Raw genomic sequence first — 144,179 nt, 5'->3', positions numbered from 1 at the left:
CACTCAGATGGGGGACATTTTCCTATTCTAGGTATGGCCCTGTGGTTTGGATATGGTTGGAATTTATTTGTGGAAAAAATATATCAGACTGGATATGCTGGATGAGAATCGCCGAATAGTTTAGAGACGGATTACAGGACTGTAAGGAGGTGAGTGACCTGCTTTGTAGACACTGATAACATCGATAATAATTTTTGATGTAACACTTATTGTTTCCCCTCTGGTTATTTATTCAGATAGACATAAAGGGAGAATGTTAATGTGAGACACCTGCCTTAAGTGGGTGCGGCCATTGTATTATTATCATAGGTAATGCTTGTCTTTATGAATACTGTCTGCAACCAAATGCATATATTACAATATATCCATGAAACAACAAGAACTCATACTTGTATTGCTGCTTGTAAAATGGTCTATGAAACATCATTTGGCAATTCCTTCATGCTATGTGCTACTTTTCATAGACTTAACAGGACTTAGTCGGCTGCTGGTCATCCAATGCCGCAAAATTAAACTGTATTGAGTTGAACCACGTTGTAGTTTGAGGTTCTGTAAACATATGCATAGACCACTTCATTGATGGCCATCCAGAATATTCTTCACCATTATGCCAACCGTCTGTTAATGGAAATCACTTACCTGTGATGTCATAGACAGTCAAAAGCACTATCATTGGACCCCTTCTCCTACAGGGCCCCTGTTTTATCCATCTCTGATGTGTATGTGATGGCCATGGTGACTGCAGATTTGAGTCTCCTACGTAGGAAAAAATGTATCCCACATTAGAGAATTCTTTATACCCTTTTAAGAAGTGCATTGGCAGTAACATTAAGAGTAGATGTGTGGCCTACATGTTGCCAGTTTAGCTTTGTTAAAGTGAATTGACCATCAGGTACATCGTTTTTTTTTTTTACCTAAGCCGCTCGGCGATGGTGGGGGGATCCAGGTGGCATGGTTTTTTCTTTAAAACGCCGCCCTGTTTGCACCATTCTTTTCTTGAGCACTGGCCTGGCTCAGAGCACTGGGGGCAGGCCCTCAGCCCCCCTAGTGTGACCATATCCCCTCCTCTCTGTGACACAGTTCCATTGATTCTAATGGAGGAGTGGAGTTTAACAGAGGGGAGGGGATATTGTCACACAGGGGGGCAGTGGGCATGCCCCAGTGCTCCGAGCCAGGCAGGTGATGGAACCAAGTGCCAAGTGCGGGAACCAGGCGGCATTTAAAAAAAAAAGACTGCACCACCAGGATCCCCACATCAGAGCCAAGCGGCAGAGGTAAGAAAAAATTACTCTTATGGTTTCTGATGAAAAACTAATCATAGTTTTTTGGACTGTGGCCTCTAGGTTGGAAACATTAAAATTTATATTATACCACTTTGAAATGCAGTTAAAGGGAAGGCCACACAGCATGCCTGCCCACATTAACATTATGTCCTCTATCTCCAGAGGCAATACACACATGTGCTGAGTCACCCCCATGTGCTCAGTCTGTCACTCTATGACTGAGCTGTTAGTCCTAGATGCTTCCATAATATAGTGCTACCACTGCCATTACCAATAATAATGTTAGGGGGAGGTGATATATGACATCTTTGAAATTAAATTCTATATGAAATACAATGCTATAAAATCGGCCACTAGGTGCCTCACTTACTGGAGAACTGCAGTTGGAGCTCTATCTCTAAGGCCATTTGGTCTTTAGTAACAGGAAAAATAGAGACCCAAATCAGGAAGTGATGTCAGTTGTCCCTCTTCTCTGTACAGACTGGCCCAGAAAAGATGAATGCTGATTGGCCAGCAGCTGTACACTCCACTGTCGCTAGGCCGGACATGCGCAATATGCCAGTGTCCTATCCATGTGCTGTTGCGGGTACGGCCTAGCAATGACATTAGTGTTCATACAAGATTATGTAATCACGTCCATAGAAGTGTAATTTCAGCTAAAATTTCCATCCAGCCAAGACTACTTGACCAAAGAAGACCACCCAGATGACTAGATAACAGTAATTAGCATGCGGCACAAAAAATTTTAAAAGTAAATTTTCGGGGGCTACGTGGAGAGCTGGAAGTGATTAGTTATATGGTCAGAACCAGTGCTGGGGGCTTTATAGCACTGTATGTAACGCTGAAGGGACATTTTGGTGGTGATTGGTTCCTATGAACTGTTTTCTGTGTGGCTAAAACCCCTACAGTATATGCAATAATTTGAAAGGGTGTCTTCTTTAGGGCTGTATTTACCACTAGGCACTAGCAGCACTTTGCAGGCGGGCGGCAATGGGGAGAAGGAAACAACTTTTCTTGTTTTTATTTTTTTAGTCTCTCACCTTCTGTCCAGACTTGCCAGTGTATCTGGTGTCTTTTGAAAGGGGGGGGGGGGGGTATGGTAGTCCCCAGTAGTCATGTGCTGTTACCAGGATTAGTGGCCATACACCTATTGGTTACTGTATGAGGGTCTTGTTTCGGCTGCATGTGGTGACATACAGTAAATGTGGGAACGCGGCCTAAGACTGATCAGATATCAATATGATGTTCAGAAACTAGAAAATCATGATGCTAATTGGTGAAGACGGGGCGTCTTCAGGTGTAGTGCCTAGGGCAGCAGCAGCTGTTAATACGGCCCTGGTCCTCGTACTTCTGGATTTAATGGGGCAGCTATGCTATTCTTGTACATACTGTACTTTGGCTATACATTGGGATGAAACCATAGTTAGGTTTCAGCATGGAGGCCTGATATGATGATCTGGGGAGCCATTACATAAGATAATCGTTCACCCCTAGTAGTAATTTTGCAGCAGGATAATGCACGTCCAGACACAGAAAGGGTTTCCCAGAAGTGTCCATATTATAGATTGCTGCAAGATTACATCACTTTCTTGACTTTCCGATTTATTACAAATCCAACAATCATGAGTTTGCAAGATCTACAGCTCCAGCTGAAACATCCATTATATTTTACAGCAGCTTCCCAACTATAAGCAGACCGCCCCCTTATCTGACCAAAGACCTCTTTATTTAAGCAAATTATTCAGTGTGAACCTATTTTAAAAAATCACACATTGGGATTATATTTGCTTGGAGTCATCTGGAGGCAGAGTCGCACTGGGAGCAAACTGGAACAAGAAGGAAGAGGAGACTTGTAAGGGTCATCGAGGGAGAGCTGCTGCTTGCATTGTGCCACACCATTGAAGCTGATGAAGCAGAACAAGGAGCTTATCTAGTATCAACACTGTATACGAAGCAGGAGGGGATAAACTAAAGGGAAGCAATACTGTGGACTAGGAATGAGATGGAATATAAGGGTCTAGAAATAAGATGGAGAACTATACTGTGGACTAGAAATGAGATGTGAAGCTACGCTGGGGACCAGAAATAAGAAAGGGAGCCATGCTCAGGACCAGGAATGCGAGACAAAACCATTACGGGAATGAGATATGAGAATGGGGATATGATGGGATCAGTATTAAAGGGAACTAATCGGCACCCTGCTGCACAGTTCCCTGCAGCACAGTATAGAGCTACTGTGCAGCTCACGGAGCATACTAGCCACAGCTGCAGCAGTAGCTTTATAAAGGTGAAAAGGAAGTTGTATTCTGCTGAAGACTGACAGGCAGAGAGGTCACTAATGGGTCTCACTGCCTGTCAATCATCCCTGCACTGCACGCTGACAGGCAGAGAGCCTTGACTAGTCACGGGTGGTTCCCCGCCCAGATGACTAGTAGCCGCCCCTCTCCCAGCCTTGCGGAGCATAAGAAAACTTCTTTTTCACCTTTTATAAAGCATCTGCTGCAGCCGTGTCTGGTAGTCTGGTATGCTCCCCGAGCTGCACAGTAGCTCTGTACTGTGCTGCAGGAAACCATAGCAGCACAACTGTGCTGACTGTTTCCCTTTAAGATCGGAACCATGCATGGGGGTCGGGAATAAGATGGGGAGCCATGCTGTGGACTAGGAGTAAGATGGGGAGCTACATTAGGAACCAGGAATGACATAGTGACCCATGCCGTCATGCGTCATGGTGGTCATGCTGGGAACCTGGAATGAGATGGGGAGCCATGCAGGGGACCAAGTAAGAGAGGGTAAAAACATTATTTTAAATAGTAATAAAGTTTCACATAATAAAAAAGTTATTTCACTGCACCCAAACCACTGTGAAGGGGTTAGTAAAAGTTCAAGTATTGAGATATTGAGATAAACTTATACTTATATGCTTCCTGTTTTTTTTGTTTAGCTATCATGACCAATTTCCTGGTTACGGTACAGTGAAAATGCATTCAATACTGAGCAATGTACTGCATGCAAACCATAGAAATCCTATTTCAGCTAAGCTACAAGCATTTTTTTTTTTTAAGAGTTTAATTAAGCTCTATACATATGGCGTTCATACCTGGCACACCCGCACTGAAAAGTATGCCCCACTCTAGCCATCAGAAGTTGTCAATAAAGATAAAGTATATAATATGTGATGTTTCCTAGGTCACGCTGAAATAAGCCATAAGTATAGAACTGAAATTTAAAGTGTAAGTTCATATTATTTTCAGTGGACTTACAAAAAAAATTATGAAATTGATTAAATAGTAAAGGAAATTACTTTTTATAGACAAGCTGCATATTTTATGTGTAATAGCCAATTCAAAGGATTCTTTATATAAGGTGGAAGTACATAAACAGTTACTGGTTATCAATATTGTATGCAGCAATGCTAAGCATCTAAGAAGAAGAGCGTGCTAGGCCAAATTCACACATGCGTGATATACGGGCCATAAGCTTGTTGTACATCACAGACTGAACCCTACAAGACTGCCCTGCAACAGTTAAAGGAGAAGTCTGGCGAAATTTTTTTATTAAAGTATTGTATTGCCCCCAAAAGTTATACACATCACCAATATACACTTATTACGGAAAATGCTTATAAAGTGCTTTTTTCCCTGCACTTACTACTGCATCAAGGCTTCACTTCCTGGATAACTTGGTGATGTCACGTCCAGACTCTCAGAGCTGTGCGGGCTGTGGCTGCTGGAGCGGATGATGGCAGGGGGTTGCTCAGTGTCCCTCCAGTGCCTTGTGTCCCTCAGTGTCCTCCTGCCATCATCCTCCCCAGCAGCCACAGCCCGCACTTCTCCTTTAAAGCTATTAAAGTGAGGCAGCCGTGTCAGTTCAGCATTGTACTGCTCTAGCTGTTCCAGAGCTCACTGTATCATAATGCATGATAATGCACGGTGTCCCATAGAGTTTAGTCTGTGATACACAACAAGCTTATTGCCTGCATGTGAATATGGTTTCATACTAAAACAAGTTGGTAGCAACTGTTTGCTGTTTGCAAAAGGCGTCAGAAAATAATGATCATGTTCATTATTTTGACGTCTGCTGTAAAAATGTCTGTTATTCAATACATTATGTGCATTGGACGTCCATCTTCCCATTGACTTTAATGCATTGCCATTGCAGTCAGTTAAATATCATAATCGTCCGCCTTTTCTCTACTTTTGACGTTGTGTGTACATAGCCTAATGGTATACAGACTAAATTTAAGAAGTCAAGGTGATATGGCCTGAGATTTAAAGTTCATTAGACATGTCAAAACTTACTGATTGCACCAGCCTGCCGAGACCTGCTATTCCAAGATACAGAGGTGGAGAGTGCGCATCTCTCCCAGACCGTCAATAAAATCCAACTCCTTTACTTTATTACAGAAGCGAAAGAGTCAGATATTTGGCTGGCCGGAGAGTAGAACGATCTGCCCCACAATCCGCCTGGCTGTGTTTCAGGATAGCAGGGGGTCTCAGGAGTGACACCTGATGTGATCAGTAACTTTTAAAATGTCTAATGACTAAGGCTTTAAGAGGGTATATGTGCCTTAAAAGCCTTGGCAGTGCACTTTATGTTCTGCTGTGTTCTTTAGTTTAAGGGTAACTGTTGCTTTATCCTTCTTTTCTATTTACAAAATAGAAGTGATTTTTATTAACTTCTTTAATGCATTTTATTAGTATTATTTTTTCCCTTCTGTTTGAACAGTGTCCCCTCCCAGTCCAGTGCACTAGTCTCCAACACAATGCCATAGGATAAGAGAGAGGAATATGTCCTGTGAATGATAAGAGAAATGGAAAGAAAAAGAAGTAAATGTATGTGTATTACTGGCAAACAGCTTACCTGTGGTCCCACCTCCCGAAATGTAGGAAGTAAGAAATGGTTGTGAAGCATGGAGGGGTCTCAAAAACATCAGTAAGAGCTCAATTGCTTATCTCAAAATCTATCCTATTCCATTCTTATAGCTTGAATATCATACACATACAGCCTTCTCTGCTGCAACCAATCCTAATGTGTATGGCCTGCCTTACTAGAGAGGGAAAAACATCACTTCTTTCAAGGAATGAATCCTTGGGAAATATCTTTTTGTGAAACATATTCTGTTAGGTTCCCTTTAGTATCTATATACTGTAATTATAGTTATACTCAGCGAGAAATACATGGTCTTTGGAGCCCCCTGGCTGTGAAAGAATCAAAGTACCATTTTTTAATGTTCTGTATATTTACAATAAAAACAGGAATTGTGAGAGTTCAGACATTTGGCTAGTGCCTATAGGCCTAAAACAGGCGTAGAAGCACTTTCTTTTATTTAAAGGAATGGATCATGGCTGGGTTGTGCATCACTTACCAAGGGAAGAGATGCTTTATGGGAAGAAGGCCAACAGATGCTCTGGGCAGTATTTTCCTGTGAAATCTTAAGTTATAGTTTTTAAGGTTGGGTGTTACTTTGCCATGTACCATCTCCTTAAACATTGTTGCAAACAAGTAGATTCCCTCACTCAGATCCCCTATTTGTTTTAGACTAAGCAAGATAATGGGGGAGATTTATCGAACTGGTGTAAAGTAGAATTGTCTTAGTTGCCCCTAGCAACCAATCAGATTCCACTTTTCATTTCTCCCCGAATCTTTGAAAAATCAAAGGTGGAATCTGATTGGTTGCTAGGGGCAACTAAGACAATTCTACTTTACAGTAGTTTGATAAATCTCTCCCAATGTGCTTTGCAACACAACATAAATTGCTTAGGAAATTGCTCCATTCAAGAACTTAAAGACTTGTCAGCAGCTTTCTAAAGGCAGTGTACAATAGTTTAGGTGATATATCTCTTATTTCAGTCCATCATTACAGTACTGAGATATAGGCTTTAGAACTTATGCAAATTTGAAGATAACGCCCTTCAGGAACATTCAGGCCCTACTCACCTCCTACCCCCTTGCTTGCATGTAAATGCTCACTCTATTAAGATAGGAAGGGTGAACGTTGCTGTGCTTTTACAGCCAAGTGGTACGCCCTGTGGTCTATATTTCTTTATATCTCAACGCTAGAACAACGGACTGAAATAAGATAATCTCCCTATTCAGCTCTAGCTTTGGCTGTCCAGGCATGATGGGAATTTGTAACAGCTGAAGGGGACCTATGATGTACATCATAGGACGGGCGAGAAGATATGGAGTGAAATTGGTTGGTACATACACCAGCCCACATTTGACTCAGCATCACTGATCAACAGAGATCAGTCTGATTCTGGTCATTTAACTGTCAAGATGCCATGATCAATTTGTGACATGTAGTCAGTTAGTTGTCAGGTGCCTCTCCTGTCAGGGTTTTAATCAGCAACCCTGCAATGCAATCACGGGGTGCCAACAAGTTGTCATGGCAGACCTGAGGCCTTCTGAAGGCTTCTGCAGCTGTCATGACAGATCTGCTAGTACAGCCTGCCACAGGCTGCAGAGCACCAATTTCACAATTCATTGCAGTATGCAATAGCTTTACATTGATTACTTATGCACTGACTGATATGGTCACTGCTGGGTTTCTGGTTTCCAAGCAATATGCTGGTGTATTGGATTATATTGCTGGTGTTACTGTGTTTAATGATGGAATACTGTTTATCTTTTATGTAGGTTTACTCTACAACCATTGTTTTATTGTATTTAGGATTTCATCAACATTGCGACATGTCAATTCTTCTGCGTGGAAAGAGGAGGCGCAAGCCCTCCCATAGACTGCCAGTATGACACAGAGGGTAGCGGGATTCCTCCAGTTTTACTCCGTTTGAACTGGCCCTAAGGCCTCTTTCACATGTTTAGCGATTCTTCAAGTCTGCTATTTGTCCTCTGTGATCCATGAAAAATGGTCCGTAATTGAATTCGTAGTGCATCTCCAAACATGTTATACTGATAAAAAAAAAAATTAACTAGTTTGCTTACATTTGATCCATGCATAATGGATGCATTTGATGCATTATATTGCGTACATTATTAAGGACATTATTAAACATATTTTGGTCACATATTAGTTTCCGCATGGATCCTCATTTTTTTATATATTTTGCCCAAGTTTTTGTGCCTAAGCAGTTAGTTTGGGCAATTGTTTGAGGATCCTGCAGCTTTGCAATTCTGAGAGGAATCTTTATTAGATGCTGTCAAGTGGTTGTGCCTTATGCAGTCATAGAGAACCCTTTTGGAGAGTGGGCCTATATTAAATTCATTTTTCTGATGCTGTTACCCTATGAGGCACTTGGCCTTTGTTTCTGTGTTCGCTTTCAAGCTTTAGGAACTGAATACTCATCAGTACAATCAACTATCACATATCACCTATGATGCACATAACTTTAAATTGTGATTATAGCAAAATGAAAGATAGTGGTGTCATGTACTATACTACTCATCAGTAAAGCCACAATCGCTAACATGAACGTTACTATTAGGTTGATTTAGAAAGAATAATTAAGACTTTATTCACATCTAAGTCTTTGTCTTTCTTTAGCTCCAGACATATCTGAAAAATTGAGGCTGAGATGTTTTACAGTAGTATCTGTTTGATAAATGTCATAAAATTATTGATAGTCTATCCAATAGTTGATTGGCAGTGGGGATGACATACGCCACCCCTGCTGATCAGCTGTCTGGCACCCACAGTACACTGAGAAGAGAGTCTGAAGCAGTGGCAATGCCTGATTACTGCAGCCTTGGCTCTTATTAACTATAGTAGGAGCAGAGGCTGCAGTAATGTTGTGGCATCGCTAGCCTAAGTAGGGAGTCAACTGTGGAACTTCTGGTCTCATTCTTTATGTAGTGCGGGCATTTGTTTTCTCCTAGAATCTCCTTAAATCTCTTTAAGTACATGTCTGTGACAGATACAATACAGTGGCACCATCACCCATAGATTTATGGCATCTGTAACCTTATTTTATATTTACAGTGTAAGGGCTTATTCCCACATTCCATATTTTACAGATGCAATGGATGGGGAGGTCCTGTAGTGGAGTGTTTCCCCATCTGGCATGATGTATCGAAATCATGTTTCCAGTTTGAATATCCATGGCACTGTAATGACACAGCGTGCGTCTCTTTCATTACAGTGCTGTAGAGATTCTAACAGTTTTCCCACCCCCTGGCATGATAACGATACATCACACCGGGCGGGGAAACACTCTGCTACAGGCCTCCCCATCCATAACATCCGTAAAATATGGGATGTGGGAATAAGCTCTAAGTCTAGAACTAGATCTTTTCTCTATGCTCTGGCCTGGCACCAAGTAATATTATCACCTCAGCCCAGCCCCTGCAGCTAATATCACCACCTCCTTATTATTTACATATATATCTTTTTGGGACATTTAGGGAAGAATGAGGTGAGTTTACAGTATGCTGCCTTGTGCTGAACAATTGTATACAGTGGAAGTGGGGGATGTGCACTACCAATAGTAGGTGCTCAATTGCTGACATCAGAAAAGCCCATTAACAAATAAGAAAAAAGGGGCGTTTCATAATGAACACTGGGACTCCAAATTCATCTATCAAAAAATACTTTATTTACATTAATCACAAATTATAACTACTAGCTCCCTAGTACCATAAAACACTTAAAACAATACCCCACACGTGGGGTCTTAACCAATAAGTTGGACCCCAAGATCTGCAATCCGGTAGATGACTTGAAATGCCATCCCTTCCCCCTAACATAGTATTGCACTCCGCGCAGAAAACAGTCAATGGAAAGAATCATATAGCAATAATGTGCAAATTGGCCCATGCTAAAGTGCAGTATGCAGAATCACAGTACACATCATGAAAGAAAGGCCCGCAAAAGCTTTCACTTTCTATAGTGGGGCTATTTTGCATATTTTACCTCAGAATGCACTTCCCTAAAGAATTCCTTCCAGGTGGATCTGTACGAAAGGAGTAGCACCTTCAAATAGTCCATCACAATTAACATACAAGAGGCTGCTAATAACTCTTTGGCTTTACCCAGAAAGCAACGAGATAGGAAGATAAAACTATATATATATATATATATATATATATATATATATATATATATATATATATATATTCCACATACTCTCGACTGATGTCAACACACTTCTTACATCAGTATTCCAAGTTCTGTAAGCTTTGCAAAAAGAAAAGGATTTTGGTTGTGCCCTGAACCAGTCATCCAAAGCAGCCAATGGCATCAGAAATGGTGTGAAATTTTGTTCCCTTGAGGTGTTTCTTTAGGTTTGAACACCGATGATAGTCGGAGGGAGCTAGATCTGGTAAATAAGGTGGGTGGTCAACCAGCTGGAAGCCTAGGTCCACCAGTTTTGCCATGGCCCCTTGTGCAGTGTGAGTGGAGACGTTGTCTTGCAGGAACAAGCTTCCTTTGGACAACTTGCCATGCCTTTTGGCCCTCAGAGCTGCCTTAAATTAGTCAAAAAGTTCAATGTAATACATTGCATTGATGGTGGAACCATTTTGAAGGTAGTCCACTAGCAGCATACCCTCCTTATCCCAGAACACAGACGCTATCACCTTAGTGGCTGATTTTACCACCCGGAACTTCTTTGGACAAGGAGAACCACTGTGCCTCCACTCTTTTGACTGCTTCTTGGTTTTAGGGTCATAGAAATAAATCCAGGTCTCATGCATAGTGACCAGTCCATTCAGGAAATTCTTATCAGTCCGGAAACGCTGACAAGCGGACCGAGAAGTTTTCATCAACATCCTTTTCTAATCTGTTGTCAAACATTTGGGGACCCACTCTGCAGATAGCTTCATCACGTTTAAATGTTCATGTATAATGACAAAAACCATTCCTTTAGCTGAAATTTGCCAATTTTCCAATATGAGGTTGTGCACAGCATCAACGATCTTTGGAACAAAAACCACTCTTGGCCACCCAGCTCTTAAATGTAGAATATGAAGGCCATTGATCCCCCAATGTCTTCAACATATCATCATGAATATCCTTTGTGGACTTTCCTTGCAGAAACAAGAATTTTATCACTCCTCTGCTCTCATTTGCTGTAAATATTGCCTTAGACTCCGCCATTTTTTTTTCCTGTTTCCATAAGCTACATACACAAAATTTTGAAAACATATAATAGACACATGGGGCTTTCATGTGATGTTAAATTTAATACCATAGAAACAAAAAAGAACACGAAGCCAAAGACTTAGAAGCCCATCGTACATCCTTGTACTTTCCTTCCACACACCAAAGATGTATCTATGAGCCATAGCATATGTGTCTGTTATAGCTGAAGTAGCCGAAAAGTTCCACTGAGGACAGGGTTCACTGAAAGTATATTGGCTATAAAGCTTTGCAGAACATGTTTAAAGGGTTATCCGGGATTAGAAACAATAGTCGCCTTCTAACACACCTGTTTGGTGTGTAGTGCTGCCGCTCAGTTCACAACCTGAGGACAGGTGTGGTACTATCTTTTGGAGAAAGCAGCTATATTTTTCTAAACCTTAATGTCATATACTGTATATTATTTTATGCATAATAAATTCATGACTGTATATGACTTTTTTTTAATCTCATAGGACACAATGGCCAAATTGATTAATACCCATCACTCCTATGGAGCCGTCCCAAAGGTTTCCATCCAAGACATGGATGAAGAGATCAATAAAATGGAACATGGTGAAAGCAGGTACTACATACTGTACATCTACAAAATGTATAAAGAAATCAAAGCAACGCCTAATACACAGGGGTGCTTTAAAGTTTGTGAACCTTTGCAAATTTTCTATATTTCTGCATAAATTTGACATGCATCAGATTTTAGCAGAAGTCCTAAAAGTAGGTAAAGAAAATTAAATCAAATCAAACAAATGAGTCAACTATAGCAGACTGAGGTCACACTCTCTCACCTGATTGTCATCCCATTGTTTGAAAATACTCGACTTTGTGAAAAGTATGCAAACCTTTACAAACTTTTCTAATTAGCAGGTTTTTATTATTTTACTAATGTAAAATTTATGCAGAAATATAGAAAATACGCAAACTTTCAAGCACTAATATAATATAAATGTTATATGTTTAGCCTCACATGCTATTCTTGTATAACATTTTAAAGCCTCCTTAAACCTAGTCAACTTTTACAGCAAAATTGTGTATATTTAGCTGTTATGATATGCAGATGTGGTGTAACATGTATAATGTTTGTTGAAAACAGACTTCTAAATCAGGATGAAGAAATTAATGGTACAATACACCCAGAGGATCATGTAAAATGCTACAGCATATTCTCAAGCAAGAGTCGAGTACATGCGGTTACTTCCTCCCTACACCGGTAAGTACTTTCCTTAAAGGGAACCAATAATATGAAAATCACATATGCAGCTATACATTCAATGTTATATAGCCCCAGCTCTATTTCCAACAATTTAAGTAATCTCTGTTAGTATGGCTACCATTACCTATATTTTATTTTTCCTAGTGACCAACATCTTCCTGGTACAGCCGCAGTCGGTAATACCAATAACAGCAACAATAAGGATGAGTAAGTATTCAATATATTTACCACAACCAGTTTTAAAAGGAACATTTCCATGATAGTTAGGGATACTATAGTGCTAGGCTATGCCTTCTGCCTGGCTGCCCTAAGTGTTTCAGCTCAATCTAGGTTTTTCTCTGCATAATTATGATCCCACCATTTTTAGTACAGGGAACTATAAAAGCTCCATTGATTTGAATAGGGCTGTACAGGTTGCTGAGAGCAACGCAGTGGATGGAATAAGCAGAGATCCATACATTCCCATACAGGAGTCCCAGAGGATGGGTGGCCAGAGATCATAATGTTATGTCATAGTGATGTCCCATAACTGTATAAGATGGTAAAACTACTTTAACTTTGAATTATGTGATAGAATAGCCTTATATTCCCACGTGTCATTTCTTTTTCAGGGAAGAAAAAAAGAAAAAGAAAAAAGAGAAAAAAGGGTATGTATGGGTCTTATCAGAATATATAAGCTGATCTCTTCATGTATGACTGTACATGGCAGAGCCTTGTGTATCAGCCTGTATGTAGGTGCACTAAGACTCTACAGTTGTGGATAGTGGGTTACCTTTACCTATGACCATTTTCATATGAATGTATGTGTGAGAAACGGCTCAAGAAGAACTTTTCCTTATTACCTCCATACTTTATTAAACGTCTACACAATATCTGTTTTTTAAATGTAGCAAATCTGATCACAAAAAGGAAAAGAAAAAAGACAAAGAAAAAAAGAAAGACAAAGAAAAAGAAAAAGGAGAAAAAGACAAGAAAGAAAATAAAAATGGAGAAAAGGAGAAGGAAAAGGCTAAAGAAAAGGAGAAGGAAAAGGAGAAAGAAAAAGAAAAGGACAAAGATAAGAAAGAAGAGTAAGTAGGAAGTGAAATTAGAAGAAGAATGTAGAATATAGTGGGAGGCAATGGCTTTATGGACATAGATATATTCATCTATCATATGTGCAGAAGAGTGAGAATACAGTATTTGCCTTACAACTTGAATTCCACGAAAGAGTGACCTCCCAAATTTAATATCATGTCTGTACCCAATAAAATAGGAACATAGTCCAGTGTAGTCTCTTACAGGGATTGTCTGGTTTAGAAAACTATTATTAGAGTATTCTGAATTAATAGGGGAGTCCCTTTTCATGAGTTAGCAGGGACAGAGAGCAGCTAGAGAGAAGGTCATTCTCTCTCTGGAGGACAATGCACCTGAGCATACAGGCAGCCTATTGTTTCAATAGACACCACCTAATACTTTCTCCTGTGGTGCCAGACTGGGGGATTAAACACTTATTGCCAGGTTTAAAGGGGTTGTCTATGCTTAGAAATGTCTACTTTCACATGGCTGCTTTCTTCCAGAAACAGCATCACTTGTCCTCAATTTGGACATGGGGTCTCAGCTCAGTTTAATTGAAGTGAATGGAGCTGAATTGAAATACCACACAACAACTGTGGACAAGTGTGGTGCTGTTTGTGCAAAAAAAAGTAGCTGTTTTTTTTTTTTTTTTAAATCCTGGATAACTGATCACTGGTGATCCCAACACTGCAATATCTTGTGATCAGCCAATTTTCATCTTATAACAGAAATAGATTGTCCTGTGCAGAGAACCCCTAAGGGTTCTTTTAGACGGCCTAATATGGTGCAGTCTACAGAAGCAAATGAGCATTGATCAGCGAGATCGATGCTAATTTGCAGAGTCTTTATACAGCACAACAAATCGAGCAGTTGGGCAGCACAAACAATCCCTGTATCGTTTAGGCAGCAATTTAAATGCATTGCTATTGGCTGCACATCTCCTGCCTACACAGGGAGTTTTCCCGCTCCTTGGCTGATTGCTGACACTTTTACATGGGCCCTAAGGACTGTGAGGCAAACTGATTTTCAAGTACTTCAAAAAAATCTCTTATTCATAATCCTTATGTAATTGCCAGTGCAGACAGCTACTACCCAGAACATTTCTCACACTACAGCATAAAAAGATACATAAAAAGCCCACTGATTTCAATAAGCACCTGTAATGCCTTATTTTCCCTGTGGAGTCAGTGCAAATTAAACACTTGTCAGGTTCCCCTACAGATTACATTTGACCCCTGGGGATTTCAGCAGTTAGACATTTTATCTGCTCATAGGATGGTCTCTTTTAGCAAAAGAGATTCTTCAAAGGGAAGAAGCCCATTAAGATGCCTATAAAACATTGCAGTTTAGTCATTCACAGTATTAAAAACTGACATTGTATTGAATTCGCTATACCAAGGATATTTCTAGTTTATGTTATGTGACTTTATATTTTCTATTCCTTTTCCCAGGAAGAAAAAAGACATATTTGTTATTGATCCATCAGGCAACTTATATTACAACTGGCTCTTTTGTATCACGATGCCTGTAATGTACAACTGGACCATGATTATAGCAAGGTGAATATCTATAGCTAATATATCTAGCTTATATATTTTTGAGAAACAAAAACAAAAAAGTTGACAATACAAGTGTTACTTTTAAGTTAAATGCTCATGCCACAGTTATGGTTTCCTATCTAAAAACCAATGGTGTCTTAGGGTCCTATTACACAGGCCGATGAAGGCCAGATCAATATTGTAAACGATTGCTGCTAGATCGCCACTCATATACTGGGCCTATTACATGGCCCAATAATTGTTTAGCAAGGGCTGCACAGACATCATTAGCGAAGTCTGTGCAGCCCTTGCTCAAACAGTTAATACTTTACCTGCCCACATTCCCAGTGTTCACATAGCGATGCGCGGCCAAGGGTTAAAGACTTCAGGTATGGGCCTAAAGAAATGATTAGCAGATCGTTCCATTGGCTGATAGTTGTCTCTATTGCACGGAGTGATAATCGGCCAAATCAGGACGATTTGGCCAATTATCGCTCCATGTTTTAGGGCCCTTAAGCTAAATTTAAAGTAGCTGACATGCGTTTGCTTTTTTAGATCGTTGTTCAACTAACTCCAGTGCAGCTGGTATTGCTTGCGGCTGCTTAGAGATGTCCAAGAGACATGTTTTAACTTTTGATCGGTCAAAAAAAGGGTCTTCAGACCCCCACCCCCACAATAGCTAGATCCAGTGGGGAGAAGGAAAGTGCTTCTCCTTCCACATCTTACTGCAGGAAACGGGCCCATAGACTGTGAAAGTCTATTGCCAAAAGGTCAGATCAAGGAAGGTGCTTAGCAAGGGCATCTCTGCGTCAGTTCTAGCGATTGGTAAGAGTGAAACAACTGTTGGCTTATTGATTGTTTGGCTATAAGCCGCTATGTACACTTAGAAAGCTTTAGTATGGGTCATCAATCTGTGATGATTAGGGGCTTGTCACCCAGAAAGATCAGCAAAATTATAGAGTTGGCTGAATTGGTCTAAGTAAGCTGCAGTCCTGGGTACAGTCACACATGAGCTGCAGGGCCTGGACCACAGCACTAGAGGGCAAATGCACATTATTCTGCTGATCAGTGTGGATCCAAGAGATAGGTCATCGATGTCTGATAAGTGAGTGCCCAATCAACTTTTTGCATAGGCAAATCATTTTTTCTCGCTTTATCATATATTGATAAATTCCCCCCCCCCCCCAATATCTTGACTATTATATTGTGGCTATAGGCTAGTCATTTAAATATTATTTGCTTACTGCTTTGCTACGTCACACTTTGAGGGTATGTTCGCTCTTATTTTTTCTTGAGAGAAAAATATACTGTGCAATTTTGAGGAATTTGTGTCATGTATTTTACGCACTACTTTACGCACTATTTTACGCATCATGGATGTAGATTAGCTTTACTCAATGGGGCCATTCTACATCTGGGCCTTTTCTTAATAATGTGTACAGTATAGTTTTCTCACATCCCTGTGTTTTTGTTGTACTATATTGTGTATTTACCTTCTTGTCTAGGTATATATAAAACCATATGGGATTTTCTTGTTTTTAACATAGGATTGCTTCTTTTATCTTTCAGGGCTTGTTTTGATGAACTACAGCAGGATTATCTAGAAGTTTGGTTCTTTCTTGACTACATGTCGGATTTCATCTATATTGCAGACATGTTTGTAAGAACAAGAACAGGTAAACATGGATATCTACATGAGATAGATTAGTCAGTTACCAGACGGTACGGGGAAGTTCAGATGTGTTGGATATTTGTGTGAGTTCTGAAAGAAAAATATTAGATAATTTACAATACTATACAAAAATCCATGTGGAATTAGATCACAACAAAGCTCTTTCACTTTTTGGAATTGGGATTGTGTAAGGAGAAACTACAAAATAATGTTGCCTACGGAAACCAAGAGAACTATTTTTTTTTTCTTTGGGCTTTAAAGAGGCACTGTCACCACTTTTGACTTTTCAGAGAGACATGAAGTCCAACAGCACCCAGTGTTCCAGTGGTGATGATACAAGCAGGTGGTCACCAATCCCAGTTTAAGTGATCAATATAACGTAGTAGAAAGAAGTCCAACAGTATCAAAGGTGGATCAGGAGAATTGACAAATGTATTGTGGGAGTAGGTACAAAGAAACACTGTCCCACAATACATTTGTGATTTCACTCGATCCTCCATTGATGCTTTTGGACTTCTTTCTACTATGTCAGAGACACATGTGAAAAGTTTTGACTGGTTGGGGTCAGAATGTTTAGGCCGTGAATGTCCCGCGTTCCGGGCTGCCGCCGCGACCGCCTCCTGCCCCATGCAGCAGCCGGTGTCCATAGTCAGGGACCCGGCGCTGCTGTTACTTCGGCCCCGGGGGGCGCCTCACCTCTCCACGCTCCTGTCCGTCCCTGTGCCGGCCGGCGCGCGCGTCCCCGCCCCCTAGGGCGCGCGCGCGCCGGCTGTCTCAGATTTAAAGGGGCAGTGCGCTCCTAATTGGTTAGTTGCACTAATCACTCCCCTATAAATCCCAGCATGCCCTGTCCCTTGGGTTGGAGCCTCTACATGCTTCCCATAGCGTTTGGCCCAGCTCCCTGTTGTTCCTGATTCCTGTCCGCTACCTGGTCCCTAGTCCCTGTTCCTGATTCCTGTCCGCTACCTGGTCCCCACTCCTTGTTCCTGCTTCCCCGTTACACTTTGGTTCCTGTGTTCAGCCTGTCACGTGCGGTCTCACCTACAGACAATTGCCAGTACCATCTCCTGCCTACTGCTCCTGCCACGCCTCGCCTGCCGTCACTAGCAACCAAGCCAGGGGTAGCGACCTGGGGGTCGCCTGCCGCAGCAAGTCCATCCCGCCTTGCGGCGGGCTCTGGTGAAAACCAGCGGCCCCTTAGACTCCGCTCCCTGGTGAGGTTAGTGCCATCGCTAGTGACGGTCCAGTGGATCCACTACTCCAGGCGTTACAGTAGGCTCCAACCATGGATCCCGGCGAGGTGCCTGATCTCCGTGACGTCGCCAGAGTGGTCACTCAACAGGCGCAACAAATCCAGAAACAGTCGCAGCAGATCCAGCAACTCACTGCCGCCTTACAGCAGCATACTACAGCCCAGCGCACACCACCTCCTGACGCTGTTTCTACACTCCGACTGGCTCTCCCAAGCAAATACTCTGGTGACTCCAAGTTGTGCAGAGGATTCCTGACTCACTGCACCATGCATATAGAACTTTTAAGTAGTCAGTTTTCTACCGAGCGCTCTAAAGTGGCTTTCATCATCAGCCTATTGGAGGGTAGAGCCCTGGCCTGGGCCACGCCACTGTGGGACCGTGATGATCCTGTTGCTGCCAATCTCCGGGCCTTCCTATTCGAGTTCCGCTCCGTCTTTGAGGAACCTGCCCGTGCTTCTTCAGCTGAAACTGCTCTCCTCAACCTCTCTCAAGGGAGCTCCTCTGTTGGCGATTACGCCATCCAGTTCCGTACCCTGGCGGCTGAATTGGACTGGAATGAAGCCGCTCTAATAGCCACCTTCAAGAAGGGCCTATCCAGTCAAGTGAAAGACGTGCTTTCCGCCCGAGACCTACCTACCTCCCTGAACGAACTCATCCTACTGGCCGCCAGAGTTGATACTCGTTTTTCGGAGAGGGAGGAGGAGGTTCGGCATGAACATCTACTAAGCCGTTCCCGTCGCCATCCCCAGCTTGCGCCGGTTTTCCAGAATCCTGACTTTCCGATGTCCCAGCCCTCTCCTGAGATTCCTATGCAGGTGGAACGGGCTCACCTGACGCCTGATGAAAGAGTCCGTCGTCTGGAGTTGAATCTCTGTCTCTATTGCGGTGGTTCAGATCACTTTCGGCTGAGATGTCCCCTACGTCCTCAAACGTCCGGAAAATGCTCGCACCTAGGTCCGGTGGGACAGGTGTCCCTAGGTGTGAATGCCACCTTTCCTAGTCTGTCTATGCCAGTTTCCATCCGGACTCCCTCAGGACAAAATCACCAGACTACTGCCTTTCTCGATTCTGGGTCAGCAGGCAGTTTTATTGCGGCAACATTGGTCCAAAGATGGCAGCTACCCGTGACCCGACTAGCCAGGCCCCTGACTATCTCCTCGGTCACGGGCGAAATTCTTGCCGACCGTGTGTACTACCAGACCGCACCTTTAGTCCTCCAGGTGGGTCCTTTACATCAGGAAAAGATATCCTTCTACGTCCTGCCCCATTCTTCCCCCGCCGTCCTCCTGGGACTCCCTTGGCTGCAATTACATGCCCCTAAGCTGGACTGGAGAACCGGGGAGATTCTCAGTTGGGGTCAGGACTGTTCCAGCCAGTGTCTCAAGTCACCTCTGACCAAGTACTCTATGTCGTCATCCGACCCCGCCAAGCCTCTATCCGGCCTACCGGCTGAAGACCAAGACTTGGCGGAAGCCTTCTCTGCCGAGGTGTACCCTCTCTCCGTACCCGAGACTGAGGTCATGTCCTCTTACCATCGGGAGAACTTACAGAAGGATCTCATCCACAAACCCACATCCCCTTGCCACGTTATACCTCCTAATCGCCTAGTACCAGTCGTCACCTCTACTCTTCGGAAAGTACCCCCTGGAAAGACCCATGTTCACCCTGCGCTTCAAAGAGGTATTTTGAAGTGGGGACATTCCTCATTGGAGGCCGGGCACTCTGGAGTCCGTAAGACCGGCCAACGGATCTCCCGCCACTACTGGTGGCCCAGTCTGTTCCAAGATGTCAAAGACTTTGTGGCTTCCTGTGCCATCTGCAGGCAAGAAAGAGGGGGAGGCCAAAGGGGGGGGGGTACTGTCACGGCCGCGGCGGCGGCCCGCGTTCCGGGCCGCCGCCGCGACCGCCTCCTGCCCCATGCAGCAGCCGGTGTCCATAGTCAGGGACCCGGCGCTGCTGTTACTTCGGCCCGGGGGGCGCCTCACCTCTCCACGCTCCTGTCCGTCGCTGTGCCAGCCGGAGCGCGCGTCCCCGCCTCCTAGGGCGCGCGCGCGCCGGCTGTCTCAGATTTAAAGGGGCAGTGCGCTCCTAATTGGTTAGTTGCACTAATCACTCCAATATAAATCCCAGCATGCCCTGTCCCTTGGGTTGGAGCCTCTACATGCTTCCCATAGCGTTTGGCCCAGCTCCCTGTTGTTCCTGATTCCTGTCCGCTACCTGGTCCCTAGTCCCTGTTCCTGATTCCTGTCCGCTACCTGGTCCCCACTCCTTGTTCCTGGTTCCTGCTTCCCCGTTACACTTTGGTTCCTGTGTTCAGCCTGTCACGTGCGGTCTCACCTACAGACCATTGCCAGTACCATCTCCTGCCTACTGCTCCTGCCACGCCTCGCCTGCCGTCACTAGCAACCAAGCCAGGGGTAGCGACCTGGGGGTCGCCTGCCGCAGCAAGTCCATCCCGCCTTGCGGCGGGCTCTGGTGAAAACCAGCGGCCCCTTAGACTCCGCTCCCTGGTGAGGTTAGTGCCATCGCTAGTGACGGTCCAGTGGATCCACTACTCCAGGCGTTACAGTGAACAGTTGGGAGTTGGAAAAAGTTGTGCCCTGCACATTCCTCTCTTGGCTCTATGTCACGTGAGGAAACACATAAGGGAAATCTATGGGGTACATGTCCTAACATAGAGCTGGGAGAGGATCGTGTGGTAGCAGGGTCCTCTTCCTCCTCATGCTACTGATTGATCAGGGTTCGAACACTCAAACTTTGTTTTTTTTCTGGGGACAGGTAGACTTTAGAACAATGGGGTAGATTTAAAGATTTTTTTTATAGTAGCTCATACTCATAGTATAGTGAGTATAGTAACTATAAAAAATGTAGACACTTTAGTCTAAGCTTTACCATCTACTACTACAGATTTTCACCTATTTTGTGCACAATACCGCATTTCAAGCCCTCATTTTGAACAAAGTACAAAGATTATTATATATATATATATATATATATATATATATATATATATATATATATAAAAATATATATATGTAAATAAAAAGGACATGTAACCCAGTATTCTGGTGCAAAGTAAACTAGAATTCTGGCATCCTGGAATAGTAGATATGCCCTACTGAATTGACTTGAAATGGATGAAAAATGAGGACAAATTTGGGGAGATCTAAATTTGGAAATGATTGTTATAGAACTCTCAAAACAAGTCTGACAGCAAATCATGCCAACTATGGGCAGAATGATATTCTAGCAGGCTCCCTTATAACTAAAAAACTAAGCTTTTATCTTTACTTAATTGATGTTAATGGACCAGAGAGGTGTCTGGGAGGCAGTCCCACTGCTTTTCCCTGCGAGCTAGGCTTGATTCATAGATCTCTCTAGACTCAATACACAGGAAGAGACCTAGTAACACTCTCCCTACTAAGCTGTACTAGGCTAATATTTGATTCTTTTTCTGGAGGAGTGCATATGTTTTTCCTATGTACCTTTGCCTGAAACTAAGTCTTCGTACATAAACTTGATCTGCTCAATAAGAACTGCTTAATGGGGTAATCTGGCAAAAAAAAAAATATTTTCAAATCAAGTGGTGTCACAAAATTGTACAAATTTGTAAATGACTTGTATTAAAAAAAATCTCAAAGCCTTTCTGCTGTATGTCCTGCAGGAAGTGGTGTATTGTTTCCAGTCTGATATGGTGCTCTTTGCTGTCCCCCGTCCATCCGTTAGTCCATGACAAGAACTGCCCAAAGCAGGAGAGGTTTTTTATGGGGATTTGCTCCTGCTCTGGACAGTTCCTATCATGTGCAGAGGTTGCAGCAGAGAGCAACAATTCAGTCTTGAAAGAATACACCACTCTCTGCAGGACATACAGCAGCTAATGACTACCTAAAGGATTGTTATTTTTAATCAAAGTAATTTAAAAATCTGTATCACTTTCTGACACAACTAAGAATCTGCTGCAGGCAGGTGTGTGCGGGAACATAATAAAGAATGTATACTTACCAATACCCAGGCTCCCTATATTGCCAAATCACCACTCCTGAACCCCCGCCAGCCTCCTCTGGCTCCTGCAACCCAGCCTCAGGAATGTAGGAGACTGCTGCAGTCACTGAGTGGGTACTTTCCTCCTGATCATGATGTACCAGGAAGCCAGGAGAAAATGATGTTCACCAGCTGTCAGAAAAGTGGTGATGCAGCGCTACAGGGAACGGGTAAGTATTAGAGATGAGCGAACAGAGTTCATGTTCGAGTCGATCCGAACCCAAACGATCGGCATTTGATTAGCGGGGGCTGCTGAACTTGGATAAAGCTCTAAGGTTGTCTGGAAAACATGGATACAGCCAATGACTATATCCATGTTTTCTACATAGCCTTAGGGCTTTATCCAAGTTCAGCAGCCACCGCTAATCAAATGCCGAAAGTTCGGGTTCGGATCGACTCGAGCATGCTCGAGGTTTGCTCATCTCTAGTAAGTATACATTCTTTTTTTTTTTTGTTTCCGCACCCCCTGCCTGCAGCAGATTTTTAATTGTTGCCGGACTTCTCCTTTAACCCCCTGAGCTGTTAAGGTCTGTAGAAAGTTATGTGTGATAAATTGGTCTCTTATTAACCTGAAATCTTCTCATTTAAGGCTACTTGGAACAAGGTCTTCTGGTGAGAGATGAAAAAAAACTGAGGGACAAGTATAAAAAGACTTTACAGTTTAAACTGGATATGGTGTCCATTATACCAACGGATATATTGTATTTGAAATTTGGATTAAACTATCCAGAACTCAGGCTTAACAAACTGCTGAGAATTTCTCGTATGTTCGAGTTTTTCCAGCGGACTGAAACAAGGACCAACTACCCCAACATCTTTAGGATTTCGAACCTCATCATGTACATCGTGATCATTATTCACTGGAATGCTTGTGTCTACTATTCCATTTCTAAGGCCATAGGATTTGGAGAAGACACATGGGTTTACCCTAACACGTCAGACCCAGACTATGGCCGTTTAGCCAGGAAATATGTATACAGTCTTTACTGGTCAACGCTGACCCTAACAACCATTGGTGAAACTCCTCCTCCTGTTTTAGACTCCGAGTTTTGGTTTGTTGTTGCCGATTTCCTAGTAGGAGTATTAATTTTCGCTACCATCGTCGGTAATGTCGGTTCCATGATATCTAACATGAATGCAGCCAGGGCAGAGTTCCAGGGGAGGATTGATGCCATTAAACAGTACATGCATTTCCGTAAAGTTAGCAAAGACTTGGAAAAAAGAGTGATCAAGTGGTTCGACTACTTGTGGACAAATAAGAAAGCTGTTGACGAAAGAGAAGTTTTAAAGTACCTACCTGACAAGTTAAGAGCCGAAATAGCTATCAACGTCCATCTAGACACACTAAAGAAAGTCAGGATCTTTGCCGATTGTGAAGCTGGGCTCTTGATCGAACTTGTATTGAAGCTACAACCTCAAGTATACAGTCCTGGGGATTACATCTGCAGGAAAGGAGATATTGGACGAGAAATGTACATTATCAAAGAAGGCAAACTTGCTGTCGTGGCAGATGATGGAATTACACAATTTGTGGTTTTAAGCGACGGCAGCTACTTTGGAGAGATAAGCATTCTTAATATCAAGGGCAGTAAAGCCGGAAATAGAAGAACAGCAAACATTAAGAGTATTGGATATTCTGATTTGTTTTGTTTGTCCAAAGATGACTTAATGGAAGCGCTAACCGAATATCCTGATGCTAAAGCCATGCTTGAGGAAAAGGGAAGACAAATCTTAATGAAAGATGGTCTTCTTGACTTAGACATTGCTAATTCAGGTGCTGATCCCAAAGATATTGAAGAGAAAGTGGCTCATATGGAAGGTTTAGTTGACAATCTGCAAACAAAATTTGCGAGACTGCTGGCGGAGTACGATTCCGCACAACAAAAACTTAAACAAAGGGTGACCAAAATAGAAAAAATGCTGTCACCTGATCCCGAGGAGGGTGTAGAAGCAGAGGCACCAAAAGAAGAAGCAGAGCCTCCCCCAAAAGAATAATTCTAACTAAAAGTATTCCATCAGTATCAAACTTTGTCAGTGATGACAATGAACAGTTACATCACCAAAGACAATTGTACAGTTGTGAATATTGACATATGTCCAATATCCTATTAGGATATATATGACTGCACAAAACTGGACAAATATCGAGGGAGCATTATACAGAATGCAGACTTGGACATTTTAAAAGCACATTATATGCATTAGTATTTTATTAAAACAGAAAAAAAACAAAACAAATAAAAGTTGAGTAGATCTATTATAGAAGTTATTTCTCTGACCAGAAACTCGATGTAAGCATTGGCATACACAAAAGATTGACTATCTAGGTAACATAATCAGTAACCACGAACAAAATTACCATAAAAGATAAAAGTTCATTTACCACTACAACCATAATCATGGCGCCATTATAACAGGGAAATTTAGTCAATATACCTCCATACTGAAGTCGTTGAAGAGCCTTCCGGGAAAGTCACCTGTAGGCAACCAGGGACTAAACCGATTTCAACAAGCAAAGTGTGTTTCAGCACTTGAATCTTTAAAATCCAATTCTTTATTTAAAGGGAACCTGTCACCCCCCGTGCCAGGGTGACAGGCTCCCGACCCCCTGTTAGAGCCCCCTATACTCACCTAATCCCGCCGGGTCCCGCTTCTGGAGATGGTCGGGTCACGGAGATCTCAGCCGCTGCAGCCCGGCGTGCACGCTCCTCAGATGAGTCCAACACTCATAGAGAATGACGGAGTGCTGGACTCTCCTGTCATTCTCTATGAGCGTTGGACTCATCTGAGGAGCGCGCGCGCCGGGCTTCGGGCGCCGATATCTCTGTGACCCGACCATCTCCAGAAGCGGGACCCGGCGGGATCACGTGAGTATAGGGGGCTCTAACGGGGGGTCAGGAGCCTGTCACCCCGGCACCGGGGGTGACAGGTCCTCATTAAGAAATCCAACATATTAAACAGCGTATTTTGATAGACGTATATTGGCTACAGTTTAGCCTTGATCACAGTGATCAAGGCTACACCGACTAGCCAAGATGCCCCTAGCAAAAAAACACAGTTCTATATGTTGGATTTCTTATTAAAGAATTGGATTTTAAAGATTCAAGTTCTGGAACATGCTTTGCTTTTGGACATTTAAAAACAAAATACCTTTTAAAAAAAAATACCTTTAAAAAAAAGTGTACCTGTAACTTTAAAAATCTAGAGACGTAGAGAGATGTGAAACATTTCTGACCATGAAGAAGAGCTGGAAGGGAAGCACATGGCGGAGGTCTTCTCTACTCGCTCTCTGTGCTAGCAACCAAGATGGTATAATAAACTTACATTAGGAGTCAGTCTGTCACATTGCACAGAGTTTGGATAAGACAAGCTCAGACCTCTTCCAATCAAGACTTTTAATGTGTTTCTACAACATGTCAAGTTTTTAAGGTGACAGTGCCCATTAAAAAACAAACAAACAAAAAAAACAAAAACAAATCAAAAACTGTCCATTAAGTTCAACCTCTCTTAGATCAATTATATAGGATTGAGTGTAACCAGGGTGGGGGAGAGAATCTATACACATTCACTGACCTGACACCAATTTCTGCCAGTGCCATTCCAATAGTGATGTCCTCACTGATCAGAGGCTTTCTGTTCTCCATTCTTACATAAAGGAAATGCCCATTTACTGCTTTTGAATTATGCTATAGTATCAGACATTACCCACTTCTGGGTAGGGCATTCAAGAACTTGGCTACTTTATTGATGTCTCATATAAAGAATGTCTGTGTGGTTATAGCTGTCAGCATTTGTACTTGTTCTTTATCCTTTAACTAAAACAGTATCCCGTATTTGACATGTCGTCTTACAAGGTATTAACAGAGCAGTAATTCTGCACTGGGATCACAGATACTCATCCTTTTTAAAACTCCCTAAAACCTTACTTGTAGAAATGAGCGAACCGGGTTCGGGTTTGAGTCGATCTGAACCCGAACGATCGGCATTTGATTAGCGGGGGCTGCTAAACTTGGATAAAGCTCTAAGGTTGTCTGGAAAACATGGATACAGCCAATGACTATATCCATGTTTTCCACATAGCCTTAGGGCTTTATCCAAGTTCAGCAGCCCCCGCTAATCAAATGCCGAACGATCGGGTTCGGATCAACTCGAGCATGCTCGAGGTTCGCTCATCTCTACTTACTTGCTTTTGCAGCTGCTGCTTGGCATTGAACACTGCCGCTTAGCTTATTTATAACCAAAATACCCTGTTGTCCAGTTTTCCTTTTGGTAATTGTTATCCTGCAATTGCTGCATTACTTTATATTTATTAATATTAAATATGACCCCTCATATCCTTGAATGATTAACTACTTTGTATGCAGTCTGCATTTATATGAGAATATTTCCTTTTTTTTTCTTTAATTATTCCCAGTATATAACACTAAGTTATCTTACCGCTCTGTACATACAGATTGTAAGCAATTACATTAGTCTCTGACGTCAATTGTTGGCGGCTCACCAACTAATTTCTCTCTCACAGACACACACTGGGGGCAATGTTCATAGGAAGACCATTAACTAGATATTTTCAGAAGTCTGGGAGGAAACTGGAAAGCCCATAGGAAACCCCTGCAAACCCAAGGAAAACACACATTCCATGTAGTTGTCCATTGTGATCAGATTAAAAGCTGCAAAGAAATTGTGCATTGAGCCACCATTTTACCTATATGAAACAGGTAGAAGATATTTTGGATGTTACAAAACATAGGATGTGCATATTTGACTAATGAATATATTTTGCTAAAGCTGCATTGACACTTTTTTCATCCGTTTTTATAATAAACGGATAGAAAAACATATGTATTTGTGTTTGTCCGTTTTGATCTATCCGTTTTTGACGTGTTTTGATCCTTGGAATGGAAATCAATGGAAAAGGGAACAAATACTTCAGTTTTTTGTAAAAACAGATGAAAAGAATGTAGTGCAAATTTCACATGAAGGTTTTGGCTCACACCGTGTGCACTACACATTTTCAAAATGTCAGCCAAAAACAAAAAAAAAAAAACAACCCAAAGCATAAAAAATGGCTCAAAAACCATACCATATCAATTATTAGATTTTTTTTTTGCCACCTAGTATGTATACATTTGAAATCATATACTACTCACTCTCATTGAATAGCAGTGGGGATTATTGAATGTATAACTTGCATACAAGAAATACAGGGTACTTGGTAAACTGGCACCTGAACATGAACAGATTATATTTAATGATACTAATACAGCCCGGTATCTTCTCAAGAACATCTTATTTTTTCGGTGAACTTTCTATTATACAAATTTGTGAAAAAACCTGTATATTATGTACAAATAAACCAGTATTTTTACACTGGAATCATTCATGTTATTAAGTCTCCTTTTATGACTCCATCAAGATTGTTCAGTGTTACTTCTTATATTCTTTATATAGATCTTTTGACCTGTTCAATGGAACAGAACCTACATTTCTGTAGACTGTAGAAGATTCTTAGGGTCCATTTACACAGAAAGATTATCTGACAGATTATCTGCCAAAGATTTGAAGCCAAAGCCAGGATTGGATTTAGAAAGAGGAGAAATCTCAGGCTTTCCTTTATGACCTGATCTCTGTTTTTAGTCGGTTACTGGTTTTGGCTTCAATTCTTTGGCAGATAATCTGTCTGTGTAAATAGACCCTAAGACTCTGCCTTTAAAGGGGTACTCCAGCAGGGGGGGGCACTTTTTCGCTGGGATCGGGGACGAGTTGGCTGAGGGAAAAGACGTCCACTCACCTCCCCGGTTCCAGTGGTGGGTCCCGCATCGCGGCGCTTCGGTGCCCGCCGGCTTCCTGGTGTCTGATGCTGGCCCGTGTCAGACACCAGGAAGCCGCGATGCTGGACCCGACGCTGGAACCGGGGAGGAGAGTGGACATCTTTTCCCTCAGCCCCCTCGTCCCCGGTCCCAGCGAAAAAGTGCCCCCCCGCTGGAGTACCCCTTTAAGTTCAAGGCACTCAATCATAACAAGAATAAGATTAAAGGGATTATCAAGGCGTATAAAAACATGGCAGCTTTCTCCAAGAAAAAGTAACACAAATGGTCATCTTGTGCGACCCTTAGTTCCAAGAAAGGTTCTTTAACTCACATTATATATAGGATCAGAGGAAGTCGCTAGTGTTAGCACCAAAATGTATTGATGAAAATTAACATTGAGACCAAAATGTATTGATGAAAATAGAAAATAGGTGGTGGATAGATCTCCTGTCTGTCTGCAAACATTTCTTGGTCCCAGCTATATTAAGTACTTGAGATAGCCTTATTGAGCATTTGACAGACTGCTATGTTCACACGTCGTGAATAGCCGGCCGTGTCACGGAACATCCGCTCTCTGCAAAGATCATTCCAAATGATCTTTCTGGCCGCAGTGTTCTGATGCGGGCGCATAAGTGTGCACCCGCATCAGAACTTCACACAGCACACAATAAAGCGAGCGGCCGGAGCTGCTCGCTTCGTGTGTGAACTGACAGGTCTTTCTGCGGCCACAATTTACTCAATTGCGGCCGCAGAAAAATGACAGGTCAGTTCTTTGCAGTGCCGTATGGGATCCCGGCCAGAGCGTATACTATGTGTATACGCTCCGGCCGGAATCCCATAGCAGTAAAGGCAGTGTTCCACACCGTACAAAGTACGTCCGTTGTTGCCGATGGCAATAACGGACGTACTTTTATGTAGTGTGAACATAGCCTAACAGTGGATCTGGGTGTCTAAAGTATATGACCAGAATTATTAAGGGGGAACCTGATAACTCGGCTTGGAATGGATTTATCATTCTATTACTCCACCTGTCCATACACGACACAGGTATGTATAGCCCTGCAGTACAATTCCCAGTAAAGATGCCCATACACATTCAAGTGAAGGAAAACATACAATTTTAACCAAAATGATAATTCGACAGGCGAGATTTAACTATTATTTTAGCTAATAGCAGATTCTCATTATGCCTAATGTCGGTTGTGTTTGAAATATATTTGCTGATTATTAGATGGAAGATCTCTTAGCCACAAATGATCTTTCAGGGAACAATAAGAAATAAAAAGAGAGTTTTTTCGTATTGTCATTGATTATGTAGGGTCAGTGAATAACTAATGACCACTGTGCAGTAAATGTGCATGGCTGCATTGATGAAACAATCATTCATCAGATGATCCTTCACCCCACTGTTGTAAACCATCAATCAACTTATATCTAACAGGTACAGTACAGCCCAAAAGTTTGGACACACCTTCTCATTCAAAGAGTTTTCTGTATTTTCATGACTATGAAAATTTTAGATTGCAGCGGCATGCTATTTCATCTGGTTTGCGTTTAGTTGGACCATCATTTATTTTTCAACAGGACAATGACCCCAAACACACCTCCAGGCTGTGTAAGGGCTATTTGACCAAGGAGGAGAGTGATGGGGTGCTACGAGATGGTTTGGGGTGAGCTGGGCCGCAGAGTGAAGGCAAAAGGGCCAACAAATGCTAAGCATCTCTGGGAACTCCTTCAAGACTGTTGGAAGACCATTTCAGGTGACTACCTCTTTAGGTTCATCAAGAGAATGTCAAGAGTGCAAAGCAGTAATCAAAGTAAAAGGGGGCTACTCTGAAGAACCTAGAATATTGTTTCACACTTTTTTGTTAAGTATACTGTATAATTCCACATGTGTTAATTCATAGTTTTGATGCCTTTAGTGTGAATCTACAGTTTTCAGTCATGGGAATACAGAAAAGGTGTGTCCAAACTTTTGGTTTGTACTGTATGTCGACCCTAAGGCTATGTTCACATGCTGTACAAACAAAAGCCATTCCGCCATGAACGGCGGTTGTTTAATGGACGGAATTAATGACATGATCATTCACGGCAGAGCAGCCGTTGTTTGTGCAGCATGTGAACATAGCCTATTGCTGTATTCCCATCTTGCAAAGATGTTTTTTGACCCACTCCAACCACTTTGCCAAAAACAGGTGAAGCATTTTGTGTAATTTCCTTCAACTTTAATGACAGTTTGCCAAACACACAACCCCATGAGCTAACTCCAGACGCTACATAAACAGCAAAACTCCCCCACGTCAGCTGGTTTTGGCTTCCCAACCACCTCTGGCTGACGCAAAAAGGCTAGAGGGCCCAGGAAACCATCTCTCTACTTGTCTTACTTTTGTAGCTAAAGATTTGGTAAACAATAGAGAAAGTAGTATTAACCTCTTAACAACCGCTGATATACCTTTTCATGGCAGCCTGGTGGTTGTTGTATATTATGCGGGCTCAGGAGCTGGACCTGTGCTATATATAGTGGGTGTCAGGCTGAGTTTACACTGTGTTTTTGCTGTCCATTTAACGGGAAAAATGGATGAAAAAACAGATGCACACTTTGAACTGCAGATCATTGTCTCATCCTTTTGTCAGCATTCTATAAATGTGGCGATTCCATATTTTCTGCCACGGATAGTAGGCGATCAAAACATTTACATTGGATGAACGTGTAGTTGTTCTAACAATATGGAGGTCCAATTGTTGACCAGTACCCTCCAAAATAATGCAAAGGCCAAGTCAGATAATAACTTGGTTTATTAGTTAAATTACAATATTAACCAACTCAAGCTATAAACTAAAAAAATAAAAATTACCAGCACAAGGCTAGTCTGTTTAAAACAAATTGTTATCTTCACAAGACCGGAAAAAAGATGAAGTGCATATCACATAGAGGAACTAAAAACATGGTATTGGAAATGTATAAAACAATATAATGTTTACAAAACATACTCTGTTTTTATAGGTCCGACTGAAATTGCTTTGCAATGTAGTTAAATTCTTATCATTACAGGCAAGTCTGATCGGCGATTTCCACTTGCAAACTCCAGGACGTCTCTCATAATAGCATATAAGAATTCATGGTTCCCAGCCTCATACAGTGCTCTCTGGAACCACTGTTTGCGTGTATTGTTCCCCACACTGCAAAGCCTCGGTGTAAACAAAGGATCACAGATCTTTGTTGCGTGTCTAACCATTGTTTGTACACGTTTGACATTGTTGTTGTGATCCAACGCAGCTAACTGGGTCCTGGCCACCAAGTCTTCAACAGAAAAACGATTGCTTTTCGGTCGGTATTTTGAAACAGCACCATGATAGACCTCAAGCTCAGCACTATTGCAGAAATTAGAGACATGTCTGAGGTCTTGCTGAAGCCTCTTATTGAGCACTATAGTCTTAAGGGAGTTATGGGCTTTACCACCCTTAGAAAGCCATTTTCTACGTTGACAGACAGCCTCCGGAAGGTGGTCATGCTGACAATGTTCGTATCCTTTCCCTGCTTGCCATGAGTGAGTGTTCACAACATGATACAGCAGAGAATTCCATTTCCGCACTAAGACATCTGGTTTTTCATCACAAGTACTAGCACACCACCAAAGGTGTGACTTGACGGGATTTACCCAAGATGATAACTCTGAACACCTTTTTTTCCGACTTGCACGTGCAACTTTGTTACCCACAGATTTGGCCAGATGCCAAGCATCAACTTGATGGATGATAGAAGAAAATTCCTCTTTTATCATTTTCCTTACACTGACGCAACGGCCTGTGCTTACCATTTTCACGCACAGTTTTTGACCAAGCAGGTTCCATAGGACTTTTTTGCAGGCGATTTTTTCAAGTGCAAAAGAAGGCACTCCAGCCTTTACTCGTTCAACCTGAAAACCAATGATCTTTTTAGATTGTACATCCATCATAGTGTACACACAGTATTGAGCGCTGTCACCGGAGAGATAACACTTACTGTCACCGGCCAAACATACAGGACTTGTTGCCAGCATTTGGATGTTCCGTCTCTGTTCTTCCTCCCAATGGCAATTTATGGTGGGAAACAAATATTGTACCTGATTCTTAAAATATGCGAGTTTATTAATATTCAATAGTCCCAATAAACTGAATAAGTGTTGGGTTTTCACAAATGATGATCCACTGCACAGTATTGCAGAAGACAGAAGGAGGTTTCCTACTGGCATATGCCCGATTTTGGGTTGACTTTCCCATAAACAATAACAGTGCCTGTCTATACAGGTTACATATATACTTATAAAAGAGCCAATACTTTTCTTCTCTATTTTGCTTATTGGTTTCCAACACCGCCCTTGATATTGGCAAGGTACTTTATAGATAAGGGCATCCAGGCAGCTTTCAAATACCATGAATTTATGTTCCTTCACAGGATCCCTGTGGTTAGAACAGTCAGACACTAGGGTCACTTCAGTGAGATTTGGATCATGATTGTACAGTTCTTCAGTCTCTGTGGAAAACTCTTTGAAAGGGAGGAAAGTGGAGTCAAATTCATGTCTTCTACTGGAACTTATGAAATCAGTATTCAGTGACAAGGCTGTAGCAAACTGCATTGGGGTTTCCTGTGTAGACTGGAAGACATCCCGTGTTGGAGAATTTCCATTTCCGTTTTCAGGTTCACTCTCATCTGATACTTCACTTTCAGCATCTGAGACTTGATAATTATCCGAGGGAACAACATACTGTAACACAGGTGATCCTTCATCTACAGAGTTTTCCAGAGGTATTGGTGAAGAGTCAGACTTTGCAGGATTGACCTTTATCCTGCACTGGACTCTCTTGTGATACTTTTTAAATTTTGTTTCTGTGGACACATTTTTACAACCCATTTTGGGGTCTGTCTGAGTGAAGCAATCCTTCCTTCCAACATAGAAATCGGTTAACACCCCAACAGATCTCATTGTTGTATTAGCCATAATTCTTTGCCCGCAATGGTAACAAAAGTCAGAAGAAGGACCCGGATCTTCATAAACAGTCATTAACATTGGGGTGACTGAATCTTCAAGTCTCTGTCTCTTGAACGATCTCTTTTGGAAGGCTGGGAGTGCGGGCGATGGAATTATATCAAAGATGGTGGGGACGGCATCTTTCCTCAAAGCTTTCCTCCAACCTTCAGCAACAATGTATGAGCCTGGAGTGAAATGCTTAGAGCACATTCGATATTTGTCCGATTTCTTTCCTTCAAGTACCTTCTCTGCAAATTCATTGAGATCGCCAAAATTTTGTCCAGTTTGTGCTAGCCAGCACTTGATCATCTCTTTATTTTTAGGAAAAACATGCAAGGTGACTCCTTCTTCATGATGTCGCCCACCAGAGGGACATCCCTTCACCATGCAGGCTGGCATCCTGTAGGCAAGGGAAAAAAAGGACATTGTAAATGCTGTAAAATGTTTTCGTGCTCTGGAATAATACATTTTTATTTTTTTATATTTTTTTTAGATGCAACTCAGTAAATTTTTATTGCAACTGGAAGTCGATACATCACAGAACGTTATGGTTTCTCGGGGACGTTGTGTTATTTACAGGTATTGATGAGATTGGTTCTTTGGCAATATGATTACACATCAAGAAAAAGTGAAATGCAGCAGTGAATGCGCAGATTCCGGGTGGTTCCCGGGGGCGGCACTGCCCTCCCACCCTCGCAGATCAGCGGCGCCGGCCTCCCACCCTCGCAGATCAGCGGCGCCGCCCTCCCACCCTCGCAGATCAGCGGCGCCGCCCTCCCACCCTCGCAGATCAGCGGCGCCGCCCTCCCACCCTCGCAGATCAGCAGCGCCGCCCTCCCACCCTCGCAGATCAGCAGCGCCGCCCTCCCACCCTCGCAGATCAGCGCCGCCGCCCTCCCACCCTTGCAGATCAGCGGTGCTGCCCTCCCTCCTGCCCGCGCAGATCAGCAGCGCCCCCCGTTGGCAGCTACACACAAGTACAGAAAAAAATATAGCATTTTTATTTTCTTTAATATTACAGAGATTACAAACATTGCTATGGATTACCTGGGGATAAAATACCAAGTTTAATCCATCCATATTATGCCAAAAAACAGTTTTTGCAAGATAATTTTTTTTCATCAATAAGTAATACTCCAATAACCCCATCCCCACTGTTGAGATGACATATCTACATCATTCACAGGATCTCTTCTTGCTGGTTTTCTTCCACCATGTATAGTGTGCCAGCAGTAATGTTGCATATGTGGTCGGGTACAAGTACTACAGAGGAATGTTTATTAATTTCAATCAACATCAACTGGTGTACGATTTGTAACTTACTTCTATTCAAGCCTTTCAGCATTCATGAGCTGCTGTATGTCCTGCAGGAAGTGGTGTATTCTTTCCAGTCTGACACAGTGCTCTCTGTTGCCACCTCTGTCCATGATAAGAACTGTCCAAAGCAGCAAAGGTTATCTATAGGGATTTGCTACTGGTCTGTCATGGACAGAGGTGGTGGCAGCAGATAACACTGTGTCAGACACCACTTCCTGCAGGACATACAGCAAACAAAGAAGTACTGGAAGTAACAGAAGTAATTTACAAACTTTCCAGACCATCCCTTTAAGTGTACCATATGCTATGACCAGGTAACCGCACCCACCAGCGATAAGAAAATGGATACTGAACAAGTAAAGAGGTAGAGGGAGTTTGTTGTAAACATGGCATATTATATACATCTATACCAGTAAAAGGCTAAAAAGACAAAAGACATACTGCAATAAGAAACAAACATAAGGCTGAACACAAGCCTACCTTGTGACAAAAGAGTGAAATCTCTTTGCTTCAATGAAAATGGAAACAGTACAGGTACTGAAAAAATAGAAGAGAATAGTACAGCAGCTGTAGTATTTATCACAATTCACTATTGTGTAAGATTCTGTTCACACCAGCTGACCAGTTGTGGATGAAGAACCCGGTATTGAAAACGAATTAGTCAGCTGCAATTCATGCTCCAAACTGCTGACACTGTTACATAGCTACAAGATCACGGAGACACATGGTTCCTTTCATACATCCGTCTGTGCTTCCAGAATGGGCCCAGAATAGGAACAGAATCCTATTACACCAAACGATTAACTGTATGTTAGTTACTGTGCTTTGGCTAATAGAGATGGCTTCTTCTCATTATCATACAGCAATAAAGTAAGTGTAAGGATCCTATTATTCCTAATGATTATAGGCCGTATTTGATCAATTTGTAGCCATTCCGGACGATAATTGTTTGGTGCACGTCGCTCCATGTAATAGGAACGGCAGCAGAAGGCCGCCGCTGTCTTCTATGGGCAGCGCCTACATGAGTTCATAGCAGCCCTCAAGCTTGCTGTCTGGGCATGTAATATGACCGGGCAGCAAGTGGGAAATGAGACGGAAACAAGAGCTGACCTGACAGGTCAGTGCTCGCTTCCTTCCCAATATCGTGCCGTATAATACGGTTCCAAGCCTGGATAACCGCTCAAAAATAACTCCTTATATAAGGTCATATAACATAACATGATTAAGAGAAGGAAGCGAGCACCTACCTATCAGGTCAGCGCTCGCTTCCTCTTCGTTCATCACTTACTGCCTGTGCTATTACACACAGACAGCGAGCGTGGGGGGCCACGAAGAGCTGCGGGAGGGGCTGCCCAGGCAATTCTTAGATCGTCCTGGTGGCCCATAGGAGACAGGGGCGGTCCTATTACCTGTAGCGATGTGCAGCCGACCGTCACTGTTACACCAAACGAGAATGGCTACAAATTGACCAAATACAGCCAATAATCATTAGGAGTAATAGGATCCTTACACTTACTTTATTGCTGTGTAATAGTGAGAAGAAGCCATCTCTATTAGCCAAAGCACAGTAACTAACATAGAGAAAGTTTACTATATGGCTGGATGATTCCTCCCACAAAGGGTTTACTATGTATGGAAGAAATCTGGGATCTCATTTGCTATCTGCACAGGATGTAAGTCTAGTCTACACTGCAATCCCATAATAAAGCATGATCTACATCCACTGACCTGTTATCCTTGCACTTCTTCAGCAGACTACAAGTTGCTGTGTATGGTATATAAGGTGCAGATTCCAGGCTGCTGGGACTTTGGGTACATTTGCAGACAATGATTTCTCCTCCACAGCGCTTGTTCTGATGAGTAGCTGTATGAATGAAAGACATTATTAGGAAACTTGTCAGACACCTAATGGTAACTCCACATCACTTCAGCCAAGCAATATATTGGTCCAGAAAAGATCTACAGCTAATGCAACCGCATAGGTTACCACACATCTCCACATCCATCGGAGTGTTCAGGCCCCCACTAATCACAAGAACAATCTAAGAAAGGTCGGCAGAATGATGCCGGGAGTACCAAAATAGTTTAAATGTTTGCGCTACTGTACTGACACCATACCGACAGAGGTGGCAGCAGAGATACACCACTTCCCGCAGGACATACAGCAGCTGATAAGTACTAGAAGACTTACATTTTTTAAACATAAGCAATTTGCAAATCTGTAAAACCCTAGACCCTCAGATTAAGTATAAATAAAGCTTTTCACAGAGTAGTACAGGAGAATGGAGATCTTGGTTTACATAAGGTACAGTGTAAAGATGTGTTTTATACACATGTGCCTCCCTCATGTGCGGTGGCCTGAAGATGCAGCATCATCAGAGAGCGGGGCAGATCCAGACAGCGTCACACACACAAGTATGCAGTGCTCATACAGCAACGGGGAAGGCAAGTATGCACTGCTCATACAGCAGCAGGGAAGGCAAGTATGCACTGCTCATACAGGAGCCGGGAAGGCAAGTATGCACTGCTCATACAGCAGCGGGGAAGGCAAGTCTGCACTGCTCATACAGCAGCCGGGAAGGCAAGTATGCACTGCTCATACAGCACCCGGGAAGGCAATTATGCACTGCTCATACAGCAGCCGGGAATGCAAGTATGCACTGCTTATACAGCAGCGGGGAAGGCAAGTATGCACTGCTCATACAGCAGCGGGGAAGGCAAGTATGCACTGCTCATACAGCAGCGGGGAAGGCAAGTATGCACTGCTCATACAGCAGCGGGGAAGGCAAGTATGCACTGCTCATACAGCAGCGGGGAAGGCAAGTATGCACTGCTCATACAGCAGCGGGGAAGGCAAGTATGCACTGCTCATACAGCAGCGGGGAAGGCAAGTATGCACTGCTCATACAGCAGCCGGGAAGGCAAGTATGCACTGCTCATACAGCAGCAGGGAAGGCAAGTATGCACTGCTCATACAGCAGCCGGGAAGGCAAGTATGCATTGCTCATACAGCAGCCGGGAAGGCAAGTATGCATTGCTCATACAGCAGCCGGGAAGGCAAGTATGCACTGCTCATACTGCAGCTGGGAAGGCAAGTGTGCACTGCTCATACAGCAGCGGGGAAGGCAAGTGTGCACAGCTCATACAGCAGCGGGGAAGGCAAGTATGCACTGCTCATAAAGCAGCGGGGAAGGCAAGTATGCACTGCTCATACAGCAGCCGGGAAGGCAAGTGTGCACTGCTCATACAGCAGCCGGGAAGGCAAGTATGCACTGCTCATACAGCAGCAGGGAAGGCAAGTATGCACTGCTCATACAGCAGCAGGGAAGGCAAGTATGCATTGCTCATACAGCAGCCGGGAAGGCAAGTGTGCACTGCTCATACAGCAGTGGGGAAGGCAAGTGTGCACTGCTCATACAGCAGCGGGGAAGGCAAGTATGCACTGCTCATACAGCACCCGGGAAGGCAATTATGCACTGCTCATACAGCAGCCGGGAAGGCAAGTATGCACTGCTCATACAGCACCCGGGAAGGCAATTATGCACTGCTCATACAGCAGCCGGGAATGCAAGTATGCACTGCTTATACAGCAGCGGGGAAGGCAAGTATGCACTGCTCATACAGCAGCGGGGAAGGCAAGTATGCACTGCTCATACAGCAGCAGGGAAGGCAAGTGTGCACAGCTCATACAGCAGTGGGGAAGGCAAGTGTGCACAGCTCATACAGCAGTGGGGAAGGCAAGTATGCACTGCTCGTACAGGAGCCGGGAAGGCAAGTATGCAATGCTCATGTGATCGGCAATGGGATACTGGCTGCACAGATATATGCACATCCATACTGTCAGTTTCCTTATAACTATAAGCACCCCTCATGCATACTTATGGTTAAAATGTAACTACAAGCGCTTATTAGCTGTGCTTATAGTTCAAGGCATTGGGGGCGGGGCTTCCCGGGACAATCTTTGCCGGGACTGTCTCTCCAAAATAGGGTCAGTGTCCGTAAGACCGGGACTGTGGGCTACTATACATTGGGCATAACCCACTATACACACTATGTGCAGATACGCTGCAGTAACGCACCAGTTCACCTCCAGCTGGAGCTCCATCACCGCCCAGCATTGTACTTACGGTAGATGCTATTTCCAAGTGGGCTAAAGGCCCTGTGATGTCATCATGCCCATGTGACCAGACTCCTGTGTGGGAGGAGCTAATCTCAGTCTGCCGTAAGTTCCCGGGCTTTCTTCTCACCACAGAGGATCCTGTCAGTCTGGCTGTTGTGTTATCACACTATGGGGCTGTTTACGAGGTGTTTTCAGTTTCTGTGCAGTGAAATATGATACACATGAGGTAAGCACCCTCTGGCTGCACTGTTGTGGGATGTTATGGAGGGTCAGAGTGTCTGTGGATGCACTGTTATGGAGGGTCAGGGGGTCTGTGGCTGCACTGTTATGGAGGGTCAGGGGGTCTGTGGCTGCACTGTTATGGAGGGTCAGGGGGTATGTGGCTGCACTGTTATGGGATGTTATGGAGGGTCAGGGGGTCTGTGGATGCACTGTTATGGAGGGTCAGGGGGTCTGTGGCTGCACTGTTATGGAGGGTCAGGGGGTCTCTGGCTGCACTGTTGTGGGATGTTATGGAGGGTCAGAGTGTCTGTGGATGCACTGTTATGGAGGGTCAGGGGGTCTGTGGCTGCACTGTTATGGAGGGTCAGGGGGTCTGTGGCTGCACTGTTATGGAGGGTCAGGGGGTATGTGGCTGCACTGTTATGGGATGTTATGGAGGGTCAGGGGGTCTGTGGATGCACTGTTATGGAGGGTCAGGGGGTCTGTGGCTGCACTGTTATGGAGGGTCAGGGGGTATGTGGCTGCACTGTTATGGGATGTTATGGAGGGTCAGGGGGTCTGTGGCTGCACTGTTATGGGATGTTATGGAGGGTCAGGGGGTCTGTGGCTGCACTGTTATGGAGGGTCAGGGGGTCTGTGGCTGCACTGTTATGGAGGGTCAGGGGGTCTGTGGCTGCACTGTTATAGAGGGTCAAGGGGGTCTGTGGCTGCACTGTTATGGAGGGTCAGGGGGTCTGTGGCTGCACTGTTATGGAGGGTCAGGGGGTCTGTGGCTGCACTGTTATGGAGGGTCAGGGGGTCTGTGGCTGCACTGTTATGGAGGGTCAGGGGGTCTGTGGCTGCACTGTTATGGGATGTTATGGAGGGTCAGGGGGTCTGTGGCTGCACTGTTATGGGATGTTATGGAGGGTCAGGGAGTCTGTGGCTGCACTGTTATGGGATGTTATGGAGGGTCAGGGGGTCTGTGGCTGCACTGTTATGGAGGGTCAGGGGGTCTGTGGCTGCACTGTTATGGAGGGTCAGGGGGTCTTTGGCTGCACTGTTATGGAGGGTCAGGGGGTATGTGGCTGCACTGTTATGGGATGTTATGGAGGGTCAGGGGGTCTGTGGATGCACTGTTATGGAGGGTCAGGGGGTCTGTGGCTGCTCTGTTATGGAGGGTCAGAGTGTCTGTGGATGCACTGTTATGGAGGGTCAGGGGGTCTGTGTCTGCACTGTTATGGAGGGTCAGGGGGTCTGTGGCTGCACTGTTATGGAGGGTCAGGGGGTATGTGGCTGCACTGTTATGGGATGTTATGGAGGGTCAGGGGGTCTGTGGCTGCACTGTTATGGGATGTTATGGAGGGTCAGGGGGTCTGTGGCTGCACTGTTATGGAGGGTCAGGGGGTCTGTGGCTGCACTGTTATGGAGGGTCAGGGGGTCTGTGGCTGCACTGTTATAGAGGGTCAAGGGGGTCTGTGGCTGCACTGTTATGGAGGGTCAGGGGGTCTGTGGCTGCACTGTTATGGAGGGTCAGGGGGTCTGTGGCTGCACTGTTATGGAGGGTCAGGGGGTCTGTGGCTGCACTGTTATGGGATGTTATGGAGGGTCAGGGGGTCTGTGGCTGCACTGTTATGGGATGTTATGGAGGGTCAGGGGGTCTGTGGCTGCACTGTTATGGGATGTTCTGGAGGGTCAGGGGGTCTGTGGCTGCACTGTTATGGGATGTTCTGGAGGGTCAGGGGGTCTGTGGCTGCACTGTTATGGGATGTTCTGGAGGGTCAGGGGGTCTGTGTCTGCACTGTTATGGGATGTTATGGAGGGTCAGGGGGTCTGTGGCTGCACTGTTATGGGATGTTATGGAGGGTCAGGGGGTCCGTGGCTGCACTGTTATGGGATGTTATGGAGGGTCAGGGGGTCTGTGGCTGCACTGTTATGGAGGGTCAGGGGGTCCGTGGCTGCACTGTTATGGGATGTTATGGAGGGTCAGGGGGTCTGTGGCTGCATTGTTATGAAGGGTTAGGGGTCTGTAGGAATGGTGTTATGCGACGGTCTGCAGGGTCAGGTGTCTGTAGGAATGGTGTTATGCGACGGTCTGCAGGGTCAGGGGTCTGTAGGAATGGTGTTATGCTATGGTCTGCAGGGTCAGGGGTCTGTAGGAATGGTGTTATGCTATGGTCTGCAGGGTCAGGGGTCTGTAGGAATGGTGTTATGCGACGGTCTGCAGGGTCAGGGGTGTGTGGGAGCGTTCTGCAGTCACCATCTGTGAGAGCCAGTGTCATAGCTATAGGGGCCACATTAGACGACTAGGCCTGGATGCCCCCTCACCACCTCCTATCGCTCTCCAGTTCTCCTGAATGAGCTGATGCGCTCTCCTCGTTCTCCCTTCATCTTTTGGCACAGGCCATGTCCTTGTCCAACGCTGCCTGCACCGAAAGGAGAAGGAGGAGAGTGTGCAGAGGACGAAGGAGGTGCCAGGAGAGGAGACGCGCAGAGGATGAAGGAGGTGCCAGGAGAGGAGACGCGCAGAGGATGAAGGAGGTGCCAGGAGAGGAGAGCGTGCAGAGGACGAAGGAGGTGTCGGGAGAGGAGAGCGGAGAGGATGAAGGAGGTGCCGGGGGAGGAGACACGCGCTGCCACCAGAATGCTGCCAGGGAACAGGTGACAGGTGAGTTGAAGTTTGTTTTTGTTTTTTTTTAACTAATTGGGGACACAGGGGCCAATAAAATATATCTGGCACAGAGGAGGGCATAAATCTGATTGGGGGCACAGGAGGGGGGGCATAAAACCACTAATTGGGGGCACAGAGGGGCATATATCTGGGGGGGGGGCTAAAAGTGATTGGGGGGGCTAAAACTGACTGGGGTGTACAGAGGAAAGCCTAAAACTGATTGGGGGTCACATAGAGGGTGTGTGTGCATAAAAAAACTAATTGCGGCACAAAGGAGGGCACAAGTCTGATTGGGGGACACAGAGGAAGGCCTAAAACTAATTGGGGGCACAGAGGAGCATATATCTGGAACAGAGGAGGGCATAAATTTGATTGGGGGGCTAAAACTGAGGGCACGGGGGGCTAAAACTTATTGGGGGCTAAAACTGATTAGGGACACAAAGGTGGGCTAAAACTGATTGGGGGCATAGGGAGGGGGCTAAAACTGATTGGGGTCACAGAGGGGTGGGGGCTAAAACTGGGGGCACAGAGGGGGTGGGGCTAAAACTGATTGGGGGTATAGGGGGACCCTAAAACTCATTGGGGGCACAGAGGGGAGGCCCCTAAAACATATGGCTCCAAGGGGGGGGTATGGTTTCAAGGGGACTTGTAGATAACTAGACTAGAAGATAAGGGCTGTAGTAGTTGTGATATCAGGAGTGTGTGTGTGTGTGTGTGTGTGTGTGTGTGGGTAATAGTAGCAGCAATGGCAGTGCAAGCAGTAGACTAGTATTGGGGGGAGTAGTAGACTAGTATTGGGTTGGTAGTAGTAGAGCAGTATTGGGTTGGTAGTAGTAGAGCAGTATTGGGTTGGTAGTAGTAGAGCAGTATTGGGAGGAGTAGTAGACTAGTATTGGGGGGAGTAGTAGACTAGTATTGGGGGAGTAGTAGACTAGTATTGGGGGAGTAGTAGACTAGTATTGGGGGAGTAGTAGACTAGTATTAGGGGGGGAGTAGTAGACTAGTATTGGGGGGGGAGTAGTAGACTAGTATTGGGGGAGTAGTAGAGCAGTATTGGGGGGAGTAGTAGACTAGTATTGGGGGGAGTAGTAGACTAGTATTGGGGGAGTAGTAGAGCAGTATTGGGGGAGTAGTAGACTAGTATTGGGAGGAGTAGTAGACTAGTATTGGGGGGAGTAGTAGACTAGTATTGGGGGAGTAGTAGACTAGTATTGGGGGGAGTAGTAGACTAGTATTGGGGGGAGTAGTAGACTAGTATTGGGGGGAGTAGTAGCCTAGTATTGGGGGGAGTAGTAGACTAGTATTGGGGGGAGTAGTAGACTAGTATTGGGAGGAGTAGTAGGGCAGTATTGGGGGAGTAGTAGAGCAGTATTGGGGGAGTAGTAGACTAGTATTGGGGGGAGTAGTAGACTAGTATTGGGGGGAGTAGTAGACTAGTATTGGGAGGAGTAGTAGGGCAGTATTGGGGGAGTAGTAGAGCAGTATTGGGGGAGTAGTAGACTAGTATTGGGGGGAGTAGTAGAGCAGTATTGGGGGAGTAGTAGACTAGTATTGGGAGGAGGAGTAGAGCAGTATTGGGGGAGTAGTAGACTAGTATTGGGGGAGTAGTAGAGCAGTATTGGGGGGAGTAGTAGCCTAGTATTGGGGGGAGTAGTAGAGCAGTATTGGGGGGGGAGTAGTAGCCTAGTATTGGGGGAGTAGTAGAGCAGTATTGGGGGGAGTAGTAGACCAGTATTGGGGGGAGTAGACTAGTATTGGGAGGAGTAGTAGAGCAGTATTGGGGGAGTAGTAGCCTAGTATTGGGGGAGTAGTAGACTAGTATTGGGGGGAGTAGTAGACTAGTATTGGGGGAGTAGTAGAGCAGTATTGGGGGAGTAGTAGACTAGTATTGGGGGGAGTAGAGCAGTATTGGGGGGAGTAGTAGAGCAGTATTGGGGGAGTAGTAGACTAGTATTGGGGGGAGTAGTAGACTAGTATTGGGGGAGTAGTAGACTAGTATTGGGGGGAGTAGTAGAGCAGTATTGGGGGGAGTAGTAGAGCAGTATTGGGAGGAGTAGTAGACTAGTATTGGGGGGAGTAGTAGACTAGTATTGGGGGGAGTAGTAGACTAGTATTGGGAGGAGTAGTAGACTAGTATTGGGGGGAGTAGTAGACTAGTATTGGGAGGAGTAGTAGACTAGTATTGGGGGGAGTAGTAGACTAGTATTGGGAGGAGTAGTAGACTAGTATTGGGGGGAGTAGTAGACTAGTATTGGGAGGAGTAGTAGACTAGTATTGGGAGGAGTAGTAGAGCAGTATTGGGGGAGTAGTAGAGCAGTATTGGGGGGAGTAGTAGACTAGTATTGGGGGGAGTAGTAGACTAGTATTGGGGGGAGTAGTAGACTAGTATTGGGAGGAGTAGTAGACTAGTATTGGGGGAGTAGTAGACTAGTATTGGGGGGAGTAGTAGACTAGTATTGGGGGGAGTAGTAGACTAGTATTGGGAGGAGTAGTAGACTAGTATTGGGGGGAGTAGTAGACTAGTATTGGGGGGAGTAGTAGACTAGTATTGGGAGGAGTAGTAGACTAGTATTGGGGGGAGTAGTAGACTAGTATTGGGAGGAGTAGTAGACTAGTATTGGGGGGAGTAGTAGACTAGTATTGGGAGGAGTAGTAGAGCAGTATTGGGGGAGTAGTAGACTAGTATTGGGAGGAGTAGTAGAGCAGTATTGGGGGAGTAGTAGACTAGTATTGGGAGGAGTAGTAGAGCAGTATTGGGGAGTAGTAGAGCAGTATTGGGGGAGTAGTAGACTAGTATTGGGAGGAGTAGTAGAGCAGTATTGGGGAGTAGTAGAGCAGTATTGGGGGAGTAGTAGACTAGTATTGGGAGGAGTAGTAGAGCAGTATTGGGGGAGTAGTAGACTAGTATTGGGGGGAGTAGTAGACTAGTATTGGGGGGAGTAGTAGACTAGTATTGGGGGGAGTAGTAGACTAGTATTGGGGGGAGTAGTAGACTAGTATTGGGGGGAGTAGTAGACTAGTATTGGGGGGAGTAGTAGACTAGTATTGGGGGGAGTAGTAGACTAGTATTGGGGGGAGTAGTAGACTAGTATTGGGGGAATAGTAGAGCAGTGTTGGGAGGAGTAGTAGAGCAGTATTGAGATTGTAGTAGAGTACTGTGGGGAGTAGTAAAGCAGTATTGGGGGAGTAGTAGACTAGTATCTTTCTCTCCTTTTTGTTTTTTCAGATCTCTTTATCCAGAGCATTCCGTATTCCATGGACTAGATCGATGTTTTGGTTTAATAAAATGCTCATCGTGTTTTTATTTGCATAAAACATATTTTTAACTTGTGGCTTGTCTTTTTGTGTTTACTTTACAGTAGGGCTGGGCGATAAATCAAATTAATTCACCCAAAATTTGATAATTGATTTGATTTTTAATTAATTTTTTTTAAACTGATCTTCAAAAAAAAAAAAAAAAAAATCATTGGACGGAGGAGCGTTGTTGGCGGGTTCAGCTGCTGAAGCAGAGCCTGGGGAGGGAGAGCGCCCAGCAGTGTCCTCTGTCCCTCCTGTTGACCTGCCCCCATAGCGGGATGAGTATACGCACTCCCAGCCGCACACGCCCCCAGTCTCTGGAAGAGGCGGCCTCAGGTACTGCAGGATAGGGTGACTGGGGCAGAGATGGTAGCGTCGCTGTGATTACTGGAGCTGTACAGGATCGGGGTATGCACTGCGCCCCCGCTCCTGCTGTACACTTCCAGTAACCGCAGTGACCCTATCCTGTGGCCTGCTCCAGAGCCTGGGGCCTCCATATTTGCCTGGGAGGGGAACGTGCGTGCCCGGAGTGAGAGGAGGAGTAAACCAGGTGTGTGCTCTCCTCCCCCAGTCTGCCCCTTATCAAGGTTTCATGGGGCCCCATGAAGTTGTTTGCTATGGGATATCATGACTGACTCCTAGTTACGCACCAGCCCCTCATCTATACCTGTACTACTACTACACCCCTCATCTATACCTGTACTACTATTACACCCCTCATCTGTTCCTGTATTATTACTACTACTACACCCCTCATCTATACCTGTACTACTATTACACCCCTCATCTGTTCCTGTATTATTACTACTACTACACCCCTCATCTATACCTGTACTACTATTACACCCCTCATCTGTTCCTGTATTATTACTACTACTACACCCCTCATCTATACCTGTACTACTATTACACCCCTCATCTGTTCCTGTATTATTACTACTACTACACCCCTCATCTGTTCCTGTATTATTACTACTACTACACCCCTCATCTGTTCCTGTATTATTACTACTACTACACCCCTCATCTGTTCCTGTACTACTATTACACCCCTCATCTGTTCCTGTATTATTACTACTACTGCACCCCTCATCTATACCTGTACTACTATTACACCCCTCATCTGTTCCTGTATTATTACTGCTACTACTGCACCCCTCATCTATACCTGTACTACTATTACACCCCTCATCTGTTCCTGTATTATTACTGCTACTACTACACCCCTCATCTATACCTGTACTACTATTACACCCCTCATCTGTTCCTGTATTATTACTGCTACTACTGCACCCCTCATCTATACCTGTACTACTATTACACCCCTCATCTGTTCCTGTATTATTACTACTACTGCACCCCTCATCTATACCTGTACTACTATTACTACACCCCTCATCTATACCTGTACTACTATTACACCCCTCATCTGTTCCTGTATTATTACTGCTACTACTGCACCCCTCATCTATACCTGTACTACTATTACACCCCTCATCTGTTCCTGTATTATTACTGCTACTACTACACCCCTCATCTATACCTGTACTACTATTACACCCCTCATCTGTTCCTGTATTATTACTGCTACTACTGCACCCCTCATCTATACCTGTACTACTATTACACCCCTCATCTGTTCCTGTATTATTACTACTACTGCACCCCTCATCTATACCTGTACTACTATTACTACACCCCTCATCTATACCTGTACTACTATTACACCCCTCATCTGTTCCTGTATTATTACTACTACTACACCCCTCATCTATACCTGTACTACTATTACACCCCTCATCTGTTCCTGTATTATTACTACTACTACACCCCTCATCTATACCTGTACTACTATTACACCCCTCATCTGTTCCTGTATTATTACTACTACTACACCCCTCATCTATACCTGTACTACTATTACACCCCTCATCTGTTCCTGTATTATTACTGCTACTACACCCCTCATCTATACCTGTACTACTATTACACCCCTCATCTGTTCCTGTATTATTACTACTACTACACCCCTCATCTATACCTGTACTACTATTACACCCCTCATCTGTTCCTGTATTATTACTACTACTACACCCCTCATCTATACCTGTACTACTATTACACCCCTCATCTGTTCCTGTATTATTACTACTACACCCCTCATCTGTTCCTGTACTACTATTACACCCCTCATCTGTTCCTGTATTATTACTACTACTGCACCCCTCATCTGTTCCTGTATTATTACTACTACTGCACCCCTCATCTGTTCCTGTACTACTACACCCCTTACCACTATACCTCCACTACTACACCCTACCTTGATGGAGGCACAAACAAGATCTCCTATACGATATAAGGCACAAAGGAGGCTTGTCTACTACATGGGGACACGGGGAGCACTGTTACTTTCTCACGTCATTAAAATAGTATCTGACGCTGCAAGGAGAAAAAGCGAGAATCTTCCCCCAAAAAATTTAAAAATAGAGATTTTATTTTTTTTGGTCCTACTTTACAGGCTTAGTAGTGGAAGCCATCGCCAGTACCTGGTCCTGTGAAGAATCGGGTGCCACTAGTCCCACAGAATAAGATAAGGTGTTCCTGGACTGGATGGTGGCAGGCTGGTGTTATTAGGGTGGGAAGGGCCAAAATAGATGCACATTCCCACCCTGGTACAACTAGGTTGCTGCTTTTTTTTTTTTTTTAACCTGGCTGGTCATGGAAATGGGAGGGGCCCCTTCACTTTTCATTTTAATTTAAAAAAAAAAAGGTGTGTAGGGTCCCTCCATTTCCATAAACAGCAGCCACCTAACTACAGCATAGTAGTAGCTGAAAGAACATAGAATGGATGAATTATGGTAAATGCAAGGAACATTAGAAGACATGGATCAGATAACATATCCAAAATAACATCTATACCAATCCTTACACACGGGCCTAGTCATTACACCCGCTATAGGATACTGTACAGGCCCAGTCATTACACCGCTATAAGGTCCTGTACAGGCCCAGTCATTACACCCGCTATAGGGTCCTGTACAGGCCCAGTCATTACACCCGCTATAGGGTCCTGTACAGGCCCAGTCATTACACCCGCTATAAGGTGCTGTACAGGCCCAGTCATTACACCCGCTATAGGATACTGTACAGGCCCAGTCATTACACCCGCTATAAGGTGCTGTACAGGCCCAGTCATTACACCCGCTATAGGGTCCTGTACAGGCCCAGTCATTACACCCGCTATAAGGTGCTGTACAGGCCCAGTCATTTCACCCGCTATAAGGTGCTGTACAGGCCCAGTCATTACACCCGCTATAAGGTGCTTTACAGGCTCAGTCATTACACCTGCTATAGGATACTGTACAGGCCCAGTCATTACACCTGCTATAAGGTGCTGTACAGGCCCAGTCATTACACCTGCTATAGGGTGCTGTACAGGCCCAGTCATTACACCCGCTATAAGGTGCTGTACAGGCCCAGTCATTACACCCGCTATAAGGTGCTGTACAGGCCCAGTCATTACACCCGCTATAAGGTGCTGTACAGGCCCAGTCATTACACCCGCTATAGGGTACTGTACAGGCCCAGTCATTACACCCGCTATAAGGTGCTGTACAGGCCCAGTCATTACACCTGCTATAAGTTGCTGTACAGGCCGTCATTACACCCGCTATAAGGTGCTGTACAGGCCCAGTCATTACACCCGCTATAAGGTGTTGTACAGGCCCAGTCATTACACCTGTTATAAGGTGCTGTACAGGCCGTCATTACACCCGCTATAAGGTGCTGTACAGGCCCAGTCATTACACCCGCTATAAGGTGTTGTACAGGCCCAGTCATTACACCTGTTATAAGGTGCTGTACCAGGTACATAGATCCACGTTATAAGAGAGCAGAAGTACTGGGTACATAGATATAAGAGAGCAGATGTACCAGGTACATAGATATAAGAGAGCAGATGTACCAGGTAAATAGATATAAGAGAGCAGATGTACCAGGTACATAGATATAAGAGAGCAGATGTACCAGGTAAATAGATATAAGAGAGCAGATGTACCAGGTACATAGATCCACTTGGATTTAGCATCCTCACACTGGGTAAGCTATTTCCAAGTGAGGGAATGGACAGGGTACACAGATCCACTTTCCAAGAGAGCAGATGTACTGGGTACATAGATCCACTTGGAAATAGCTTACCCAGTGTGAGGATGCTAAATCCAAGTGAATCTACGTACTTGGTACATCTGCTGTCTTGGAAAGTGGATCTACTGTATGTACCAGGTACATTTAATCACTTGGATTTAGCATCCTCACACTGAATAAGCTATTTCCAAGTAAGGGATGGACAAGGTATATAAATCCGCTTCCCAAGAAATCAGATGTACCAGGTACGTAGATCCACTTGGAAATAGCTTATTCAGTGTGAGTATGCTAAATCCAAGTGGATCTATGTACATAATACATCTGCTCTCTTGGAAAGTGTATCTACTGGGTACATAGATCCACTTATATTTAGCATTCTCACACTGAATAAGCTATTTCCAAGTGGATCTACGTACCTGGTACATAGATCCACTTTACAAGAGAGCAGAAGTACCAGGTACATAGATCCACTTGGATTTAGCATTCTCACACTAAGTAAGCTATTTCCAAGTGAGGGGATGGACAGGGTACGTAGATTCACTTGGAAATAGCTTATTCAGTGTGAGAATGCTAAATACAAGTGGATCTACGTACCAGGTACATCTGCTCTCTTGGAAAGTGGATCTATGTACCCTGTCCATCCCCCTCACTTGGAAATGGCTTACTCAGTGTACCAGGTACGTAGATTCACTTGGATTTAGCATGCTCACATTGAGTAAGCTATTTTCAAGTGAGGGAATGGACAGGGTACGGATTTCATGCTAAATTCAAGTGGGTTAAAGGACCTGGTCCCTCTATCTGCTAGAAAGTAGCTTAATGTATTATGGGTATGATAAGGTCCCTCTGCCCACTTGGAAATAGCTTATACTATGCGGGTATGCTAAATCCAAGTGGGCTAAAGGACCTGGTCCCTCTGCCCACTACAAAGTAGCTTATACTATGTGGGTATTCTAAGGTCCCTCTACCCACTTGGAAATAGCTTATACTATGTGAGAATGCTAAATCCAAGTGGGCTAAAGGACCTTGTCCCTCTACCCACTACAAAGTAGCTTATACTATGTGGGTATGCTAAGGTCCCTCTACCCACTTGGAAATAACTTATCCTATGTGGGTATGCTAAATCCAAGTGGGCTAAAGGACCTTGTCCCTCTACCCACTTGGAAATAGCTTATACTATGTGGTAATGCTAAGGTCCCTCTACCCACTTGGAAATAGCTTATACTATGTGGGTATGCTAAGGTCCCTCTACCCACTTGGAAATAGCTTATACTATGCGGGTATGCTAAGGGCCCTTTACCCACTTGGAAATAGCTTATACTATGTGGGTATGCTAAATCCAAGTGGGCTAAAGGACCTGGTCCCTCTACCCACTACAAAGTAGCTTATATTATGTGGGTATTCTAAGGTCCCTCTACCCACTTGGAAATAGCTTATACTATGTGGGTATGCTAAGGTCCCTCTACCCACTTGGAAATAGCTTATACTATGCGGGTATGCTAAGGTCCCTCTACCCACTTGGAAATAGCGTATACTATGTGGGTATGCTAAGGTCCCTCTGCCCACTTGGAAATAGCTTATACTATGCGGGTATGCTAAGGTCCCTCTACCCACTTGGAAATAGCTTATACTATGCGGGTATGCTAAGGTCCCTCTGCCCACTTGGAAATAGCGTATACTATGTGGGTATGCTAAGGTCCCTCTACCCACTTGGAAATAGCTTATACTATGCGGGTATGCTAAGGTCCCTCTGCCCACTTGGAAATAGCGTATACTATGTGGGTATGCTAAGGTCCCTCTACCCACTTGGAAATAGCTTATACTATGCGGGTATGCTAAGGTCCCTCTGCCCACTTGGAAATAGCGTATACTATGTGGTAATGCTAAGGTCCCTCTACCCACTTGGAAATAGCTTATACTATGTGGGTGTGCTAAATCCAAGTGGGCTAAAGGACCTTGTCCCTCTACCCACTTGGAAATAGCTTATACTATGCGGGTATGCTAAGGTCCCTCTGCCCACTTGGAAATAGCTTATACTATGTGAGAATGCTAAATCCAAGTGGGCTAAAGGACCTGGTCCCTCTACCCACTTGGAAATAGCTTATACTATGCGGGTATGCTAAGGTCCCTCTGCCCACTTGGAAATAGCGTATACTATGTGGTAATGCTAAGGTCCCTCTGCCCACTTGGAAATAGCTTATACTATGTGGGTATGCTAAGGTCCCTCTGCCCACTTGGAAATAGCTTATACTATGCGGGTATGCTAAGGTCCCTCTACCCACTTGGAAATAGCTTATACTATGTGGTAATGCTAAGGTCCCTCTACCCACTTGGAAATAGCTTATACTATGTGGTAATGCTAAGGTCCCTCTGCCCACTTGGAAATAGCTTATACTATGTGGTAATGCTAAGGTCCCTCTACCCACTTGGAAATAGCTTATACTATGTGGTAATGCTAAGGTCCCTCTGCCCACTTGGAAATAGCTTATACTATGTGGGTATGCTAAGGTCCCTCTACCCACTTGGAAATAGCTTATACTATGCGGGTATGCTAAGGTCCCTCTGCCCACTTGGAAATAGCGTATACTATGTGGTAATGCTAAGGTCCCTCTGCCCACTTGGAAATAGCTTATACTATGTGGGTATGCTAAGGTCCCTCTGCCCACTTGGAAATAGCTTATACTATGTGGGTATGCTAAGGTCCCTCTACCCACTTGGAAATAGCTTATACTATGCGGGTATGCTAAGGTCCCTCTGCCCACTTGGAAATAGCGTATACTATGTGGGTGTGCTAAATCCAAGTGGGCTAAAGGACCTTGTCCCTCTACCCACTTGGAAATAGCTTATACTATGCGGGTATGCTAAGGTCCCTCTACCCACTTGGAAATAGCTTATACTATGTGAGAATGCTAAATCCAAGTGGGCTAAAGGACCTGGTCCCTCTGCCCACTTGGATTTAGCATTTTCACATTAGAGTCAGCTATTTCCAAGTGGGCAGAGGGACCAGGTCCTTTAGCCCACTTGGATTTAGACTCAACCTTGTACTTACTGTCGCCGCCGCCATGAGATTTGCAGCAGACAAGACTCAAGTTGTCCACACGCCGCCCCGGTGCACGATGGGAGCCGCACTAGCCACCGTCTGTCAATGGAAGAGTGACACGTCATCGCCAAATGCTCGGAGCAATGCATGCCGGTCACTGTAGTCCAGACACATTTTGTATTCTAATGGAGTAGCGGCGCCGGCTGCGCATTGCATCCCGGGAAATGTAGTTTTAGCTCGCTTTCTGCCGCAGTTTTGTGTGAGGCCACACGGCAGGCAGCCCGTCTGTCTCTCAGCGGTGTAGCCTCGGCTGTCAGCTGCCAATGGAGTGACAGGTAAGGGGTTAGACAGGTCCAGGTGCTGTGCACACTGCATAGATGCTGCATGGGGCGGTAATAGTGACAGCTGGGGCCTGACAGCTGCAGTGTGGGATACATGGGATATGCTATGGTTGTTATAGTAAGATGTGCAGGTAGTGACATGTTCTGGGCTCATTCATCATAGCCAGGCTGCTGTGTACATGTGCCCCCCTGCAGGGCTCAGCCAATGGGGAGCACTATGACCATGCTGCACCCCCAGAACTAGGAGCCACTGTTATACTGCCCATATACATCAGGTTGTATCTATATGTAGTGTATTAGATCCTCTGCTGGGGTAAGGGATACCCTGCTCGACATCTGCCTCTGCTGCTCATATTATGGGGGTCATTTCATACTACATGCCCGCCACAGTGGCAGGATATAGGGCATCATCAGGCCAGTGGCATCATGTGAAGTAATTGTCTGACTTATACTAAGTATCTGTCAGAAGAGCCATAGCAATACTAAGTATCTGTCAGAAGAACCATAGCAATACTAAGTATCTGTCAGAAGAACCATAGCAATACTAAGTATCTGTCAGAAGAACCATAGCAATACTAAGTATCTGTCAGACGAGCCATAGCAATACTAAGTATCTGTCAGAAGAGCCATAGCAATACTAAGTATTTGTCAGACGAGCCCTAGCAATACTAAGTATCTGTCAGAAGAACCATAGCAATACTAAGTATCTGTCAGAAGAGCCATAGCAATACTAAGTATCTGTCAATAGAGCCCTAGTAATACTAAGTATCTGTCAGAAGAGCCCTAGTAATACTAAGTATCTGTCAGAAGAGCCCTAGCAATACTAGGTATCTGTCAGAAGAGCCATAGCAATACTAAGTATCTGTCAGACGAGCCATAGCAATACTAAGTATCTGTCAGAAGAGCCATAGCAATACTAAGTATCTGTCAGAAGAGCCCTAGCAATACTAAGTATTTGTCAGAAGAGCCATAGCAATACTAAGTATCTGTCAGAAGAGCCATAGCAATACTAAGTATCTGTCAGAAGAACCATAGCAATACTAAGTATCTGTCAGAAGAACCATAGCAATACTAAGTATCTGTCAGAAGAACCATAGCAATACTAAGTATCTGTCAGAAGAGCCCTAGCAATACTAAGTATCTGTCAGAAGAGCCCTAGCAATACTAAGTATCTGTCAGAAGAACCATAGCAATACTAAGTATCTGTCAGAAGAGCCATAGCAATACTAACTATCTGTCAGAAGACCCATAGCAATACTAAGTATCTATCAGAAGAACCATAGCAATACTAAGTATCTGTCAGACGAGCCCTAGCAATACTAAGTACCTGTCAGACGAGCCATACTGTAGCCATTGATTAGAAAATCAGTTTATTTTATTTTAACTCTTATTTTATTAAAATAATTTTTTGTGTAAATAAAGAAATACAAACTGAAAAATGACAATGGGGATACAAAAGCATAACAGAAGGTATCACATAAGAACATGAGTGCCATAAGTCCGCGATAAAGGCCATAAGCTGTGAATATATAGTATAGTAATATAGTGAAAAATATATTTAATATAGCACAAATATGACGCGTTTCGAAGACATACGTCCTCTTCATCAGATAAAACAAAGTGCATAACATAGGATAGCAGTGCATATGCACTTTGTTTTATCTGATGAAGAGGACGTATGTCTTCGAAACGCGTCATATTTGTGCTATATTAAATATATTTTTCACTATATTAAATTCATTTATTTAAGCTTTCGGCCACTTCTCTATGTGGACAGCGCTGACCGTGAGTACCTCAATTCCTTTTTATTTTATTCACTTATTCTCTCCACGGGCCCCATTATTTTGCGAGTATCCTGTGTTTTTGGTACAGTCAGCTTAGCAGTCCCTAGAGGTAGTAGGCCCCTATACAGTGGACTGTCACCAAACAAGACCCTGGATTCGGATTTGTACCCTGTTGAGGGGTGATATGCAGAAAGCCCAAGTGGCATCCAGGTAAGCACCTTCTCACATAATCCTTATCCTTGGTGTATTGAGGTATCACACGAGGTGCCGGTGCCCGCTTTCTTCTTTTTATCAAGCTTGATAATCTGTCCTGGTACTGTAACCCACCCATTCCCCTAATGACCTTTGTGGCCCTCCTCTGCACCCGCTCCAGTTCAGCTGTGTCCTTCTTATATACTGGTGCACAAAACTGTACACAGTATTCCATATGTGGTCTGACCAGTGGTTTATAAAGAGGCAAAACTATGATCTCATCTTTAGCATCTATGCCTCTTTTAAGGCATCCAATTATTTTATTAGCCTTGGCAGCTGCTGCCTGGCACTGATCACTAATGATGAGTTTACTGTCCACCAATACCCCCAGGGTACTTATTATTTCTATGGCCCAAATGCATAACCTCACATTTATCTACATTAAACTTCATTAGCTATTTAACCGCCCAAGCCTCCAGCTTCTCCAAATCCCTCTGTAATATGATATTTTCCTCCTCTGTGCTGATTACTTTATCCAGTTTAGTATCATCTGCAATAGTTCCTAGGTCCACTTTAATGCAGTGTATATTAGCCTGGACACAATTTGTAACAGTGATAAGGCCTTATGTGTAAGAGGAATTAATGTATTAGAGTTTATATATCCATTTTTCTACTATCTCTGTAAATTTATTGGTAGCTTTTTCTGTATCCTAATGATGCACATAGAGCTTCAAATATAGATTCAAATCAAACACTAAAGGGGTACTCCGGTCAGGTAAAATACATGTTGAATTATCTCATCTCTGCTGAATAACAATTTGTTCCATACTCATTATTATCTTTTCAGTTACCTTCCCGCAGTTATGAACCTGCTGCTTTTTGCTGAAGACACAGAAAACTGTGTGAGCTGTTCACTCCGTCTCTGTTCTGATCTCCCTCCTCCCTTCTCACACCTTCCTTCCGAGTTGGCTCATGTTAACAGGTTCCTGACTGTCTGATTCTGCTCTTTGTGATGCCGGGAGTGGTAATCTGAGGTTGATTTGCTGGTGACTTTACTGTAAGTAACCCTCCCTGCATCACAGAGTGCAGAAACAGCTGGGCAGGGACGCTGTTTACATGAACCATCTCAAAAGAGATCAGAGCGGAGACAGAGTGAACAGCTCACACACAGTTTTCGGTGTCTTCCGGAATGGAATGAATTGTCTTCCATTGCTTATCAGCTGCTGTATGTACTGCAGGAAGTGGTGTATTCTTTCCAGTCTGACACAGCGCTCTCTGCTGCCACTTCTGAAAATTTCAGAAACTGTCCAAAGCAGGAGAGGGTTTTCTATAGGGATTTGCTACTGCTCTGGACAAAGACAGAGATGGCAGCAGAGAACTCTGTATCAGACTGGAAAGAATACACCACTTCCTCCAGGACATGATAAGCACTGGAAGACAATTTGTTCCATACTTGTTATTATATTTTCAGTTACATCCCCCAGTCCTGAACCTGCTGCTTTCTGCTCTAGACACAGAAAAGGCTTGATTTTTTTTTTAAATATAATAATTCACAAATCTGTAGCCTTTTCTGACACCAGCTGGTTTGAAATATTTCTTTTCTCCGGGGTATCACTTTAAAGCCTGACATAGTGGATTAATTCTAGCAAAATTATTGTTGCTTTAAGTTTACTGCTGCTAGTTATATATACGTATATATCATTGGAACTGTCGTTAAAGTAAATTAGTACTATGTTTAAAAAAAAATTCATTTGGATGTTTTTTAGGTTCTAAGCAATCCTGACAGCAATGGATGCTCCTTGGCGCCAAGGTGGAAGGGGGCGAGCAAGAGGCCGTGGTGTTTCTTTGAATGGAGGTCCATCTCCTGCTCCAGGACCTGCATCAGTGCCTGCCAGAAGTGCCACCCTCACCAGTGGTCCATGGTCTGGTGCTGGAAGGGGAAACATCTCCTACGCATCTGTCAGTAAGCCTGTCCATTCAGAGGAGGTGAAAAGTAATGTCAATGGTAAGCATTAGGGTGTTCTGGTCACCAGAAGGGACCACTCACTTCCTTTTGGGCTAGGAACTGACCCTCACGTATTGCTAAATTGGGGGTCCTGAGCCTGATGCACTGCTTCGGGAGTGACACAAACAGCACAGCTTGTGGGACAATGGAATTTGAGCAGCTCCTATTAAAGTCAATGAAAGTTTTCAAATTGTGCAACTGTGTAATTCACCGGAATTCTGCTGTTTTTGGCTTCATTTTTTGGGAGACCAGTACCAGGCTGGAGAGGGGCGGGAAGCCCCCTTTCCAAAGATAGGTGCAGGTCGCAGAGATAAGACCTGTATTTAGTGGGCACTCATGGCATATACTATGGAAATGCTTAAAGTGTGGATGGGTTTACCCCTTTTAACATGTAAAATGTCCTTGTTATTCCTCCAGAAAATGCATTGATAGTTGGAAAGTCTAGTTTCTCTTTCCTCTATAAACAATAAGTCCACTTCACAGTGCCCAGTTATCAAGTTATTTATATATTCCTCTGTGAATCATTCTGGCAATAAATAAATAACTTGATAACTGGTCTCTGTGAAGTGGACTTATTGACAGGTGGAAAGTCTAGTGTCTTTTTCCTCTATCAATGCATTTTCTGGAGGAATGGCGAAATCTATGGGTCTAAGGCTGAGTTCACACTTTGTTTTTGCAATCTGTTGTTTTAAAAAACGAATGCATTTGTCTGCATCCATTTAAATCCGTTTTTCTATTGTCTTCCATTATAAAAAAAAAAAGTATCAAAATTGATCCATTTTTTTTTGTTAACATACGCAAAAACGTAGTCAACCTCGATTTGGTATCTATTAAAAAAAAACTGATCAAAACGGATGCACACAAATGTGTATGTTTTTTTTTTCATCCTTTTTTGCAAAAAATTGCTGAAAAAATGGATTGCAAAAACGTAGTGTGAACCCAACCTAAGAAAACATGTTTCAGAAAAGTTACATTTTTGGGAATACAAATACAGTGGTACCTCTGTTCTCGAACTTAAAGGGAATCTGTCACTAGGTTTATGCTGCCTTAAGCTGGCTTCACACTACGCATATTTCAGTAAGTATTGCAACCAAAACCAGGAGTGGATTAAAAACACAGAAAGGATCTGTTCACACAATGTTGAAATTGAGTGGATGGCTGCCATATAACAGTAAATAACTGCCATTATTTCAATATAACAGCCGTTGTTTTAAAATAATAGCAAATATTTGCCATTAAATTGCGGCCATCCACTCAATTTCAACATTGTGTGAACAGAGCCTTTCTGTGTTTTTAATCCACTCCTGGTTTTGGTTGCAATATGAGGACCACAATACTGACTGAAATATACTGACTGAAATATACATATACTGACTGAAATATATGTAGTGTGAACACAGCCTTAAAGAGGACCTGTCACCCCCCGTGCCGGGGTGACAGGCTCCCGACCCCCGTTACAGCCCCCAATACTCACCTGATCCCGCCGGGTCCCGCTTCCTGATCCGGTCGGGTCACGGAGATAGGAGCGCCTGAAGCCAGGCGCGCGCGCTCGCAGGAGAGTCCGATGCCCATAGAGAATGACGGAGCACCGGACTCCCCATTCATTCTCTATAAGCGTCGGACTCTCCTGTGAGCTCACGCTCCGGGCTTCAAGCGCTCATATCTCCGTGACCCGACCGGATCAGGAAGCGGGATCAGGTGAGTATAGGGGGCTGTAATGGGGGGTCGGGAGCCTGTCACCCCGGCACGGGGGGTGACAGGTCTCCTTTAAGTGAGGGCAGCATAGAAAGTAGTGACAGAAATGCTGAACAGATCGGTGTATTTCTTTCATAATTTTGTTCAGCTGTTCTTCTGATATGCAGGAGACTAGGATTGTTGCCACACCCCCTCCCCCACCCTCAAGTTGTTGGCTGCCTATACACAGCATGGATAGATAACTGCCAATCAGCAGCTGGTGGGCGGAGTTTTCTGCCTCTCACTCCTGTAATCTTATACAGTACTGTATGTGAAGCTTCTCCAGTGCTAAACTTACCACGTACAACCCATAATCCATGCTCCAAAAAGCATAGTTCGAGATCTGAACATTACTTCTGGGTAAATTTTTGTTCTAATAGCAAACAGATCAAGTTTAGAAGCGTTTGAACATGGAGTTATTACTGTAATTCAAGACTAGGTGCCGAAAACATGTTTGAGAACCAAGCAAGTGTTTGAGTTCTGAAGCAAACTTTCCTTGAAAATACTGTCTGAGAAACGAATTGTTCAGAGCAGTTTGAGGACCGAGGTACCACTGTATCTGTTCATACGGACATATCAGTAGAGTTGGCAGAGCCCCTTTAACCTGTCATATATGGACTTGTTCACTGTTTTATAATATTTATCCGTTTGTCTATTTTCTTTTCAGCAGAGACTTCTAAAAAGAAGTTTGAAGACATTCAGAAAGCCAACCAAGCAGTGGTTAAGAAACTTGCCGACAATTACAGCTCCTCAGATGATGATGACGATGATGCTGATGATGGAGATGAAGGAAAACATAAAAGGATATTAGATTTAACATTTACCACTTACACAGACCAAACAGGTAACAAGAGGCCTGGGCTACAAACTATCATCTATTTATCATACATTTCACAAGTGATTGTATAGTGTCTGTTCAGCCCACAGCACCTCCCATGCAGGCAGTCACTCTTGGCTGGAGCATGTGGCATGTTATAGCCTCCTCTATTTCATGGGTTTGGAGGCTGTCTGGCTTTCTTACAGATGGAGAGAGAGAGAGACATAGAGGTCAGAGGACATTCACAGTAAAGCTAGGCAAGTTGCGGATACAGTTCATGTAGTTGATCAGGGGCATAGCACCTTTGTGGTCCTGTGGCATGTATAATATATTTGAAATATTAGTATTTAGCGCAAATGTACCACCAGGAACATTGCTCTTTTTTTTTTATTAACCAATCGGCATGGGGAGCAATCCTTTTTTTAAAACTCTGAGGTCTCCCTCCATTTCTATTACTGATTGTTTTTATGGGTTGTGTTTCAGTTGTCTTATGTCCCAGGACGTGGTTTATTCTTACGTATTCCCACCAGGTCTTTTTTATTGGAAATATTATTATATTGGGATTTCAACATGAGCCACTCTTTTACCACCCCATCTTGTAGAACGTCATCCAACCTAATTATTACCCCTACCTTATACACCTCCCCAAAGTTCATACTGAGCTATAGTGGAGCAATTACCAGTGGACCCTGTAGTCGAGTTATTGCCTTTTTGTTTCCATATTTTAAATTCTTATCATTGAGTGGATCTTTACTTTGACTCTTGATCTGGTGTCGTCCTGCTTACAAAAACTGGAAGAAATCAGTGTATTTAACCTCTCACGTCTCCAATAAAAATTTGAAAAATTTAACTTTCTTCCAATTAATAATGAAACGGAACAGAGAAAATAATTTGTAATATCTGGTATACCAAGCCCACCATTGCCCACTAGTTGGGTTAAAGTTGAAATCTTAATCCTTATCTTTTTTCGACTCCTGATCAATGAGTTGAATATTGCAATAATTTTCCTATAAAGGAGTTCATCAATCCAAAGAAGAGATGCTGCTAATATATGGAGTATCATTGGAAGACAAACAGACTTAAAGGGGTAGTTTACCCCCCAAAAAATTCTCTCAAGGCAACTGGTACTAGAGAGTGCTGGAGATTTGTAATTTAATTCTATTAAAGAATCTCAAGTCTTCCAGCTGCTGTATGTCCTGCATGAAATGGAATCCTCTCCAGCCTGGAGAGCAGGAGAGGTTCTTATGAGGATTTGCTACTCCTTTGGACAGTTCCTGACATTGACAAAAAGGCAGCAGGGAGCACTGGAGAGAATACACCACTTCCTGCAGGATATAAAGCAGCTAATAAGTACTGGAAGACATGAGATTTTTTTTTAAAAGAAGTAAATTACACATTTCTGGCACTTGGTAATTTGAAAAAAATAAAAATAAATAAATAGTAAACAACCCCTTTAATTTACACCACTTTGTGTTCTTGAGAAATGAGGAGCCCATTCCATACTTTGCCTTTCTTCTCCAACTCTTCAATCATGGGCCAGGTATTAAATTTATGAAAATCAATTATTATTTTACCCTACCACTGTGCCTAAATATTTAAGGTCCTTCTTCTCCTGCACAAACCCTCAGGTCATTCAGGGGCGGTATCACCCCATCACCCCCGTCACATATTTTTAGTGCATGTGTTACATGACATTCCAGACTGAAGATCGGTTTTCCTTTCCATTTCAGATGGTGATACTAGTGAATTGGCTCGCACTAAACAGTACGTGAATGAGGCCTTTCAGTCTGGAGCTGTGACCTGCTTGATATGCATCGCCTCTGTGAAGAGAAATCAAGCTGTAAGCGTAAAGCTGGGATAAGAAAAATAGATTGTGTATTTCTGTTTGGACATCATAGTATAATGAGTGTGATACTGTGCACAAAGTTCTCCTTGCATCCTGTTATTCATGTGTTACTTTGACACATACCACCTACCTAAATAATGTTGTAGATAAAGTTCTCCCCTTTGTGGCAGTGGTATTCATTAATGTAGTGGTCTCTTTCAGCAGGGTAACATACTCCATGAGCTTGCAGTCTATTTTAGTTCATGCCGTAGGTGTTGGATGGGTCTAAGGTCAGGGCTCCGTGTGGCCTGTCAATGTCTTCCACACTTCCAATACTTCTCCAGCCATGTCTTTATGGACCTTGGCTTTGTACGCTGGGGCACAATCATGCTGGAACAAAAAAAGGCCAGAACACAAACTGTTCCAACAAAGCTGAAAAAATACAATTGTCCAAAATGTCTTTTTATGAGAAAGCATTAGAATTTGCCTTCCATGGAACTAAGGGGCCTAGGCCAAGCCCTGCTAAACATCCCTGTAGTATTATCCCTCCTCCACCTAACTTTACATCTAGTACAGTGCAGTCAGGTAATGCTCTCCTGGCAGTCACCAAAGGCAAATTCATCAATCAGACGCCAGATAGAGAAGAGTAATCCGTCACTCCACACAACACATTCCCTCTGCTCCAGAGTAGTGATGCACGATGCACCGAAATATCGATACTACTATCGATATTCCAGGCAAAAAAACATTTTGTTACCAGGATTTCCTAGTGTTCGATACTTTAAGCTACATAATAGTGCAGCTTAACATAAATTATAGCGCAGAGAACACGGCTGGCGGCAAGCTTGAGTGCGGGCCATGTTCTCTGTGTCTCCCTAGTGTCGTCTCCTCATCCCTGCGCACTCTTCGCTCCCAGCGGCGCCAAATTTAAATAGCCGACACTTACCGATCGCTCGTGTCAGCTATTTTACAGTGAACATGCAGCTGTCACAACTGACAGTGGCATTTCACCCCTCCTGAGCCACTCCATATGCAGCAGGGGCCTTCGCACCACCCGTCCTGCCCCCTATCTAGGGGTTGTAGTGCACAAAAAGATATGCTGGGAGTTGTTTGTGTCGGGAGGCTGCTGCACAACTGCAACTCCTAACTGCATTATATTTTTATTTAAGCGCTTTTTTCAAACTTGATTAAGTATCGAAATAGTATTGCGTATCGAAATAAAACAGATGTTATTGGTATCTAACTCAAAAATTCTGGTATCGTGACTTCCCTACTCCAGACTCCAGTGACTATGTGCTTTACACCACTCTGTCTGACACTTTGCATTGTGCTTAGTAATGTAAGGCTTGCATGCAGCAGCTCAGCCATATACACCCATACCATAAAAACCCCAGGAGGGCACAGTGTGCTGATTTCAATACCAGATGAGGTTTAGAATCCTTCAGCAGAGTGTTGGTGAGTTAATGCACTATGTGCGTTTGCACTCAGTGACCTTATGTGGTCTCCACTAAACACCTCCACCACCTAATATACCGGCACATTTAAATAAGGCCTAGGGAGGAATGAATTCCACCAGCTGACCTGTTGCAACAGTGGAATCTTCTTACAGTACCACACCAGAATTTTATATGCAGTTATCATTGTTCTAGCACATTGATGTGGATAGCTGCACCAAGTTACTGAACAATCTTTAATTTTTGATATTGCTGCTTTCTCCATACTTATGTATATGGCCACTTATTTGCTTACAGCCCATTCATTTATTTGCTGTTGACATGTGACATCAGCAGTTACGTATACATCGCATTTGTAGGTCTGGAGCTGCTTTGGATGTTACTGCATATTTCACATGCCGTGCATCCAGAAGTGGGCCAAGGACAGCATATTCCTTGTGTCTTCACCATTAACAGATGACGACTTTGAGAAGAAAGATTATCCTTGGCCCTGGTAAGTAAGAACACTAAAATCTTACAATTGCTTGGCTTTGATCTGTGATGACCACAATTGTTGTCCTGTATCTGTTCTCTGTGTTTTTTTTTCTTGTATATGTGATGCTCTGTGTATTGTATTTACCTCCCTATGTATTATTTATAATGTCTATTTTCAGTAGTGTATGACCCTGTTTGGTTTTTGATTAGTTTTAGGGGATAATGTTAAGTTCTTATGTTATATTTCCTGTGACCTTATGCTGTTTTTTTTCTAATGTCTTTCAGCCCAAAGTGTCGCTATGAATATAAGAGGTCACAGACCCCTGCTAGGTATTACTGTTATTGTGGCAAAGTAGAAGACCCTCCTCTGGACCCATGGCTTGTCCCACATTCCTGTGGGCAAGTTTGTGCAAAAGAATTTAAGCCCTCATGTGGGCACAAATGCCTGCTGTTGTGCCATCCAGGTAAGCAGACTGGTTTAGAGGTCGGACTCCTTTTCACCGATCATAAAGTGATGGCATATACTATAAACATGCCATCACTTTTCTAAATAGGAATACCTCTTTATTTAATTGCAGTCTTTGTTCGCTTTTAGGTCCATGTCCGCCATGCCCAAAGATGGTGACCACCACCTGCTATTGTAAGAAGGCAAAGCCTGTTCCAAGGAGGTGCAGCGCCAAAGACTGGTCCTGCCAGCAACCTTGTGGGAGAATGCTACTGTGTGGGCAACACAAGTGTGAGAATCCTTGTCATAAAGGTTGGTTGGTTTATAAGGCGGATTAACAATTATACATTTGTACAAACCCTTTAGGTTTATTTACATATTTTCTATCCTTGTTGAGGTTCTGATTCTGCCAGCAATGTACAGTATAAAGAACAATCTGCCTAATGTTGAATCCTCAGTATGTTCAGTGTCACCATGAATTCTTTGTTGAAACTGCAGTTTAGCTTTCCTGATCTGTGATGTGATCCTGATGCACATAGTGTAAACATTGCCTTTATCTTATTAACTTATCTTATCTAACACCTGTCTTTTATGCCCTGTAACTGCAGGTGATGGCGAAGATTTCTATACAGCATGGTTCTCTAAACTGCCGCCCTCTAGCTGTTTGCAAAACCACAATTCCCATCATGCCGGTACAGCTAAAGCTTTGGATTTGGCAGTCCAGGCATGATGGGAAATGTAGTATTACATTAGCTGGAGAGCCACAGTTTGGAGACCAACAGTGTTTATCTAAAATTAGGGGGCATTCTCACTTTCTGTGATTACAGTGTACAGAACATGTGCTACGGCTGGAATCACTGAACTTTTGGCAACATGTATCATTATGATGCCAGGAGTTCTGTGATTCCGATGCGTAGCACATGTTCTGTACACGGACCGCAATCACGGAACATGTGAATGCCCCCTTACTCTTCAAATGATTAATAGGCTACTGAAAACATAGGTTATTAATAGAGATGAACGAACTGGGTTAGAGTCGATCCGAACCCGAACATTCAGTATTTAATTAGCTGGGGCTGCTGAACTTAGATAAAGCTCTAAGGTTGTCTTGAAAACATGGATATATTTACAGAATATTTGTAAGGTTGGGTTCACATTGCCTTTTTGGTGTCAGTTTAAAAAATCTTTAAAAAAACTGATGCATTTGTGTTTTTGATCCATTTTTCCTCCGACTTCCATAATAAAAAAATGGATAAAAAAAATCTCAAAATTCATCCTAAAAAAAGGATGCATTTTAAACAGTTTTTTTGATATTTATTTATTTTTTTTATAATGGAAGTCAATTGAAAAACTGATCAAAACGAATGCATACAAATGCATGTTTTTTATCCACATTTTCATCAGTTTTTCCCATTAAACAGATCTGTTAAACGGACGACAAAAACAGTGTAAACCCAGCCTTATGTATAAAAGATTGTAGAGAAAACTTCCCGTGTATATTTGGTATTCCCACAGTTTCGTAAATAGTTTGCCGCACCCCAAATCTCAGCATATTTTATAGCTGAAACTAAAACAGCTAGGGGGCAGCAGAATTCACACTACGATTTTGAGGCTATATTCGATACATTACTTTTTAGATAGGGTTTTTTAAATCCAAATCAGCATGTACAAATGAATTTTCTGCAAACTTACATGCATAGGATGCGGCTTTATCTGTTACTAGAGATGAGCAAAATACAGTAAGTGCCATTTCAAGTGACACAAAACCGTCGGCATTTGACTCCCTTTTGGTTGAAGAAGATGGATTTAGCCCTAGGGCTGCCTGGGGTCAAATGCTGTGTGTTTTGCGTTTCCTGAAACAAAACTTTTAAATCACCCAAATATGATAACTTTGTTAAATGTTGTGACAGTGCAGGGTGTTCTTATTCTGTGGTTCCTGCACTTATGCAACAAGATGGCAACCCTAGATGTTGGGTGGGCATATGTTTTCTTATTTGACAACTTTCTAAGGCAGTGTATTGGTCACCTTATAATCCTCCTTGGGGACACCAATTTATATTAGAGTACACAGGCTATGTGACACAAGATACATGAAAACTAATGGTTATTTATAATGTTTCAATCCTTAGGAGATTGTCAGCCGTGCCCAAGAGTCAGCAAACAAAAATGCCTATGTGGAAGAAAAGTGTCAGAACGGTTGTGTGCAAGTCCGACATGGCAGTGTGACATTGTGAGTCCCATCCACCCTACCACATTGTGCAATTATAATTGAGCAGTATTTAGGGTGCCTGTCAGTATTTCATGCGGCCTATGGTTTGGACATCAAGAAGCTAGTAACTGGTTCCCTTTAGAGAATAATGTGTAAGCTTTTTGTGTGCCTTGTGTGTATTGTACCTATAATAGTGAATGAGCCATTTAAAGCGACTCTGTACCCACAATCTGACCCCCCCAAACCACTTGTACCTTCGGATAGCTGCTTTTAATCCAAGATCTGTCCTGGGGTCCGTTCCTCAGGTGATGCAGTTATTGTTTTAAAAACGACTTTTAATCCTGCAGCGCTGTGTCTAATGGCCGGGGCTTACATTAGTATATGCATTAGGCTGGCATCACCTCTCTGTCCTTCCTCCCCACCCTGATTAGGAATGCTCCAGTCAGATTGCTTCCTATTCCCCACCTGTGTGTATAATGAACATGGGCTGGATCATTAAGACACTTGTGCAAAGCTCAAACAGCAGTAAATGTTCCTGGATCATTACTAATGCTCAGGAGGGCGGGGAGGAGGGAAGGAGAGGTTGTGCCAGCCTAATGCATATACAAATGTAAGCCCCGGCCGATAGACACAGCACTGCCGGATTAAAAGTCGTTTTTAAAACAATAACTGCATCACCTGCTGAATGGACCCCAGGACAGGTCTTGGATTAAAAGCAGCTATCTGAAGGTACAAGCGGTTTGGGGGGGGGGGGGGGGGGGTCAGATTGTGGGTACAGAGTCGCTTTAAGAGCTGGCTGCTAACTTGATTCTTTTTTTCCCATCTCATATGGTTTCCCTAATGCAGCCTTTATTCTCCATAATGGCCTCTGGCTTTGCAGAGGCAGAGGGGTGAAGTGCATTTACTGCACTGCAGTAAACTGGAAAAAATCATGTATGCTTATTTTTATTGCCTTTTAAAGAAGCATTAATACATTTTACCCATTATTTCAGGTCTGTGGAAAAACACTACCATGTGGTAACCACACGTGTGAGCAGGTTTGCCATGCTGGACCCTGCGGACAGTGCCCGCGTCAAGGCAATCGACTGTGTCCATGTGGAAAAACAAGTACGGTTCTGAAACTATATCCATGACAGCAGATGAGAGTATAGGTTTAGCAAAGCATTAAAGGGGTTGTCTATAGACAGAGCTGGCAGTTCCTGACCTGTAACAGTGGAGACCAGGAAATGGTAGATCAGCAGATGCAGAAATAAACTGGAAAACCTTTTTGTCCATGGACAACCCCTTCTTTGAGTTCCCCTATATATTGGTGTATGTTTTATATTGTCTCCCTATCCAGAGTACACCTTGCCCTGCACAGAAGATGTCTCTACATGCGGTGATAGCTGTGACAAGGTTCTGGAGTGTGGGATGCACAAGTGTTCTCAACGCTGCCATAGAGGCCCTTGTGAAACATGCAGACAGGTTAGTTTGCACTACTTCCCTTTCCTGTACTGTCTGTAGTTTAGGAAGAGAGGAACACATTCATCCAGGTCACAACTAAGTTCATGCAATGATTCTTTCCTTTTTTTTTTTTTTTTTTACATGCAGTTGCATTGGAACAATAAAAAGGATTAGACTAGTCTACATAGCCTTTTACTATAAGATTGATTCCACTGCTTGGATTATGCAAGGAGGTCACGGAGGAGGTTTACTTGGAATCTGATTTATTAGAATGTTTTCCCTTTAAGCATATGCTGTTCTTTATCTTCAAGGTTACCGTTCCCTTAGCTTTCTTGCTAAATTGATCCAATAAACACAAAGTTCTTTGGCTGTAACCTTCCTGGAGTGGTACTGCTATACAATTCATTTAACAGCTCCTCCATTGCACCAGTAATTGACTGAAAGGTGCTTTCAACCTACAAGGCACATTAATGGAATAAATGTCCGAAAGGATAAAATGCTGTAACGTTCACGGGCTTACACTGGAACATTTGTGTTCTATATTGTAGGAGGTTGAGAAGCAGTGTCGTTGTGGCAAGCACACAAAGCGAATGCCTTGTCATAAGCCTTATCTATGTGAAACTAAATGCCCCAAGACCCGGGATTGCCAGAGGCACCAGTGCAAGAGAAAGGTAAGGCTGGTGGAACATCTTATCTTATGAATTAGTATTTGCCCTGCTGTTGTATATTAAAAAGAAATGACTTGTAGTAGAGATTGATTGTTCTGTTGTAGTTCCTTACATTAAGAGCTCTATTAGACCCGCAGACTTTTGTTTGATGTGAGCACCAATCATGGAGATAGGCAATTGTTTAACAGGCCTACATTTGACATGGCCAAATGTGTATGTGTTCACTGTGGGGAGGGATAAGCCACCTCCAGACTGCTTTGGCACCAGCTTATCCATCCGAGATTAAAAGTCAGGAGTTATATATTCATAGCATCTTACTCTCTCCACTGACGTCTGTAAGCCAAAGGCTGTACCCATGTTTCTAGGACACCCTAAGGCGACATCCAACTTTTCCAGCCACTGAGAGTCAAGTGCTGAGCATTCGTGTTCAGAGAACGTTGCAGAACCTGAACTGTTCGGCAAGTTCTCTAAACACTAGTCAGAACTATTCACTAGTCAGTCATCTCCAACATGGCAGGTCTTGCGGGCTGTTCTAGGTAGCTTACTAAATGTGGTCCAATGAGGGACAACCAGTAAACTAGGAAACATGGGTACATGGAGTCATGGATACCCAAGGCTTTACAGATGTGTGTGGGTAGATGATGCTGGCTGTCTAGGCCAATTCCAGAGAAGAGTAGCACAAATTCATTAGAAAATTAATAATGGCTGTAACAGAAAGGTGTCTGGACACAATGCTTGCTGTTTGCACGCGCTGACCCTTGTCCTCTACTTAAAGTGCTTATAAGCACATCAACCTCAAAACTGGACCATGAATCAGTGCAAGAAGGTGATCTGGTTTGATGTGTCATATTTTCCTATTCATCCTTTGGACGTGTTGTGTATGCATTACTTGTCCTAGGGGAGAGATGACACCAGGATGCACTATAGGAAAAAGAAAAGTCTAGTTGTCAGAGGCAGTGTGACGCTATGGGGAATGTTCTGCTGGGAAAAGGTTCTGGCATTTATGTAGATGTTACTTTTAACACCAACTACCTTGACGTTACAGACCATAAAACCCTTTGTGGCAGTGGCCTCTTCTAGCAGAGCAAATGATAATGTGTTGACTCCCAATTCCCCAAATCTTAGTCCACTTAAACATCATAGGGTTGTGCTAAAAAAACAGTCTGATCCATGGAGGTCACACCTAGGGATACACGATGCACCGAAATATCGATACTACTATCGATATTTCGGGCAAAAAAACGATTCGGTACCAGGATTTCCTGGTATCGATACTTTATATTAAGCTGCCTAATAACGCAGCTTAATATAAAGTATAGAGCAGATAACACGGCCGGCGGCTAGCTAAGCGCCGGCCATGTTCTCTGTGTGCCGCCCCCTGCCCCCTGCAGTCACCTCCTCCTCCGCCCGCCCCTTCCTCCGCTCACTGCAGTGAGAAGTTATAGCTGGCACACAGCGATCGCATGTGCCGGCTATGTAACTTGTGCAGATGCCGCTGTCACACTGACAGCGGCATCTGACCCATACTGAGCCGTTCCAGAAGCAGTGCGGGTCGGCTACTATGTGTAACAGACCCCCGCTGCTAATCACCCGCAGCCTGTCACACCTCAGCCTCCTGTCCCTCCTGGAATGCAGCAGCCGGAGTGAGGAGCTGCGTCTAGGGCTGAGGACTCTGATGCCGGCTCGCCCTCCGTCCATCCCCGGCGCTGTTCCTATGCATATTCATGTATGCACACTCTCGGTGGCTGCGCTTCCTGACCGGCCTGAGAGTGCACACATGAATATGCACGGAGTAACGGAGGTCCGACAGCTGGGAGCTTCCCGGAGCTGAGGGGAGGGGGATTTGTAAAGGGAGCTAATTTAAGGTGGAACAGACAGCCTGAACCTTGGCCAGCAGCAAAGGTTAATCTTCCTGGTGGCCGAGGTTCAGGCTGTCTGTTCCACCTTAAATTAGCTCCCTTTACAAATCCCCCTCCCCTCAGCTTTGACAAGCTTCATGCTGAGTGTCCACAGGTACCGCAGTGAGAGCAGGGGATGTGTGCAGACATTGCAAACATCCCTGCCCTCTAGTGTGCCCCCACATCCCTGCCCTCTAGTGTGCCCCCGCATCCCTGCCCTCTAGTGTGCCCCCGCATCCCTGCCCTCTAGTGTGCCCCCGCATCCCTGCCCTCTAGTGTGCCCCCCGCATCCCTGCCCTCTAGTGTGCCCCCGCATCCCTGCCCTCTGGTGTGCCCCCCGCATCCCTGCCCTCTGGTGTGCCCCCGCATCCCTGCCCTTACACCCCTGCCCCCTGACAGGAACTGACCTGCCAGGCAGAGTAACCCTCTCCTGTCCGTCCAGACCTGGCAGCCTTCACCAGCTCCCTGCACTGTGGGGGTTGTAGTCTGTACCCAGTGGCGGATTAAATGTACCCTGGGCCCCGGGCTGTTCACCCAACCTGCCCCCCCCCCCCCCGTCAGTCCGCCCACATTATAATCCACTACTAACCCCCCCCATGCTGTCCCCAATAAACATAATGTTTGGTCCCTTGCTGCACAAAGGATGTCAGGAGAGGAGGGGGCTGATCTTATAGGGGAGGTCACAGGGTCACAGCAGCACAGAGGATGTCAGGAGAGGAGGGGGCTGATCTTATAGGGGAGGTCACAGGGTCACAGCAGCATAGAGGATGTCAGGAGAAGAGGGGGCTGATCTTATAGGGGAGGACACAGGGTCACAGCAGCACAGAGGATGTCAGGAGAGGAGGGGGATGATCTTATAGGGGAGGTCACAGGGTCACAGCAGCACAGAGGATGTCAGGAGAGGAGGGGGCTGATCTTATAGGGGAGGTCACAGGGTCACAGCAGCACAGAGGATGTCAAGAGAGGAGGGGGCTGATCTTATAGGGGAGGTCACAGGGTCACAGCAGCACAGAGCATGTCAGGAGAGGAGGGTGCTGATCTTATAGGGGAGGTCACAGCAGCACAGAGGATGTCAGGAGAGGAGGGTGCTGATCTTATAAGGGGGGGTGTTGTATTTTTTTTCGAGGTATCGAACTGGTATCGAGTATCGAACTAAAAAATCGAGTATTGGTATTGAACTCAAAATTCTGGTATCGTGACATCACTAGTCACACCATAACTTACAGGACTGAAAGGATCTGCTGCTGATATCTTGGTGCTAGATGTCACAGGCTTCCTTCAGAGGTCCTGTAGAGTCCATGCTGCAATAGGTTGGAGAGCGGCACTAGATGTGTGTGTGTGTGTGTCAGTCATACTCTGCAGGTAGTTTCACTGTTAGGCTAGGTTCACACTGCGTTTTCAGCATCCGTTTAACGCATCCGTTTTTTGCAAAAAACGCATGAAAAACGGATTGCAAAAAACGGATTAATTTGTGTGCATCCGTTTTTCCATTGACTTCCATTATAAAAAAAAAACGGATCCGTTTTTTTTTTGACGGACCAAAACGGACCAAAAAACGTTGCTTACCCTATTTTTCTGGACGTTAAAAAAAACGGATCCGTTAAACGGATACTGAAAACGCAGTGTGAACCTAGCCTTACAGTGGATCTAACGTATAGCACAATAACACTATAATAAGGCAGCAATATTCCAGCACACACAACTACAACTAATCTCAGCCTACAATAGTTTCACCCATTGATCTTGGGAATTTGAAAAATTTTTTATTAATGTATCTCGAGCCCCAGAAAAAAGGTTGAAAAGGATGGGAAAATCTGTGAAAATCTACTTTGTCCGCATTTCACTGACTTTTTTTTTTTTTTTTTTTTTTTTTAAAGAGCAGTAATTCAGACTTCAGCCTCTGTTGTCTCATAAGTATAAAAGGACTACTTAATGGGAAAGGGGGCAAGTTGACGTTGCAATAGTATGTATATGGTGCACATAGACCGATATGTCAGGGATGTGAAAAGCCTGGTAAATGTAGCATTTATTACTGCATTAGTGTCACATTAGCTTAGATTAGTTACTGTATATTCTACTTTATACTGTATACTTTTATTAAAATTTCATTAAATTATTCAAGGTGACATTTACTATAGTTACTACTGGGAAACATATTCTCTGTGTGACATTTCTATTAATTTAGCCTGCCTGGTCCTGTCAGTAACTACGTCCTATGTGATCTGTCAATGATAGAAATCCTTTTCTTATAAAAATGTCAGAATGTGGAAATAGTACATTTAACCCATTTGTGTTATTGGACATATTTGTACCCCCAGTGTGCACAGCACAGCCTTGGTCACTGCCCAATATCTGAGCTAACAACAATGTCCAGGGATGATGGGAATTGTAGTTTTGCAACAGCTGGATGGCTGCATGTTTAACACCTGTGATATAAATCACAGTCAGAGCGAGGTTTGATAAAATTGAGTTACTGGATAAAACTACAATCAGCCTCTATATACTGTGGCCACTAGGGGCGCTGCTACATTGGAGTTCACAACTCCTGCTTTAGTTATAACAACGCTCATATACAATGCCACTTTTTTTTTTGTTATCAACTAAAAAAGTAGAAGTAAATGAGGTTTAGAATCTTACAATTATTGTGATTGTGCAGGGCTTCATCCAGTTTTGTTCATGTTCTGGGATTTAGTTTTTGAAGCCCAAATAAGTTGTGGATTATAAAGAGAGATGAAGCATAGAGGGCAGATACTGCTTCTCTATTACATTGTAGTCCAGGTTTTAGCTTAAACTACATAATATTCTGAACAAAATCTTTAAAAAATAAATAAAATAAAAAGTACGTATTTTCTGGAAGTATGCTTAATGAGCATAACATGTTTAAAGCGTAACTGTAATTTCAGGGCCATTTTTCTGAAAACATTAAATATCAACAGTACAAGCGATTTTAAGAAACTCTGTAATAGGTTTTATGTACTAAAAGAGTTTCCTTCTGTACTGAAAAAGCAATCTCCCAGCCTCCCCCCTCACATCAGATGAAGCAGGGTTTCTTCCTCCATTATGTGGCTATGGAGAGGGGAGGGGCTGTTAGGAGTGACTGAGCACGGAGCAGTCCTGCACAGCACAACACCCTGCAATCTTCTCTCAGTAAGTTCTTAGATAAGCACTGACCTTTCTGACCCCAGAATCCTGCGGTTTAGGTGCCCAGAGAGTCTACAAACAGCTGACCTTCATGTCACCTCTTCCTGCTCCCTCAGCCCCTCCCCCCTTCATAGGCTTACAATGGAGAGAGCAGAGCCCGTCTTCACTGGCTTCTCTGTAATGAAGACGTGTTTGCCTGATAATGCACAGATAAGAAGTCAGGGGGGGAGGCTGGGAGATTGCTTCTTGAGTACAGAAGGAGGCTTTTTTGGCTGATGAAACCTATTACAGAGTTTCCTAAAATCGCTTATACTACTGATTTCTGCAATAAAAAAAAACATGACTTGCAATTTTGTATCAAAGCAAAACATTTTATTAAAAATATATAATAATTTGTGTGGCTAATCCAAGGAGAACTTTTAAGGCCGCCATTTACCTTACACTTCCGCCCACTTAAAGGGACTCTGTACCCACAATCTGACCCCCCCAAACCACATGGATTTTCGGATAGCTGCTTTTAATCCAAGATCTGTCCTGTGGTCAGATCGGCAGGTGAAGTGGTTATTGTCCTAAAAAACAACTTTTAAACTTGCAGCCCTGAGTCAAACTGGAGTATCTGTGCCCTAACTTTGCACCACCCCTCCGTCCCTCCTCCCCACCCTCTTCATCATTAGGAATTGTCTCCTATTCGTCAGCAGTGTGAATACTGAACATGGGCTGGATCATTAACCACCTGTGCAATGTTCAGCATGAAGAAAATGTTCCAGTGGCATTCCTAATGCTGAAGAGGGTGGGGAGGAGGGACAGAGGGGTGGTGCAAAGTTAGGGCACAGATACTCCGTCGGATTGTGGGTACAGAGTCGCTTTAACCCTCCAATTTTGGTGGGACTGCTTCACCATTTAATGTGTATGGGAACCTCCTGGGAAGGACTGGCTTGTTGAATTTCACTTTGCTGATTTTGAGAAAATAAGCCGTCACCAAAGGATCCTCGTAGAACTTTATTCCCACTCTAATTTCTGAACACATGCTTGCAATCGTTCATGTGTATGGGGTGATCAGGAGAGAAGTAAATGGTCCAAAAATAGCTGAAAACAAAGGAAAGAAAGCCTTTCTTCTTTTTGTGGGTTCTTCAGTTAATCAGCCACATCATGTGAACCTAGCCTTACAATGAAAGGTGACACTAGTATATACAAAAGACATGTATGAAACCATGTAGGAGATGGTCACAGTCTCCTCCATCCTGCACACTGACCTCTGCACAGGTCACAGAGCATGCCATGAATCCTCTCCAGACTACAGGTTGTTAAGGTCCCTATGGCTGCTGTAAGGGATCTCTCTTAATGAAAGTGCTTTATTCCAGGGATGTCTAAGCGCTAAACTTGTCATTCCTGGAATTATTTTATTCTTCTAAAAATAAAAGCTGGAATTCACTGGAATACGTCTTGCTGTACCTGCGAATCCTTGTTCAGAATTCCTGAAGATTGTTGTCAGCCCCTGAATCTTCACCCTTCTCCGACGTAGAGGTATTATGTCCTCCAGCATCTTTATTACCAGTTTTATGACTTGACAGTCCTTTAATTTAGTACTGTCTTTAGTTCTGGATGAGTCTGTGTCCACACATTAGGATCGTTCATTCTCCTAAACTCTATTAAGTCTCGTCTCATTTGTAGCTATGCTCTGGTCATCAGTATGTGGCCACAGACGTCTGGGAGGAAACCTTAGACTTTTATTACACCAGACTAATGGAAAACAAGAATTCTAATATTTCCTAGCTTCTCCTTGTCTTCCCTTCCTGGTCTAGTGTTACACATTGAAAAGTACTTGTGCACACACCATCATTCATCTAGCACTCACTGGGAGTGGTGACCGCTGTTCCTGATAGCAATTGCACATCATTCTCAAATAAATCATTTATAATAAGCCAAAGGCACATGGGCTGTTGGAGCGGTTCTCAAGATGTACATCTGGCTTCTGTGTTTCTTGTGTTTTCTTTCAATTGATTTCACACAGTGTGGCCAAGCACTTACTTCTTCCAGATCACAGTGTCCTTCCTTTATGGATTCTTGGGAATCTGTTGAAAGACTGCTATTAATCATAGTTGATTAGTGATTGCCATTGACTGGTTGGACGTCAGCTACTGTATAGTGTACAGATCAGCCCCTGCTCTGGTAGACTGTTCTCTGTCAATCAGATATGCATATCTGGTCCTGTATTCTGTCCATGTGGTAACTCCCATTTTTCTTCCACTTTGTTCTTTTTATGAGTAAAGAATAACACTTGGTGGTTGAAATAAAATAAAAAAATAAACACACACACACACACACACACATACATATATATATATATATATATATATATATAATTTTTTTTTTCATTATTATTTTTAGGCGCTTGTTTAAATTTTTCTATGCAGAAACATGCTGATTTGGTTGCAGCAACTGTTGTGTATTCCCCATCCAAATCACAGGTTTTAGTCATAGGAACAAGCATACCCCTTCACTTTCAAGTTACTTAGCTGATGCGTATGTAAATGTGGAGCAGCGTTATATCTGGCCTATTTTGTCAGACTTTTGCTGTGTGGTCTCCATCTCAAATTTTTCAGTTTTCACTGAGCTACTGGGTTAGGACTAGCTGCTATGATGTCTTCTACACGCACGCACACACACACACACACACACACACACACACACACACACACGATATCCTCCTTCCCTATATCTCTAAACCACATGCTCAGGAGCAGCAGCATGGAAGACATTACAGAGCAGTACTGAGTAGTGTGTAAACAGTGAATCAAGCTCCGGGGTGCAATTTAAGACTGTACAAGCTGCTTAGTCTGTCTGCTTCTATTGCTCTTCAGGCACATTTTCCTTTGTAAACTCCTATGAACTGCTGTTACTGCATACTTACTGTGAGCTGATAAATTTGAGCGTTTTTAGCATTTAGAGTGAATGATGGGTTTGGGGGGGAGGTGGCAGGAAATGAGAGATTTTTTTCCCAGTAATTGAAAAACATTGCAAAGTTCTATAACTTTGTAATATGCTTCAATCACCTATCTGCCCCCCTCCCCCCTTCCCTATCTTTTCCCCCCTCAACCCCCCACCAGAAAGTGAAGTAAACGAATTCTTACCTAATGACTGTTGACCCCAGGCTGCTCTGTGGCAGCCATTTTGTGAAAATGACATGATCAAGAGGAAGGCGGGTCTAAGACCTGTCAGGCCAGCCTCCATTTGTCAGATGTCTAATGTTGCTCAGCTTTGATTGGCTGAGCAAGCTGTAAGCCATCTAACAATTCTACAGAGTCAGACATCACAGGAGGCAAAGTGCATCATGGGAAACCCCAAACCAGAAAGTGAAGAAAAAAATGAAGACACCAACTTGAAGGTTCAGGGACCTGCAAACAGCGGGAAATTCAAACGGAGACAGACTCAGAAGGGATGCTAAATGGGAAAACTTTGTTTATAATTGATTTTATTTTTATTTTTATCAGCACTGGAGTTGTGCTTTAATATTGTATTGTATGAGGCACCACTGTATAGTGCTTTTCTGTACTGTATTGTAGTGATTAAACTGGGCACTTTTTAATGTAATAAATGAGTAGTATAGGTTATTATTGGTTGGTGCTGAAACCAATTAAACACATTAACAATATTTCCTATGGAAAGACACCGCTCGGTGTTCAGACTCTTCGATGTGTGTGTGTGTGTATATATATATATATATATATATATATATATATATATATATATATATATATATAATTATAGCAACTTTAATACTGTAGTACCCCTTTAAGTTCAGATTACTTTCCTTCTGTCATGGCGCATAAGTCTTTCTGTTACAAGGTATTATACAGGACAGCATTTCAGCAGGGTCACTATAGAAACTCATTTTATGGTAGAAACATTTGGTTGAGGGGGTTGCAGTAGATGAGTGCCATGCGGTATCTTCACTATAATATGTTGTGTCTGCTCTAAGATTACAGAGTGTGCAAAGGGATTTCAGATGGGAAGTTTATTGCTTCTCATTATTCTTTCCTGGAGCAGAGTAGACATTCCTTCACTATAATCACTCTATTTTCTATATTTTTTTTAATCAAAACTCACAACTACTTATTGGGATTGCTTTAAAGAAAGGGTGTTTTTTATCCCATTACAGCATCCACATGCACCTCGATAGGGAAGTGTCAGACATATGACGGACATCTAATATTTGTTAGTATAGCAGTTACCATGGGAAAAGTCTAGCAGTTTTTATCACTTTTAAGGACTGAGTCATGCTAACCTTCTAAAGACTGCTGGGCCTTAAAGGGGTTATCCTAGCCCTTAACCTGTTCACCTGTCCACAGAGTAAAACATGGCCAACATGTTATAGTGGCAATACCCCAGCATTTATCTATTGTAACCCTCACAACTAAATGTTTGTTCCATGAAGTTATTGGTGAGTTTCTATAGTCATGTAATTGAACTAAAATGCTGTTTAGGATAAAATCTTTTTTATGGTAGGAAAAACAAAACATCACATTCTGCCATTGTTTGTTGGGCTTTGTTTTTACCACATTTACCATGCGAGATCAATTACATAACGTTACTCTGCAGTGTAGTTATGTTATTTTGTCCATTTAGGGTATGTTCACACTGAGTAAATCAGGCAGAATTCCGCGGAGCAGCTCTCCATCGCAGAATACCGCCTGCCTCAGTGGGACGCTGCTTCTCTATGGGAGAGCGTGCGCTCCTCCACTGTGCGCGCTCTCCCATAGACAGGCTATGGTACACTGAGACAGGCGGAACTTTCTGCAGTGGAATTCCGCCTGATTTACTCAGTGTGAACATGCCCTTAGGGCTCTATTCCACGGAATAATTATCGTTCAGATAATCTTTACAATAACGAAACACCGCTTGAGCTTCTTGAGATCGTTCACACAATCCAACGGAATAATGGTCTTTAATTCTAGTATATTACGACATGGAGAGAAAGGAGCTACTGCACAATACACCTATGGCTGACACGAATGCCACTCTGCAACATTTAAAAACCAACGCCAGGATGTTGGTATAAAATTTGATCACACCATATTGCCCCATGTACCACGTGCCGGTCTACTGGTTCACATGGGTCCCTACTCTATCTTCACACTGTGTCGGTCAGCGACTGCCAACCCCGCAAAGCGTGCACAAGCAGGGAAGGGAGGCCATAGAATGGCCCTGCAACCCCAATGTCACAGGACCAAACCCAAAGGCCCCCCCCCCCCCAAAACCCAGCAGGCACCACCGGCAGAGAAAGCTGCCGCCAAACAACACCAGTGTGAATATGATCTTGTACTCACCATAGCTCCTGCAGGTAGAATGGGAAAGACAGGAGGTACTTGACATGTGTGCACAGGTGTCTCCTGCTAATTTGGGTCTTGTGGGTCTTAAAAAGAAGAGTGCCAACTGCTCAGAAAAGGGAGAAAAGTAAATTACGACATGGAGAGAAAGGAGCTGTTGCACCTCACACCTATGGCTCACACTAATGCCACTCGGCCACATTTAAAAACTAATGCCAGGATGTTGGTATATAATTTGATCAAACCATATTGCCCTATGTACCACGTGCCGGTCCCCAGGTTCACATGGGTACATAGGGCAATATGGTTTGATCAAATTATATACCAACATCCTGGCGTTGGTTTTTAAGTTTAGCCGAGTGGCCTTAGTGTCAGCCATAGGTGTGATGTGCAACAGCTCCTTTCTCTCCATGTCGTATATTTAATTCTAGTCGTTCTTGCGGTCGTCCTTCAGAGTTCGCTTCAGAGTCATTCCACGGATTTCAGATCGTTCGCTTCAGAGGGATTCCACAGAACAATGAATAACAGATTATCGTTCGAGTAGGTGGGGCGAGTCATTTTTTTTTCTCATTCTCTCTGCCTCCGGTGGGTGTCAATCCACAACTATCTTATTATTGAATACAAATAATTGAATAATTAATAGAATAATGAACCAAAAATGCAAAATAAAATTTTAAATGGAAGTATGGTCTCTGTCAATGTGCCAATAGGATTTGCACTATTAAGCTGTTGAACGCAATGTTTTATTACACCGAACAACTTGCGAACCATGTACTAACGAGCAACATTAAAAAAGGTCCAGGTCTCAGTAAGTGATCAGCGATTTATCGTTTAATCGCCAACTGCTATTCAACTGAACGATTATCGCTTCGTCCCGAATGATTTACTATTTATCCGAACTAAAATCATCCATTGGATCAGGGGCCTTAAGGCCCTATTAGACAAAGGGATTTTTAACGACTAACTATAAACAATCTCAAACAAGATTGTTAATCGTTAACCTGAAATCGTTCACCGTATTACACAGGATGATGGTCGTTACTATGATCGTTACTATAAACGTTTACTCCATCTGATCCCAGCAAAACAATGAACAATGTGCAATTACACTGAGCGATTGGTGAAAAAATGCGGAACTTGAGCGAACAAATGTGGAATTACAGCAAACGATTAACAATGATTTTAGGTTCAGAGCTAAATCAACGATCAGCGACACACAAACTATTTTTCAATCGTTGCCTGCAATTACACAGAACGATTATCGTTTAAATTCAAACAATATAATTATTTTTCGCACGATAATCGTCCCGTGTATTAGGCCCTTTACAGTTTTAACTGTTTTTACTTGTGTCACCATATTCATTTTTTTTTTTTTTTTTCTGTCATTGAGTGGTGTGGGAGACTGTTGTTTGTGAGATGACTTTTGTAGTTTTCATTGGTACAATTTTGGGGCAAAAAAGCCTGTCAATGTTTGTATAATCCCATTAGGCCGTAGGCCTAGTTTAAGTACAGAAAATCTGCAGCATACACAGTACCAGAAAAGTGTAGCGTATATCTCTATTCATACAATTTCCAAATGACTGCACTCCCAGTCCTGACTGCCTGGCATCCCACATCCAGAGGTGTAGCAGAAGAGGCTGCCTGTGGTGAGATACTCTTCTCACTTCATGGCACATATGGCCCTGGGCCTAATAGGGGCACAAAGAGGCCTCTCTGGTCCCCTGGTGACCTTGGTTTACAGTGGTGAGGCAGTCTTTTGACAAATTAATGTTACAGCCTATACCTAGGTGTAGTGATGGCATGTCAACACCACTGAGCTCATTGCCGTGGCTGCTTATTGGTTTCAGTGGTCACAGGTCAGTGCCACACAACATTGGTGGAGCTGGGTAAATAGGGAGTGGCAGAAGAGTGGGAAAGTGTTGGCATGGAAGCAGGGGGGAGGAGCCGGAAGGGCGCTATGTGTCTTCTAGCTTCATTTTTTTTCTAAAATATTTAGTGTCCTGTTAGAACCAAAATATACATGGTTTTATGGCATACCGCATAGGGGAAGTAATGCTGATATAATTATGAGGCATCAAATTATTTGGTTTAATATTTGCAGTATCATTAGATGTCCATATTAATCGATTTTATTTGTAGTATCTTTGCTTCTATAAGTATGTGTTTTTGTCTAGTGTTGTACAGGAAACTGCCCAACCTGCGATCAGCAATGTGGACGTACCTTGGGATGTCGGAATCATAAGTGCCCCTCGGTGTGCCACAGAGGTAAGAGAGAGCCATTTGATTGTAATGTTATTTATATCGGAAATGGCTCTTCTAATAATTTAGACATTTAATGAAAACCTGCCCGTTCTTTAATAAATGGCAATGTGCACTAGGTTAAGAGTCTAGATTGTAAGCCCAGAAAGTAAGGGCACAGCTAGGGAGTGCTGGGCTCTATTCCAGAGTTTTGCATAGGGTCCCCTCCAAGCATGGGCCACCAATATCAGACTTCTCATTCCATTGCTCTTTAAACAGATGTTTACTTACCTCCCCCTGATCTTGGCTCTATGACTTTGCACACAGGTCCTTATGTCAGCTACTATCAGGGTGGTGTATGTGAGAAGCACCCGACATGTTGACACTGGTTTGCATTGGGAATTTGTATACAGTGCTGCTTACAATAAGGCAGACACCAAAAAAAATGGTCCACTTGAGTTTTAGGCACATTTTTGTCTTTCTACACAAAGGGGCTTTTTCTTTGCAGGAAAGGGGGAAGTCCTAATGGCAGGTGGGCCTATGGGCCCCTTGTTTTATAGACTTATTCACAACTGGATCCGTATAGCTACAACACTGAAGAACATTAGAGAAGAGAAACCTGAATTCTTTGTAAAGGATGAAGGGTTCTGTGTCTCCTGAAGGACGTGTGAACGTTTAGAACTCCTCCGTGGAATGAGGTTAATAGATGTGGTTGCTAGTCACTGCTTTGCCGGCTAAAGCCAACATTGACTCTTCCAGTTCTTTCCCTGTTACTGCTGTGCTCTGAAGTCAAGTGCAATGAGAGCTCCCATTAGTATCTTATGTGGTTTCCTATAGGCAGCAGTTATGAAGATTGAGTTTAACGTTTGTTTGTTTTTTAGTCTCAATCCCTGTTTGTATATCATCTTGTTAATGCATTGAATTTGCTGGCACCAATAGTACCACGCCGCACATTAACAACCATATCAAGCCAAATCAAGAATTTATGCAGCGGCCACATTTTATGGTTCTAGTCCTAAAAACAATATTGATTGTTCCCATTTCTTTGAAGTTAACTTGTTGCTAAAATAACACTTGGGCCTTATTTATGGGGCCGTCACTGGTGGAATGCCTGGCAGTGCGTATCTTGATTATATGAAAGGTTATAAGGAATGCAGAGACTCCTTATGAGGCTTTCTGTGCTCCGGGCTTTTATTTGCATCTCAGATGCGATATAACTATGAATAGGATCCCTTCTAAAGGTCACAAGGATGAACACCCTGATAACTAACCACATGAAAGTATAAGGCCTTTATGGTATTTGTTTAAAATTGACTTTCTTAGAATTCAGGAGCTGACATTCTGCTAATCTGATTAAGACGTATGAAATGATTTCAAGAAGGAAAGAAAATGGCAGATTTTGCATGATGCTTTATAGTTATTCAGCCCCCTGTGCACTCTGCGGTTATGCATTCAGCAGTAATAAGTCTTATGTATTTCTATTAAAATTATGAAATAAGTAAGACAAATCCTTTAAAGGGAATTTGTCAGGTCCGTACCAGGTACAGAGCTGCAGACACAGGCAGATAGGTGATGGGGGATAAGACAAATGATGCCTCTGTCTTTGCTAATGGCCATTTGCATAGTTATAAAATTACATTTTTCCCCGGAAGCTGAAGTGCCCCAGAAGTGAGGCTGAGCGAGCATGCAAGCTCTTTCCCTCCCCCACATCCCCCTGCCTTGGCTGGAGGCTCAGGCCTGAATGTCAGTCCAAAAAGACAGGGAGGGTACTATTTAGATTAGTGGGCTAATATAGTCAACTAGTGACTATATTTGATCCATTTCATAATTGTGTAGGACTCGATAGTGTCACAGATCACCTTATTGAGTCCTGCAAAACAAAAGTATATGTTCATGAATGGCACATAGTCATTAGTTGACTATAAACAATATACAAAATGAGTGCCAATCAGCTCACCTCTTTCTTGCCGTGGAGGACACAGTTCATCTATATGGGTGCACGGATTTCACAGTAGCCACCTGTCAGTTGCAACACTAAGGGAATGACATGATGGTCCCAGCACTCAAGGGCAACGTTAAAATCTGAGTTTTTTTTTTTTATATAAAATATCCATGTTAAAAGCAGTACAAAACATATTGCTGATAGAGATCAATGTGTTTCATGTGCATGTGCACTTAGTCATGATCTAATGGGTATAGCCATAAACAACAGTTAAAAACAGACGGCAACCAATAGAAAAATACTATGCAAACAACATAAAGTGCAGCAATGATTGGTTTAAAGGAGAAGTCTGTCGAAAATTTTCATTTAAGTATTGCATTGCCCCCCAAAAGTTATACAAATCACCAATATACACTTATTACAGGAAATGCACATAAAGTGCTTTTTTTCCCTGCACGTACTACTACATCAAAGCTTTACTTCCTGGATAACATGGTGATGTCACTTCCTGGATAACATGGTGATGTCACGACCTGACTCCTAGAGCTGTGCGGGCTGTGGCTCCTGGAGAGGATGATGGCAGTGGGACACTGAGGGACACAAGGCACTGGAGGGACACTGAACATCCCTCTGCCATCATCCTCTCCAGCAGCCACAGCCCGCACAGCTCTGGGAGTCGGGTCGTGACATCACTATGTTATGCAGAAAGTGAAGCCTTGATGCAGTAGTAAGTGCAGGGAAAAAAGCACTTTACAAGCATTTCCAGTAATAAGTGTATATTGGGGATTTGTATAACTTTGGGGGGCAATACAATTCTTTAATGAAAATTTTCTCTGCACTTCTCCATTAAGCATAGAAGACGTAACTCCATTATCTCCATTATGCATCCACGTGTGTTAACAACTCTAAGTGAACAGAGACAAGCAATACAGAGGCCTATATAAAATTATCTACAACCTAGCTTAAAGGGAACCTGTCACCCCCCGTACCGGGGTGACAGGCTCCCGACCCCCCGTTAGAGACCCCTATACTTACCTCATCCCGCCGGGTCCCGCTTCTGGATTCGGTCGGGTCCCGGAGATCTCAGCCGCTGCAGCCCGGCGCGCGCGCTGAGAGATGAGTCCAACACCCATAGAGAATGACAGGAGAGTCCAGCGCTCCGTCATTCTCTATGAGCGTTGGACTCATCTGTCAGCGCGCGCGCCGGGCTGCAGCGGCTGAGATCTCCGGGACCCGACCGAATCCAGAAGCGGGACCCGGCGGGATGAGGTAAGTATAGGGGTCTCTAACGGGGGGTCGGGAGCCTGTCACCCCGGCACGGGGGGTGACAGGTTCCCTTTAATATTGTGTATCATGATTGTTTCAAACTACATGAGATAATAACAATGTTGGAAACATTATTCAAACAATATGGCATATATATACACACACAGTATAATATGCAATATGTCAAACATCTAGCAGTGAACTTTAGATGTGGTCTCCCACTTTGCAGTATGTGTAAGTACACAAACTCCATTAGGAATTATATTGACAGTAGTAGTCGACAAACATATAAAATCTCAGATTATATTAAGTGTGAAAGTTATCATGCAGTTTATGTAATTGAATGTAGGAATTGTCAGCTTAAATATGTGCGTTGTACTGTTAGAAAAATAAAAACAAGAATCAGTGAGCAATAACTGATATCAAAAAAAGGGAACAGCTCTAGCTCCTCAGGTGCAGTGAAACACTTCCTTGACACATGGTGGCAAAATTTCCTCCTTCATGTTCTATGGAATAAAATTAATACGTAAGCCCCCTAGAAGTGGTAATCGTCACAGATTGTTACTCAACAAGGAAGGAAGCTGAATGTATTTTCAAGTTTCAGGTTGATCACCAGTAGCCAAAACCGTGAAAATTCTCTTCAATGGATGGTGGAAAGACAGCCACTTACATCTTATATCATTTTTAATGTAGGAAGCTGCTATCCATGTCCTGAGACTGTTGATGTGAAATGCAATTGTGGAAAGACTGTACTCACTGTTCCCTGTGGCAGAGAGCGTAGCACCAAGCCTCCCCGGTGTAAGGAGCTCTGCAGGTATGGTATAGAGGGCCTCCACTGTGTACTTTGTCTAATAATGTTCTGTATAGCACCTGCTCTTACATAGGACGCCATATAAACTAAGCATCTTTACCCACTCAGCCACTGGGCATTGTTTGAAGGCAGAGAATACCATTATACAGTTAAATAAAAGGAGCTACTAATACGTTTTCACTTTTGGCTTTACTATATAACATTTATCTGTATTCAGTTTGCATTTTATTTGCTTTTGTTTCTACATCTTGGATTTATTTTATCTTCATTTAGTCGACCATCTACGTGCCATCATGAGGCTAGGGAGAAGCACAGATGCCACTTTGGTCCTTGCCCACCCTGCCGTCAGATTTGTCAGAAAACATTACAGAAGTGTGGTCACCTGTGCCCCGCGCCCTGCCATGACGAGGCTCTTGTTAAACAGAAAGGCCTGGTAAGAAGTAATCTGGAGAAAGAAGATGATCAAATTGCTTGTAATACTGTATATAAGATGGTAATCCATGATGAGGGATGTTTCAGCTTCTTAGAAACTCACAACCCTATACACGGTATTGGGGTTAAGTATTAGATCACAGGGGTCCGGGCAGTGGGACTCCGCTTATTGAAGAGAACAGAGACCCGAGTCACAGCTCAGATAGGAGGCGCAGGTTGCACATGTGCCCTCTGCACCATTCATTGTTTACGGGAGCGCTAGAGATAACTGAGCACTTTACTCCGCTTTCTCCAGTGCTCCCATAGACAATAAATCAAGTGGCCTCACGCATGTCATGTTGATAGGGGGTAACGTGTACTCTGGAGTAACCCCTTTAATGAAATTGTCTGCTTTGGACACTTGTTGTAAGATTGATGCCTTACAAGTTTGTTGTGACCTCCTGAGACCTCCAGCAATCAAAGATAACTTGCAAGAGAACCTTGAAAGTGTTGTAATTTACTTCTATTAAAAAAATCTCAAGTCTTCCAGTACTCATCAGCTGCTGTGTGTCCTACAGGAAGTGGTATTCTTTTCAGTCTGAAGAGCAGGCAAAGTTTTCTATGAGGATTTGCAACTGCTCTGGGAAGTTTCTGTCACAGACAGAGGTAACAGCAGAAAGCACTGTGTGGGACCGGAAAGAGTACACCACTTCCCGCAGGACATACAGCAGCTGATAAGTACTGGAAGACTTGAGATTTTTTAATAGAAGTAAATTAGAAATCTCCAACACTTCCTGGCACCAGTTGATTTGCTAAAACATTTTTAAAAGGGGGGGGGGGGGTATTCTGGGCCTAGTGTAAAAATTGATATGGTGCTGCACTGGGGGAAATATAGAAAACAAAAACATACTTATTTGGCCCTGGTCCCTTGCAGTTACTGTTCAGCTATGTCCAGTCTCACAATCTTCTCTCATCTCCCTGCTTCTGAAACAAATGCTAAGGAAGCAGGTCCTGCTTGCAAACGCTCCTCTCAGAAGCAGAAAGAAGAGAGAGGATTGTGGGATCAGGGCCAGTTATGTATGGGTTTTTTTCTCTCTCTATTTCCTCCCGACCCAGCAACATATTAACTTTTTACCATTAGGCTAGAATACCTCTTAAGGGTGTGTTCACAGGTACATGATCCACAACAAATTTCATGGCACAGGTATCAATGCAACTAAATAACGGAACACAGCATCAAATCTGATGGGGATCTGCTGTGGATCCTGTATGTGTGAACGCACCTTCAAAGTGGCCATACACTTTCTATAACTGTTATGTGATCTTTTGTGATCTCCCATACATATAAACATTCAAGTTTCCTCTTTGGGGAGGGGGCGGGTTGCTGACAGACAGCTCTTGTGCTAGCTTATCTCTCACAAAACAAAAGGTGCGAGTACTAAAAATCTTAAGGCCCTATTCCACCAACAGATCTGACTGCAGATTATCTGCCAAAGATTTGAAGCCAAACCCAGGAGTGGATTTGAAAAGAGGAGAAATCCAGTCTTTCCTTTATGACCTGATCTCTGTTTATAGTCTGTTCCTGGGTTTGGCTTCAAATCTTTGGCAGATAATTTGCCGTCAGATCTGTTGGTGGAATAGGGCCTTTACACCCCCAACCCCTCTCTTCTCCGACATAATCTGTCAGTGGAGAGTCTGAATGCCCCCTTATACATTACAGTCAGCCAAACCTGCTGTAGTCAGTCATTTAGTCTAAGGTGTATGGTGTAATTCTAAGCCTCCTTTTCCATTGTTCTTCACAACGACCTACGGATGCAGATTATAAATAATAGACCCGTAACGTATAGTAATGCATATTTCGTTTGATTATTTTTTAGCCCCAGCCCGCTGGTCCATGGGAGCAACCATGTGAACCAGCTTATATCCAGACAGCATTGCCATGTCCTCCCTGCGTTGTCCCAATGTCTGTGTAAGTACAATACTCATATTATAGACATCTGTATGCAATTTGTATATTACTCATTAGGTTTCTATACCATACCTCCAGAACCATAGCAAATGGATGCAATTACATGTAATGACCATTAAGTGCTCACATTTAGTTGGATATGTTTAGTAATAATTTCCAGTTAGTCTATTTGTAGTAGTAAAGAAAATCGGACCATTTATAAGCCTGCATTATCCTGTTGATTCAATGTAAATTGGTTCTTTAGGTGACTGTAGGTGGGGTGACTAGGGCATAGGCCTTTTATATCACTTCCATGGTTGTGGATGAGTGGGCTATGCCTGTTCTTTCTATTATACTATACATTGGGGATTGTTTTTGGTGAGACCTGGGTTCACGTTACATTAATATCCTTTACATGACTTTATTGCTTCCTCTTTAGGATGATGCTTTATGATGATGAAATGTCTGGCTGTCTTTCTGTGACAAGCGGGACGTAACTTTGGCCAGTGATTAATGGTTCCAGATGCCGGCTGCTTTCTGCTTTTATTGATCAGCAGCCTTAGAAACTAGTTCAGCTTTTACATGGTTACTTACATTTGGACATAATGAAATAAATGTTAATTTGTATAATAATAGTAATGGATCTCCCAGACTGATGCTGTCAGGCAGATGGACTGAACACATGTGAGTCTGCCTGCCTCTCGCCTCCATTCACCTCACCTTCTTAGACTCTGTAGACGTCCAGTATTCAGCCGTCACCAGAAACTTCAGACTGAGGATTTTTCTAGTTTACACTAAAGGAAGCTGCAGTCAGTTGTCATGTCAGTCAGCTGTTCACTGTTGACTTGAATATTTCCTAAATATAGTGCGGTCTGCAATTAAGGGCCACACTATGGATGTGTGATTGAGGCCTTACTTTCCAACGATTTGATATAGATTGTGTTTTTTTTTTGTTTGTTTGTTTTTTTTAGCCAATTACATACAGCAGAAAAGGGGGTGTCTTAATGTAATACCTTACCTAATTGTTTCTAAAATATTTCACCCCATCCATGCTTAAAAATTACTTAAAGAGACTGTGTCAGCAGGTTTATCCTGTCCTATCTTAGGGTAGCATAAACTAGTGACAGAGAAGCTGAACAGAATGATGTATCACTTACATTCTTCTGTGCAGCTAATCCAGAGGTATCCTCCTGAATAACACAGACAATAAGTAGTCCTCTCCATTATGTGCGTGAGCCCAGTAGTCCTGAATATTTATTAGAAGCAAAAAACTCCGCCCACCAGCTGCTGATTGGCAGTTATCTATCCATGCTGTGTATAGGCAGTCACCTGTCAATCAGCAGCTGGAGGGCGGGGGGGAGGGGTGTGACAGGGATCCTATTCCCCTAGTGACAGATTCCCTTTAACTACTGCTAATCATCTGGAACCTGGCTAAAGAGTACATAGAATTATTTGTCATCATCTCGCTTTTGCTTGCTGTTAGGGCCTGTTTACACTGAGCAAATTTGGCGGAATTCTGTGGCGGAGACCAGAGGTGCACAAGCCCTCCCATAGACACACTGTTTGACACTGAGGCAGGCGGGATTCTTCCAAATTTGCTCAGTATGAACAGGCTGTTATTGTGTATGACCTAATTTAAAGACTATGGACACCTTTGAAAAAAATATTTCAGAAATAGGTCCAGGAAGAATCAGAAGTATCAGTTTAAAGCCACTCTTAGTTCGAGCTCAGAAACTGCACTAGAAGCTTAAAAAAACAAAAAACAACGCCGTATGACAGCTGCCTTACACAAAGGGAATTTTCTGTCTTTTTTCTGACTAATTTTTTTTTATTTCGTGGAGGGGAAAGGAACAGAGAGGTTGCTGGAGGCATGGCCCACTAAAGGTGATGTCAGCGGGTCACGTGTCCTCCATCACTTTAGTGGGTGGGGCTATAATCTCTGACCCAGCCCATTAAAGAGACAGATAACATGTGATCTTGTAATGGGGCCAGGAGTAAGGAGTGAGTCAGAGAGGACTTTGTTTAGCTCATTTTGTGCATGGGGGGGGGGGGGAAGACAGCAGAAAAAGTGCCAAAAGGGCGCAGAACACATAATAACTTGCTTTGACCAATATGTGAAGCTATGATCTGCATGGGCCGTGCCTCTCTGATGCTTTACAGCAAAATAAAAAAGCATTTTTAGGCACATTGCAGTCATAGACAGCTTCATCAAATGTGTGTCCTTTCCTCAAGAACCATGTAACATTGTCAGCACTTTGGTACTCAATTTCCAGGTCATAAGATAATTTTAATGCAACATAACAGCACAGATTTCTTTTGGATGCATGAGGACATGGTCCTGCACTACAGTGTGTGCAGGTCAGCTCCCCCTTATATACGTGCACTGTCAGAGGCTGCTCTTTGTTTGACGAACAGCTGGTTTGGTCTCAGATATATTCTGTCTATTATACTTATTGCTCTATACCATGATAACAAATTGCTAATTTCTTCTTTCTTTTTCTCTTTTTAAATCATCATTTTTCCAGTGAGTGCCTTGGCAAACATGAGGTTAGTAGGTAAATTTTGTTGTTGCTATTCACTCGTTACAATGTAGTTTTAACATGAACAATAATTACTGTGTCCAAGCTTAGGTAGGTTTCCAGTTATAAACGTGTTGGGCAGTGGTAATAAAAAAAAAAAAAGAAAATAAATTTGCCATGATGCCTTGTATTTAAAATTTATAGAAAAAAATGTGATAGTATCATAAAATGTACAATCATGTCTGTCAGAGGAACCTACCTGAATATTGGTCATCTCTGTGGGGGGGAAAAGGAAAATAAAGGGAGCACAGATCGGTAAAAATGTTGTAATGTGTGAGTGCATAGCGAACAGTGACTATCTTTTTACAATGACCTCTGTCTAGGGATGGGATATATTAGGCGTCAAGTGAACCATCAATGATAAGCAGGTCATGTAGGGAGTTCCCATATGTTCCCATTAGTAGTTACCAAATGTGGTCTAAGGAAGAATAATTAGTGAGACAGTGACTGGGACATAGGGGCCCAAGGCTCATTTATGCATTATGGAGAGTAGAGTATAGTCCAAACCCACATAACAGCTACTATAGTACAATTAGCTGAAAAAGTTAAGACTGACTATGATAGAAAGGTGTCAGAACACTGTGTATGCTGCTGCATAGACTCCGAGAGAGCAGTGGGCACTTTACCATCAAGACAAAGCTATGGAGTTCTCATACTTCTTTTATATCATGTACCAAGCTGGGTGCATGTGCATTGCTTAGTAAGAGACAAACAGGATTGGGAAGTCTTCATTATGCCTTTAGGATTTCTTTTAGCATCCATGGCCGCATTGTACCAGGAGATTGAGATAAGTGACTATTGATATTCCCAATCGTTCATATTGACAGATCAGATGACCATTCAGAGTACATTTTTATATCTCATACTATGTAAGAAATATTTCTTTGTGTACGGCTGTATGAATCCCAGAGGCGCTTGTGAAGAGTTAGGACTTTATGTTATCTGATGCATTGACATTGAAAGGGCATATTGTACACTTTTCAGGGTATGTCAAATGTCCATGAGGGATTGGTGAATAGAAACATAGAAGATTGTCGGCAGAAAAAGACCACTGGGTCCATCTAGTCTGCCCTTTTAGTATTTTCTTTCTTCTTATCTTAGAATAGATGTATGTTTATCCCAGGCGTGTTTAAATTCTGTTATTGTAGATTTACCAACCACCCCTGCTGAAAGTTTGTTCCAGGTATCTACTACTCTTTCAGTAAAATAATATTTTCTCACATTGCTTCTGATCTTTCCCCCCAACTAACCTCTCACTGTATCCTCCTGTTCTTGAGCTTTAACTAAAAACACTCCCCTCTTGAACCCTATTTATTCCTTTGACATACTTAAAGATTTCAATCATGTCCCCCCTCCAGACTATACAGATTCAATTCCTTAAGTCTTTCCTGATATGGTTTATGCCTCACACCCTCCACCATTTTTGTAGCCCGTCTTTGGACCCGTTCAATTTTATCAATGTCCTTTTTTAGGTGAGGTCTCCAGAACTGGACACAGTATTCCAGATGTGTCCTCACCAGAGCTCTATACAGCGGGATCACAATCTCTCTCTTACTACTGGTTATACCTCTAGCTATACACCCCAGCATACGATTTGCTTTCCCCACCGCCTGGTTGCACTGGTGATTCATTTTGAGGCTGTCAGAAAGCACTACCCCTAAATCCTTCTCTTCTGAAGTCTTTTCCAACACATTACTGCCGATGTGATACTCGGATAGAGGATTCCTCCTCCCCAAGTTCATTATTTTACATTTGGAAACGTTGAACTTCAATTTCCCATGTTTGGACCACGTATCTAGCAAAGCTAAATCATTTTTCATATTACTGACACCTCCAGGAATATCAACCCTATTGCACACTTTTGTGTCGTCAGCAAACAGACAAACTTTACCTACCTAACCTTCTCCTATGTAATTTACAAACATATTAAGGCTATGTTCACACGTTGTATGAGACCGGCTGTTCCGTGACCCCGGCCGGGTCAAGGAACGGCCGGTCTCTGGCCGGATCATACCGGCCAGCTGATCTTTACACCTGCGGAGTTCTAATGCGGGCGCATCAGCGTGCGCCCGCATCAGAGCTTCCCATAGCACACAGTGAAGCAAGCGGCCGGAGCCGTATACGATGTGTGTATAACATTAAGCTATGTCACACACCGCAAAACTACGTCCGTAGTTCTGCGGCGAGAACAACGGCCGTAGTTTTACGTTGTGTGTACATAGCCTAAAAAGAATAGGACTCAGAACAGACCCTTGTGGCACACCACTTGTAACCAGTCTCTGCTCGGAATATACACCATTAACAACATCCCTCTGATATCTATCCTTCAGCCAACCACAAATCCACTGAACTATCCAGGGATTAAGTCCCAATTTTCTCCAACTTCTCTATCAGCTCTTTATGGGGAACTGTATCAAAAGCTTTGCTGAAGTCCAGATATCAAGGCAATATCCACAGCACCACCTTCATCCAGCACTTTTGTGGCATAATCAAAGAAATCAATGAGATTAGTCTGACATGATCGGCCCTCAGTAAAGCCATGCTGGTTTAGATCCATCAAATTGTTGATTCTTAGGCGATCCATTATTTTCTTTTTTAGAAGAGTTTCCATCATTTTCACTACTACAGATGTTAAGCTCACTGGCCTGTAGTTACTGGGCTCATCTCTACTCCCCTTCTTGTGGATTGGTATAACATTGGCCGTTCTCCAATCAACAGGGACATCTCCTGTTAGCAGGTATTGGTTATACAGAACTATCAGGGGGGCAACAATCACAGATCTGAGTTCTTTAAGAACCCTGGGATTGACGCCATCTGGACCCCTCGCCTTATTCAGTTTTAAACGCACAAGTACCTCTGCAACTTCAGCCTCTGAGAACACTCGAGCTGAACCCATATAGCTGGAGGCAATGCTGTGTCCAACCATCCTGTGATTGTGAAGGCCTCCTTCTGAAAACACTGAGCAGAAGTAACTATTCAAATAGTCAGCGACCGCCTTATCTCCATCAATAAACGTATTCTCCCCATTACTTATTTTAGTAATGCTGCAGCCATTCTTCTTCTTCTTCTTCCTGTCACTTATATATCTGAAGAAGGTTTTATTCCCCACAGTAACAGATTTTGCCATTTCTTCTTCTTTTGAGGCTTTAGCAGCATTTATAATCTGCTTTGCCTCCTCCTGTTTACTTTTATACATCTCTGTCAGCTTCATTCCCAGTCTCCTTATACTTCCTATACGCTGCCTTTTTTCCCTTTACAATGGCCTTAACCTCTCTAGTAAACCATAATGGGTTCCTCTTCCTTTTACTTTTGCTAACTTCTCGCTCATGTATTCTAGTTGCCTTTATTATGGCATTTTTTAATTCTGCCCACTGAGTGCTCGCTCCCGATGTTTTATCCCACCCTCTTAATTCTTTATCTAAATACTCCCCCATTTTCTTAAAATCTGTCTTCCTAAAATCCAGTACTCTTGTTGTAGTATGGGATTGGACGCAGTCAGTTTGTACGTCAAACCATAGACACTGGTGGTCACTGGAACCTAGATTTTCTTTCACTCTAACTTCAGACACCCAATCCTCATTAGTAAATATTAAATCTAGAATGTTCCCTCTGGTTGGTGACTTCACAAGCTGTCTTAGAGATGCCCCTGTCTCTATTATATTCTTGCTTTTACATGTAAGTGCAGAAGGAATATTCCAATCTACATCTGGCATGTTGAAGTCACCCATAACTACAATGTCCCCCTTTAATGACATTTTAGTAATTTCATCCATCAGCATGTTATCATAGTCCTCACTTTATCTCGCTCAGCTCCAGGCTAAAAGTTTGGAATTCCTTTTTAACCAAATCCACATCTCCTTGGGACAAGTCATTGGTTCCAAGATGAACCATCAGATCAACCTTGCTATCTGTACTAGCAGCCTTCACAATGTTCACAATCCATCCCCTATCCCTGCTGACAGTAGCACCTGGAAGACATCTCACCTCTCTAAACACATCCTCCTCCTGTCCTATAACAACACCTCTAACAATCGAGTCACCAACAAGAAGATGCCTACTCTCCTTACTAACCTTTACTTTTGCCCTCAGTGGCCCATCCAAAACAACATCCCCATTGGGAATCACCTGAGCAGCCATGTCTCCAACAGCAACAGCATCTCTATCTATATCAGCAAGAACACTAAAACTATTTTGCACAGAGAGGCCAAACATGATAGTACAACATCATCTATTGTATTCTATTACCTGGAGTCTAAGGGTCCTATTCCACAGGCCGAGCAGGGCCCGATCAACAATGTAAACGAGCGCCGATCTGCTTGATCGGCGCTCGTTTACTGGGCCTATTCCACGGCCCGATGATCGTTAAGCAAGGGCTGCAGGGACATCGTTACCGATGTCCTTGCAGCCCTTGTTTCATACATTACCTGTCCGGGCTGCAGTTCTTCTCCTTCCTCCTGGTCCCGCGCCACAGCAGCTTTGGAGCAGCCTGTCTGAACTGACAGACCGCTCAGCCAATCACTGGCCGCGTTGGTTACGGCCAGTGATTGGCTGAGCGGTCTGTCAGTTCAGACAGCCCCGCTCTGAAGCTGCTGCAGCGTTGGACCGGGAGGAAGAAGGAGAAGACCTGCAGCCCGGACAGGTAATGTATGATGCTGCTGAAATCGTCGGTCGCTGCCGCGCACCGCTATTCCACCGTAGTGATGCGCTGGTGGCGAACGATGATTTTAGGTCCGAACCTAAATGAACGATCAGCCAATGACACGATCATTGGCTGATCGTTCTCTTTATTCCACGGAGCGATGATCGGCCGAATCGGGCCGATTCGGCTAATTATCGCTCCAATTCGGCTAATTATCGCTCCGATTCAGCTAATTATCGCTCCGATTCAGCCGGTTATCGCTCCATGGAATAGGCCCCTTAATCATACATGGACCACCCAAGTCCTATAGCATGATGAATACACACAATATTCAATGTGCTACAATAAAAGTGTGTCTGTCCTATAAAGTCTCCATTTTGCTCTAGCAAGGGTTATATAATGTGTATATATATAATACAATGTCTGAAAGACTTGTAACTAACCCAGTTAGTTGTTATCCCACAGGTGGGTCCCTTACCCTGTCATGCATCTGGCCCTTTCTCTTGCAAAAGACCATGTGGACGGCTTCTCCCTTGTGGCAATCACACTTGTCTGAGAGAATGTCATAAAGTCACTGAAGATAATGGCAACAAAGAAAAGGTTAGAATTGGTGTATAATATTTCAAGTGTAAAATGTTATCAGACCAAATAGGAAAGGAAAGTGGCAAAAAACTAACAAACTAATGGGAATTGCTACACTATGTCATACTATGTATATTATTCTACAGTGGAGTTATGGGTGATTGGTTTCTGTGCAGTTACAGGCAAATATGTTTTGCATTTTTATAATATTTTCCATATATATATATATATATATATATATATATATAATTATTTTTTCATTTTTTTTTTCTTTTTTTTCCCCATATATTTATCTAATTATATCAATTTCATAGATCTAGCATTCTGACTCACATTCTCATAGATGCTTACATTGGTATTCTATATTTAATGGTTGCTTGGCAGATCTTCTGGTTTTAGTAGGTAACATTGGAAGTAATTTCTTGGGCCCATCCTAGCCAAAAGTCAGAAATGCCAGACCAGAACTGTATAAACATATCCTATGTGTGGTTTACTAGTGCAGCTTTTACACTGTTACTGCTTTATGCCGTCTAGTGTGGACCAGAGTGCTTTATGTGTGAAGAAGAATGCTCCAAACCTCGACCACCAGGGTGTCCTCATCGCTGCAATCTACCATGTCATCCTGGGGACTGTCCAAGATGCGTTCAGATGATCAGGACGAAGTGTCACTGCAAAATAAGCAGTCTTTACATCGAATGCAGGTATGCACAGTCTTAATATTAAATATAACTGGAAAATAAATAGAAAAAGCGGGTAATAAGGGAACAAAAAGAGGTCACCGGTCCATGGAGGATAACAAAGTATCAGGCTAAACAGAATAAATGTTAATGTATTTCAGTTACTGTGTAGATGGAAGGGTCATATGATTCCAATACTATGCCAATTCCAATGCCTTGGTCTAGCACGCCTCCCCCAACCAGGTGTTTAAATTAGTATACATATACTAGGTCCTTTTTTCCCATTCTGCTTTTTTCCTGTGTTGGGGCCCTATGCAACGGCCATTTCTGAGGCGGGGCGGTGTCTGGGGGTAGTGTGGCCCAGAGCCCAGGGGGGCTGTGTCTGGCAGCATTGGGACTGCTGGGAGACTGAGTCGCTCCCCCTCCACTGTTGTTGTTGTTGTAGTGGTGGTCACTGTGGGGGGTCTGCGCTATTTTTTTTGGTTCTGCAAAAAAGAGCCCGTGGAGCCAGATATCCCTCCGGGAAGGGCCCAGCCAAGGTGTGGCTCCTATAGGGAAACCACCATATTAAGTGGCCCTATAAGTCTATGTAATGACAAGGGAAAAACAAAGGACAGGTATCTATCCAATCAATTCCATCCATTCTATCCATTTTTTAGTTAGGTACCCACACGTATCAGGAACCTTGGCGTTGTGTGCATACGTGGTTTATACACTTTGATCAAAATGTGAATAACTCTTGACGTTAGTAGAGTATAGTGCTGAGGTCGTTAGTGATAGAGTATTTATGTGAAAACATATACAAATTTATATTAAAAATTAAATTTATTAAAGTAACCCCCCCTTTTAGAATAACAAAACACTTCCTAAGATGATTCTTGTTGTTAGGTGGGTTCTTATGCTTTCTCGCTTTCTAATCATTTGTAGGATGATGTTATTAAACATTACAGCAGTGTGAAGAACCTTTGTGTGCCAGTGTTTTGTTCGCCTTCTCTGATACGATTTGCAGTAATAGTTTTAATAAGTTTTCCTATGTTTTAGAAAGCTGACTTTGGCCGAAGAGGAAGAAAAGAATATGTTGACGTCATGCAAAAATCAGTGCCCAAAAGAGGTAAGAGTTGGCTGAAGAAGTCCCAAAGCCTGCCATGTTTTACTTTTCTGTAAGAAGGAAGGGATGTTTCCACTTTGATTTTCCCAGTGTGAAAAGACATCTGCAACGAATGTACCTCAATAGGAGAATATTTGCTGTTGTAGTAACATGTTTGGAATCCAAGACTATGTTCGTTCTACATTTGGACAGTGCAGTAGAAGTAAATATAGTTACCAGATCAACCAACAATGAGCCCTAGGCTACTGTGGATGACCCTAAGCCTAACTCCTATCCTATAGAGTTGACACTTTCTTAGACTTCGGAGAATCATGTTGCCCATAGATTTGTCCCCTTAGTGGACTGCAGTTGGTTACACTGACACATCACTGAAACAGAAATTATGAAAAGCACAAACCTTTTATAGCTGTAATCCTTCACCCTTTACATAACCCTCACATCCCCAATCCATTGGCCAATTAGGGCAGAATAACCCTTATATCAGTCCCAAAGACCCATTATTTGGACTCTTAAATAAAAATTCCAGTTACACTATTAATTGAAAGCTAAAGGAGATATGCAGGTGCCATAGGGTGAAATCTGGGAGAAAGGTGGTGAAAACAAAGGCAATTGGATTTGCTCACCTTATGATGATGTACTCAGAGCACAACATCTGAAAATGCTCTCAGTGAAGAGAATGATGGAGGTCGGAGCAGGCACAGGTTTCTAGGTTGCTGGGATCCTAGGCCACTGGGTCCCAACAGGAAATGCAGAGTGGTGGGGTGTCGAGTCCCCGCAGTTGGCAGCGGTGGATGTAGATGAAACCTTGACAGGCGCTGGCCGACAGTAGATATGGAACAAAGTCCAAAGCAGGTAGTACTAAAAACGCGTTTATTTGTCTATTTATTTAAAAACACATTTAACACAAATAAATGTGTTTTTAGTAGTAAGTAGTAGTAGTGCTTTGGACTTTGTCCCATATCTACTGTCGGCCAGCGCCTGTCAAGGTTTCATCTACATCCACTGCTGCCAACTGCGGGGACTCGACACCCCACCACTCAGTTACACTATTAAAGAACATACCAGTGCTAACCCAGTCCAGTTGCCATGAATTTTGAAATTACTTTTTTCTTTTTATTTCCAAATCACTGTGTTTAGTGACTGGCCAGAAATGAGATTAAATTGCTTGTTGTCACTAAAGATTCCTGTACATCCACTGTACAATGGCTGCCTGCACAATGCTTTGACGGTCTATTCCCTAGGGTCCTATGAGATGAAGCGATTTTTAATGATTCCAAACGTGAGCTACCTGAAAAAATTCACTATATTACACAGAACAATAGTTCATTAGTTACTATTGTTACTACGATAGTTTACTCCATCTAATCCCAGCAAATGAAGGAACAATGTGGAATTCACACTGAACGATTAGTGAACAAATGTGGAATTACAGAAAACGATTAACGATGATTTTATGTTCAGCCGAAAAAATGCAATTGACGACAAATAATTTTTCAATCATTCACATGAAGTGAATATCGTTTAAACTCGAATGATTTAATGATTTTTTGCACGATAATCGTCCCTTGTAATGGGGCCCTTTAGGATTCTCCCATGCATATGTCCCGAGCTCAGCCTAGTTCCCATTTGATTTCAGAGGTGGTAAAAACTTATTTCCAGATGAAACAAAAGGATTGGATGTTGAGACTCATCCATCCTCCAGAATCATTTGTTGGGAGACCCTCATGCTCATAAGATAGTCAGGTTTGACCCACTTTTCTGTGATTAGTATTGAGTCAGTTTGGCCACCCACCAAGCCTAGCATTCATATCTGTTTTGACTATTCAGAGAAATTCAGATATCTAAACTTTTCCCCTTTTTTAAAGGGAACCATTCACCCCGTGGCCCCCGGCAGAAACTGACATACAGTGACATAAAGGTCAATATACTTACCACATCGCTCCCGGTCCCGTCCCGGATCCCGTTGTTGACACGGAGAAATCGCCGATTCTTCTTCTCCCGCCCATTATGGTAATGAGCTGAGATGAGTCCAACGTCCATAGGAAACGACGGACGAGTCCAACTTATTCATGATGTCCTCTTCTCGCCGCCGCCCATCCACGCCTCCTGGAACTTGATTGACGTCTTCAGTCTTCAGTCTTCTGCCGAATTCCCGCGCAGGCGCCGCTGCGATGGTCTCGTCACCTCTTCTGCACCTGCGCGGTAAACAGGATACGTGTTCGAGCCAATCGGTGCATGCGCAGTAAACAGTGAAGCTGCGGAGCGGCTTCAATTGTGAACTGCGCATGCGCCGAAAACGACTGTCACGGCGCCTGCGCGGGATCCGGCGAGAAGAAAGAAGACGAGGAGGAAGAGGACCTGGCGTCAATCAAGTGTCGGAGGCGGGGAGAAGGCTGGATTTCGGACCCGGCGGCGCTCATTACCATAATGGGCGCGAGAAGAAGAATCGTCGATTTCTCCGTGTTAACAACGGGCTTCGGGACGGGACCCGGAGCGATGTGGTAAGTATATTGACCTTTATGTCACTGTATGTCAGTTTCTGCCGGGGGCCACGGGGTGAATGGTTCCCTTTAAATTTAATGGGATTATAGGCTAACAAAGATGGGAATGGCTACAACGTAAACAACAAAAGGTCTCCTATGTTGCTTAGATCATAACTCCTATACTCCAATGAATGACTTTACAGTACCTTAGGGCTATGATCGTACTGTGCCGTACCTATAAAAAGCACATGAGGACAGTGTGAGTACCCTAGAGTCATGGTATGTACCTCTTAGGATGAACTAGGCATTAATAGCCTCTAGCATATTAAGGTATACTACTACTTATTATTAACAGTCCTTCAACCCATGGGACAGGTCATGTGAATGAATAACATCTTCCACTCATCCAACAGATGACTGGAGCCGCTTTCTTTGAACAAGAAAATAAGTGGAGATTGTTCCTGCAGAACGCAACACAAAATCAATCATCCAAAACCAGTTATAGAGGACTTTTACAATATTTCGTAGCATTGAGAAACTTATTCTAGTACTCATATTGTGGATTAAACCATAGGAATAAATCTTCTCATGTAGCTGGCCAGCACTAAAGGGGTTTCTCATAGACTTTGACTTCTCTTGACCTAATTAGTCTCTAAGTAAACTAAAAAGTTTTTTTTGTTCTGCTTAGATGAGACGGCTATTTTTGCAGTCATGTGCCAGCTAACCTTCCTGCTTTACTTGAGCTATTTTCAGGAAATCAATAAGAAAAAGAGAAAAAAAAAGTTTAGTGCCATCGGATTAGCTTAAGTCAGATCTTGTACTAATTCACTAGAAAGGATTCGGAGCACTGGCAGGCAATTATACAGCCATTATCTTTGCTTCTTTTTCAGCTGACGTATTGGGAACTGTATGCTTAGATAACATTGTGGGGTTTATTGAAGGACAATATAAGCAGCCAGAGGCACTATGTTTTAGAAAAGCTGGGCAGAAAATCATAATGATAATCTTTTAAACTACAGCAAAGTAGATAATCAACACTTGAGCTGAAATAAGTTTTTTTTTTTTTATTGGTTTTCAAACTTTATTTCATCTGTTTTGGAAAATTTTCTGCTACAAAGTCCCTGCAGATTGTACCAAGGATCGGATACATGCTTCTTCATCCTGGTAGTTACATGACACTTTGAAGTATTCACTTGTTAAAGAGTCCCTGTCATTAAAAACTTTTGACATGTCATTAGGCGTGTCAAAAGTTATTGATCAGGAGATCTAGCCGGGGAGAGAGGGCTGCAGCAATGACATGTACTTCCTAGTCGTGTTCACACCCCAGCTAGATCTCCTGATCACAGCAGGTCTGGGCAGTGAGACCCAGTGGAATCAATAACTTTTCATATGCCTGATGACGTGTTAAAAGTTATTTGTAATGACAGGTACTCTTTTTTCTATATATTTGAATTTTTAGCAATTAGACAGTTATTCTGATCAGAAAGAGCCTTTTATTAGGCCACTTAAAATGTCATAATATGGTTTAGTAATAAGACATCCCCTTTAAATTTTAAGTTTATAGAGTAGTAGATGATCTTTTTCTTCATGGAGTACTCAGCACACCTTTATATCACATGTTCAGCCCCTTTTGTTTTAAATGAGTGCTGTGTAATACACCATTTCCCCTCTGCAGGTACTATAGGCAAATTGAACACTTGTTGCCAGGTTCTCTTTCAGAAGTGATGGATGGAGCCCTATGGGCTTATTTTGTGGGGTTCCCCTCTACCCTTCAAAGGGATATTCTAGGACTTCAATACTGAAGGCCTATCCTTAGAATAGGCAAACGATATTACATTAGTCAGGGACTAACTCCTGGCACCTTTGCCATTCATTTGATGGAAGGGGCTGCAATGGTTTTGTGAACTCTGCAGGATCTTCATTGTTTGTGTACAGTAGTACATTTTGTGGTATCTGTCTCTGATACTAGAAATTGGTCTCAGTAGGACTGAGCTACTGAGAGCTGCAGTACCAGACACAGCCACTAAAAAACGTACGACAGGGTCAGGGAACAGAGAGGGAAAGGGGCCCGATGTTCTAATGTTCAGCTAACTCACTGTAGTGCAGAGTGAGCGCTGAACATCAGAAGACACAGGAGATGGAGCAGGACTTGCACAGAGAGAGAAAAGGGTGAAGGACCTGATCACATGACCCGAAGGTCCTCAACCTTACAGTGTGGAGAGCAGCCTGACAAAGAGTAAGAGGGAGAAGACTGAGCTGTGTGTTAGTGTCTGAGTGTGTCAGTGAGTGAGTCAGTCAGTGTCTGTCTGTCCCCCTACTCTAAACTAGGGTGCCCCCCGAAAGTAAGGCTGTCCATTGCCACTCGCTGCCGCCACCCAGGACTTGCCTAATCCCCTTGTGGACCTCCAAAGCCGGTGCCACAGGCAGCCTGGCCCATGGCCACCACGTCCTCTGCACGTTGTGGCATGGATGAGGTACCCGCTGAGGCTCTGTCGCCCGAGGGCCGGCAAAAACCTGGAGGAGGCCACAGAACTCTTTTAATCAACTGATTGGTGATACTAGGATATTGATTCTATTTTCATGGCCTATACAAATGATGAATCATCCATAGAATACTTTTAAGAATCTGTTAGATGCACTAATAATGCTAAATGAATGAGTACCATTGTATTCAGTAGTCTGTTGGTGTTGAATTGTGTGACTTATGGGAATGAACATATGGAGCAGATTGTCTGTACCTGGTTGACCCTTTTTTAGTTAATATTGTGAAATAAATGTGGATCTCTTGTTGGCGGGAAGTGACTGGTGAGTCTGGCAGTCTGTTTGCACAACAAAGACTACCTCCATTGACTGCATATGTTAGTGAAGCCGACATTCGTGATCATGTGCTCATATATGGTTTTCATCTGAAGGAAACTGGAACTGGTGTGCCTGTTAGATCACTCAGTACTGGGCTATTACAGGCCTCTTTTTATTGCCTCTTGCCTGGAATACACATACTAAACAGAGATGAAGACTTTCAGTCTATAATGATATTAGTCACGGTGAATCAGTGGTTTATTTTTATTCTAGGCAACCAAATGTTATGGTAAATCTTGTATGAAAACAATGATATGTTTGTTTGTTTTTTTTCATATGTATCTCTTTACTTTTCTTTTTCACACAAATGTAAGGGTACAAAATACAGCACCCTAGGTAACAATACTTTAGGTACTTTTTTATTCTATTAAAGGCGAAGTCAGATGAAATTTTTTATTAAAGTATTGTATTGTCCCCCAAAAGTGGCTGCTGGAGAGGATGACGGCAGAGGGATGCTCCAGTGCCCTGTGTCCATCAGTGTCCCCCTGCCATCATCCTCTCCAGCAGCCACAGCCTGCACAGCTCTAGGAGTCGGGTCGTGACATCACCATGTTATCCAGGAAGTGAAGCCTTGATGCAGTAGTAAGTGCAGGGAAAAAAACACTTTATAAGCATTTCCCATAATAAGTGTATATTGGTGATTTGTATAACTTTTGGGGGGCAATACAATAATTCAATAAAAAATGTTGCTGGACTTCTCCTTTAAGGATCTTAGTAACCTAGTGAACTGCGACATACTCAGCAACTTATTACATGACCATATTCTTATTTTGAATACATGAGCCATGAATGGAGTGTGTCATTCTTAATCTGCATCAATATCATTTTGCTTCTTTTTGTCTTTGTGAACCTACCCTTATAGTTTTATTTCTACATTGATTTCAACAGGTAGGAATATTACAGTCTCTAAAGCACTTCTTACCTGTCCACTAAATAAGTGGCAAGTGCTAGATTGGTGGGGGCTGACTACTGGGACTCACACACATTGTCAAAACAGGGGAAATTAGCCCATTGTTTACCCTAGGTGTATTGGCCCCCATACACCTTCAATAATTGACGATTGTTCAGACGTCAGTTATGTCTTCTGTTCTTTTCTCCCTAAACACAGGAATGTCTGGCACGGCCAAGTGTTCCTGATTTCTCTATGGGGAGGGAAGGGGTAAGCCACAGCCAGAGGTCTGGCTGCAGCTTATGTCTCCCAGAACAAAGGGGTCAGGCAGGCATTTTTTTTTTCCATCACGCCCAACCCCCATTTCATCTCTGCTCTACACACCCTATAGTATAAAATGTATGGGGTCCTTTAGACCATAGATAGGAGGAGTTTGTAGGGAGCAGTAGTCAAGCATGTATCCTTCTGCTCCATTCAAAGTCTATAGTTTTGAAATAAAATGGAAATGCATTGACCGTGGGACCCTCACCTATCTAAAATCTACTGGTTAGAACCAGCACTATTGAGTTTCTATGGCCTATGAAATTATCGTCTTCCTGCCCATAGGGTGCAATAGATCGCTACCATATAATGTGAATAAAGGTCACTTTCATTTGGAAGCCACGTGGATATCTAATATATCTTAGATTGTGTAACTTTTGGGCTTAGGCTCCACAATCTTTGACCTTGTATTCTTCTCCCAGATGTACCATCTATCACCAGTCTATGGCTTCCACTGGTAGTTATAAAACATCTAGTGGTTCTTGTCAGCAGAAACATGTAGCTACGCGTTATGGAACCCATTACCTGCTAAGGTTACAGATTAGCACAGAGGACGTTCTCACATAAATTGCCAGAGAGCACATTGTGCCTTGTGAAGTATGTACAAACTGTTCATAGCTTGTGTCAGAGATATATTACATATTTTTTTCTATTAGAACAAGGTCTCTGTGTTTAAAATGTACGTAAGAATGTTTTTGTAGATCGCTTCCCTGCATAGTAAATGGGTTGTCTGTACAGTTTGTCAAAAGATATGATCTATAATTCCATTAATCTGGTTTATGATAATCCAGATATTTTCTTAACTGAACACTTTTGACAACTTTGTGATTTCACAAGGCCAGAACCAGAATTCTGAGTGATACCACTCGTATTCAAAAAGTTATTGTGTAAGCATTTTAATATTAGTTTTTATACTTTTATGTTTTGTTTTTTTACTTTACATAAAGATTTTTTGACATCTATATCATAAAAATCAAAGTCTGTCTGTCTGTCCCAAATAGACTTCCAAACGCCTGAACCGTTTGACCCCAAATTTGGCACACAGATACATAGGGTGCCCGGGAAGGTTTTAGCGAAGGTCCCGTCCCCGCCAGATGTACAGGAGGGGAGGGGGAGGGGGAAGAGCGCCCCATAGAGATGAATGGGAAAATCTCCTCACTGCAAACACAGGTGATATAATTAGCTGCAGCAGACACGGCAGTTGGAGCCTTAGCAACCAATAGGATTACTGCTTTCATTTTCACAGGGAGCAATGGTTGCTAGGGAAGCTGCCTCACAACATCCACAGTAATAACTGGTAGATCCCCTACTCCATCTATACAGTACATGTATATACAGGACCCCCTACTCCATCTATACAGTACATGTATATACAGGGCCCCCTACTCCATCTATACAGTACATGTATATACAGGACCCCCTACTCCATCTATACAGGACATGTATATACAGGACCCCCTACTCCATCTATACAGTACATGTATATACAGGACCCCCTACTCCAACTATACAGTACATGTATATACAGGGCCCCCTACTCCATCCATACAGTACATGTATATACAGGACCCCCTACTCCATCTATACAGTACATGTATATACAGGGCCCCCTACTCCACCTATACAGTACATGTATACAGGACCCCCTACTACATCTATACAGTACATGTATATACAGGGCCCCCTACTCCATCTATACAGTACATATATATACAGGACCCCCTACTCCATCTATACAGTACATATATATACAGGACCCCCTACTCCATCTATACAGTACATGTATATACAGGACCCCCTACTCCATCTATACAGTACATGTATATACAGGACCCCCTACTCCATCTATACAGTACATGTATATACAGGACCCCCTACTCCATCTATACAGTACATGTATATACAGGACCCCCTACTCCATCTATACAGTACATGTCTACAGGGCCCCCTACTCCATCTATACAGTACATGTATATACAGGGCACTACAGGTATACCAAACTGTGACTCAGTAACACTGCCACACCAGACCTGACCAACACCACCATACTGTGACTGGATAACACTGTCATACCAGACATGACCAATACCGCAATACTGTGACTGGATAACACTGCCATACCACACCTGACCAATACAGCCATACTGTGACTGGATAACACCACCATACCACACCTGACCAATACCACCATACCATGACTGGATAACACCACCACACCAGACCTGACCAATACTACTATACTGTGACTGGATAACACTGTCATAACACACTGTCATAACACACCTGACCAATACCACCATACCATGACTGGATAACACCGCTATACCAGACCTGACCAATACCACCATACCATGACTGGATAACACCGCCACACCAGACCTGACCAATACTACCATACTGTGACTGGATAACACTGTCATAACACACCTGACCAAAACCACCATACTATGACTGGAAAAAACTGCTATACCAGACCTGACCAATACCGCCATACTGTAACTGGATAACACTGTCATACCACACCTGACCAATACCGCCGTACTGTGACTGGATAACACTGCCATACCAGACCTGACCAATACCGCCATACTATGAGTGGATAACACTGCCATACCACACCTGACCAATGCCGCCATACTGTGACTGGATAATACCACTATACCTGACCTGACCAATACCGCCACATTGTGACTGGAGAACACCGCCACACCAGACCTGACCATTACCGCCATACTGTGACTGGATAACACCACCATACCAGACATGACCAATACCGCCATACTATGACTGGATAACACTGCCATACCAGACCTGACCAATACCGCCACATTGTGACTAAATAACACTGCCATACCAGACCTGACCAATACCGCCATACTGTGACTGGATAACACCGCTATACCAGACCTGACCAATACCGCCATACCCCCCTCGAAAAGACACCAGATTTTCTGGCAAGTCTGAACGGGAGGGTACTGCCCCTCTGCAAGGTTCTACCCTACGCACCAGACCATGGGTGCCTAATGGTAAATATGACCCTGCAGGTATACAGGACACTACAGGTATACAGGACCCCAAAACTATACACTACAGGTGCACGGGACCTCCACCAACTATATACTACAGGTATACAGGACCCCAAACTTTACACTACAGGTATACAGGACCCCAAAACTATACACTATAGGTATACAGGACCTCCACCAACTATATACTTCAGGTATACAGGACCTCCACCAACTATATACTACAGGTATACAGGACCCCAAACTATACACTACAGGTATACAGGACCCCAAAACTATACCCTACAGGTATACAGGAACTCCACCAACTATATACAACAGGTATACAGCACCTTCACCAACTCTATACTACAGGTATACAGGACCCCAAAGCTATATACTACAGGTATACAGGAACTCCACCAACTATATACTACAGGTATATAGGACCCCAAACTATACACTACAGGTATACAGAACCTCCACCAACTCTATACTACAGTTATACAGGACCTTCAAACTATGCACTACATATATACAGGACCCCCGAACTATATACTACAGGTATACAAGACCTCCACCAATTATACACTACAGGTATCCAGGACCCTCAAACTATAAACTACAGGTATACAAGACCTCCACCAACTATACATTACAGGTATACAGCACCAACTATATACTACAGGTATACAGGACCCCCGAACTATACAGTACAGGTATACAGGACCCCCGAACTATACAGTACAGGTATACAGGACCTTCACCAACTGTACACTGCAGGTATACAGGACCCCCCCAACTATACACTATAGGTATACAGCCCCCCCAACTATGCACTACAGATATGCGAGACCCCTAAAAACTATACATTGTGGGTATACAGAACCCCTCCAACTATGCACTACAGGTATACACTAATTTCACTGATTAACTCAGATGAAACAATACCTTTAGCTTGACCTCCTGGGCACCTTAGAACAAATCTAATTAACACACTGACACTTTATACCCGGGCAGCGCCGGGTACATTTTCTAGTATACAATAAAATAACATTTACTAATGAATTGAAGAGCTTGTAAATCTCTGCATTTTTATGCTGGGTTAAAGGACAACTCCGGTGGGACCCCCCCCCCCCCCCCCAAAAAAAAAAAAAACGCAGACACACACAGACACCATACTCACCATCCCTCCGGTGACGATTGCCACTCCATTCGCCCGCCGTCCGCCTCACCGTCACCTGCGTCCGCTGTCCAGCGATGTCTCCTGCTTCCGGGTCCATGAGAAAGAAAAGGCTGCCAGCGCGCTTGCGCACCGGCAGCCTTTTCATTGGCTGGAGCGCATCACATGGCTTCCAGCAAGCTCAGCCAATCAGGGCTGAGCAAGCTGGAAGCCATGTGATGCGCTCCAGCCAATGAAAAGGCTGCTGGTGCGCATGTGCACCAGCAGCCTTTTCTCTCCCATTCACTCTCAATGAAGACGCCGAAGAGGAAGAAGACCCGGACCGCCCCCCAGCTCTGACGTCACTCGACACCAGAGAAGAGGACCGTGACGACCGTAATAGGTAATGTATATATTCTTTAACTTCCGGGGTGGGGGGTCGGGGGTCGGAAAGTGTGGGAAGGGGGCCAGACCGGGTATTTAACCACATTACAAAGTTATATAACTTTGTAATGTGTGTTAAATAAGCCAAAAAAAATTTTCGCCGGAGTTGTCCTTTAAGTTTAAGTTTGGATGCTGCCAAAAAGATATGCTGACATATACTGTGATGTACCTGCAATGAGCCCAGCCCATTGACTTTAATAAAGGGAATGGGTCCCTAATGTATACTACAGTAGGCCATCTTACATAATGAATTGCATTGATGGCCCAATCTCTTCTTTATAAGCAGCATTATCAGCTCATGCTGTAAGTCGGTACAGTATTACGCTGGGTATAGACCCAAGCTAACTGTGTATTCAGATTGGTTGGATATTTACTAGCATGTTCTGTGCACTTTGGATGAGAACCCTTTTACTTGGTGCACGTGCCCAGCTGTGGAGTCAGTCCATCGACATCATTAAAACGACTCTGTATCCACAATCTGACCCCCCAAAATCACTTGTACCTTCAGATAGCTTCTTTTAATCCAAGATCTGTCCTGGGGTCCATTCGGCAGATGATGCAGTTATTGTCCTAAAAATCAACTTTTAAACTTGCAGCCCTGTGTCAAACTGGCCTAGAGTATCTGTGCCCTAACCTTGCACCACCCCTCCGTCCCTCCTCCCCACCCTCTTCATCATTAGGAATGCCACTGGCAGGATTTTCCTATACCTCTGCAGTGAACACTGCACAGGTGCCTTAACGATCCAGCCCATGTGCCGGGCTCACACAGGTGATGAATAGGAGAATACATGCCTGGGGCATTCCCTAATGATGAAGAGGGCAGGAAGGAGGGACAGAGAGGTTGTGCCAGCCTAATGCACAGACACTTTAGGCCCCGGCCGTTGGGCACAGGGCTGCTAGTTTAAAAGTTGTTTTTTTAGGACAATAACTGCATCACCTGCTGAATGAACCCCAGGACAGATTGGTTTGGGGTGGGCAGATTGTGGGTACAGAGTCACTTTAAATGTACTGTCTTTCTGCTGATTCCGTTCCATGCATTTTCCATAACATGATGGAGAATCATTCACCTGCTATGAGCAATTTTTCTTTCAAATGTAAAATACTCTCAATTAAACTCAACTAAGATGGCATATGGCAACATAGATTTCCCACCTTCAGTCATGTGGCTCTCAGATGGGCACTACTCCACGGATTGAGAGGCTTCTCGCAATATGAGCCTTTTTCAGCATGTTGATTTATGGTTCATTTATTTATTGTTGACAAACCCTTATTAGTTATGATTTTTTTTATATATATTATTTAAGATTTATTGTAATTGGTGTAATTTTTAATTGCTTGTATTTAGGCAATGTTTGCTCTTCTCCCTCTGGGCACCAGTATACAGTCAAGTTTAGAGTTAGTTTTGACATCACTACATTCTAGCTGTCAGTTTTGTCAATAGCAACAGGACATGCATCTCTGTCCACTCTCTTTTAAAGGGGTTGTCCGGCGCTAAAAAATTATTCACAGAATAACACACATTACAAAGTTATACAACTTTGTAATGTATGTTATGTCTGTGAATGGCCCCCTTCACCGTGTCCCACCACCCCCACCCGTGTACCCGGAAGTGTGGTGCGCTATACATACCTGTCACGTGCCGACCACGGTCTCCGATCCTCAGCAGTGACGTCTTCTTCGGGCGGCCAGCGGATCTTCCCGAGTGCCGGCCGCCCTCTGCAGCGTCATCCGAAGCTCAGCCGCGATTGGCTGACGTCACTGCTGAGGATTGGAGACCGTGGTCGGCACGTGACAGGTATGTATAGCGCACCACACTTCCGGGTACACGGGTGGGGGTGGTGGGACACGGGGAAGGGGGCCATTCACAGACATAACATACATTACAAAGTTGTATAACTTTGTAATGTGTGTTATTCTGTGAATAATTTTTTAGCGCCGGACAACCCCTTTAAAGCTTCCTTCATTTTTATCTGGAAGAGGGAACAGTACTTTTAGACAGGATGAGTTCAGAAGAGACAGTAGTCAGCACTACACCAATTTCTACCAGAGGACTAACAAATAGAGATTAGCGAATCTACAGTAGGAATAAACCAAATCACTTTTTTGTTCCTATCTGCATTCTGCTCATCAGGCTTTGAAGTCTGCTCCACTCTGTGCCGCTCACTCCAGGTGCTGGGAAAAGATGGATCCAGTCCTGGGAAATTTCTCCCAGTATGCCAGGACTGAATCCATCTTTTCCCAGCACCTGGGAAGGAGCAGAACAGAATGGAGCAGACTTAAAAGCCCGCAGCCTGATGGGCAGAATGCTTATAGGAACTAAGTGATTTGCTTCGTTCTTACTGTAGATTCACTCATCTCTACTTGCGAACAATCAGGGTTATGCTTCAATCACATTATCTGTGCTCAGTCTCTATAGCTCAGACATCATGTAGAGCAAAAAACTGTAGAAGAATATGAGACAGCACTCACCAGTGGAGATATGCCGACCAGTGTCATTTAATAGAATACGACACTGCACTCACCAGTGCTGTCTCGTACAGGAATACAAGATGTGCCGACCAGTGCTGTCTCATAGAGGAATACGAGACCCCCTGAGGCTGACTAAACTTGGGTTCTAGAACCTCTGATCATGTCAGTGGGAAACCTAAAGACCCAATAAAAATAGACAAAAGGATTTTATGACTGGGATCATTGGTTTCACTGTTCATGTCCAGGGGGCTACTTTAAAAATAGGATCTGCCAGTAAATACTTGATCATAGAGAAGAAGAGTACAGTAAATCATACAGTTCATATGCCAAAAGCCATTGCTGCAAAACTGAGGACACCCACTGGTTGTTGCCTTTTTACATTAAAGTAAATCTGTCAGCAGGTCAGACTATACTGAACTGCTAATAGTCTAATAGTACATACTGTTACATATTAATAAAAGTTACAATAGTCATTCCTCTAAAGCAGTGTTTCTCAACCTTTTCAAGCCAAGTACCCCCATGCGACAAGAAGCTCCAGCCGAGTACCCCCAAGGATACGATTCATTATAATCTTTGCCCTAGGGAAGATACACCCATACATTTTGCAGCAAAATCCACTGCAATACTCTGTACTGTTGTGGCCCATAGTTTTGCATTTTTGCAGCAGATTTTCATTCCATTACGAGAATGTAGCCACTGTCTATTTAACGTATTAGCTGCCTGGCCTTACAGCTCATACTTACCTGACAATGCTCCCACCTGCTTCTCAGTCTCGCAGGTCACAGATCAGTGGCTGCAGCAGGCAGTCAATAAGTTGGGAGCTAGGGAAGCAGGCAGAAGCTTGGACAAGTAATAATATGCCCCTTTCAGCTAGGTATGTCCCTGCAGCCACATATGCCCCTTTTGGCTAGGTATGCCTCTTGCAGCCAGGTATTTCTCATGGAGCCAGATTTGCCGCTAGCCAGATGTGTCCCATTGAGCTGGATATGTCTCCCTGCAGCCAAATATTACCTCCAACATAGCCATATACCTCCCCCATGTAGCCACATACCTCCCCCCATGTAGCCACATACCTCCCCCCATGTAGCCAGATACCTCCTCCATGTAGCCAGATACCTCCCCATGTAGTCAGATACCCTCCCATCTAGTCAGATACCCTCCCCCATGTAGCCAGATACCTCCCCCATGTAGCCAGATACCTCCCCCATGTAGCCAGATACCTCCCCCATATAGTCAGATACCTCCCCCATGTAGTCAGATACCTCCCCCATGTAGTCAGATACTTCCCCCATGAAGTCAGATACCTCCCCCATGTAGTCAGTTACTTCCCGATGTAGGTAAAGATACCTGCCCCATGTAGTGAGATTCCTCCCCCATGTAGCCAGAAACCTCTTCATGTAGCCAGATACCTCCCACGTGTAGCCAGATACCACCTAATGGAGCCAGATAGCCAGATGTAGTCAGATACCCTTCCATGTAGCCAGATACCCTTCCATGTAGCCAGATACCTCCCCCATGTAGTCAGATTCCTCCCCCATGTAGTCAGATTCCTCCCCATGTAGTCAGATTCCTCCCCCATGTAGCCAGAAACCTCTTCATGTAGCCAGATACCTCCCCCATTGTATCCAGATACCTCCCACGTGTATCCAAATACCTCCTAATGGAGCCAGATACATCCCCCATGTAGTCAGATACCTCCTAATGGAGCCAGATATATCCCCCATGTAGTCAGATACCTCCTCCATGTAGTCAGATACCTCCCCATGTGGTCAGATAACTCCCCATGAAGCCAGATACCTCCCCATGAAGCCAGATACCTCCCCATGAAGCCAGATACCTCCCCATGAAGCCAGATACCTCCCCATGAAGCCAAATACCTTTCCCATGAAGCCAAATACCTTTCCCATGAAGCCAGATACTTCCGCATGAAGCCAGATACTTCCGCATGAAGCCAGATACCTCCCCATGAAGCCAGATACCTCCCCATGAAGCCAGATACCTCCCCATGAAGCCAGATACCTCCCCATTTAGCCAGATTCCTCCCCCATGTAGTCAGATTCCTCCCCCATGTAGCCGGAAACCTCTTCATGTAGCCAGATACCTCCTCCATGTAGCCAGATACCTCCCCTTGTAGTCAGATACCTCCTCATGTAGTCAGATACCTCCTCATGTAGTCAGATACCTTCTCATTTAGCCAGATACCTCTGTTATGTAGTCAGATACCAGCCCCATGTAGCCAGATACCTCCCATGTAGCCAGATACCTCCCCCCATGTAGTCAGATGCCTCCCCATGTAGCCAGATGCCTCCCCATGTAGCCAGATACCTCCCCATGTAGTCAGATACCTCCCCATGTAGTCAGATACCTCCCCATGTAGTCAGATACCTCCCCATGTAGTCAGATACCTCCCCATGTAGTCAGATACCTCCCCATGTAGTCAGATACCTCCCCATGTAGTCAGATACCTCCCCATGTAGTCAGATACCTCCTCATGTAGTCAGATACCTTCTCATTTAGCCAGATACCTCCGTTATGTAGTCAGATACCAGCCCCATGTAGCCAGATACCTCCCATGTAGCCAGATACCTCCCCCCATGTAGTCAGACACCTCCCCATGTAGCCAGATACCTCCCCCCATGTAGTCAGATACCTCCCCATGTAGCCAGATACCTCCCATTGTAGCCAGATATCTCTCCATGTAGCCAGATATCTCTCCATGTAGCCAGATATCTCTCCATGTAGCCAGATATCTCTCCATGTAGCCAGATTCCTCCCCCATGTAGCCAGATACCTCCCCATGTAGCCAGATACCTCCCCATGTAGCCAGATACCTCCCCATGTAGCCAAATACCTCCTCATGTAGCCAGATACCTCTCCATGTAGCCAGATTCCTCCCCATATAGCCATATTCCTCCCCCATATAACCAGAAACCTCTTCATGTAGCCAGATACCTCCCCCATGTAGCCAGATACCTCCCCCATGTAAAAAAAGATACCTTCCCCATGTAGCCAGATACCTCCCCCCCCCCCCCCCCATGTAGTCAGATACCTCGCGATGTAGCCAGATGTTTTGATGGTTGATTTGATGTTGCTATTGATTAATGTTGAACAGAGAGGTCTGTGATGGGGTCACCCCTTGGAAATTTCTTTTTACCTTGGGGCACCCCTACTAAATAACTTTCTACGAAAAAAAAACATCATTTAGTGACTCACAAGTGACATCTTTTTTCATCTCAGGGGTCACTTGTGAGGAGAATGAGGAGAGGGTGGGGAAAGAAGAGGAGAAGGGGGGGAGAAAGGAAAAGGAGGGAGAGAAGAGGGTAAGGGGGGAGAGAGGAGAAGGGAGGAGAGGGGGGAGAGAAGAGGAGAGGGGGGAGAGAAGAGGAGAGGGGGGAGAGAAGAGGAGAAGGAGGAGAGAAGAGAAGAAGGGGAAGAGTAGAGGGGTCACTTGTGAGGAGAAGGAGGAGAGGGTGGGGAAAGAAGAGGAGAAAGGGGAAGAAAGGAAAAGGAGGGAGAGAAGAGGAGAAGGGGGGAGAAGAGGAGAAGGGGGAGAGTAGAGGGGGGAGAGTAGAAGGAGGAGAAGGGGAGAGAAGAGGAGAAGGGGGTAGAGAGGAGAAAGAGGGAGAGAAGGGGGGAGAGTAGAAGGAGGAGAAGGGGGGAGAAGAGGAGAAGGGGGGATAGAGGAGAAGGTGGAAAGAGAAGGAGGAGAAGGGGGAGAGAAGAGGAGAATGGGTAAAGAAGAGGAGAAGGGGGAAAGAGGAGAAGGGGGAAGAGAAAAGAAAGAGAAGGGGGAAGAGAAGAGAAAGAGGAGAGAGGAGGAGAGGGGGGGGGAGAGAGGAGGAGAAGGGGGGAGAGAGGAGGAGAAGGGGGAGAAAGGAGGAAAAGCAGTAAAGAAGAGGAGAAGGGGGAGAAAGGAGGAGGAAAAGCAGTAAAGAAGAGGAGAAGGGGGGAGAGAGGAGGAGAAGGGGGGAGAGAGAGGAGGAGAAGGGGGGAGAGAAGAAGAGAAGGGGGAGAGAAGAGGAGAAAAGGGAAGAGAAGAGGAGGGGGCAAGAGGAGGAGAAGGGGGGAGAGAAGAGGAGAAGGGGGGAGAGAAGAGGAGGGGGCGAGAGGAGGAGAAGGGGGGAGAGAAGAGAAGGGGGGGGAGAGAGGAGGAGAAGGAGGGGAGAGAAGAGGAGGGGGCGAGAGGAGGAGAAGAGGGGAGAGAAGAGAAGGGGGGAGAGAAGAGGAGAGGGGGGAGAGAGTAGGTGAAGGAGGGAGTGGGGGAGGGAGAAGAGAGGGTTTAGTTGGAGGCGCAATCGCCCCATAGCACCCGCGGGTGGTTGATACTGTTGATACTGGTCGATACATAGTAGTGAGAGCAGTTCCTTGACGCTGGCAGTGACATTCCCCGGACCCCACTCAGCCCTTGATAGGATCCCGACTCCCCTTCCCTCCCGGACCACACTCTGCGGATAGCGGCAGCCCGCCCTCCCCCTGGCTCATTATCCCCCTGGCTGCCGCTATCCGCAGAGTGTGGTCCGGGAGGGAAGGGAAGGGGAGTCGGGATCCTATCAGGAGCTGAGTGGGGTCCGGGGGATGTCACTGCCGGCGCATCGCGTGGTCGCCGGCTAAATGGAACAGCTCTCACTACTCTTCTTCCTCTCAGCAGCATCACCAGTGTTCAGAGCTGCTGCAGCTGGGAGGGAGATCGGAGCCGCTGCGGGCATCGGTGCCGGGACACTGCTGAGTGATAGCAGTGTCCCGGCACTGAAAACTAAATTTTATTTTTCCCCCCCCCTTCCCCGCGTTGCGCCGCGTACCGCAGGTTGAGAAACCCTGCTCTCAAGTAAATCTATTTTGTATACATGCCAGTCCACAAAGCAAAATCTGATTAATATATGTCAATTTATTGTATATAAAAAAAAAAAAGTAACGAAAGATGATCTTAAACTTTAAACCTGAGGTGTCTTTCTGTCCTTTCCAGGGTAAAATACTCATAAACACATTAAAAGCATAAAACATACAAATGCATAAGGCCCGGGGCCCTTATAGTGCAATGGATCAACACAGAGGGTTAGGGAATGCGGTACAAAAGCATATAAAAACGTTAAAGAAATCACAAAGCTGTATAAAACAACTAAATAATCATGTAAATAGCCATATAGGGGGAGATTTATCAAACATGGTGTAAAGTGAAACTGGCTCAGTTGCCCCTAGCAACCAATCAGATTCCACTTTTCATTCCTCACAGACTCTCTGGAAAATGAAAGGTGGAATCTGATTGGTTGCTAGGGGCAACTGAGCCAGTTTCACTTTACACCATGTTTGTTAAATCCCCCCCCCCCCCCCCCCCCCCCCCCCCCAAGTCATTATACTGAGATGTTTCAAGTGTGTGATCAGCAGAACTGGTCTTTGCTTTGTGAGTGGTGCAGTGGTTATTTCACTAAGGACATGTTCCATGGGTAGTATGTATTAACGGTACTTGACCTGTGTATGATTTGTTATACTTCCTGGTTTTCACTTTATTAGTGTACATCCCCAGTGCTTATTCTTTAAGATCTTTCTACTATGTAACATAATTTACTACCACCTGCCTGTTGGGGATCTGTAAACGTGTCAGCTCCTATACTGTGATTTTACTATTGTTTATAAAAAGATTCTTCTATACATTCATATATTCTAATAAAAGCTAACAATAAGTTTTTAAATATTTGGTCCTGCATTTTTGTTTGAGGGTTAATCCCCTTTCTTTTCAATTTGGTGTATGAGGTATGCATATGGACCTGTGTATATTGGGTCGCATATAGAGGCATTATGTAATCTGGGGTTAAACACGTCAAATATCTATCCTAAGGAAATAATATAGGAGTGTTACTAAATGGACCGTATGGTCTCCTATATTTTCTAGTCTAAATTATTTTCCTTGTAGAAAGATGTGTGCATGACTGTCACTGATCATTATAGACTGTAAGTGACAGGTTTACTGTGTGTCTAACAGAACACTTCCCACTGCGTAATCATTCAGAGAAGTCCTAAACCTCAGATCCTGTGTAAATATTTACACCACAATCCCTTACGGTAGAATGTATTGTCATGGGGAAAACGTGTAACGTCTCCGGAAAGTATCTATTGGCATTGGTGTGTTCACACGTTCCATGGCGGTTTGCTGGGGATGTCACTGTTCCCCCTCTCCAGACATGAACTATTTGGCTTGGCTGCAGGATTTTATTTTTTTCTTCTTCCTTTTTGTGGTTTGCATGCTCCTGACCAGATTTTGACTTTCCATCATGATGGAGCAGGTCTCCTTCTGTATTTCAGGATCTGCAAACATTTACATTGTGAAAGGTCTTTTCCTTAGTCTTTTCACATGGTGTAACTTGATGGTAGCTGCCAGATTTCCTGTGGAAGGAAGCGTAGTAAACCATAGATATCAGGCTGTATTAATGTAATCGCCTCTAGACTACTTTTCCATCTGGACAGGACTATGAAAGCATGGATTTCCTCTCATTTTAGAACTAAGAGTCAAATGAATGTATAACATTTGATTGATTGTAAATTGCATTGAAGGTATGGAGTCCTGTAAGTCAAATATTTTTTTTCAGCTGTCACATATTAAGAATACAAGCTTTATAATGCAGAGTCTAATCTAAGCATTTACTTCATTAAGAATACTGCTTATATTTCAGCTTCCTATAGTCCTTTATCAGCTCTGTATATTGTACAGTTTGCCAAATATATCAAAACCCTGGCAGGTTTGTACCCCACTCATAAAGCTAGCGGTGTATGGAACTGGTGGAAGTTCTATAGTCTTGCATGGTAAGTGTATTACAATGCAAGTCTATGGTGCTTCAAGTAGTTCTGTGCACTGCACGCTTTAGGAGTAGTCTATAATAAGAACCCTTTAAAGGGGAATTTGTCAGTTGTAGATCATGCTAAGTGCTCAAGTGTCAAGGAGGCGGTGCCAAGCTGCATCATGCACCCCTCCCTGGCTCAACTGTTTGTCATACAGGGTTCAGTGTTGAAAGTCAAGCCCTGTATGTCATTCAGTCAAGGCAGGTTGGGGAGGAGGTGTGGATGCTGCTGCTCAGAACTGCTTTCTTGACACTGGCTTAGGACAGAGTGACGGCGGTCCCTCAAAAAATATATTTTTTTCAGGTAAACCCAGGAAACTCCTGTCTGACACTTCCAGCACGGCACTCCAAAGGGCAGCAAATCATGTGTTGAGTCCTGCAATATGAATGTATAAATGCGGCAATTTAACTATATTTGTTCAGTGCACAACTATATATCACCCCTTCATGTAAGCTTGTCCTGGTGATAGATCTGCAAATAAAAATAATAGTGTAAAATTGTTCCCTTGCCATACCGTGTTGCTACTAAATTACTATATTTGTTAATCATTTTACTTTTGTGTTTCTGAAGCTGCCTTGTGGACATCGGTGCAAGGAGATCTGTCACCAAGGAAGCTGTACTCTTCAATGTACCCAGAAAGTTAAACTGCGATGTCCATGTCGTAGAATTAAAAAGGTGCGTAAAGTGCTCCATAATATTTCTTTTAAAGCATACATAAATGCATATAAATAAGCCTTTTTGATAACATGAGATTCAAAAAGCCCAGGGGTATTCCCCAGCACTCCAAAAGCCCAGATGCTACTAACCCATGTCCATTTTATCTAAGGCCTGTAAGTCAAATGGGGTAGATGGAAGCAAACTGGCTGAGGGAAAGTGATTAAAAAGACATGGACTGGATTTACCTCAACTCTTGCTGTGCTGTGAAACACCCCCTGAGCTTTTGATTGTCATTGTCATTTACCAATGACCAGAAAGCTTATACCTTGGCGCTGGAACAGACCATAGAGATAAAAACAGTATTCCTGGAATCATGATTTGTAGTCCTATCTAGCCATGGGCTTATTGATACCCCTGTTTTCCTGGTGAGAGGTCTGCTTTAAATACCTATAGCATGGTCACAATGCAGTATGACCAGATGCATTTTCCGGGGCTCTCTTGACGTCTATTTACCACCGCAGAGGCTGCCAGAAGTATGCAACCACTTTATTCTTGCTTAGAACATCTTTGTAACTGTTGTATTTAATATTGCAAAGACCTTTTGACATGTAAGCTGTGTTCATCTTGCTGCACATATGTTTTGTATTATGTTAGTTGCAGATACAAATACTTAAGCATATACAATACCTCTGAAGTCAGTTCATGGTACACCCCTATTTTTGGTAGCAGCTCTTGTCCTTGTTTTCCCCTTTGTGATAATGCAGTCATTTCTTTTTATTGCTTTCCTTTACTAGACAAAAATCTCTAATCTAGGAAGTCATGAGCAACGTGATCTTTAAGCTGTTTTCCAGAACTCCTGTATCCTGAGCTAGTAATCTGAGGTATTCTCCAAGTGTCTTTGTGGCTTGGTACTTTGCCACAATATACAAAACAAAAGATCTAATGATTGGGTAGTGTATAAGACGTCCATGGGAAAATGCAGGCCGTTCCATTAAATGGCTGGCTCGACCAAATCAGATTTACACTTTGCAGGCTGATCCCACAGTGTAAAATACAGTCCTGTACAAAAGCAGAACTCTTCCCATATTAGCTTAGTGACCTTAATTATATTTTAACACTTGACCATCTTTAGGTTGAAAAGAATACGTGAGAAAGACAGAGGTTGGGTAGAAGAAATATTTACTGAAAAATTAACAATATTGCTGATATATTGTGCTGTATGTTCAAATTTCATGTTACCTATACAGGTAAAAGGGGCACTCCGGAGACTCAAATAGTTTTTTTTTTTTTTTCGTGAAGAATTGGACTTGCCACATTCCTGACATGTCATCTTGCCCCCCAGATGTCGTTTTATGATCCACACAGCCCTGCGTGGCTCTGTTACCCAATGTCCCCCTCTGTGCCAGTCCCTTCCTCCTGGTAACACTCATGTCACGTTTCCTCTCCCATTAAACAATGTACAGGCATACAAGCCTGTAAGCTGTGAATGAAAGAGGAAAACCGTCATTGATGGAGGCGTGCCCGGACCCATAATAGGCCGAGAGGCATTTATAATAGAAAGGATGGTGTAACCAGCCAGCATCCAGGTACGCCCAAAGTGACCAAGAGCCTAAATGACCCAAGTCACGACCAAGATGGCGTCATAGAAAGGACTTCAGGTCCTGACGAAAGCGAAAAAATGTTAACTATGAAACTTTCGGCGGCCATCTTTTTTCTACAAAACAAAATAAAAAATCTTTGGGTCTCTGGAGGACAGATTTAACTAATATAAATAGCTAAAATCTACAGCATCGAATTTGCAGCAGAATAAGTACATGTAAACATACCTTAAGAGGGAATATTTCCACTTGATAAAGTGATAGGACATGCCACGATATGCCACTACTTAATGCTTGTTGAGGTTAGACATCCCTGATCCCAAGATTGAAGGAGCCATAGTACTGATTTGGTGCTCTGGCACTTCAGCACAGCTCCATTCAAGTTCATGGTGCCACGTGCAGTTCCCCACTCAGTTATTTAGGGTTGTTGCTGTATAGAGAAAAGTGAAGAGGCCATAATGCTGAATTGGGAAAACCCTTGCTTTAGAGACTGAACCCTTTCCTGCCATAAAGTAATGGAAAATTCTAGCGATTTGCCATAACTTTTTTGAGATATGTGTTTTGCACTCTTTTTAGTGGATTTTTTTTCCAAAGGCTTTATTTTTGCTTTTTAAACAATAAAAGGAATATGAAACTTTTACAAAAAAGCAGTCACATAAAAATATTAATGCAAGAGTCGTAGCTTGGTTTACACATCGGAGGGAAAGATCAGAGTAGTCATTTGACTTGTATGTAGTGGGTTAGCCAAAGCTGGCTCAAAATCAAGGTTAAACCAAGTATCTATGGACTGCAACCAATCCTAGAAGAGGGTGGGTGGCACAAAGTTCACCTAAACATTCTTATATATGGTCACACATCAGTCATTCGTGGCAGCTCCTGAAGCCGCCCGGCAAACACAACAGATGTTCTTTTAATTATTGTTTGCAGAAGATAGCCATTGCGACCTTATAGGCTAGTCATTACAGCCTTAGTACCTTATACAATGGGATGTATTTGTTCCTTAGTGGAAATCTTTGGACAGCGAAGAAATATGGTTTATAAAGGAACCGTGGCGCCTTGCCACAACTAACATCTAGGCTTAATCAAAGACCAACATTCCTAGGTGGTGGTGTCGGACGTCTATTGACCCTCCTCTCTCTTTGATCCGTTTCTGACCATATCCCGCTCAAAGGCCTGTGGTTATAGAGAATAAAACTACTTTGTTGTGGCAGTAAATTTGAGGGTTTTCGTTTCGACACAGACATCCGCTCACAACATCATAGCTTTTCATGATATTTACATCCCCACTTTGAGCAAATCTGGCTTTCATTTATCGGACTAGTCAGAAATCTTGTCAGATCTCCATATCAAGGACGATCTTCAGCTCTTCTTGAGCCTTTTCATGGCAATGCTAAAGAAATGTATAAATTTACTAAATACCCACGGAGTTAACAGGGATTCTTTGTTTTCTTTGGTCATGGTTCCATTTGTAAGAAGCGTTAGTTTGTAGTTACTTATCTGTGTCAGTCTCAATTTTATATGTGGAGAGGTTGATGATCTATATATTCTACTTATTCATTGCTTGCTTGATAAACTGACCTTGGTGATCCGTCGATCAAAGCATTGTTTTCCTTGTTCCCATCATAGGAGATGCAATGTAACAGTGCACGTGAAGGTCAGGTTTCTGTGGAGTGTGACTCGCTGTGCCTGGAAATGAGGAAAAAGGCTGTAGAGGTAAATTCCTTTAATGTGGTTTTTGTTACATGAGCTGCAAATGTTAGGAGCTTACTCAGAAGTATGGACTAAAGGCTTTACATGATAAAACCCATTACTCTCTTCACTATTATCTAAAATAACATAATTAGTGCTAATGGTTTTAGCACATGGATTGGGAACCCTTGGCTCTTTGTGATGGGGATTGTAGTCTTGCTGGAGGGCCGAAGGCTCCTTATCCCTGATTTTAGCAGGATATTCTACCTCTCTCGAACCTTACTTTTTCGCCTTTCCACCCTGATCACATTTTTCAAGTTAACCTACAACATCCTTTTTTAGTGCTTAGGATGCTGAGCAGATAGATAAATATTTTTTGTAAAGAAGATTCCATACAACCTGTCCTGGTAAATCTACTAGCATCAGACATTGCTTTTGCTTTTGCATGGGAATTTTTACATGCGTTGACTACACAAAACATAAGCAAGAACCAAAAATGGTGGAGAGTGTAAAGCTTTTAGTGTTGATCTAAATGAGTATAACTAAGCACTTTGTTGCCAATTTATAAATTTTTTTTGCAAAAAAGTATGCAAAAATTAAAAGCATTACACACAAAAAAATATTTTATATGTACAGTGTAGGACCAAGCAAAGTCTGTGTTTTCCGCTGGAGTTCGAGTACAAATAACTATTGTATGGGATTATTTGTTAGGCTTTAGTTTTCCAGCACCCACCCTATAAGACGACACCCGGTGTATAAGACGACCCCTGACTCTTGAGAAGATTTTCCTGGGTTAAAAAGTAGTCTTATACGCAGGAAAATACTGTATATAATTTGACAAGTAGTAAAACATGTACAAAACTGTTGCTCTCACCATACTCAGAACAACCCCCAGAATGAAGTGATCTGAATATTTCTCTTTTTTATTGTTCACAGATGAAAGAAGAAGAAGAAAAGGCAGCAAATGAAGAAGAGAAACGAAGACAACAGGTACTGCCACCTATAAGGCCAGATCTTGAAATGTGGGCAAACACCTCTAGTTGTGGTCACATTTGGAGCCTCAGACTAAATTACCAGTCTGGCTGTAATAATCAGTCTACCATTACAGTAAACTTTTAATTTGGCATCCTGAACACCTAATAGGTTCCAGATTAGCACACAGGCCTGAAAGGTATTAAGAGGAAGGCATCATTAAAAGCTGCAGCCTGTTCAGTGTTAATCTATATAATCATATTAGTAGTAGTGCCAGTGCCACATAGTGCAGTGCTGTCCTGCTCACTTGAATGAGACAACTCTGAACTACCTTGCACCTCTTCTATGGTGGTGCAAATATGAGCACTAGAAAACATAGAGGAGATTGTGGCTTACTTTTGGGCAGCATGCATGTGACTTCCCACAATACTGTGCATTAGTAGAATTATGGATCGTTAGAATTACTGAATCTTGACATTACTTGGTCATGTCTTCAATTGTCTTTGAGAGGGCCATATAAAAAAATATTTAAATGCGTAGAAAAATATGTCCGGTTTCTTCCTGCATCACTCTTGCCCTCGGTTTGGGTGTGGGTATTGCAGCTTAGTTCCGTTGAATAGAGCTGAATTGTAATAGCACACACATCCTGAGGACAGGGATGGTGCTGAAAGAAAGTAGTTGTGTTCTTTCTAACCCTTTAAAGCCTCTTCAGCACATCACTCTAGATCTGTTAACAAAGCCTGACCCAGTCAGTGGCCCCAGTGTGAAGGATCTGAAATATAGACTCTGTATATGGCTGAGAAATGAGCTATGTGGGAGAAATTTAGTTTTGAGTTATCACTATCATACTGAAGTGACATTATTGATGGATATGATATTTCTCAGATCTTCAGAGCTACATATCATTTTGCTGCTTCCAAGTGTGGATTCAGCCATAGTACATGATTGTATTTAAAACAGGTGTCTCCTGTAACAGGAATGCAAAAAAACTGGCGAGCACACTTCCACTCGATAAATCATCGTATCTGTGATGTGTGTAATTAATGATGTGATATCCTCAATGTTACATCTGTTAGGAGCCATTTTTTACATTTTCATCATTTCCTGATAAAATATCATTTTACCCCTTAGAGATTATAGAAAACCAAATGTTGTGTAACAGAAAGCACATTCCCAGTACAGTTTGCTTTGTTTTTAGGGTGACAACATAGTGGTGTGGCATTTGATTATCGGTTGCTGCAGACATTGGATGCTGCCCTAGAGAGTCCTGGAAAACATGGGTAAAGCCTATGGATGCATCCATGTTTTCCACACAGCCTTAGGTCTGCATCCAACTTCTTCAGCCACCGGTAATCAATTGCTGCATGCTTGGTTTCGGACGGACCCAAGCATGCTAAAGTTGCACTCATCTGTAATGAAATGATTCTGTAGATACATTTTATATTGGTGGTAGATTTTTTTTATCTTGTTTTGCTTCTTTGGTAGATATGACACTATGTCTTTCCCAAGAAGGAAAGACATGGTGCCAGGTGCTTTGAACAAGTCTAGATGACATGACACATGGTATGAAGTACTCTTATAAGATCTTGATCTTCTTTTAATTTAGGAGTCTTTACTGCCCATTAAAGAGGTTTTCCAGCCAAAAAAAGATTGATGGCTTATCCACATCCATAGTTCAGCACCTGAACCACACAGTAAATGGGGTTGGAAACATCTAGCTCTGGTTGCAGTTTCAGGTTGCCACCACTCCACTGTAAATGGAGACAATTGCTTTCGACCCCTTTCACTGTATGGTGCAGGTGCTAAACAGATGATCATCGGGGGTGCCGATCAGTAATTGACAATCCATCCTGTTAAGAGTATGCTAAACAAGCATGTCAGGGGAGCAGTGTTGCAGAAGAAGCATTGCTGAATCTCTTTAAAGAAAAAAGTCTAGCCAAAACAAAAAATACACTGCCGACAGATTGGTGCGGGCATAATAAAGAATCAATACTTATCCATCTCTGTGCCTCTGCAGCACCATGTCACTAGCTCCGCAACCTCTGTCAGGCTCCAGTTTCACCTGGGTTCCGGTGTCGTCACTGCCCAGTAGGGAGGGCTTGCTTAGCCAGTCAGTGACTGCTGCGGTGTCCTGCCCCTGTCACTGACTGGCTGTGCAGGTATTCCTGAGCTGGGTCCTGACATAGCAGGAGTGGGAGCTGCAGGAGACTAGTGGGGTCCGGGAGCAGTGACGCAGCGCTAAGGAAGGGGAGGGGGGGCTCGCTGGTGGCCAAATATTGATTATTATGTTTCCTCACCCCCTCTCTGCAATGTTTTTTTTTTTTTATTGGCCGAACTTCTCTTTTAGGTACTTATTTTTCTATTAAAGAGATTTTACTGTGTAAATTCCTTAGATAAGAAGTCTGGCGAAAAAAATTATTAAAAAATTGTATTGCCCCCCAAAAGTTATACAAATCACCGATATACACTTATTATAGTAAATGCTTATAAAGTGCTTTTTTCCCTGCACTTCCTACTGCATTAAGGTATCACTTTTTTGGATAACATGGTGATGTCACGACCTGACTCCCAGAGCTGTGCGGGCTGTGGCTGCTGGAGAGGATGATGGCAGGGGGATGCTCAGTGTCCCTCCAGTGCCCTGTGTCCCTCAGTGTCCCCCTGCCATCATCCTCTCCAGCAGCCACAGCCTGCACAGCTCTGGGAGTCGGGTCGTGACATCACCATGTTATCCAGGAAGTGAAGCCTTGATGCAGTAGGAAGTGCAGGGAAAAAAGCACTTTATAAGCATTTGGGGATGTTTTATAACTTTTTGGGGGCAATACAATACTTTAATAAAAATTTTTGCTGGACTTCTCCTTTAAAGGGGTAGTGTGGTGCTAAACAATTATTCACAAAATAACACACATTACAAAGTTATACAACTTTGTAATGTATGTTATGTATGTGAATGGCCCCCTTCCCCGTGTTTCCCCCCTTCCACGCCAGACCCTGAAGTGTGATGCACTATACTTACCTGATTCGTATCGACCCACGTCTGCCATCCTGGGACAATGATGTCATCTTCGGGCGGCCGGTCGAACCGCTCCATCTGTCCCTCGTGCCGGCCCCCCTCTGCCGCGTCATAACTGTGCTCAGCCGCAATTGGCTGAGCACAGTTATGCTCAGCCAATCGCAGCTGAGCAGCTGATGACACGGCAGAGGGGGGCCGGCACGAGATACGGATGGAGCGGTTCGGCCGGCCTCCCGAAGATGACATCATTGTCTCAAGATGGCAGACGGGGGTCGACACGAATCAGGTAAGTATAGTGCATCACACTTCCGGGTCTGGCGTGGGTGGGGGGAAACACGGGGAAGGGGGCCATTCACATACGTAACATACATTACAAAGTTGTATAACTTTGCAATGTGTTATTTTGTGAATAATTGTTTAGCGCCGCACTACCCCTATAATACTGCCTTGTCTTGCTTTAGACAAACCCTAGCTACATGTTCACACTAGCTACATTGAGGACTCTGGCACATGTACATTTTGTATGGACATGTACTATAGCACTTACAGTGCATTCGGAAAGTCTTCAGATCCTTTCACTTTTTATTACATTTGGTTATATTGAGGCCTTGTTTTAAAAAATAGAATTTTTTCCAAATTTAATATAAGAGAAAAACTAAAATTTGCATGGACATACAGTAAGTATTCAGGACTTTGCCATGACACTTGAAATTTAGCTCTAGCGGTCCCCCATTTCCCTCAGTCATCTCACTTGTGGTAAATTCACATTGCATACTGTTTGGAGATGCAGCCTTGTCCATATAAAGTGTCACAGGTGACAATGTATATTAAAGCAAAAAACAAGCCAGGAGGAGGTAAGAACTACCTGTAGAGCTCAAAGAGTGGAGAAGGGGATTAAAAAAAAATTACAAGGCAGCAACACAACAAAATGTCAAAAAAGTGAAAAGGACTTTCTGAATGAATTGTATAACGGTCTATGGACTTAAACAGTGGCGAATTTCTCCTTTATAAATTCCCTGCCAACTCCGTGCCCAGTCCTTTAATTCTCTATGGAGATAAAGCAGAGGTTTCTGGCTGCTCCCCGCTACCCATTGAGGATATGTGCTACTATAGCTGTGTGCATATTTATGAGAAGGTTGGAAGGATTTAGCCCACATTTGTCAAAGTGCAAGCATATGACCGCAGCATGTGCTATATGAGCAGAGGAATTTATGCACTTGTATTTATTCTGTAGGCTGAATTAGAAGCCTTCGAGAACCGCCTGAAAGGAAAGAAGAGGAAGAACAGGAAGAAAGAGGAAGTGGAAATCCAGCCATCCATATGGCAGAAATACAAGAACTATATACTGATGCCTGTATGTGGTGTAGCTCTGGCTGTGTTCACACTGTACCTCACTCAGATCAATATATGACAAGCTAAGATCTAGAATGGAGACTTGTGTCACCTCCATATTTTTATGAGGATTACTATGCTAGACAAACACTAGACAAACACTCGCACAATGTAAGAAGTGTACAACAACCAGTCTACAAATAATCCCCATTACTCCCTATTAATAATCCTTATAACCTGGAAATTAATACTGTACAGATTTTATCTCTGTGTCCATTTTTCCATTATTCATTTTAAGAAACACACACACACGTACACGTTCACGTTCCAGGCTGTATATATGTCAAACATGGCTTCCCATGGACCAGTCTGTGCATGGAATGCAATGCCCATCATTTCCTCCCTGGTATATCAGTTTATTTGCTTCAGCTAGAGATTTGTTTCTTTTATGTATTTCTATAAAATATTTTTTTTAGGTATGATTTACACAAAACAAAATCCTAGTATGAATTTAGAGACCGGTGTTTAGGATGCATTGGTATATTTATAGAAAAATGCTGCTCAAAACTTAAAAATCCAGGTGTTACCTAAGTTACCCCAGTATAGGACTGCCTCTATATAAGACTCACAAGGGTCTGGCAGAGATGAGGAGCTTCTCATTAGGATCCTGGCATAGAAGAACTAGTTTAGCTGCCATGTGCTTGCCATACCTGGCATAGCCTATAAACAAGAGTGGAGCTAGTGAGCCAAGTCTTCATATTAGAGACTCTTGTGTATTTCCCTAGATACAGAAGAGTCTTCCTATAAAAAGAAGTGCAGGTTTATTTGCCACCCAAGCTCCTAAGGCATGGTAACATTGCGAAGGAAGGAGAGTCACCATAAATAGATCCTGCTTTCATAAATAACATGCATGTACGAAAAAGAATAACATTTTATATTGTGATCTTGGCCCATTCCACACAAGCATATCAGAGCCACAGATCTCACAGTGACCACAAATCTGATCAATGAAACTAACATTTCTGGTGATCAGTTTTTGGACATTTGTAAAATTGCCCATGATTTTTGTAACTACACCATTTATTACAGTAGCTACAACCTTCTGTTCATGATCATGCTTCCAATTCACATGCATCCACCCGTTCTAAATGATAGTACCCATATGAGGAGGATTATATTGGAACTGAAGCTATTATTTGTGCTCCTGGGTCCTGGACCTTTTGGGGCCTCTGGGTGGGACCACATCTGCTGCACCCCCTATAGTTACTCTCTCTATTACAGTCACAGTAAGTCTTCATCTGTTAGTTAGTCAAGTATATAACCCCTTTTAACATCTCCAATACTAATAGTGATGGCATAATTATTGGGCGTCTGACAGGACGTTGGCCTGGGTGCTGAGTGCCAAGCTGGGAGCTAACCAGCTTGTGAGCATTGGTGGGGCTATAGATATACGGCTAGGATGCCAAACTGAAGCTTTACTCCTGGTGATGGAAAGGGTAGCTATGTTTCCGCTAATAGATTCCAGTGCATTTTACGTACATAGTTATGTAGGGGGATGCACCTGGAATAACATCCTCGGGGGATTTACATTTCGTTGTGGTAAAATGCTATGTAGGAAGATTGAGCCTTTCTTACTCTGCAGGTTTTAGTTTCAGCTGCTTAACACTTTTAGTTGAATGTATCAATTACTATTGTATAAATAAAAAATAGAACTCTGGATGTATAATATAGTTAGGTAAAAGGCTCTGTTCATATCTTGTTTATGTTTCCATGGGTAGTGTTCCCCTTATTTATACCTATGACAGAAGCATTCGATGCTACCACTTTAATTAGCATACATTGGCCCTTATGCCGCACAGTATTCTTTTTATTGGCTATGTTCCACTGTATAAGAATAGTACATAACACAACACCTTGATACTGTGAGAAAAGATGTGTCGCCAATACCAGACTTTGGGCATCTTCTGAGTGCATGGAAATCTATGGACATTTTTTACTATACTCTGGGAGCTATCCTAATGCACATGCCAAACGTGTGCTACAAAACAAGATGTAAGCTGAGCCTTTTTGTGTCCTTTGTTACTTTGTGTATGTCTGATGTTCTGATCTATTCTGCAGCTGGCTGACATTTGTGATACAACCGAGTAGACACTCTGCTGCAGAATCACACTTTGTTAGTAATATCTTCTAAGATTTATGCAATGTGTTACAAATTGGGTTATTATATGAATGCCCCAGTTTTCTGTACACTTTGATTCTTTGTAATAAATTCTTAGCCTCCTGTTAAAAAGTGCCTTGTCTATCTGTGTTACTAAGAGAGTACATTGTTTATAGTACTGATTATCTTGAATAACGCAACCTTTTGTTCAGTCATGAAATATAAGATGTCAAATATATTTCCGAACTCATTCATCAGTCTTATGACGTGAATGATTCATTGATACATTTTTTTTTTTTTTTTAAACAAATCCATCAATATACACAACAGTTCTATGTCCAAGGTCTCATATACAGTCATACAGTCAATGCATAATATGAAGAATTAAAAACTGGTGTATAGGTCTTAAGGTGGTATTGGGCTGGGTTCACACTGCAATTTTGCAGACCGTTCAATAGGGACAATTTTCCTAAAGGTTTAAAAATAGTTTAATGGTTAAGGTTTTATTCACATTAACCTTGTAGCTTCCATTTATAACATAAATCTGTTTTCAAACAGATCTCATCAAGTCTTATCAGATCTCATCAGATCCTATTGATTCGTAATTCGTAATCAGGTTTTTGGGGTTAGGGTAGATTGACACGTACTGCATCGTAGTGGATTTCATGCTGCAAACTCCGCTTTGATATTCCGTAGTGTTATGGCCTATTGCTTTGCAGGCTGACAGTTTCGCAGTGAAATCCACTGTGATATAGTACGCGTGAATCTACCCTCATAGTTTTTTTTTTTTTTGTGTGTGTCCTCCGAATTTTAATGCCCTTATTCCCTAGAAAAAATAAAATTGTGCTCTTAGGGTCATATTCCACGGGCCCATGGGGGCCCGATCAACGATGTAAACGAACATCGATCTGCTAGATCGGTGCTAGTTTACTGGGCCTATTCCACGGCCCAATGAGCATTAAGCGAGGGCTGCAGGGACATCATTATCGATGTCCTTGCAGCCCTTGCACAATACATTACCTGGCAGGACTTCTCCTCCGCTCTGTCTTCCTCCCCGGGTCCCGCGGCACAGCATCAGCAGCTCCAGAGCGGCCTGTCTGAGCTGTCAGACAGCTCAGCCAATCACTGGCCGCGGCGGTCCTGGCCTGTGATTGGCTGAGTGGTCTGACAGCGATGCACGGTGGTGGACCGATAATTTTAGGTCATCGGCTGATCGTTTTGTCTATTCCACCAAGCGATAATTGGCCGAATCGGGCCGATTATCGCTCTTGTGGAATAGGGCCCTTACTTGATTGATTGACTCAAATCAAGTCATACAATGACTGGTTGCATAGAGGTTTTCTCATGCTTTTTCAAATGGTCACTGAACAAAAAGACAACCGTCATGAGTATAGTGGTTTGTCAACTCTCCATGTGTCACGATTATCAATGCAATCCTGTATCTTGTATTGGAAAAGAAGAAGGTATATACCTCGTCAATACTAACTCAAATAAATCATGGTTGTGTGCCCATGAATGCACAGGTCCTGCACCCAGGGAGAAGATAAGAGGGAGCGTGGAGCCTATGGCTGTATCCATGTTTTTCAGGACTCCCTAGGGCTGCATCCAACATCCAACTTAAATGCTGCTGCCAAAGAAGTAGGGGTTAGAATGTAATTGCCATTAAGGCAAGAGGGGACAGGAATGCAGCCAGTGAGTGTAGGGGCAGTTGGGTGGGGGGGGGGAGCGCTGTTTTCGGTAAGAGGAAGCAAGGGGGGGACAAGTTTTAGTACAAAGTACAGTAATGGACATATGTTTGTTGACAGTGGTGCTGCACTGTAAGGGTGCGTTCACACCTACAGGATCCGCAGCAGATTTGATGGTGCGGATTTGATGCTGTGTTCAGTTATTTAAATGAAATCTGCTGCGGAGCCGCAGAAGAAAATACGCTGCGGATCCGGTAAGTGTGAACGTACCCTAATACAGTAAATGGCAATCCTTAGAGTACTTATACTCTTCTGTCCCTGTACTTGTTTTCCACTCAATAAAGATAAGATCTATTGACTGGAGTCTGATTTACTGGTTTCTTGTAAAACCCCTTTTTATACCAGTTTGTTTTTGCACTACTTTCATAATTCAGTCTGTGCCAATCTTACCCTAATAAAAGCTGGTATTTATCCGCTAAATCCTCCATGTGTGAGGTGTTTAGTCTTAATCTACGCGCAGGAACATTATGATCACATTGAAGCTTTCTCTCTGTTGTGACTTTTTCAGGTCAGCGGAGAGGCAAGTAAATGGCAGACTTTGCAAACTGCTTGCTCAGAGATGATCAGCGATTCTTCCATTACAATTGGGGACTTTAATTGCAGATACTTGATCCATAACTAGACTGAGATGGATGAGAGGAAATACCAGGACTTGTGTGTATGAAATGTCATCTGCAAAAAGCAGCCTGAATATATGATAGCCAGGTAATGAGAAATGGCACCTTTATTACAAACCACAGGATCTCACCAGGAGACTTGTGGGCAATAACTGAGAAAAAAGGAGATGTTAGAAATGTGAAGAATAAACAACACTTCCAGGTGAAATATTTTGTGTGATTAAAACAAGTTCATTAATTAAGATTTTAGAGAGGAAAATGTTTTCAAAATATCAAATCTTAATCTTCTGGGGTTTTTTTTGGCAAATTACACCTCTAATCCTACACTTGGAGACTGTCAGACTGAATGGGTTTGTATAGGGCTAAGAAGACTTCTGACACCAGAAACAGCATCGGCTATGTATGGTTTTGCAGCTTAGCTACTGTGAAAGAAATAGGCTGGATTTCTAGAACACACACAACATGGGGACAGGCGGGTCACAGGGGGAAAGCCAAGGGGGGAGATTTTATCAAACATGTAGTAAACATCATCCAGGCAGCCCCTCCTGCAGATGCCCGCAACTCCCCCCCTCAATCCTCCCACTCGATGTCTGTGTGTAATAGACAGCGGGCGGGGAACAAGGAGGAAGCAAGCGCCGAAGTTGCCACTCACGTCCTCCAGTAGATCAGGCCATTTAATAGGGCCCTAGACCTACACTACCTCTATTCCTGCTCCAGCATTCCTCCCTGTCGGCTAACAGCAAGCAATAAGTCGATCTTCTGGAGACCTGGGAGTATATATACCCAGGTTACCTAGTGCAGCCGACCAATCACTGCTATGCCAGCAGCCAACATAGCTGCTGTGTGGCAGGACCTCCCAGCCTCTTTCCTGCATGTTTATTGGCTGATTAAAGCTGCGAAACACGCGGAGAGGAGACTGGCAATGTTATTTGAACACCACGCGGTATTCGTTTGGAAATACTCAAGTGAATAGTGAGCTGAAATTAGCATGTTTGCTCATCTCTGATCAGCACCTGAGTTCACCTTTATAGGGTGATGATGGCAACAGACTTCCCTTTGTCAAACTCAATAGATGCGAATAGCTGAGGTAACCAATGACTGTGGCATTTAAGGGGTTAAAGTGTCACTGTGGTTATAACTTTCAAAACAAAGTGGTCCTATTAGACGAATCAATTTTTAACGATTGCAAACGAGAGCTACCTGAAATCATTCACCATATTACACAGAACGAAAGTCGTTGGTTACAATCGTTGCTACGATCGTTGCTACGATTGTTTACTCCATCTGATCCCAGCAAATGAACGAGCGAGAAGATTGTTGGCAGAAAAACTCCACCCGGCCCATCTTGTTGGCCCTCATATTATTTCCTTTCTTATTAACTTAAGATATATATTTATCCCAGGCATGCTTAAATTCAGGTTTGTTTTTTTACCAACCACATCTGCTGTAAGCTTGTTCCAAGTATCTACTACTTGACAGCAGTAGTCATAAAAGTGGCATTTTGTGTGGATTACATTGTCATTTACGTCTCATCTGATGTATGTTGTGTATATGTACTTGCGCATTGCCCCTTGTAGTCACTCCAAACCTCTTTCAGCACTGTTCATCTTGTACAGTAACATTTCTATTACCATCCTGCAGCTGTTTTGCTGCCCTGAATCCTGGCATGGTTGGCATTTGAATGCATTTAATTAGTAAAAGCATCTGGGGCCTCAAGAAAGCAGTGATCCCTGAGAATGTGATTTATTTTCTTTCTGCACTTGATGATTTTCTTTATTATGTAAAATAAATTCTTTAAGTTCTTTGTCAGCCCTTGTCTCCCTGGCACTCGGGCTCTGACATCTGCAATGCATTTATGTAAGATATACTAAGCACATCTTGACTCTCAACGTACAAGTCAAGATGTCTGTGTACAGTTCACTGGCTCATCATGATGTTATTCTTTAGGAGTATCCACTTTACAGCACTGACTATATTATTTCATTATCGCGTTACATATATAGCCTCAACAAATAAACTAGTCTGATCCACTATCATTAAAGCCAACTTCTATCCATCTGATAGACTGTGTCATTTCTAACATATTTTTATATTTGTAAATCACTTTATAAACCAAAAACTGTAAAGTAAACAAACCTCTAAGTATTGGTGTCTCTGTTCCCTGCAAACTGCTGTCCACTGCCTGTTGTTGAGGGAAATGTGTCCCTAGCAACAGAGAGACCAGGATGGAATGTATGTGGTGGGGGTAAGATTTAGTTTGTACTTTGTGTGTACTACTGGCAAACAGACCTGCTCTTGTCCTGCCCCTAAAATGAAGAGAATGAGTAATAACTGTGCACCATGGAGGGAGCTCTCAATTGGTCAATATTAGCAGGGGTTTTTTATGTTATAATTTTATAAAACTTTTCATTTTTCACAAAATAAATACAACAAGGCCAATTTTCATCATTTGCCCGCCAGAGTATGATAAAGGACTTCATAATGTCTATATAAAGCATTCGTACAATGTCTACATACAGTACTCAATATACAGCTATACAGAAAAGATAAAAACGGAAAACAAACAAACTCTTTTCTTTTGCTCTGGCTATCTTCGTTTGATCCAGTGTCATGTAACGCTTAAAGTGACTCTGTATCCACAATCTGCCTACCCCAAACCGCTTGTACCTTTGGATAGCTGCTTTTAATCCAAGATCTGTCCTGGGGTCCGTTTAGCAGGTGATGCATTAATTGTCCTAAAAAACAACTTTTAAATTTGCAGCCCTGTGTCAAATTGGCGTGGCCTGCAGTGTTTGTGCATTAGGCTGGCACAACCTCTCTGTCCTTCCTCCACACCCTCTTCATCATTAGGAATGCTCCAGGCAGATTTTCTACTATTTATCACCTGTGTGAGCACGGCACATGGGCTGGTGCGTTAACGCACCTGTGCAGTGTTCAGACAAGTTAGGAATAGAAGAATACCTGGCTGGAGCATTCCTAATGATGAAGAGGGCGGGAAGGAGGGACAGGAGAGGTTGTGCCAGCCTAATGCACAGACACTCATTGCATTCTGTACTATGATTTGGTGTTCTGTCTGTTGGAAGTCTTGTAGGGGAGCATAATTCGTTCCGGTCCATGCTTTTAATCCAAATCACTCTTTAAACCAAAGAAAATTCTCCCATACAGAATCATTGAAATGCAATTGGTTTCACACCCCAAAAATAATAATTTTTATTTTATTCTGAATAACAGGTAAAACAAATGAAAGAAACATTTAGAAACAGCTGAATATGTCATATTATAAGTTACTTTACAGTATAGCAATCAGCATGTAGTGTATTATGTATCGTAAATTCATAAACCTGAAAAAACAGCAGCAGTTTGTAAATACAGGAAGAAGCTTACATTTGATTGATAATGTGTTTTTCCTTAGTCCAACAGCGGCACAATTGGGGTTTATTGCCCCTGTAAGCTTGGCAGGACAAATGAATATTTAATAGTAAAAATAAAATAACTTTAATAACATAAACTGAAGTGGCCCCTCCTCCCTTAGGTATAAGAGGAGGCCGGCCCTCAGTGCCAGTGAGTTAATTATAAAGACAACAAATATCAATACACAACAAAGGGAGGGAGTGTTGTACCGCTGTTGGACTAAGGGAAAACACATTATCAATCAAATGTAAGCTTCCCTTACGTCCACAGTGGCACAATTGGGGATTTAGCAAGTACATTAATCCCTAGGGTTGGGTAACTTAAAGGCCTGGCTAACAATCGTAGAGGAGAAGTTCATGGAGGATGCAGATCCCCCTATTCGGTAATGTTTAAAAAATGTTCTTGGAGTGGACCAAGATGCTGACTGACATATCTGTTCAAGCGGGATTAGAGCTTTCTCAGCCCACGACGTTGCCACTGCTCGAGTTAAGTGGGCCTTGGTGAATTCGGGTGGATCTTTCTCCTCCAGTTGGTAACAATAGTTGATGCACTCAGAAATCCACCTGGAGATTGAGGGTTTGGATGCTTTTAAACCCCTGTTTTGCCTGGAAAACAAAACAAACAGGTTCTCTGATTTTCTGAAATCCTGAGTTTTCAAGAGATAGGTCCTTAGGCATCTTACCACATCCAGGCTCCCAAGTTCCGGGTCTTCTGTAGTAAGTTCTGAGGGGAGAACTGGAATGGTTATTAGCTGATTAAGGTTGGAAAACGTAGGACACTTGGGAGAAAACATCGGGAGAAATCTCATCAGGACCTTATCCTGTAAAAAGGTGGTGTATGGTTCCTTTGATGATAAGGCCTGCAACTCACCTACTCGCTTAGCCGAGGTTATGGCCAGTAAAAAGGTGTTTTTTTAACGTCAACAACTTCAAAGAAATTTCAGAGATTGGTTCAAAGGGCTCCTTACTTAAGGACTTCAAGACTAAGGAGAGATCCCATGGGCTCGCTGGTCGGCATCTCCTAGGTCGGAGTCTGGAGACTGCTCTTATGAAGTCCTTAATCTCTGGAATCTGAAAAAGTCTTTGATGAAGAGAGGCTGATAAGGCGGCTAATTGAACCTTAAGCGTGCTGGGTGATAAACCCTTATCAAAGCCATCTTGTAAAAACTCCAAGATTTGGGGAACAGCTGGATTACTGGGGTCTACCTTATAAGAAGAACACCAAGTGTGGAAGATTCTTCTAATCCTGGCATAAGATTTATTAGTGGCCTCACTTCTTGAATGAGAAAGTGTATCCATGACCCTGGTAGAAAAGCCTTTGGCCTTCAATAGGGACTTGTTAGGTTCCAGGCCGTCAGATGCAGAGACCCCAGGTTCTGGCAGTGCTGCATGCCCTGAGACACCAGGTTCTGCCAGGGTGGCAACCTCCAATAATCTCCTCGACTCATGGTCATTAGCTGGGAGAACCACAACCTCTTTGGCCAGAATGGAATTATTGCGATGACCGGGAGTCTGTCCTGTCTGATCTTGATTAGGACCTTCGGAATCATGTCTACTGGCGGGAATATGTATGCTAGGTTGTAATTCCAGGTGATGGACATGGCATCCACTATCTCCGGGTCGTCCTCCTGGTAGAGCGAGTAAAATCTCGGTAGCTTCGCATTCTGGCGTGTCGCCATGAGATCTATCTCCGGTTGGCCCCATCTGGCTGTGATCTGGCTGAAAATTACCCAGTTCAGGGACCATTCCCCCGGAGTCGTCATATCCCGGCTTAGACGATCCGCCAGGACATTCAGAGTACCCCTAATGTGGACTGCCGTGATGTTGGAAAGATTCTGTTCTGCCCAGCGTAGGATTTTCCCTACTTCGTGTATTAGGTAATATACAGAAGCAATGTTGTCTGTTCTTACCTTCACCGCTTGACCCTGAAGAAGTGGTGCAAAATGTCTGAGCGCATTGAATATGGCCCTTAACTCCAGCTCGTTGGAAGAGAGGGTTCTTTCTGATGAGGACCACCTGCCCTGCGCTGTCCTCTGAGCTAGATGGGATCCCCAGCCGAGGCCGGATGCGTCTGTGGTCAAGACTACCCAGTCTGGTTCTTCTATGTCTGCTCCGTCTCTTACATTCGACCACCATCTTAGAGACTGCCTTATAGGCAGAAGGAGTCTGATCTTTCTGTCTAAGTCCATAGTTGATCTGTTCCACTGCTGTAGTACCTCCGTCTGGAGAGCCCTCATATGAAACAATGCCCAAGGTACAGCTTCCGCTGTAGATGTTAGAAGTCCCAAATACTTCATCTGGGTCCTCAAAGAGACCTGGCGGGGAGCTCTCAGAAAGCGGTATCCTTCTACGATTCTTGTTTTCCTCTCTGGAGTGAAAAATAATTTTATGTCCTGGGTGTTTATGATAAACCCCAGGTAGGTCTTTTGGGTAGAGGGAGTCAAGTCTGATTTCTCCCAATTTACCAGCCAGCCTAGGTCGGAGAGGAGATCCAGAGTCTGAGAGACGTTCCGCCTGAGAAGGTCTTGGGATTTGGCCATCAACAGCCAATCGTCCAGATATGGGACGACTGTAATGCCCTGCAGCCTGAGGACTGCTACCACTGAAGCTATGACTTTTGTGAAAACAAATGGTGCTGACGAAATCCTGAAGGGGAGAATTTTGAACTGAAGATGTAATATCCTCTTCCCCACTTGGACCGCTATGCGCAGGAACTTCCTGTGATCCTGAAAAATTGGAATATGGAAGTAAGCATCCTTTAGATCCAAGGATGCCAGAAAGTCTCCCCTGTTCAGGACGGATTTCACTGATTTTATCGTTTCCATTCGGAATCTGTTTTTGGACATGTAATGGTTGAGAAACCGTAGATCTATGATCAGTCTGTGTTTCCCTGAGGGCTTCGGGACGAGGAATACTGGTGAGTATACTCCCTGCCCTCTCTCTTCCATAGGAACAGGTTCTAGCGCAGAATTTTTTTTATGATGTCTAATATGGAGTCCTCCATTATTCTCTGTTTGTCCGGAGAAAGTGGCGATGAAATCACGAACTTTCCTGGTGGCAGTGGCTCTAAGGATAGGGCATATCCTCTCCTGATTATGTTTAGGACCCAGGAGTCCCTGATCCACTTTTCCCAGGCTGGAAGGAAATAGGAGAGGCGACCTCCGACCGGTAAACTGGCGTCAGAAGTCTTTTTTTCTTAGGGGGAGACTTATTCCCCCTGGAAGTACCTCCTCTTCTGGAGTAACCAGACCCTCTTCCTCTGTATCAGTACTGTCTGTCCCTTGGAGGGGACCTGTCCCGATACCTATGAAAGGAAGACTTCTTAGTAGTAGGCAAAGACTTGCCCTTACGATCTGAGAGTTCCTCCATTAAGGAGTCTAATTCTGGACCGAATAATTTGCCTGGAGAATACTGGATATTGCATAGGTTAAATTTAGATGGGTTATCTGCCGACCACCGACGGAGCCATAAGGCTCTTCTAGCGGCAGTGGACAGAGCTATGGATCTGGCTGCTAATCTGGCTTGGTGAGTGGCTGAGTCCGCGACATATTGCATGGCTAAATTCACCTCCTTAAAGGAGTCAAGGATCTCATCACGGTTGACTCCCGAATCAATATCCTGTTGGATTTTTTGCAGCCATTTCCTGAGGGCTATGGAGACCTCATGATTGGCAATAGCGATAGCGCTTTGTCCAGCCGCTGTAGTGTAGCTTCTTTTTAGAGTCGCCTCAATGCGACGATCCATAGGATCCTTTAAAGGATGACTCCCACGAAAATTTTTTTTAGCTTATTTAACACACATTACAAAGTTATACAACTTTGCAATGTGGTTAAATACCCGGTCTGGCCCCCTTCCCCCACTTTCGGACCCCCGACCCCCCGCCCGGAAGTTAAAGAATATATACATTACCTATTACGATCGTCACGGTCCTCTTCTCCCGGGCGGCATCTGGTGACGACGACGTCAGAGCCGGGGGGTCGGTCCGGGTCTTCTTCCTCCTCGGCGTCTTCATAGAGAGTGAATGGGACGGAAAAGGCTGCTGGTGCACATGTGCACCAGCAGCCTTTTCATTGGCTGGAGAGCATCATATGGCTTCCAGCTTGCTCAGCCCTGATTGGCTGAGGTTGCTGGAAGCCATGTGATGCGCTCCAGCCAATGAAAAGGCTGCCGGTGCACATGCGCACCGGCAGCCTTTTCCATCCCCAGGACCCGGAAGTCAGAGACATCGCTGGACGGCGGTGACGGTGAGGCGGACGGCGGGCGAATGGAGTGGCGATCGTCACCGGAGGGATGGTGAGTATGGTGTCTGTGTGTCTGTGTTTTTTTTTTGGGGGGGGTCCCACGGGAGTTGTCCTTTAAGCTTGATCCGTCATCCCCCGGGACCAGTATGTTTTTAGACAATTTAGAGATGGCAACATCCACCTTGGGTGGTTCCATCCAGGAACAGGACTGTTCCTCATCAATAGGAAAAAGGGCCCAGAATCTTTTGCCTATGGCCGGGGCTTTTTCTGGCTTCTTCCATTCAGACTTTATTAGGTCCGAAATGAAGTCGTCCATCTTAAATGCTCTAGTATCGCTAGAGGAAGCCTCAGATGGTTGTGTGACTGTCTGAACATATTTTACAAGTTTGGAAATTCTATCTGGATTAAAGAGAAATTTCTCTTTTTTCTTTTTCTCCGCTTCAGAATCCGAAGAATATACTTTGTCCAGGATTCTGTAGCCCTCCTCGGTCAGTGAAGGGGAAGCGCCCTCTTCCCTCCTGGATCTTTTCCTAAAGAAAAGAGGGTTATCAGTACTGTGAAGAGGGAAATCGTACCTCTGCAGGAGCCACACTACCTTGATTGAGTGAGGGAATCCCTGAGGCCATCCACTGAGGATTTCACTAAATCACTGACCCAGATCACTACGTCCTGGATGGAGGGTTCTTCTTTATCCTGGATCTTAGGTCTGCAGGCTAGGCAAGTAGTAAACTCGCTGTCATCAGGCAAAGGAATATCTGGAAAATAATCTTACTTTATACTTTATATTTTGGCAGTTGATTTTCCTCCTGCAGGCTCCATGCTGAATTCAAGGGAAACAAAATGCCCCAGAGAGACAGTAGCTGGCTCCTAAAGAGAGACAGCAAGACTGTGGAGTCTCTGAGCTCCTTTTAAATGGTAACCGGCGCCAAAAACACTGTCCACTGTCCAATAAACCCCAATTGTGCCGCTGTGGACGTAAGGGAAACTGCAGATCCTACTGTCAGAGGTCTGTATGGTCACATGACAGCAATGGAGAAGGAGTGTGTGTTCAGCTTGGACCAATCAGAACAGGACAGAGACAGAAACTTTTCTATGTAGCAGTGTGTATAGCTGAGTGTGAGTGCAGCCACATTATAGCAGCAGTGTGTATAGCTGAGTGCGAGTGCAAGCACATTATAGCAGCATTGTGTATAGATGAGTGTAAGTGAAGGCAGGTTAAAGCAGGAATGGAGAGGATAGGAAACATGGAAAAGGGCTGACAGAGACTGCAGGAAGCATGAGGGAATGAGCAGGCCATATGTGGGCACCGTATAGCAGCACTCTCTGCAGAGAGAGGGCTTACAGCTATGAAGAAATTACCCCCACAGCCCTGTCCCCTGATGCAAGCCCCAGCCTGAAGTCGATCTGCCACGATTTGGAAGGTGAAGGAGACTTCCTGGGTCAGAGTACAGGACTGTAGACCCTGCTATGCAGACCATGCCCCTCCCTGACTTCCCCTCTTACCCAGTACGGGGAACTCTTAAACCAAGTTACAATTTTAAAAAAACTGTGAGCTCTTCTTGCAAAACGCTTTCAATCCAAGTTACTCTTAAACCAAGGTACCACCATTTATAGTGGTGCCTTGAATTACAAGCATAATTCGTTCCGGGACCGTGCTTGTAATCCAAATACACTCTTAAACCAAAGCAAATTTTCCTATAAGAAATCACTCATATGCAGACGATTGGTTCCACACCCCAAAAATCATGAGTTTTTATTCTATATAAAAGTTACTGCACAGTAAAGCAATCAGCATATGGAGTAAAATGTATAGTAAATGCATAAACATGAAAAAACAGCAGCAGTTTATAGATACAGAATGGAGATGCAGATCCATATAATGCAGTATTGTAGTACAACAGGCTAGCATATAGAAGCAGGACAGCTGTCAGAGGTCAGAGTGGTCACATGACAGCAATGGGGAAGTGGTTTGTGTTCAGCATGGACCAGAAAGTGAGAATCACAGAGCTGTGCAGGAGGACAGAGACAGAAACTTTATATACAGCTATGTGAATGGCTGAGTGTAAGTGCAGGCACATTATAGCATCAGTGTGTATAGCTGAGTGTAAGCACAAGCACATTATAACAGCAGTGTGTATAGCTGAATGTGAGTGCAGGCACATTATAGCAGCAGTGTGTATAGCTGAGTGTGAGTGCGGGCATTATAGCAGTAATGGAGAGGATGGAAAACACAAGGGCTGACAGTGATTGCAGGGAGTATGAAGGAATGAGCAGGGCAGTTGTTGGCACAGTATACCAGCACTCTCTGTCTGAGGAGAGAGGGGTTACAGCTATAAAGAGATTACCTCCACAGTCCTGTCCCCTGATGCAAGCCCCAGCCTGAAGTGGATCTGTTATGATTTGGAAGGTGAGGGAGACTTCCTGGGTCGGAGTAAAGTGCTCTTCTTGCAAAACGCTCTTAATCCAAGTTACTCTTAAACCAAGGTACCACTGTGTGTGTATATATATATATATATATATATATATATATATATATATATATATAAAAGAGATTTATATATATATATATATATATATATATATATATACATATACATATTTGTGCCCGTGATCTGGGTTGCAAAAATATCCTGCCTGGTTGTCTTTAGCTAATTTAATAATCATTGGCTGGTCTGTTGTAAATCACTGAAAGACAGTGATGTCTCCTTACAACTTCATGGTCTGTCATCTTCATTGAGAAGCATGCATTTTATGTGGTTATTTGGTGTTAACTTCGTTGTGTAATTCACATGTAGAGATGTAAAGTTGGCAGGCAGGGGAAAGCAGCAAGCTGGATGCATATGAAAACCATTTATATGTGACAGATCTGTTTAATGGATATAAAAGAGAAAATCAAGTCTCATTGTCTAAAAGCTAGAATCACACTCAGTGGGAGGTAATAAGTGGGAACAGTGTCTAAATACCAGTTTACATTGTGCCAATAAAATATTTTTTTAGGATTTTTTTTTTCTTCAGAAAGGCCCGATTCACATTAGAGACAGATGTAGCAGATCTGAGTCTGTCCTTTGATATAATGTGTGGTGATGTTATAATGTATCTGTAAAATATCTTAAAAGGGTTGTTCAGGATTAGAGAGCGTGCCTGCTTTCTTTCATTAAATTAGTACTCTAAAGCTGGCCATACACCATACACCATACATGATATAACTGTCGGCTGAATGCTTGATCGATTACTTGATTTATCCCCGGCCAACTACAATCATTCTTAGTGAGAATAAGAGCAGACTTCTCTGGTGGAGACTTGTCTCTCCATGAAATCAGGAATCCTCTTGCACCTTACATGCTTGGATGGTCCTACCAAAATTTGGTCCAGCTGACATTTTAAGCAATGCTTCTCAATTTCTGTCCCCATGGCCCACCAACAGGCCATGTTCTGAGGATCTTCTTAGTATTTCACAGGTGATATAATTATACTCCGGGCATCAGGTATTATCACAGATGTTCTTTGTGAAGGCTATCCTCAAAACATGACCTGTTGGTGAGCCATGAGGACTGGAAATGAGAAGCACTGGTCTAAGGGGTATAGCTTACTTTATAAAATTCAATTAAAGAAGCAGTTCACTTTTTATTTTTTTCGCCCCCCCGGGTAGCCGCTGTCAAGTATACTTACAGAAGATGATCGGTGTCCCGTTCCCGTCGGTCAGTTCCGTCCCGCGGTGCCGTTCACATCGGGCGCGCGCTCACTTCCGCCGGCTGCTGCGAGTCCTCTTCTCTGCCCAGTGATTATACGCCGGAGGTCACTCGCTTCCATGCATTCTCTATGGAAGCGCGTGACTTCCGGCGTTCAAATGACAAGGGAGAGAAGAGGAGTCACAGCGCCGGCGGAAGTGAGCGCGCGCCCGATGTGAACGGCACCGCGGGACGGAACTGACCGACGGGAACGGGACACCGATCATCTTCTGTAAGTATACTTGACAGCGGCTACCCGGGGGGGCGAAAAAAATAAAAAGTGAACTGCTTCTTTAAGTTTTAGGCTCGGCTCTCGTACTTCATCAAAATTCACTCTTCTCCTACTTCTTCAAATGTGTCTGCTTGAGTTTCCCGGCTTACGTCTTTTTGGAAACATTCCTCCTGCATTTAGAAAAGCTAAAGTAAAACTTCAATATTAGGGATTTACAGCGCAAATGCAAACTTAGGCTGGGTTCACACACAGTATATTTCAGGCAGTATTTGGTCCTCATAGCAACCAAAACCAGGAGTGGATTAAAAACACAGAAAGGATCTGTTCACATAATGTTGTAATTGAGTGGATGGCCGCCATATAACAGTAAATAACTGCCATTATTTCAATACAACAGCTGTTGTTTTAAGATAACAGCAAATATTTGCCATTAAATGACGGCCATCCACTCAATTTCATCATTGTGTGAACAGAGCCTTTCTGTGTTTCTAATCCACTCCTGGTTTTGGTTGCTATGAGGACCTGACATGAGGACCAAATACTGCCTGAAATATACTGTGTGTGAACCCAGCCTAAGACTGACTATGTGATGAGTGCCTGTCCTTATGAGATTATTCTGAAATAACTATAAAGAAAACTATAGCAGTAAAAGAAATCCATCAAACTGTCTGCAGATGTTACTGGAGCTCAATATGCCTGGTATCACCCTGTATGTAAATGGAAAATTATATATTAAGAACATTTGTGCTACGTAAGTTCTTATTCAGTGGTATCAGCAACTGCATGGGGTGCCGACAGCTAGGTGATCTAAAGCAGCCCCCCCAGAACCTCACTCAGCAGTGATCTATAGCAGCCCCCGCACCTTGCTCAGCAGTGATCGAGGGTCAGGGGTCTAGAAGGTGGTCATAACTGTCCACTGGACTCCTAAGCCAACAGCATGCATCAATATGCATGTGGATCGATAAATTATGGTATACTAAAACGTTTCCCACAAATACACTATTGAGTCACATTATTATGACCACAAGCTAATACCCACCATGGAAATCAGGGGTGGGATATTTAAATGAGCAGATGATGTTCAATAGCTGCCTGTGATAGTTTTGGCCTGCCTAACTTTACCAGTGTTCCATGTCCTTTGCTATTACTGTGTACCTCACCTCTCCTAGTGTTTCCTGTCCTCAGCTTGTAGATTGTGTTTGGGACCTCTGCTGATTTACGTTATTCCCAGGTTACGTTATTCCCTGGTAGTGATTTTGTACTGCATTGGCATCCTATTATCTGTGATGTGAGGCTACGGGGCCTGGGGCATCAAGGGGGCCCGGTCTGATAATGGCTTGAACCCCCTGAGCCATCTGTACTGGCAGCAGCTGGCGGCCGACCAGGCCTCCTGGGTGCTGCAAATGTCCCATTAACTGTAGTCGCTGCTTATGAGTGCCTGAAGTTAAAAGCGGCACTGTGATTACAGATGGGGAAGCCATTGGCATTGGCATTCTGTCTCCGACCGCAAGAGCCTGCTCTCACCTTCCCTCATTGCTCTGGTGTACGAGTGACATTTCTCGTGCGCCATGAACTTGCTTTAGGGGACGTCACTACTTAGATATACCATATCTTTTATAAGTTTGATAAGCTTGAAGGGTAAGTCATCCGAATTATAAAAATGGCTTAGTAGAATCTGTATAACTTGACAGAAGACAACAGGATTTATGTTTTCCAGTGATTTTCAGATTTATTGGAGAAATTCTCTTCAACTATAAAATCAGATCAATCTATCGTATTAACTGGATGCTTTTACAGGAATTGTCATGGAGTCCTCCTTACTACTGGCTTCAAAGAGCTTCTGATTGCTGTTGTAAATAGTCCTAATTGTACAGTCTGCCCTTGTTCTAGAAAAGCCCCATGGATAGCATCACCAGCCTCCCAGGTCTTCACAGTCTTGTTTGAAGATTCCTTGATGTATTTAGGTTAAATCAAACCTGTGTTTTTTTTGTGGTGACAGGCCCCTTACAGACCCCATCAACACAGGCTGAAGCATGAGAAAAAAAGTATAGAAGCCTGAGGCTAAATGCTATTCCCTTCATCAGAGAATGAAAATTACTTGCACAGGGCTAGCCCCTATCCCGAATAGCACAAAAATCTTTCCAGACAAGCTATTTGTTTTATTCTCGCCAAAAAAAAAGAGAAAAATCTGTACATGTCACATACTTACCTAGCAGTGCTTCAGCTATGGTCCCCTCTGTGGCGCTGTGGTGACGGAGGCGGGCTGCCACTGTTGTACTTGCCCAGCTGATGCTGCAGCGGTGGTTTCTGCCAGGCCCAGTGACATGGGTGCTAGCCAGTCTATCAGCTGTGTAGGAGTGCTGGGTCAATCATGACCATCCAGGCTCTCCATGGAAATCAGGGGTGGGATATTTAAATGAGCAGATGATGTTCAATAGCTGCCTGTGATAGTTTTGGCCTGCCTAACCTTACCAGTGTTCCATGTCCTTTGCTATTACTGTGTACCTCACCTCTCCTAGTGTTTCCTGTCCTCAGCTTGTAGATTGTGTTTGTGGCCTCTGCTGATTTACGTTATTCCCTGGTAGTGATTTTGTACTGCATTGGCATCCTCTTAT

The 144,179-nt window shown here is 43.5% G+C and overlaps 3 protein-coding genes and 1 long non-coding RNA gene across 6 annotated transcripts; 3 read left to right on the top strand and 1 right to left on the bottom strand.

The window, feature by feature from the left end:
• The first annotated feature begins 11,840 nt into the window (after positions 1 to 11,840).
• On the top strand, positions 11,841 to 24,144 carry CNGA1 (cyclic nucleotide gated channel subunit alpha 1). The gene is made up of 8 exons (XM_069976162.1): positions 11,841 to 11,944; positions 12,470 to 12,586; positions 12,734 to 12,796; positions 13,201 to 13,236; positions 13,480 to 13,659; positions 15,097 to 15,204; positions 16,753 to 16,859; positions 22,739 to 24,144. Exons 1-8 carry the CDS (start codon positions 11,841 to 11,843, stop codon positions 24,142 to 24,144), a joined length of 2,121 nt encoding a protein of 706 aa, XP_069832263.1.
• A 6,086-nt stretch (positions 24,145 to 30,230) lies between these two features.
• On the bottom strand, positions 30,231 to 51,838 carry LOC138796823 (uncharacterized). The gene is made up of 4 exons (XM_069976526.1): positions 51,764 to 51,838; positions 36,014 to 36,149; positions 34,766 to 34,822; positions 30,231 to 33,368 (listed from the first exon to the last, which is right to left on the bottom strand). Exon 4 carries the CDS (start codon positions 33,365 to 33,367, stop codon positions 30,992 to 30,994), a length of 2,376 nt encoding a protein of 791 aa, XP_069832627.1. The 5' UTR covers position 33,368; positions 34,766 to 34,822; positions 36,014 to 36,149; positions 51,764 to 51,838; the 3' UTR covers positions 30,231 to 30,991.
• On the top strand, positions 38,467 to 44,607 carry LOC138796822 (uncharacterized). Its single transcript, XR_011363827.1, has 4 exons — positions 38,467 to 38,631; positions 41,010 to 41,077; positions 41,148 to 41,274; positions 44,504 to 44,607. It is a non-coding gene; the product is annotated as an uncharacterized lncRNA (long non-coding RNA).
• Positions 51,839 to 51,966: 128 nt separating the features above from the next.
• Positions 51,967 to 127,723, top strand: NFXL1 (nuclear transcription factor, X-box binding like 1). Of its 3 annotated transcripts, none has more exons than XM_069977588.1 (23): positions 51,969 to 52,089; positions 55,838 to 56,076; positions 58,481 to 58,654; positions 60,358 to 60,467; positions 62,266 to 62,399; positions 62,666 to 62,844; positions 62,976 to 63,137; positions 64,955 to 65,055; positions 66,027 to 66,141; positions 66,374 to 66,498; positions 67,026 to 67,148; positions 79,686 to 79,776; positions 83,651 to 83,771; positions 84,042 to 84,201; positions 86,057 to 86,148; positions 88,653 to 88,674; positions 93,811 to 93,945; positions 94,462 to 94,628; positions 95,646 to 95,715; positions 116,746 to 116,850; positions 120,057 to 120,143; positions 121,056 to 121,109; positions 125,336 to 127,723. In XM_069977588.1, exons 2-23 carry the CDS (start codon positions 55,860 to 55,862, stop codon positions 125,510 to 125,512), a joined length of 2,721 nt encoding a protein of 906 aa, XP_069833689.1. In that variant the 5' UTR covers positions 51,969 to 52,089; positions 55,838 to 55,859; the 3' UTR covers positions 125,513 to 127,723. The 3 variants fall into 3 exon arrangements, with proteins under 3 accessions (XP_069833691.1, XP_069833689.1, XP_069833688.1); XM_069977587.1 differs by having other exon boundaries at positions 58,478 to 58,654; XM_069977590.1 differs by lacking the exons at positions 121,056 to 121,109; positions 125,336 to 127,723 and adding an exon at positions 117,627 to 117,713 and having other exon boundaries at positions 51,967 to 52,089; positions 58,478 to 58,654.
• The last annotated feature ends 16,456 nt before the right edge of the window (positions 127,724 to 144,179 follow it).

Source organism: Dendropsophus ebraccatus, chromosome 7 (genome assembly GCF_027789765.1).
Source record: "Dendropsophus ebraccatus isolate aDenEbr1 chromosome 7, aDenEbr1.pat, whole genome shotgun sequence".
NCBI lineage: Eukaryota > Metazoa > Chordata > Amphibia > Anura > Hylidae > Dendropsophus > Dendropsophus ebraccatus.
Note: the sequence above shows the minus strand (reverse complement) of the source record. Positions and strands in the feature narration are given on the sequence as shown.

Bases quoted from the DNA above. Each gene is read 5' to 3' on its own strand.
- LOC138796823 (XM_069976526.1), bottom strand. From the start codon at position 33,367: ATGCCAGCCTGCATGGTGAAGGGATGTCCCTCTGGTGGGCGACATCAT.
- NFXL1 (XM_069977587.1), top strand. From the start codon at position 55,860: ATGGATGCTCCTTGGCGCCAAGGTGGAAGGGGGCGAGCAAGAGGCCGT. The intron at 62,400-62,665 runs GTAAGTAAGAAC...AATGTCTTTCAG, and splicing joins AAAGATTATCCTTGGCCCTG to CCCAAAGTGTCGCTATGAAT. The intron at 93,946-94,461 runs GTTAGAATTGGT...TATGCCGTCTAG, and splicing joins ATAATGGCAACAAAGAAAAG to TGTGGACCAGAGTGCTTTAT.
- CNGA1 (XM_069976162.1), top strand. From the start codon at position 11,841: ATGGCCAAATTGATTAATACCCATCACTCCTATGGAGCCGTCCCAAAG. The intron at 11,945-12,469 runs GTACTACATACT...TGTTGAAAACAG, and splicing joins ATGGAACATGGTGAAAGCAG to ACTTCTAAATCAGGATGAAG. The intron at 12,587-12,733 runs GTAAGTACTTTC...TATTTTTCCTAG, and splicing joins GTTACTTCCTCCCTACACCG to TGACCAACATCTTCCTGGTA.